The 138,083-nt window shown below is 45.9% G+C and overlaps 1 protein-coding gene and 2 long non-coding RNA genes across 5 annotated transcripts; all 3 read left to right on the top strand.

The window, feature by feature from the left end:
- Positions 1-13,908: 13,908 nt before the first annotated feature.
- On the top strand, positions 13,909-50,406 carry LOC147913284 (uncharacterized). 2 transcript variants are annotated; one of them, XR_015548778.1, is made up of 3 exons: positions 13,909-15,172; positions 39,858-39,989; positions 48,595-50,406. It is a non-coding gene; the product is annotated as an uncharacterized LOC147913284 (long non-coding RNA). The 2 variants fall into 2 exon arrangements; XR_015548777.1 differs by lacking the exon at positions 48,595-50,406 and adding an exon at positions 46,047-47,366.
- LOC147913285 (uncharacterized) lies at positions 15,271-28,409 on the top strand. Its single transcript, XR_015548776.1, has 5 exons — positions 15,271-15,386; positions 15,575-15,828; positions 16,019-17,982; positions 19,400-19,481; positions 25,695-28,409. It is a non-coding gene; the product is annotated as an uncharacterized LOC147913285 (long non-coding RNA).
- A 16,387-nt stretch (positions 50,407-66,793) lies between the features above and the next one.
- TDRP (testis development related protein) lies at positions 66,794-128,682 on the top strand. 2 transcript variants are annotated; one of them, XM_087418264.1, is made up of 4 exons: positions 66,863-66,946; positions 123,558-123,797; positions 123,911-124,014; positions 125,811-128,682. In XM_087418264.1, the coding sequence occupies exons 2-4, from the start codon at positions 123,735-123,737 to the stop codon at positions 126,154-126,156; spliced, it is 513 nt and encodes a 170-aa protein (XP_087274390.1). In that variant the 5' UTR covers positions 66,863-66,946; positions 123,558-123,734; the 3' UTR covers positions 126,157-128,682. The 2 variants fall into 2 exon arrangements, with proteins under 2 accessions (XP_087274389.1, XP_087274390.1); XM_087418263.1 differs by lacking the exon at positions 123,558-123,797 and having other exon boundaries at positions 66,794-66,946.
- The last annotated feature ends 9,401 nt before the right edge of the window (positions 128,683-138,083 follow it).

The raw sequence follows: 138,083 nt of genomic DNA, 5'->3' as shown, positions 1-138,083 counted from the left end.
TCCTTGTTTTATCTGTTCTGTGATGTTTATGAAAAGTGGCTTCATGGCCACAATGCCCTGGTTGACCCTTCACGTCAAGATGGTCAGGTGAGTTTCTCTCTCTCGTGTGCCAGCCTTAGTGGCTCGGGGTGTCTACTGACCAGAAGTGAGATAGTTTATAGAACAGGTTGTTTTACAAAGCCATCCCTAGCCGTACTGTACATACACAATGTCCTATACACACCCACACACTTTACATACACAATGTACTGCACACACAACACATCCTGTACTGTACACACACACTGTACACGCACATACTGTGCACACACATACATAGTATACTGCACACACTGTGCTGTATACGCATACACTGCCCTCTGCGCACACAGCACACCGGCACACTGACACGCTGCATGCACACACGAACGCTGCACGCTCCACATGACTGTTGACCCCTCCAGGCAGTAACCCAAGAAGTGGAGGCTCCTTCTCGTGGGGCCCCGTTTCTGGAGCCATCAGGGCCCCCACTTAGGAAGTGCCCGGAGCCATGCGGAGCTGTCCTGTAGTGCCCGGTCCAGGCGGGCCCGTAAGGCAGGAGCTCTGCCAGGGCAGGCAGTGCATGAGGAAATGGAGACAGGTGAGCCGCCAGCCCCGTGAGGAGCCAGGGGCAGCGTTGGGAGTGCGCTCTGCAGCCACAGCTGTCTGAATTGAGGCCCCATCACCCATTGGCCCTGAATCCTGGGCCCACCACTGAGGGTCAGGTTTACCACGTACAAGGCAAGGCTGCTGGGCGGATTAGAGGAGCAAATGCAGCTGACGCCCTCAGCAGGCGGGTACGTGGTGAGCGTTGCATGACTGTTGTTATAGTTACTGTTATTAGGACTGGAGGGCAGGGGTGACTTGGGGACCGTGCGGTGGCGTGTGGAGTCATGCACAGCTTGGTCCGAGTGCATGTCGCTCAGCGTGCCTTCTTGTGTCCAGATAAACTGTCCGTGTGGTGGGAGTAAATCAGAATAGAAGGAATCTTTCTGCAGGCACCTCTCCACAACTGGAGGTGAACCTGTGAACCAGGCCAGCGTCCTTGGACGTAACAGCCTGTGTGGTGCGAATGTCTGTGTCCCCCAGACCCCATGCTGGACTCCTGATGCCCTGGTGATGGTGTCCGGAGGCAGGTCTGTGGGGTGATTAGGTGGAGAGGGAGGAGCCCCTGAGATGGGATCAGTGTCCTTAGGGAAAGGACACGCGGGAGCTTGCTCTCTCCGCCATGTGAGCACGAGAAGTCTGTGACCCGGAAGAGCCCGGCCACCCAGGCCCCTGACCTTGGACTCCAGCCTCCAGAGTGTGAGAACAGACATCTGTTGTCTGTGAGCTGCCGGGTTGGGTCCAGTTTGTCAGAGCCGCCCCGCTGACGAAGACGCAGCCTGACGGCCTCCCAGCGTTTCCGCAGCTCCTTCCTCCTCAGCAGACGGGCTGCTCCTCTGGCCTTTCCATCACCTCGTCCCTTCTGTCACCTGCCGCCTCAGAGACCAGGCCCTTCCGGGGGGGCCCTCCAGCCTGCGCACCAGACCCGGGCCCTCCCCTGGCCTCCTACTGACTGGGTCGGCCGTCTGCTCTCCCCATGGGGCCGGCTCCTCGTGCTGCGTGCCAGTGAACGCCGGCGTAATTCACAGGCAGGCACTAATAGCGACCTTCTCGAGGACAGAATGACATTTTCATCTCAATGAAGGGACAGTGGGGACACACGAGTACCATAGATGCTTTCTCCTCCTGCATATTCCCACCTACCCCGCCCAGATCTCAGATTTCCTGCAACTGCTGGAAGATGCAATTACAGGACCCCATGAAGTGCATCTTTTTTTTGGCCAAGGGGTGGGGGGTCCTTCCAGCTTTATTAAGATATAGCATGTCCATTTAAGGTGTACAACATGATGATTTGACACATGCATATCCTGCGAAATTATAACCACAATAGAGTTAGTTAACACATCCATCCCCTCACGTAATTACCATTTTTGTGTGTGTTGAGAACAGTTAAGATCTACTCGCTTAGCAACTTTCCAGTAAACAACTCCATATTGTTAACTATAGTCACCGTGCTGTGCATGAGATCTCCAGAACTTACTCATTTTATAACGGGAACTTTGTGCCCTTTGATTAACATCTGCCCATTTCCGCCACCCCCAGCCCCTGGCAACAACAATTGTACTCTCTGTTTCTATGAGTTCAACTTTTTTTAGATTCTACATAAAAGTGAAAACATACAATATTTGTCTTTCTCTGTCTGGCTTATTTCACTGCCATCAAGATCTATCCACGTTGTTGCAAATGGCAAGATTTCTTTCTTTGTTATGGCTGAATAATATTCCATTGTGTGTGTACATATATATATGTATATATACCACATTTTCTTTATCCATTCATCCATCGATGGACACTTAGGTTGTTTGCATATCTTGGCTATTGAAAATAATGCTGCAATGAATATGGGGTGCAGACACCTCTTCTAGATAATGATTTTATTTCCTTTGGATAAATACTCAGAAGTGGAATCAATAGATCACTTGGTAGTTCTATTTTTAATTTTTGGAGGAAACTCCGTACTGTTTTTCATAGTGGCTGCACCAACTTACATTCCCACCAACAGTGCAAAAGTGTCCTCTTTTTTTCACATCCTCACCAACACTTGTTATCGCTTGTCTTTTTGATGATAGCCATTCTAGCAGGTGTGAGGTGATAGCTCACTGTGGTTTAGATTGGCATTTCCCTGGTGATTAGTGATGCTGAGCACCTTTTCCTGTGCCTGTCGGCCGTCTGGATGTCTTCTTAGGAGAAGTGTCTATTCAGATCCTCTGTCTATTTTTTAATCAGGTGTTTTTTGTTTTTGTTTTTTTTTTGCTATTGAGTTGTATGAGTTCTTTTAATATTTTAGGTATTAACTGCTTATCAGATATATGATTTACAAATATTTTCTCCCAATTAGTAGGTTGCCTTTACATTTTGTTGATCATTTATTTTGCTATGAAGAAGCTTTTTAATTTGATGTAGTCCTACTTGTTTATTTTTTTCTTTTGTTTCTTATGCTTTTGGTGTCACATTTAAAAAATTGTTGCCAAGACTGATGTCAAGGAGATTTTCCCTATGTTTTCTTCTAGGAGTTTTCTGTTCCATTGATCTGTGTGTCTGTTTTTATGCCAATAACATACTTTTTTGATTATGAAATCAAAGATACTATAGTAGCTTTGTAGTATAGTTTGAAATCAGAGAATGTGATGCCTCCAGCCTTGTTCTTCTTTCTCAGGATTGCTTTGGCTATTTGGGGTCTTTTGTGGTTCCATACAAACTTTAGGATTGTTTTTTCTATCTCTGTGGAAAATGCCACTGGAATTTTGATAAGGATTGGGTTGACTCTGTAGATGCTTTTGAGTAGTGTGAACGTTTTAACAATATTAATTCTCCTGATCCATGAACAAGGATGCCTGGGGGTTCTGCTCCAACAGATATGCAGGAGTCTCACTTTTAACAAGCCAGGGATTCTCATGTCACCTACACTCTGAGGAACAGGGCTCCAGGGGTGGATCTGGGGAGAAAGCTGGCGGATCAAAGCAAAACAAGTCAGCACAGCGGCCTTTTGTTCAGGACGTCCTGAAACTCAAGGTGTGCCTCCGGTGACTCGTGGGTTAGTCTGGCCGGGGGGATGCCACGCCAAGGACAGCGGGCACCTTCTGCTCAGGGAGAGAGTGCTTTCCTGTGATGTTCAGTCCCAAGCCCGGGGCGGTGCCGTCCTCGGCTGTGGTGTTTCTTGTCTTCCTCTTGTTTCTATAATTTCAGTCTTTCTCAGGATGCTCAGACCTTGTTTAAACACAGGAGCCTGGGTTCATGGTGCCCTCCTGGAGCCTGGGGCTACAGGAGCCACCTGGGGCCATTGGAGCTGGCCAGTGCTAGGGTGAGCCAGGAGCCTAGGGTCACTGGAGTCCACTGGGTGCCTGGTGTGGTAGGAGACACCTTGGGCTGTGGGGGCCGGCTGGCACCAAGGTGAGCTGGAGCCCACCAAGAACCACCTGGGACCACAGGAGAGGGCCGGGTGCTAGGCTGGGCTGGGCTAGGGTCTGCAGTGAAATCAGGTACATACTTTACGTCCTTCTTCATGAGGAGGGGGCCTCTCTCTTTGCTGGGGAGTCTCGACAGGGCAGTGTGAATCTATCCTCCACCCTCCTCGATGCGTCCTTTCCTGTTTCTGTGCTTCCCCTGGTGCTGGGTCCCTCCCCAGGAATCTTAGCTCTCACTAAGTTATTTCCATCCATGGACAGTTGTTCAAGTGGATGTTTCTAGAAGGGACGGGCGCTAGAAATTCTAGTACAGCTGTTTGCCGACAACACTGCCCGCCAGGAGTAGACCCTTCACAGCGGATTCTGAGGGACCTGAAATCATGACATTTGCAAATCAAACTGAATGAATGACCATCCACTCTGCTTCCTGGTGAGGGCAGTTCTGACTCACGGAAGGAGCTTTCTTACAGCACCTGCCGATACCAGCTCTCACAGCAACTCTGCTCCTCGCACATGCGTTTGGATGCCTGCATTGCGCTGCACAACCACGTTCTTACTTACCTGTCCCCACAACAGATGGGAGCTTCCTGAGAGGACAGTCATTTCCTCCACGTCCCTGAGCCCCAGCACTGCCCGTGCCAGCATGTTGGGGAGGAGGGCTCCACACGTCTCTGCAGGAGCCCCTGCACCATCCTCAGTGAGCCCGTGATGAGCCAGAGCTGGAGGTGGGTGTGCAGAGAGGGCCTTCGGGACCTGATGCCGTGGAGAGAAAGAAAAATCCAGCTTCATCAGCGTCGCTGTGCTTGGCTGTGAAGCAGGGCTTAATTTAAAAAGGATGTCTCGGGCCGGCCCCGTGGCTTAGCGGTTAAGTGCGCGCGCTCCGCTGCTGGCGGCCGGGGTTTGGATCCCGGGCGCGCACCGATGTACCACTTCTCCGGCCATGCTGAGGCTGCATCCCACATACAGCAGCTAGAAGGATGTGCAGCTATGACATACAACTATCTACTGGCGCTTTGGGGGGAAAAAGTAAATAAATAAATAAATAAAAAGGAAGTCTCATGTCTACGTAATTAATTTTGACTATTAAAGAAATAAGCAGCCACCAAAAATAAAAGGCAGATGTGACAACCTTCTCTCTGATATGTTTTTTTTCTTAGCGGAGTTTCAATCGGTTGAGCGTAAGTGTACCTGGCGTGTGAGTCTGTGATCTGAAGTGTTCACAGAGCGCTCCTGCCGGACGGCATTCGTCCAGCAGGAAATGTCATCTGTAAGCACCAGTGACGGATGGTGGTGACACTTGAACACTCACGAAAGAGTTTCCCCAAACCCAAGCAGGTCTCAGACTCAGAAAACGTGTGTTTCCAGGAGAATCCCCCTTTTTTAAATCACTTTACCTCACTTTGGGGCTGAGACAGCAGGTACACAAAAGGATGGGCAGGGTCCTCAGAGCAGTGGGAAATAGAACGTGAGCACAAGCCAGCAGGCGGTGGGATCAGCTCTCACCCAGGGGACTCGTCAATGGTAGATAGCGTGAAAGGGAAGGAGCCCCAAACAGCAACACCAGTGTCGGGGCCACCGCTGTGATCAGCAGGCCTGGGCTGCTGGTGACCCCTCAGACCAGCAGCTGGCCTACAAGGTGGGGAGCAGCCTGGGTCCCGTTGGAAGTGATCCAAGGGGCCCTGAAGAGTTTCCTAGAGCAAGGGAGGCAGGATCCACTGTGTGGAGCCCGTTCCAGAGAGTGGGGTGGCCCGGGAGAGCTGGAGCCAAAGGGCCCACTCCGTGTCAGTTCTGGGGGCCAGCTGGGCATGGCTCACTCTTGTTTATATGATAAACGTGTATAAGGCCCTACTGGGCGCCAGGCCCTGGAGATACAGAGATGGGTCCTATCCACACCACCCTTCATGCTCCCAGGAGGACAGACGAGAACTCAGGAATTACACACACCATGGCAGCACGAACTGCACACCCACGAGTTTCTGGAGCGGTCAGGGAAGGCTGCTTTGTGAAGCGACATGGATCCGGCCGTGAAGAGTGAGTTACCCACGGGGGCAGCATTTGGGAGAGGCGTCAGGGAGAGCAGGAGGCTGCCACAGTCGGGTCAGGAGTGCGGGAAGTTGAATGTTTTGGGCAGTTCAGGGCGGTGCTAATATAGGCAGCAGGGAGAGGGACTGGGTGGGGCCTGAAGACTAGATGCTTGAGTGGTAGAACAGCAAACGTGTGTGGCGGCCAAAGAAGTCACGTGGAAATGCTTCTGACCGCAAGTCACAGAAACCCCAACTACAGTGGCTTAAGGGAATGTGGACGCTTTTGGTCTCACTGAGAAGTTGAGAAGTAGGTGATTGCTTGTGTTGGTTTAGCTCCTCAACAATGTGACTAGGAACCCAAACTCTTCATGGCTTTCTACTCCTCTATCTGAGAATGCTGGCTCTTGCTTGATACTTCATTGGTCACAGGGTGGCTGCTGTAATTCCTGGCACCACATCTGCATCCAAGACAAGAAGAATGAGGAAGAAGGGTCGATTCAGGTACACCTATCCTCTTTTATCAGAACACCTAGATCCAACTGGACTTTTGGGTTCCACTGGCCATAGCTGGGTCACATGGCCTCTCTTAGCTGTGAAAAGGGTTGGAATATGCCACACCAAAATATGTCACTTTTGTATAAGGATTATTGTGAGCTGAAGACAATTGAGAAAAAGCAGACACAGGAAGAGCTCTATCCTCTCCCCATCTACCTAAACACAGCGTAAATATCCCTTGTGCGAGCATCTCCCTCTCTTGGACCAGAGGAGGAGAACAACCCCAACCACTGGAGATGGCACCAACGTGAGTCTGCACAAACAAACCTCCGTATCTACCATTAGTTTCCCCCATATATTTCCTAGCCTGCTTTCCATAATTTATTAGCCCAGGAAGCCCAAACTTCCTTCCCTTTGTCTGGTCACTTCTCCACAATTAATTGCCCTTTGTTAAGATGGTATGTAAGTCCCTGAGTCTAACTGCTTGTTTAGTTTTTTACTTCTCTTCTGTGAAGCCCCCATACATATAAAAGTATTAACATCAATAAAACTGTATGCCTTTTCTCCTGTTAATCTGTCTTTAGTTGGTTGGATTTGCAGGCCCTGGGTGCATAACTTAAGAGGGTAGAGGAAAAGCATTTCTCCCTCTACAGCTGCAAGGGAGGCTGGGAAAGTTGAGAACAAGATTATTGTGACTTTCTGAGACCAATTATGATCTACTTTTGGCACAGTGCTGCTGGGCACAGTGCTGCTCGCCTCCTCCAAAATAAATGGAATTTGTTTCAAGAAAGAAGGGGAGTATAGATATTGGGTAAGGCAGTAAGGAGCATCTGTCTTGTATGGTGTCATGCCTGTAGAATCACACGCAGCCTCCTCATCTCATAGATGAAAAAATAAAGGCCTACCTCACAACTTACACACTTGAAGCTTGATCTTCTCTCCATTATACTTATCTTGGCGTGAAGGACCATTCATTTTGTCAGAGGTTTCCATCCCAGATTGTATGTGGCTTGGACAAACAGAATTGCCAAGTATTTTGAGAACCTTCCAGTACAAGTTCTCATGCAGTCTCTTCCTTGCTGTTTCAAGCATAAAGATCCTTATATTTTCTACTTCACTCCTATTGACCCCATACTATGAAAGAGCTTATCTACCAAATTTGTAAAAAATAGTGTTTCCCGTTTATAAAGATGATTATATAACTAACTAGACCCCTTATTCAGTATGCTAAGCAGGGTTGCTACAATAAGCTGATGTAATTCCAGCCAGAGACAAAGTAATGTGGCCTCCTGGGGCCCCTCTGCATGTGTTTATGAATGTGTGTGTGGTTTCCATTGAGTTCATTAAGATCATTACTATCTACTATGATTTCCATTAAGTTCTCCGTCACTACTGACTCAAGTCACTTGGGTTCCTGGGAGCCAGGTTAGTGACCATTGTTGGAGCTGCTGCTCTCCAGCCGACAGTGTCCCTGTGAGTGAGTCCCTCCCCACCCCAGCTGTTGCCTCATCTCCATAAGACGGGGAGGAAGATGTCCTCCAAACTCCCTTGACACCCTGAATGTCCACGATGCCACAAAGAGTGCAAAGTGGTGAAGAAGATCTGTGGTGACTGAAGGACACTCTGTCTGCCTTCCTCTTTCTTTAGTCACCAAGTCCTGACAGGCTGGCCAGCAGCTGATGGTCCAGTCCCGTGCACGCACACCTTTTAAGCAAAAGCGCCATCTGTGCAGCATCAGGGGAGCACAGATGGGTGTGCTTGAACATGGCCTTCTCCCGAGAGCTGCGGACAGTCTGTGAGCCACAGCCCTGGGAAGGAGGCCTCGCTGCTGCCACCTCTGATCTCGGCTTCTCTTTCCTTTCCTCTCGTTTTCTGGCTCTCGCTCCCCACGTGGGCCCCGCCGATTCTGCACGAAGCAAGCAGTCGCAGAGTCAAGTGTTCTCCTTTCATCCTGAGCTGAAATGTGAATGTTTTTCCTGTTGGTTTCAGGCTGTCAGAATCAGAGGTCACCTGAAGTGTTTGCAAGGGAGAGAGCCTGAGACGGAGACGGAGACGCAGAGGCGAAGAACGCCCATGTTTAGGGAAATGCTCCCTTTCAAGCTCACTTGCTCCAGCAATCCCGCATGTCAACTTTTGTGAGTTTCTGAGGCCTCAGAGCGTGCCAAGGTCTCAACCCCAAGTGCACTTGGAAGTGATGCGAAGCTGGTGGCTGCAGGAGGCCCCAAGACCACTGTGCTCCTTCTTCCCGCCTCCTTCCCCAGAAAAGTTCCAGGAGCACATGTGGCCAGTGCTCAGGGGCAGCTCCTGAAGGCGGTGGGCACTCCGCTCTGTTATCTGGACCCTCATGGGCGAAGGGCAAGGAGCTGCAAAATTCTCCAGGCAAAAAGAGAGCATTGCGCTCCATTTTCTTGATCTGGGGTTGCTTGGCAAAGCTGGGACACACACTGAATGCCCCAAAGCCACCTTTTCGTCCCCACGTGAGATCGTCAGCTTTACCGCATCCTGTCTCCTCCGGGGGCCCAGCCAGGAGCTCATGGATGCCCCTTGTTCTCCCCGTGGCTGGTTAAGCGGCTCAGGGGCAGGCTCCTCCTGTGAGGCAAACCTGTCCTTTCTGCACACAGTGAACGCCTGTTGCATGCCTGGCCCCAAGCTGGTGCTGTGAGCGGGCCAGAGACAGACCTGCTTTAAAGTTGTCAGCCTTCAGACATTTTTCCCTTGATATAAGACAGACACGTAATTAATACAAAAAAGAATAGAAGAGAGACTGTCTTAGTCCGTTGAGGCTGCTACAACAAAAATGTCATAAACCGGGCAGCTTATAAACAATAGACACTTATTTCTCAGTTCTGGAAGTCCAAGCTCGTGGCTCTGGCAGATTCCATGTATGTTGAGGCCCTCTTCCTGGTCCATAGACGGCGTCTTCTCTGTGTCCTCACATGGGGAAGGGGAGGGAGCTCTCTGGGGTCCTTTTATAAGGCACTCATCCCACCATGGGGGCTCCACCCTCATGACCTCATCACCTCCCACAGGCCCCCCCTCCTGACACCATCACATGGGGGGTTAGGACTCACCATGTGAGTGTTGGGGGACACGTACATTCAGTCCACGGCGGAGACGTCCCGTGAGAGATGGGACAGTGAGTTTTCAGAAGACTCTCAACACCATTGCCGTCTTCTTTCGTGCATCCTCACCTGTGCACAGAGCCCTCCCAGCCCCCTTTCCAGGGGTCACAGAGCCTCGGGAAGGAGTATGTCAGAGAACATGTGGACAGCTGAGGTGAAGCTCTAGGAGCCTGAGGACATGAGAAGAAGAGTTGGTGATTCAATGCAAATCTGTGCTATGGTCCCCAATACGAAATTGTTCAATCCAAGGATTTGGATCTCGGCTTTTCTGAAGCTCAGTCAGAAGATTATAGAATAACAGATGGATAGCACTTGCTCGTAGAACAGAATGAGAATTTGGAGAGCATCTACACCAGGGCTTTTAAAACTTTACTATTATTATTATTTTTAAGCAAAAGAACCATCTTTCCAAAGTCTTACAATTTGACAGCATAACAGATATAAGTAGAGCTGCTCTGATTGAAAAATTTTTACTCCTAACTTTTAAAAAATTGTGGTAAAGTACACATAACCTAAAATTGACTGGGACCAGCCCCATGGTGTAGTGGTTAAGTTCAGCACACTCTGCTTCAGCAGCCCAGGTTTGCAGGTTCAGTTCCCAGGTGCAGACCTACACCACTTGCCAGCCATGCTGTGGTGGTGACACATATAATAAATAGAGGAAGATTGGCACAGATGTTAGCTCAGGGCAAATCTTCCTCAAGAAAAAAAAAAAACTTACCATCTTAACCATTTTTAAGCATACAGTTCAGTGATATTAACTATATTCACTTTGTGCAACCATCACCATCCTCCATCTCCAGAATTCTTTTCATCTCGCAAAACTGAACCTCTGTCCACATTAAACACTAACTCCCCATTCCTCTCCCCCAGCCCCTGGCACCCACCGTTCCACTTTCTGTCTCTATGAATTTGACTACTCTTAAGTACCTCATGTGGGTGGAATCATACCGTATTTGTCCTTTTGTGTCTGGCTTGTTTCGCTTGGTATAATATCCTCGAGGTTCATCCATGCTGTAACATGTGTGAGGAGTTCCTTTCCCTTTAAGACTGAATAATACTCCACTACATGGGTACACCACATTTTGTTTATCCATTCATCCATTGGTGGACACTTGGGTTGCTTCCCCATTTTAGCTGCTGTGAATGATGCTGCTCTGAACATGAATGTACTAATATCTCCTTGAGACCCTGCTGTTTCTGCTTCAGCTGCATACCCAGAGGTAGAATTGCTGGATCACATGGTCATTCTATTTTTAATTTTTTGAGGAACAGCCATATTGTTTTTTCACAGTTGCTGTACCATTTTAACATTCCCACCAACAGTGCACAAGGGTTCCAATTTCTACATATGCTAGCCAACACTTGTTGTTTTCTGTTTTTTTGACAGTAGCCATCCTAATGGGTGTGAGGTGAGCATCTTTTCATGTGCTTATTGGCTATTTGTATGTCTTCTTTGGAGAAATGTCTATTCAACTCCTTTGCCCATTTTTTAATTGGGTTGGTTGTTTTTTTTGTTGTTGTTGGGTTTTAGAAGTTCTCTATATATTCTGAATATTAATCCCTTATCAGATATATGAGTTGCAAATATTGGTTCCCATTCTGTGGGTTGCCTTTTTACTCTGTTGATAGTGTCTTTTGATGCACAAAATTGTTAAATTTTCATGAAGCCCAGTTGGTCTATTTTTTGTTGTTATTGTCTGTGCCTTTGGAGTCACATCCAAGGAATCATTGTCAAATCCAACGTCATGAGGCTTTTGCCCTATGCTTTCTTCTAAGAGTTTTATAAATTTAGGTCTTACATGTGGTCTTTGATCCATTTTGAGTTAACTTTTATATATAGTGTTAGATAAGGTCCAACTTCATTCTCTTGCACGTGGATATTCCGTTTCCCATCACCATTTGTTGAACAGACTGTCCTTTCTCCGTTATATGGCCTTGACTCCCTTGTCGAAAATCATTTGACCGTATCTGCGAGGGTTTGTTTCTGGGCTCTCTGTTCTGTTCCATTGGTCTGTATGTCTGTCTTTATGTCACTACCACACTGTTTTGATTATTGTAGCTTTGTCATAAGTCGTGAAATCAGGGACTGTGATGCCTCCAGCCTTGTTCTTTTCAGGATTGTTTGGCCATTTGGGGTCCCTTGAGATTCCATATGAATTTTAGGATGGGGTGTTATGAGAGGTTCAGGGATTTGATCAGAGATGTAAAAGAAACTTTCCACTCCAAACAAATGGACTGAAGGTATATTTTATTATATAGAGGATAGTAAAGGCGATAGTCTGCAAACAGATCTGAATAGGTCAAATAATAAGAGGGAAAAACACCAGCTCGATCGGAAAGGGAAACACCAGATCAACTGAAGGGAAATGACACAAGTCAACTGGAAAGAGAAACACCAGGTTGACTGAAAAGAGAACACATCAGATCAATTACTTCACAATAAATCAATTACTCACAATAAATCAATTACTGACAACATCCACGCCCCACTGCCGGGAGAGTCCTGTCAATCGACATGGCTGGGCGGGGATCACACGTCCTGGGCAAGGTGTCCCTTCCACAGGTGGAACTCTCACCAGGCCTCGCTTTCCAGCTGTTTATATAAGCAGTTACAGAGTTTACAGAGCAAGCATTTAGTGTTTCCATGCACAAATGGTTATCAGTGGCGTACGTGCACTGAGCCTCCCGGCTATCATCCCAGCCTGGCAGTTGTGTACCCGCATTGTTTACCCTGGTTATCATCCCAGCCCGGCACAGATGGCCAGTCTGCCCCAGGCTGTGGCGCCCAAAGGGCCTTGAGATTTTTATACATTGCAACTATCTCTGTAGGAGAAGGGCCAGTTCCCACCATGCAGAAAGCAGCTTTTATATTTCTTTTTGTGCTGGTGGCTGTAGGTCAATGGAGCGGCCAAACATGGCTGTACTCATGTCAAGACATGGGGTGTTTTATTTCTGCAAAAAAAATCGTTGGGATTTTGATAAAGATTTAGATAACATTGTTTTGAGGGCTTTGAAATGTCCTATAAATGTACTTTTTTTTTGCACTTCTCAACGTTATGCTTGTGAGGTTTATCCATGTTGATATGTGTCTTAGTGTACTCACCTTAATGCAATATAATATTATGTTGTATACATATATCGTCATTCACTTATTCTCCTATTAATGGATATGCCAAGTGTCAAACAATATTGCATGTATATTCTCAACTATGTCTCCTTGAGCTTGAGTGTGAGAGTTTTTCTAAGGTATGAACCTCAAACTGGAATTGTGGGGTCGTAGGGTCCTCAGGGCCATGGAAACCCCATGAATAGCAGCAGAGCCCTGGCTGATATGGCACCAGAAGGTGAAAGGATGGAGCAAAAAGACTGGGCAGGGTCAGCTCTGCTGTGCACAGCATTGCTGGGAGTGGGAATCAACTCAAGGGCACTAACAACAAGGGTGTGCACGTCTTCGTCTTTATGAGATGGTATCAAACTGGCCTCTACACTGGTTTTACCAGTTTACACTCCCACTGACAACATCCAGAAGTCACAGATGATCTATGTGCCCTCTGATGTATCCCAGGGTTTGTCCCTCCAATGTATCCCAGGGTTTCTTAATCTCAGCGCTGGTAACTCTGAGCTGGATGATTCTCTGTGGGGGTTGTCCTGTCACTGTAGGATGTTGAGCCGCATCCCTGGCCTCCACCAAATAATCTCAGTGCACCCCTAGTTGTGACAACAAAAATGACTCCAGATGTTGCCAAATGTCACCTGGGGGAAAATCACCCTCCTGAGAGCTACCGGGGTGTCTTAATTCTTGTCAACATCATGTCAGTGACATCACTGTTGTCGTAATTGTGTCTCTAATGATGAGGGGGACTGAGCGTCCTGTCGTGACTCTCAGCCTTCGTGTTTCCTCTCGTGTGACTCTCCTGTTCATAACTTTTGCCCATTTTTCTATTGAGTTGTTTGGTTTATTCTTATTGATTTGTATATTCTTCAAGTGTTTTGGATACTTATCTTTTGTTAGTTATTCCAATGGTCTTTCTGCACCAAAACAATGTTCATAAATTCATCCTTATAAAGATGGGAAACATAAAGCATATAGAATTAATAAAACTTCACATGTTTTTAAATAGATGAGCTTTAAGAATCTTTGGACGATTTGATCTTTCAGCCTTAAGCAAGAAGAAACAATTTTTTTAAATTTCTCTCTGGCTTGGCATCTTTTAAACTTTGTACTCAAGTTGTGCTGCTAATGGGGGATTGTTGTCAAGATTTTGGTTGAAATCTACCACAATTTTGAGAAAAATTATCTCGAAGATTTTTTTCCTGAAAACATTAACTAATGAAGTTATTAATTAACCCTAAAGTGTTAAAAGATTTTTCTCACTGTAAGCATTATGGTTGGGTTTTAAAAATAAATTTCTTTTACTCCTTTCAACAAAGATTTATTGAGGATAGGGACCGATTCTCGGTAGGACACCATAGATATTGTAAAGTTGAGCAAAACAAAGTCTCCACGTGAGCAGTTTATAAGTAGTTGGAAAAAAAGCACTGATACAAATAACTAGAACAGCAGAATTTAACAGCTTGTGAAAAAAAAAAATCCTCGCCTCCAGCCACATGCGTTTCTTCAGGAAACCTTCCCTGTGCACGATGGTTAGTTGAGTCCGCCCTGCGGCACGTCCTGGTCAGTGGAGGGGTCAGCGTGTGCGTCCCAGGGAAGCCAAGGCTGTTTTTCTGGCTGTGAAGCTGCAGAAAGGTTCAAGAAGCGGAGAACTTCTGACCTAGCCCTTGAAGAACAGGGAGATTGTCTTGGGGAGGAGAGGGTCAGCGTTCCGGTCGGCACACGGCTTCACATATGTGCCTCGTAGAAACAAGCGTGGCCTTGAACGGGGCAAAGGCTGGTGGGCGGCGAACTGTGCCCTCGGACCCTCGACGGCAGGACTCCATCAGCCCCTTGAAGCTCCCTTCCCTCATCTCCCAGGAGATCATCACATAAAACTAGTCAGTGCTATAAAAATGCCAATTCTTGTGTGATTTTGAAGAGAACTACAGAGAATGCGTGTATCCTAGTCCTTCCCCAGTTAAAACTCAAGATGCTGATTCGTTATCTGATGATGACAGAGCTGCAGCCGCCGGGGGCGTCGCGGGGCTCCCTTGAGTCAGGAAGACGGATCTAGGCTCTCCCCCTTCCCTCCCTCTCTCTGTCCTTCTTTCTCTGTCTCTCATTTAGAACCTGCAGACAGAAAAAGAAGAAGTGCCTGGCCGGCTAGTGTTTCAGCGTATTGGACGCAGGCATCACGGAGTTCGTTCTGCCCTGGCTTTGAGTGAGTGTGAGCGGGTTAGTCTCAGCTGACTCTGGAGACTGTCGTGACACCCCGGGCTGCGCCCTGGAGCAGCGCTGCACTGAGAGGAGCCGCACAGAAGGAGGCGGGAGGAGCAGGGAGAGGCCCCCGCCACCAGGAGCCCTGGGCTCGCAGGCGTGTGCAGTCTGAGTCAGAACTGAGAACAGGTAAGAAGCAAAAACTACGAGGAATTTGATGGGGGTTTTATGGGGGGTGGGGCTGGGTGAGTATTATTGTTTTGGTTATGTGTTTCTTTTCAAGGAAAAAATACCAAACGAGATTCCCTTTATTTACATCTTGGCTCCGTGTAGAAGGCACGGGCGTTCCTGTGCCCTCCCAGTAAGCTCGTTCCTCTTTCCGCGCCTCCTTCCCACTTCTTCAGTAAGTTTGTCATAAATGTAATTACCAGGGTGGAGATTTGGGGACTGGGGAAGAACTTACAGAACTTTGTGAGAGTGTAGACCTATTTTATTACACCCCTGTTGGTTCACAGTGGGAGGATCAGGGCTCGGGGATGCTCAGAAGTTTGGGGGGCCCCAGTATTCACATTCGGCCTCCTGACTGGCCAGGCACTCTGCACGCCACCGAACCCTCCCTGGTGGAAGCAAGGCAGTGTCCATCGACAGATGAATGGATAACAAAATGTGGCCTGTCCGTACCATGGAATATGATTCAGCCTTGAAGAAAATTCTGAGACACGCTCCACACGGAGGAAGCTTGAGGACGTTACGCTGAGTGAGATAAGCTGGACACAAAAGGACAAATACTGTAGGATTCCTCTTATATGAGGGACCTAAAGTCGTCACAGTCACAGAGACAGGAAGTAGGTGGTGGTGCCAGGGGCCGGGGGAGGGGACGGGGAGGGAGTGTTTAATGGGACGGAGTTTCAGTTTGGGAAGATGGGAAAGTTCTGGAGATGGACGGTGGGGATGGTTGCACAACAGTGTGAATATATTTAATGCCACTGAACTGTACACTGAAAAATGCTCCATTTTATGTGTCTTTTACCACAGTGAAAGAGCAGCCCCTTCCCACCGTCTCCTCCTCTTCCTGCAGCGCGTGTGGTGGGAGGAGGCTGGAGGGTTGGATTGTGAGTATAAAACCAGCCTTGGCAGCTCCTCACCCAGCTCCCCCAGGCTGTGAGCTCCGCTTCCCAGGGATGAGTTTGGGTGGTTAAAGCCCCCGCACTTCCCTCCTGGTCACAGATCTCTGTGTCTGTCCCCCTCCCCAGCTGCCAGGGGCTGGGGGAGGGGATGGGGAGTGAGTGTTTAATGGGGACAGAGCGTCAGTTCCAGGCCCATGTCCATCTCCCCGCCTTTCTCTGAGCAGCCTTCTTTTCTGAGCGTGGGATCTGGCGTGGCCGGGTGTAAGGACCACACTGCCCTTGCCTGGGGTCTGCTCGGCTTGCCCAGGGAGGCGAGCTGGTGAGCCAGGCCTCATGCAGCTGGTCAACGCGAGGAAGACACAGTCTTCTCACCCACCAGCAATTTTATTTGGGCAAGTTATTGCAGCTCTCTAAACTCACTTTCCTCATGTGGAAAAAAAGTGGCAGATCATTATCCTCCCTCAGAAGGCTTTGTGGGAATTAAATGAACTAACACAGGTGCAAATGCCTGGCCCGTGGAAGACGCACAATTAAAGTTGGTTGAAAATACCGTATGAAATTGAGGTTCTCAGAGGCACGAAAAGCTAACTTCTCCTATCTAGGGGTGAGAGGAGGAAGAACTATCGTTTATTCAAGCATATTATGTACTTGGCCCTTACAGCCTACAAGGTAAGTATTATTATCTCCAATTTGCAGTTGAGAAAGCTGAGGCTCAGAGAGGTTGGGTGAATTACCTAAGGTCACACAGCCAGTAAATGACCAAATATAGACTCAGACCTGGGTCTGCTGTGTCCATTGTCTGGTCTTCCTAGGAATCATGACCGTGGCTGACACCAGGTACCCCACAATACTTCTGTCTCTGTCCAGCTGAAGCCCTAGAACGCAGAAGCGTGGCCCACCACAGAGGCAGAGATTGTGTCAGGCACCCTGCTGAGTGCTTAGTAAATATTCAGCTGAGGTATACTCTCCTCTGAAGCAGAGCGAGGGTCTTGTTTCAGGAGAGGGGCCTGGCTTGTCCTGGAAGAGTGTTTACTCTGAAATTATCCCGGGAGCCTCATTTCTCAGCAGATGTCGCTGTGCTCAGAGCACCTGACTTCCCTTTTCATCTGTGTCTTGTTTAGTTTTGTAATGTCACTCAGAACGGCACTTTTGAGCCCAGTCGAGGCTCTGCAGCTGCAGTTTTGTTTATGTCTCAGAACTGGATTGATAAGGACCTCCTGACGTGAAGCCACACCGAGCATAAACGCCTACGGCAGCATCAGAAGCAGCCGCATCCTGCTCTGCGACGGCAGAAGGTGCAGCCGGCCAAGGAGGACGGAGAGGCCGGAGGGCTTTGGAAAAGCTGTCCCGGGTCCTTCTCTTTCAAGCTGTGCTCAAGTCCTCGGTGTCTGGCTCTCAGAAAAATGCTCAGAAAATGGGCTTTTCTAAAATGTCACAATTTCTAAACAGACTCAGACCTAATTACAGGGGCCGGTATATTGAACTCTGCAAATAGCATTGTGCAGTCTCTCTTTACGCTTCCTTAAGACAACCTCAAAACCAGGCAGCCTTCTTCCCTGAGAAAATCGTGTGGAGAAGGCCACGTGGACGAGGAAACAGTTCGCACGTGTGAAAGATTCATGCGTGTGGAGGGAAACAGTGAAGTGTGAAGTGCATTCCTAGCGTAGAGGGGATGGAAATGGAATAAAAGTCATATTCGTTGCCACAAAGAACAAAAACTTCTTTAAAACACATGACTGTGATTTTATGGGACAGAAAAATCTGGACCATTTTTTTGAAATGGCATTTTTGCCGCAACCCCGAAGAATCACAGCTTCTTAGCCGAAGGTGAAAACGACATTGCGTAGCAGAGAACCAAGGCCAGTAGAAAAGGTAAGTCAAGGACTCCTGAAAACACCAGAAACAGGCTTAAAATCATGCGCCAGTCAGAAGCAGGTTGTGCACGCATCTGTTACAGTGAGGGTAAGTTCCTGTCTAAAGGTGGTGTCTGCGTTCTGTCCTTTGTTATTTTTTAACACATTGTTGAGGTGTAGTTCGTGCTTTTACAGTTTACAATTCAAAGGGTTTTCGTATGTTCACAGAGTTGTGCAACCATCAATGAATTTAGAACAGTTTTACTCCCGCGAAAAGAAACCCCACACCCTACATCCACTCATACCTTATTCCCTCCACCCCCGGCAACCCCTAATCTGCTCTCTGTCTCTGCAGATTTGCGTGCTCTGGACATTCCATATAAACGGGATTGTATAGTATGTGGTCCTTTGTGACTGGCTTCTTTCACTTAGCATCATAGTTCAAGGTTTATTCATATGGTAGCATGTGTCAGTGCTGCATTCTTTTTTATGGCTGAATAATATTCCATTGTATGAATATTCCACATTTTATTTATCTATTCATCAGTTGACAATCACTGGGTTGTTTCCACTCTTTGTTTGTTATGACTAATGCTGCTATGAACATTTGTTTACAAGTTTTTGTGTGCACGTGTTTTCATTTCTCTTGTACATATACCTAGGAGTGGAACTGCTGGGTCATATGGTAACTTGACGTTTAACATTAGGGGAATGTAGACTGTTTTCCAAAGTGGCAGCCCTGTTTTACATTCTCATCAGCAGTGTGTACAATTTCATTGGTTTTTTATCTCAGTGGTTCCAATTTCTCCACATCCTTGTTGACACTTGATGTTGTCTGTCTTTCTGGTTATAGCCATCCTAGTGGGTATGAAGTGATATCTCATGGTGGTTTTGATTTGCATTTCCCTGATGGCTAATGAAGTTGAACATCTTTTCATGTGCTTATTGGCCAGTTGTATGTCTTCTTTGGAGACATGTTTATTCAAATCCTTTGCTAATTTTTAATAGGGTGTTTTTTCTTTATTATTGAGTTCTAAAGGTTCTTTATATAATTTGGATACCACTCCCTCACTAGATATATGATTTGCAAATATTTTCTCCCACCCTGTGGGTCATCTTCTTACTTTGTTGATGGTATCATTTGCAACAAAAAAGTTTTTAATTTGAACATACTACAATTTATCTATTTTTTCTTTTGTCTCTTGTACTTTTGGTGTCAAATCTGAGAAACCATTGCCTAATTCAGGGTCGTGAAGGTTTACACTTACGTTTTCCTCTAAGAGTTTACATTTTTAGTTCTTACACTCAGATCTGTGGTCCATTTTGAGTTAATTTTCGTGCATAGTTAAGGAAGGGGCCCAACTTCACTCTTTTGTATGTGGATACCCACTTGTCCCAACACCATTTATTTAAAAGACTGTTTTTTCCCCTTTCAGTTGTCTTGGCACCCTTGTCATAAATCAAGTGACCGTAAATATAAGGGTCAGGCTGAGGAAGTTTCCTTCTGCTCCTAGTTTGGTAAGTGTTTTTTTATTGTGAAAGGGTGTTGGATTGTGTCAACTTTTTTCCTGCATCTATTGAGATGCTCTTGTGGGGTTTGTCCTTTATTCTATTAAGAATACAGAGTATTACATTGATTGCTGTCAAACCAACCTTGCATTCCTGGGATAAATCCCATTTAGTCACCTTGTATAATCCTCCTCTTTATATATTGTTTTAATCTGTTTGCTAGTGTTTGGTGGAGAATTTGTGCATCAATATTCATAAGGGACATTAGTCTATAGTTTTCTTCTGTTGTGATGCCTTTGCCTGGTTTTGGTATCAGGATAATGCTGCCCATAGAATGAGCTGGGAAGTGTTCACTCCTCTTCTAGTTTTTGGTAGAGTTTGTAAAGAAGTGTTGTTTCTATCAACACTTCTTTAAATGTTTGATGGAATTCACCAATGATGGTCTCTGACCGAGACTTTTGTAGAAAGTTTTTACTTTATTAATTTAGTATTTTTGCTTGTTTTAGATCTATTAAGAGTTTTTATTTCATCTTAAGTCAGTTTTGGTAGATTGTGTTTTTCTAGGAATGTTTCTGCTTCATTTCACTTTGCTGGTGTACAATTATTGATGGTATTCATTTATAATCCTTTTTTATTTGTATAAGGTCATTATTTTTATAAGATGTCCCCTCTTTTTCCTGATTTTGGTAATTCAGTCTTTCTCTTTTTTCTAGTCAGACTAGCTAAAGGATTGTCACTTTGTTGATCTTTTCAAAGAAACAACTTTTGGTTTTGTTGATTTCTCCGTTGTTTTTCTATTCTCTATTCCATTTATTTCTGCTCTAATCTTAAGTATTTCCTTCCTCCTGCTGGATTTGGGTTTAGTTTTCTCTTCTTTTTCTAATTTTTAAGGTGAAAAGTTAGGTTACTGATTGAGATCTTCTTTTTTAATATAGGCATTTATAGCTATAGTTTTTCCTTTGAGCACTGTTTAGCTGCATCTCAAATTTTAGCATGTTGTGCTTTCATTTTCATTCATCTCAAGAATTTTCTAATTTCCCTTGTGATTTATTCTTTGACCTATTGGTTATTTAGGATGTGTTGTTTAATTTCTACATGTTTGTGAATTTCCCAAATTTCCTTCTATTATTTATCTCTAATTCTCTTGTACTCAGACAACATACTTTGTATTATTTCAGTCCCTTTAAATGTACTGAAGTTTATTTTATGGTGCACCATATGGTCAATCCTAGAAAATGTTTCATGTGTACTTGAGAAGAATGTGCATTTTCCTGTTTGGGAAGAGAGTTCCTGTTTGGGATGGAGAGTTCTGTAGATGTCAGTTAGATCCAGTTGGTTGAAAGTATTGTTCAAGTCTTCTATTTCCTTGTTGATCTTCTGCCTATTTGTCCTATTGAGAGTGGGGTATTGACGTCTCTAACTATTGTTGAATTGTCTATTTCTGCCTTCAATTATATCAGTTTGTTTCATGCATTTTGGGGCTCTGCTGTTAAGTGCATATAGGTTTATAATTGTTATATCTTCCTTATGAATTGACCCTCTTATTGTTACAAAATGTCCCTCTTTAGTAACATTTTCTGTTTTAAAGTCTATTATTTTTTCTGTTAATATAGTCTTTCCATCTGTCTCATGGTGGCTGTTTGCATGGTATATCTTTTTCCATTCTTTTACTTTCAATCCATCTGTATTTTTTTAATCTGCACTGGGTGTCTGTAGACAGAGACCATATATATATGAGACCCAGTGTACAGTGTAGGTTCAAATATATATATATGATTATATATTTTCCTTTATCCAACCTAATAATCTCTGTCTCTGAATTGTTCAGTTGATTCCCATTTAATGTTATTATTGGTATAATTGGATTTACATCTACATTATGCTTTTTGTTTTTTATACATCTTTTTTGTTCCTCCATTTTTCCTTTACTGCCTTCTTTCATGTTGAGTGGGTATTTTCTAGTACAACAGTTTTTATTCCTTTAATGACTTTTTTTTTTTTTTACTATATTCTTGAGTTATTCTCTTAGTGGTTGTTCTAGGGCTTACAATATACATCTTAACACCAAAATCTACTTCAGATTCATACTAACCTACTACCAGTGAAATACAGAAACGTTGCCCCTATACTCCATCCAGAGAATTATTTTGTGCTATTATAGTTATACATATTACCTCTATGTCATAAACCCAACAGAACATTGATATAATTATTATTTTACATATCTTAATCTCTTCAGGAAGCCGAGGGCAGAAAGGAGAGCAAGTGTGTATTGGTACAGGTTTTTCTATTGAACTCCTGATTTACCATTCCTGATTCTCCATTTCCTCCTGTGGATGTGGTGACCATCTCTGCCATTCCCTTTCTCCAACACAGCTTTGTCCTGCTCACCTCCTGTGTGTAGCTATTTTCAAATGTATTGCATTTCTATATGTTTTAATCTAAATCATACAATTCTGTACATTATTTCATGCAGTTGTGTTTTAAATCAGTTAAGAGAAGAAAGGGGTAGAATTGTGCCCTTGCACTGTCTTCATAATTATCTCTTCATACCTTTACCAACACTCTTTGTTCCATCATGTGGATCTGAATTACTGTCTGGTGACACTTGCTTTCTCCTGAAGAACTTCCTCGTATATCTTAAGGTGATTCTGCTAGCAACAGATTCTCTTACTGTTTATCTGGGTATGTCTTATTTCACTTCCATTTTTGAAAGATAGTTTTGCTGGATGTAAGATTCTCGATTGAGGGCTTCTGCTTTTGGTGTGGCAAGTGTATCCTCTCAGTGCCTCTGCCCTTCTTTGTTCCCGATAGCTCAGCTGTTGATCCTGTTGGGGCTCAGTCGGATGGGGCTGCGTGAGGAAAACCCGGGAAAGTTCCGAAGCTGCCCCACGTCCTGCTCTGAGTGCTCCTGAGCTGGTGCAGCCTGGCGCTCGGGACAGCTTTCCCGCCCCCAGGGTGGACTGTGGTCCAAGAAGGGCCCTCCTTGGCTGGCTTTTTCCCTGGTTCTCTCTCTTAAACTCTGGACTGGCCTGCTGTTTACTCATCATTTCTAGTATCCTGGAGCTGTAAGCACCTTCTCAATTGCTCCCAGCCAAGGTCTCCATTGGTTCTGACACCTTTGTGCATGGAATTCTTCACAATTTGTTCCAAATAATATCCGTCCCCTTGGGCAGAGCCGTGGAGCTTCATCATAACAGTCTGCCTCTGCCTGGCAGAACTCCTGGGCCCCTGAACAGCACTGGGGCAGGGAGGGGCCTGCTTTCCCTAGAGTGGGCCCCCTGCTCCATGAGTGCCCTCTGGGGCTGTGGGTGGTGGCAGGCCCTGGTCCTTTCCCCTTGCCCCCCCTGGCATGGAACCTCTGCCCTACAAACACTCTGGGGCGGGGGATAGTGTGCCCCAGTGTTCTTGGTCAGCTGCGCCTGGGGGCAAAGTCCACCCTACTGGAAGGGGGCTGTGGGGGAGGAAACTGGCTCTCACTTCTGTGCCCACCAGGAATAGAATTTCTGCACCAGAGGCTGGGAGATGAGAAATACAACTGGCCTGCCCTCCCAGGGGAAGCCATAGCCCTGGACTGGGACCTGGGCTGGGAACCCCTGTCTCTTTACCTCATCTGTACGGGGTGGAGTCCTGGATTAGTTTCCCTGAGACGGACTCCGGGGAGCGGGGAGGGAGCAGGTCAGGCTCAAATGCAACAGACTCACTGTTCCTACTGAGATTTCGTAGATTTCCCTGAGTGAATGTGTCTCCGCTGGCTCTATGCCCTTAGGACGATTTCAGAGACTTTAGATGATTTCTTAAATAATTGTCTCTGTCAAACAATTGTTTTTTGGGTGTGCTCCGCACTCCCAAGGTCAGCAGCTCTGTCCTCGCCTTTGGAACTCCCGGCTGGGCATGCGCCATGAGGGGTCGCTCCTCGTGATCCATCTCGGTGGACACACTCCGGCCTCACCTTTTCAATGACCAGGGCGGGGATTTTTAGGATTGTACGTCGTCTAAGACGCAGAATTGAGCACAATTTTTGTGGTTAACGGGGAGCACTTGATCTGTTCAGGCGCTGCCCAAAGCACTTTGCGTGGAGTAACTTGGCCGTCTCCACCACAGGCTCAGGAGGGGCACATTCCCACACCCGTCCAGTGGCCAAGGCCTGGAGGTGTTGACCAGCTCGCCCAGGTCTCTGAGTGCCAGGTGGCCGGGCTCCCTGGCCACTGCGTGACCACCGATGGCCTCGGGCTCCAGCCCCTCGGCAGGCGGCCTTCACAGCCGGGAGGGGGCAAGGAGGCCGTGGTGGGGCAGACCGAGGGCCATCTTGGTTCGTGGGCTCAGTCAGCACGGATCTGTCGAGCGCCCCACATTCTGGGCACTGCTCTTGGTAGTGAGAGCTGATCCAGTGGGACACTGAGGCCCGCCGTCGCGGAGACTGCTCTCAGGAGACACGGCCGCTGAGGCACGGGTGCATTCCGGGGCAGGGGCAGTGGTGCAGGAGGAAGCCAAGGCAGGGCAGGGACAGGACAAATGGGGGACGTTAGATACGGGGACGGGAACGGGAGGCCTCTCTGAGGAGGCGCAGGCAGCAGGTCTGACGCCTCAGGGATCTCGGTTCAGGGAACTGGCCCAGCATCCAGGAGAGTTCCCACTTCCCGTGGGGCCCTCTCATCAAGGCATCCGCGCCCCTCAGAGCAGCGGGTCCCTGAGACAGGACCCAGTGCCTTCAAGCACGGGCTGAGAGCTGGTCGAGCAGCGCCCAAACTGACCGCGCACCGAACCCGACCCTGCCTCCCCTGAGCCTATCTCCTAATCTGCAACACTGGAACAACGTTCCCCACCCTGTGGTCACTGATGGGCTGAGACAGACCAGACTCAGGAGCCGGAGTCCCCCTCGCCCCGTTGTGTTCTCTCCTCTGACCGTTGGCTCCCACTCCCTCTCAGTCTCTCTCTGTCTCTGTCTCCGTGTCTCTCTCTCCCTCTCTCTGTCTCTCTGTCTCACTGTCTATCTCTCTCTGTGTGTGTTTCTCTCGGTGTGTCTCTGTCTTTCTGTCTCTGTCTCTCTGTGTCTGTCTCCCCCTCTCTCCCTGTCTTTCCCTATCTCTGTCTCTGTCTATCTCTGTCTCTATCTCTGTCTGTGTCTCTCTGTCTCCCTCTGTCTCTCTCTGCCTCCCTGTCTCTCTGTCTCTATCTCTCTCTGTGTCTCTCTCTCCCCCTCTCTGTATTTGTCTCTCTGTCTCTCTGTCTCTCTCCCTGTCACTGTCTCTGTCCTCTCTTTGTGTCTCTGTCTTTCTGTCTCTCTCTCCCTCTCTCTGTCTCTCTGTCTCTGTCTCTCTGTATATCTCTGTCTCTCTGTCTCTGTCTCTATCTTTCTGTCTCTGTCTCTGTCTCTCTGTATCTCTCTTCCTCTCTCTCTTGCTTTCTCAGTTTTGCACTCTCTCTCTGGCTCTGGCTTCATTTGCTTTTTCAGCTCCAATTCCCTAATGAATGCACTGTGGTCTCTGTGTGTCAGCTCCAAATTCTGGGAAAGATGCTCTGACCATCCCCACCTGGATTAGTTGTCCAGCCCACATCCATCATCTGCAGCTAGAAGACAAGCCCGTGTGGGATTAGCGGAGGGCTCTGCTCAGCTGTGGGCGCAAGCAGCTCGCAGAGGAGGTGCTGGCTGCCCCTCGGCTGCAGTAGCTGGTCCTGGATGAATTCACGCCCCCCTCCCTCCTGCCCTGCCTTCATCCCCCAAACAAATATGAAAGTGAAATGCTGCTGGGACTGGTGCCAGCAGACAGTACGTGGACGTAGAGAAACCGTGGGTAATCGTCGTGTTCTCAGCATGGCTGTACTTCTTAGGGTGCAGAGTTTCTTTAACTTGCACCTTACGTTTAGTATCTAGGACCTAATCCATAACTTACCCATACGGGGTAAAAAGCATCAGACACAATGTGCTCTTACGCATTTCTGGACATGACATGAAACTAATGCCAACAGGGCGTCTTGCCAGGTGAGAATGAGTTGTGCGTCTCCCCTGGCAAACCCCTGACGTTTACTTCTTTAAGAAAACCACAATCTAAGTCACCTGGAAAGTCTCAGCCTTGGTCCTTAAAGAGGATCATTGTCTTAGCTTCTTTCTAATGCTGCATATTCACTAAAGAGAAAGTCTAAACATTGACAGAAAGCAGGAGTTGGGATTTGTAACAGGATGTTCTATCGGAAGATGAAATGCCGTTTTCTGTCTGTAAGCACACAGGTGACAGCGGTGTCCACTCCGTCGTTTCTCTTACTTCTCACCTGGGTAAACTCCAGTGCAACAGAAAATACGGATCTTTCCTCTATAACCACAACGCTGACTGAGTGTTGCCGGGATGCCACTTCACGTTGTTTCCATCAGCGGGGGCGGTCAGCACACACGTCTCCCTCGGGCCCGTGGGGAACAGTCCTCGCATTTGCCAAACGGCTGGCTGAAGCCCGTTACCACAAAAGTCGTAGGCACCATGTTTTGGGCACTGCCTTTTGCAGGAGTGGCATCACCCCATTTAATCCTCGTAGAGATAAGAGCCGCCCCAGATACAACTGCAGTAGCTGGCCTTGTCATTATCTTCATTTTTATGACAGAGGAAATGAAGCTTAGCAGGACAAATCTTAGTTATCTTCTTCTCCCCAGCGGTCGGCACCTATCTGTGGATCAATAAATGGTGAATTTAGATGAAGACAATTGATCTCTCTCAACCGGCTATTCCTAGGAGTCCCAAGCAGATCTAAGACCAGTAAAACAGGAGGAAGGAGAAAGGTGCCACTGAATTGACTCGTAGTGCCGATTCAGCCATACCAGCTCAAAACGGAATTTGTCTTCCCTCAACTTTGATTTTTTTGTGTAATGAGTAACTATCTTAGGAAAGACTAAGGAACACGGGATTCAGTGATCGGTTAGCCCCACAGGTGAAGCAGAACTAGGACTTCCAATGACCAGTGAGTGATCTCAGACTGCTGACAGCCTCACCGTTTATCCACCCAAGATGGCGTGAATGCAGGCATCGCGCTAGTCCTTCTGACTGGTCCCTGCAAGCCCACGGCTCAGTCGCATCCTTTGTCCCTCTGCTAAGAAGTGTGACCTCCAGGCGTCTGCTCCTTGGCGTCACGCAGCTGAGGAACTCCACTGGCGGGGTGGGCTGCCTCCACACTGCCTCCACCAATCATGAAAGATGCCCTCTTCAGATTAACCCATCTCCACGTCCGCCATAGTGCCTGGCACAGAGCTGGGCTCAGGAAACGTATGTCGGATAAGTGAACGAATGGACCGAATGGGCAAATGTTGACAGGACGCTCCTTCATACTTACTATTTAGTCCTACATGAAATGCAAAAGGAAAATAAACCCTGGTCTTTCCACGAAGAACATAGAATTTGGAAGGGGACACATGACAAACGCACCCGACCGTCAGCCTTGCTGACACTGTTACCGCCCCCAGCTAGTGGATGTAACCCGGCACCACCTGGGTTTCCCCACACCTGTCGAGACAGAGGCAAAGGTGACGGTGGAGCTGGAGTCAAATGGGGCACACGTGCGGGTGTTAACACGCTCCCTGGACTGGGATTAAATGTCTGCGAACGTAGGAAACCTCCCCAGATGGTGTTGGCTCAATGGAAATGAGCGTTGGTGATCCTTTGTCATCTCTGAAGGGTCTGGTCCTGAGTCTCAAAGGAAATGGGTTTCAGAGGGTCTGAGCTGTGCTGCTCTGTATCCACCCCTCAGGAGGGTTGAGCAGCTGTGTGCAGGAACCCAGTGGAAACAGGCACACTCCACCACTGCCATGGCGGGGCAGCCGGGGATTGGAGACAGCGAACGGGATCCTCACAGAGAAATATAAGATCTGGAATCCAGGTTTTCAAGAGTAAACGGCCTGTCATTTTCAGGTGATTCCAGTGCAGAAATGAGCTAGTTCTCAACATGGACTGAAAGGTTGTCAGTGTTCTTGTTTCCGTTACCGTCACGGCCATCCTGTTATCTGTACGTCGGTAATGGTGGTACTTCCTGAATATCCCACCAGAGACGGAGGGCAGGTTCACATGGACGGGATGCCCTTCTTCCAGGACACACCTACCTGCCACTGCCTCCTCATCGCCTGTATTTCTGCCCTTGATTTAGGCCTGCTCCCTGGTAGCTGAGCCAGAACCAACCCCAGAGGGATCCGGGAGCCAGGAAGGGCCCGAAGTCCTCAGTGACACACGTGACTGAAAGTGACAATTCTGAGGTTGACACTGTATTTGCTAAGAGCCCTTGGGAGACAAGTAGCCTGTCTGGTCCTTGTTTCCGTTTGTCAATGGAATGGCAATACAGTTTTTCTAAATTCCTAGGGGTCACAGGAGAAGTAAAAACATCGTTTGGCCTGTAGGACCAGGGCCTCAGTGCACCTGCCCTTCATCCCGAGACATGAGACAACGAGGCTTTGAAAGCAAGCCCCAATCGGTTGTCTGAACTAGCAGGAATCTTCTCATCAGAGCAAAAGAAATGAATGACTACGTGGATTTGGTCGTGCGGAAGATAAGCTTCCCTGTAACTAACGTGTCTGTAGTGAAGTACTTGGTAGACGTTTGACAGAAGAGGAGATGACCAGTAAATCAGCTCAGCCCAGGTTTAGAATGTTCAAACCAACTGGGACTTTATTCAACTTTGGGAGCCTTCCACAAAGGAACAAAGGCACAAGAAATGAAGGCGGTGGACAATCTCGGCCAAATATTTCGTGATTCTTTCATTCATCAGTTTTGACCAGGATTTTATCACTCATGTATCTTTGCATATTGTTTCGTTTATCCATTCCCTAAATTGAGTCTCATAAATATTTAATTTCTCTTTAAAAAAATTGGGTTGTCTGTAACACTGTATGATCTCACTCATATGTGGAATATAAACCAACACATGGACAGAGAAAACTGGACTGTGGTTACCAGGGGCAGTGGGGGTGGGGGGTGGGGGGTGGGCACAAGGGGTGAAGGGAGTCATATATATGGTGATGGACAAACAAAAATGTACAACCCAAAATTTCACAATGTTAGAAACCATTAAAACATCAATAAAAAAAAAAATTTGGTTGTCTGTATATATAGAATTCAATCAATTAGGCATTCTTATAACTTAAATTTTCTCACATAAGACTAATACATTTAAAATATACCTTTGGTGCAATATTTTGGCTATACCTTATGAAAAATGCTCTAATTCACATTTGGAATATTGTCCACTTCATACACATTTTATCTGTATAATGAGGTTCATAATTCATCCTTTAAACAACGTTTCCACTGAGTGCATTCTATTTGTATTATGCATACATACACACAAACACTTTGCTGGTCCACAGATTCCATTTACTGTCATCTCATTTTAAATAAAAATTGGAAATTAAATGAAAATAAATATTTTTACTTGGATGAGTGAACATTAATGAAAGATACAACACATCTGCAAAGATGTTAATCACCCGTGGAGACACGGCTTTGAATAGCTAGGTAACGTCTTTCAAACGCGCTGGTTGTTTGCTCAGACAGACGACTGATTCACGTTGAAGTGCGGGTGCCTTCACTTCTCACCCCTGTGTCTTAACAGTAGACACTGAATCGAGCTGCTTTTGTGTTATTAATTCTACATTACAATTGCCTTTGAGCCCTTTTGTGTAGAACAAAAAGCTTGTACCATAGGCTGAAAAGATCAAATCTGGCTTATCCAAATGACCTCCATTGATCATGGTGTTTTTGCTCTTCTGTCTTCTGATCATAAGAAATCAAGCTGAAAGAGAAAAAAATGATGATAAAACAAAGCTTCTTCTATTTTTTGAGAGTGAATGTCTGTGCTGCAGGGGTGTATTTATTTTGCACATCTGTTGGGAATAGTGATTTAAATGGATCAGGAAAGCTTCATTCCCGAGACTTTCGGTCATGGAACAGAAGTTCACGGGTATAGACGGGTCTTAGCCTGATGCTGCTGTGCAGTCAGAACCCTTCACGCCCTTGATAGCAAACTTCACCCAGGCTGCTTTGAGAAGCTTGGAGGAATTGCCTACAGCAATGAAGGAGACATTCCCCAAATCTTCACTCAGCAAATGATGCCTACCCGTCCTCCACGACTCAGCCCCTTGGAGTCTGTGGGACCACGTATGTTGTGTGGCCTTGTCTTGTCATTTCGGGCTGCTATAACAAGAATAGCACAAACTGAGTGGCTTAAATAACACACATTTATTCCTCACGGTTCTGGAGGCTGGAAGTCCAGGATCAAGGTGCCAATAAATTCGGTGTCTGATGAGGCCCTCTTCCTTGTTCATAGACGGCATCTTCTCACTGTGTCATCACATGGGGGCAGGGGCTGGGAGCTCTCTGAGGTCCTTTAATAAGGACACTAATCCCATCATGGGGGCTCCACCCTCATGACCTGATCACCTCCTAACACCATCACATCGGGAGATTCAGTTTCAACATATGGATTTGAGGGGACACGATCATTCAGTCTACGGCAGCCTTGGACAAGTTGTGGGTTCCTACTTTCTGAAACCGTGACGTGAGGGGACTGGATGGGAGGTCTCTGGGAGCCCTTCCCTATTATCCCATCATTTGATGGCCGCGGGGTTACTCTGTGTCTTCAGGAATAGCAGAGGCCAGGAATCCCACCAAATCATGGTTCCTGGTAGTCGAGACCAGTTAGCTGCCAAGACTACAGCACGTGGTCAGTTAAAACTTAATAAAATTAATAAAATCAGCCATCTGGTGGCATCTTCATGATAAAGGTACTGTATCTGTCACTTGGTCGGTGACTGTGGGCTGGAGACGTTCTCAGTGCTTCACGTCTGTCCATCGTTGTCACCTTCAAAATAACCCCATGGAGTTGTGACCATGATTTTCCACATTTTGCAGATGAGAAAATTCATCAAGCAATTTGAAACATCATTAACATCTTCTTCCTTTTTAACAAACTGCCAGGAATAAGTAGAGAAGGAAGTTGACGTGAACATGAATATCAAGAGGCAAAGCCACGGATCTCATTGTGTCTCTTCTCAGTTGTGGCTCTCCAGTTCTGAGCTTTCCCGCAGGTCGTCCAGGGCTGGTGATGGGTCTTACGCATGGCGACTGTTACTTGGGACTCTGTGCTAAAAAATAGTGTCCCTGGAGTAACACTTTTGCAGGAAATCTGAGATCCTCCACACTGGGCATTTCACCCTTGGGCCTTACACAGTAATTGCTTGTCCCCATCTGGACAGCATAATTCTACCAGCAAACTGCATTTTAGATTAAAGGATGTAGGGTATTCATGGCATGATTTTAGTCTCCAATAGTCATTCTTAGGTCTAGTTATATAAAAAGAAATTCAAATAAAATACATAGCAGTTGAAACATAGTTTAGCTTGGCCCACAGAAAACAAAAAAATCATTTGTCTCCTAGGTTAATATAAGTCTACACATGTCACCCTGTCATCCCTGTTTTCTCAAAAGTCACTTTGGGACACTCTATGTCCCCAACTTGAGATTACTTTTCTTGTGTCTTTTTGAATCAAACGAAAATGTTGGGGCCCACCCCGTGACCTAGCGGTTAAGTGCGCGTGCTCCGCTACTGGTGGCCCGGGTTCGGTCCCGGGCACGCACTGACGCACCGCTTCTCCAACCATGCTGAGGCCGTGTCCCACATACAGCAACTAGAAGGATGTGCAACTATGACATACAACTATCTACTGGGGCTTTGGGGAAAAAAAAAAGGAGGAGGATTGGCAATAGATGTTAGCTCAGAGCCGGTCTTCCTCAGCAAAAAGAGGAGGATTAGCATGGATGTTAGCTCAGGGCTGATCTTCCTCACAAAAAAAAAAAAAAAAGAAAATGTCTTTTGTAACGCTTGTAGGCAACGTCTAGAATTTTGCAGTTAGATAATCCTCAATCTTTACAAACAGAGTCAAACACAGAAACATCTCTAAGTCAGAGGTGCTAACACCAGTGGCTTTTCATATCAGGGCACCCAAGAGGATGGAAAAAATAATAGACAGAGCTTAAAGTGTGGGGTATAATGACACTTGTTCCTAGGTAAGTTAGCAATTAACTTCCTTTGAAAATCTATTTAAAGATAAAGGAATTGGTTTTCACAACAATCGACTCCAGTCTGTTTGGTTCTGGGCTGTCAACATGAAAATCTACTTGCGGTAGTTGGATATGTACTTAATTGCAAGGCCTTTTATTTTAGGAAGTGATGGCCCTGCTTAGCGCTTTTTCTGTTGGGAAAAAGATGTTATGGTGTTTTGGTAACTGGATAATTTTTGGAGAGAGGTTTTGCGTTATTTTTAAAGCATTTTCCAAGCAGATACTGGTTCTACACAAACACGAATCCACCAGAAAGTTAAATAAATTAGATGATCCACCTCTGTTTTGTTGACAGGAACGGACCTATTAATTTGCCACCTGCAGACAAAAGTGTTGCTAAATGTTTGCTGCCTTCCATTAGAGACCAAATCATTAGACTAAGAAGGCACAAATAAATCTCAATAGGATTATCTCCTTGATACACCCTCTTTCATCCGCTAATTGATTTACACGTCCTGGAAACCACACAGCTCCGCAGTCAAAGAATTCATAGAACATGACTCTAACGACAGACCTTCAGCCCACGGCCGCCCAGGCCAAGGCTTTGTTGACAAACTCGGATAAGCGGAGGGAGCGGCATTGAATTCTCTGCTCTATTTAAGGGGCTGCAGTGAGTCCTCACAAGAGCCCTGTGAAGCAGACAGCGTTACCCCCCTGGCAGTTAGGGCGCTGAGCCCAGAAGGTCCGAGTGACACTGAGAAGCAAAGAGCTGGTAAGGGTGGAGCTGATGGGACAACCAACCAGCCTTCTGGTCACCAGCTCTGCTCTTGCAAACCAGTCAGCCATTGACAAGTCCCTCGTCTGAGATTTTACCTGCACCATTAGTGTTTGTATCTTTAAGGACAGACGGAGAAGATTAACCTTCACACAAGCCATTCAAACACCCTCCACATGTGGCTTTGCACGGCAAGTTTTTCCCCACAAGCTGATCAAGGTTAATATTTTACTGATTTTAAAAAGAATTTGCTTTCTTGGTGTACTGTTTCACTATAAGCAAAAAAAGACTTAGTGCGAAGATATTGGGAGGGTGGTTCATGGAGAGACCAGACCCACAGCCCAGGGAGGCCACGGGGGTTGTTGGTGAGCACTGCTTGCCCCCACATGAGCCCAGGACACTGCAACGGCCTTCAGACCCCCAGCAGGGTGCTGCCTTGACCCCTGACCAGCAGGGTCAGCCCTCCTTGTCCCCTGCTTCACTCATCTGCAGAGTCACGTCCTGGCAGGACTAGGTCACGCCTAGGGCACGTGCACACACCTTGCTGGGGGGCGTCCCCGCCCCAGGCCACCTGGTCTGGGGAATTGCCTAGAGGGAGGAAGGAGTTACCTGTCGCTAGGTGCACAGGAGAAGCCAGGCTTGGAGTCTGACCTGACTTGGTAACCAAGACAGGTGTCTGTATGTAATTATCATTTTGTATATTGAAAGGCACCAGAAAAGAAAAAGTGAAGGCATTAGCGCTTATGTTGTGTTTGCTGTGCACCAGCTGTGTTAAAAAAGCCACTTCAGTTAATCCCGGACCAACCATGCTAAATACGCCAGAGAGGGGTGTGTGCCTGGGACCACCAGCTGGTAGGTTGTACAGCCAGGTCTCTGCGACTTTCGTCACTGGCTTCCGTTAGCTCTGTAGTTACCAATGAAAGCAGGGCATCATGGGAAATGTGTTTACACGTAGGAGACGAGACGTGCGTTTACTTCCCTTCTTCAGAAACTCCACCAAAACCACAGTCACAGAATTCTCAAAGCAAAGGTGTGTGTGGGGAGAACACTTCCAGTTTCTGGTCTGACGTGTAAGGAGCTTGAAGGTCGTTACTCCTGTCCTGACAACGGTACAAACCCTGAACAGGCTGAAAATCAACAACTCTTCCTAGATCCATCAGAAAATTGACGGGAACTGCTGCCTCCAAAATTGCAGAGACAGACAGGTGGACACAGAGAATCACACTCACCAGGGCATAACTTGCTGCCATACGCAGCCCCAGGGTAGGAAGATTTAAATGTAGTTGAGGAATTGCTAAAACTCAGCACAGATAAGTTCGAGGGTTACAAACTCCTAGGGCCAATTGTGGGGTGGGCCACACATTAGTTCATGAGTTTTACTTCCAGGAACCGTACCAGGTTCTCACTGTAAAGATCAGAGAAAAACTCCGTCATGCTTTCAGCAGGGGGAGGAAAAAATAGCTATATTGAAACACATGCAGAACATTCTGTTTTATTTTGGTTTTTTTCCATTTTTGTGTTTTTAAAGGGAAACTATTTTACCACAGCCTAACCAACCTGGGGGAAGGAAAATACCAAACTCCAGCCCCTTCTGGCCTTCCGTGGGGGAAAAAGAAATACCCAACCTTGACAGCCTTTCTGTCTCACCTAAACTGAGCAGAGAACAGAGAGGCCCTTGTGAGGGTCACAGCCCAGGGCACAGGCTCACTAGAGACTGAGACCAAATCACAGGACCAGAGAAGGCTTCCCCTCCCCAACGCTTCACCTCCACATCAGTAGGGTTCCTGTATGACAACAGGAAAATAAAACTGAAAGAACTAAATGTCTCAGACCTCACTTGAGTGTCTAGGGAAGATGAAAACAAGGATACCACAGAAGACTTTAGCCTCTGACACCAACAGCTACAGCAAACAGTAAGCACAGACTAACTGCTGGTTAGAGAAACATAAAATCACACACAAAAGGACTAGTTACTTCAGTTCCTTTACCCACTGCATCATGTCTGACTTAGAACAAGAAATTACAAGGCACACTAAGAGTCAAAAGACTCAGTTTGAAGAGACAGAGCAAGCATCAGGACCAGACTCTGATATGGCAGAGACGTTGGAATTATCAGAGCAGGAATTTAAAACAACTATGATGAGTATGCTAAGATCCTTAATGAAGAAAGTGGACAACATGCACAAAAAGATGGGTAATGTAAGCAGAGAGATGGACACACTAAGAAGGAATAGAAAAGAAATGCTAGAAATCAAAAACATCATAACAGAAATGAAACATGACTGTGATGGGCTCAGCAATAGACTGGACACAGCCAAGGAAGGAATCAGTGAGCTTGAATAAACTTCCAAAATTGAAATGCAAAAAACCCTGAAAACTGAAAATCAATTAATGGAATCCATCACATCAACAGGCTAAAGAAGAAAAACCACATGATCATATCAATAGATGCAGAAAAAACATGTGATAAAATCCAACACTCATTCATGAAAAAACCTCTCAGTAAACTAGCAATAGAGGGAACTTTCTCTACCTGACAAAGGACATCTACAAAATATCTACAGCTACCATCACACTTGATGGTAAGAAACCAGATACTTTTCCCCCACCATCAGGAACAAGGCAAGGATGACCCCCTCTCACCACTCCTTCTCAACATTTTACTGGAAGTCCTAGCTAATGCAATAAAACAAGAAAAGGAAATAAAAGATATACAGTTAGGTAAGAAAGACATAAAACTGTATTTGTTCACAGATGACATGATTGTCTACATAGAAAATCCCAAAGATTCAATAAAAAAAAATCCTGGAACTAATAAATGATTAGTTAATACACAGAGTCAGTTGCTTTCCCACACGCCAGAAATGAACAAGTAGAATTTGAAATTAAAAACACAATACCATTCATCTACATTTTCATCCACAAAACGAAATACGTAAGTATAAATCTAAAAAAAATGTGCAAGATGTATAAGATGAAAACTACAAAATTCTGATGAAAGAAATCAAAGAAAAAAAGTAAATGGAGAGAGAATTCATGTACGTGGATAGGAAGACTCACTACTGTCAAGATGGCAGTGCTGCAGAACCTGATCTGTAGATCCAGTGCAATCCCAATCAAAATCCTGTCGAGTTATTTTGTGGATATCAAGGAACTGATTCTAAAGTTTGTATAAAGAGGCAAAAGAACAGCCAGAACCCAGAACAGCCAACACAATACTGAAGGAGAAGAACAACAGTGAGCGACTGACATACCTACTTCAAGACATACTATACCACTAGAGCAATCAAGACAGCGTGGTGTTGACAAAAGAGTGGACCATAGATTAGTGGAACAGCATATGAGCCCAGAAATAGACCCACACAAACACAGGGAACTGATCTTTGACAGAGGAGCAAACGCAATTCAATGGAGAAAGGAGTCACTTCAACAAATGATGCTGACACAACTGGACATTCACATGCAAAAGAATTGATCTGGACACAGACCCTACACCCCTTACAAAAACTGACTCAAAATGGATCATAAATGTAAAATGCAAAACTGTAAAACTCCTAGAAGATAACATAGGAAAAAACCTGATGACCTTGTGTTTGGTGATGACTTTTTAGTTATAATACCAAAAGCATGATCCATGAAAGAAAAAATTGACTAATTTCACTAAAATTAAAAATTTCCCTGTGAAAGATGCTGTTAAGAGAATGAAAAGACAAGCCACAGACTGGGAGAAAATATTTGCAAAACATATCTGATAAAGGACTTGTACCCAAAATATACAAAGAACTTGTTAAACTCAACAATAAGGAAACAACCCAATTGAAAAATGGACAAAAGATCTGAACAGACAGCTCACTGAAGAAGATATACAGATGGCGAATAAGCATATGAAAAGATGCTTACCATCATGTGTCATTAGGAAATTGCAAATTGAAAAAATGAGCTAGACTATGCACCTATTATAATGGTTAAAATTCAAAACATTGAGAATATCAAATGCTGGTGAGGATGTGGAGCGACAGGAACTTTACTGTCACCCTGGTGCAAAAATCAGACAAACACAGTACACAAAACAGAAAACTACAGACCAGTATCCCTCATCAACATAGATGAAAAAACTCTTAAAGTTTTAGCAAAGAGAAGTCAGCAAAGAATTATACACCAATGACCAAGTAAAATTCGTTCTAAGATAAACATTCAAAAATCAATTGCGTTTCTGTATATGAGCAATGAACATATGAACACCAGAATTAAAAATAAAATAACATTTATAATCATTAAAAAAGAAATTTGTGGGGCCTGCCCACCAGTGCAAGCAGCTACGTGCACGGGCTCCGCTTTCGCGGCCCACGGTTCTCAGGTTCGGATCCTGGGTGCGCACTGACGCACTGCTTGTCAAGCCATGCTGTGGCGGCGTCCCATATAAAGTAGAGGAAGATGGGCACAGATGTTAGCTCAGGGCCAATCTTCCTCAGCTAAAAAAAAAAAAGAGGAAGATTGGCATCGGATGTTAACTCAGGGCTGATCTTCCTCATAAAAAAAAAAGAAATTTGTGTAAATGTAACACACCATCTACAGGACTTGTATGCTGAAAACTGTACCACACTGATGAAAGAAATCAAAGTAGATTCAAATAGAGAGGTACCTTGTTAATGGATTGGAAGACAACAGCAAAGATGTCAGTTCTCCTCAAACTGATGTACAAGGTTAAAAAAATTCCTATCAGAATCCCAGGAAGATTTTTTGGAGATATAGACAAGATTATTCTAAAGTTTATATGGAAAGACAAAGGATCTAGAATAGCTAAAATAATGTTGAAAAGAAGAATAAAGTGGGAGGAATCATTCTATCCAATTTTGAGGCTTATTTTATAACTACAGTAATCAAGACAGTGTCATATTCGCTGAGGGATAGACCCACGGAACAATGGATCGGAACAGAGAACCCAGAAATGGACCCACACACTTATGCCCAATTGAATTGTGATGAAGGTGCGAAGACGGCCTTCCCAACTGCGGTGCTGGAGCACCTGGGCAGAATGACCCTGACCCAAGTGTCACCCCTCCCGCAAAGATGAACTCAAAACCCCTCACAGGCTAAATGTAAAACGTAAAACTATAAAAATGTTAGAGAAAACACAGGAGAAAATCTTTGGGATCTAGGGTTAGGCAAAGGGTTCTTGACACCAACAGCACAAAGGAAAATTTTTACAGATTGGACTTCATCAAAATTTTAAAACTTGCTCTGCGAAAGATTTTGCTAAGAAAATGGAAAGGTAACGTATAGAGTGGGAGAAAATACTCCCAAACTATATGTCCAATAAAAGACTGGTATGTAGAATATTTGAAGAAAGCTCAAAATTCAACAGGAAAAACAATCCCAATTACAAAATAAGCAAAAGATCTGAAGAGACTTTTCACCAAAGAAGATATTCAGATGTCAGATAAACACATGAAAAGATGTTCAGCCTCTTTAGTCACAAGTGTAACGCAAATTAAAATCACAGTGAGATATTGCGACACGCCCATCAGAATAAAATAAAAAAGTGACAACACCAAATGCTGGGAGGATGCGGAGAACCTGGCTCATTCTCACACTGCTGGTGGGAATGTAAAACGGTGCAGCCACTCTGGAAAACAGCGTGGCCGTTTCTTTACAAACTAAGCATGCAACTACCCTACAATCCAGTGCTTGCACCCCAGGGCATTTACCCCAGAGAAATGACAACATGTCCTCACAAAACCCTGCACACAAACGATTACAGCAGTTTTATTCATGAGAGCTGAAGCTGGAAACCACCCTACGTCTTTCAGCAGGCCCAGGACTGACGACTGTGTGACACGCAGACCGTGGAATTCCACTCTCGGTCACGGGAGTGAGAGTATGACACGCAGCAACCGGGACGCGTCTTCAGAGAATGGTGCTCCTGGAACACATCAGTCACCAGGTTACAGGCTGCGTGACTGCATTTATGTAAAAAACTTACAGAAAGGGAGGACAGATGAGCAGTCGTCAGGGCTGAGGAGGGTGTGGGGAGATGAGGGCTACCAGGGTAGGACCTGCCCGGGGACGGACGTCCCGCGTCCTGACTGTCTGGTGTCCACATCCTGGTTGGGACGGTGACCTGTGGTTTTACACAATGTCACCACTGGGGGAACATGGTAAAGCGGACACGGACCTCTCTGTGTTGTTTCTTGCAACTGCATGTGAATCTACAATTATCTCAAAAATAAAAAGCTTCATTTAAACGAGAAATTGCCAAATCCCTATTTATGTAAGCTTCTCTCATCTAATTTTGAAAGCAATTAGATGTAACGAATCACATGTACTTCATCTAAAGCATGGTAGATATATTTCTTTAATCTGAAGATCCTGATGTGCTTTCAAGAGTCATCTCTGGGAATGTCAGCTGTGACTGTACCGTTAAAATAAAAACTTTTTCATGTAAATAAAAAAGTCCTATTCCCGTTTCTACAGAAGTCAGAAGAGGCTACAGTTTGTTATTTCTGTGGCGTCATTTTTGTCGTGGTGGGTTGTAAGGGATTGAAGCATCACGAAACCCACGCTGCGTCCTCGCCTAGAAATTGGCGGAAGGGGCATGGCTGTCGCCAAGGACGTGAGGGGCTGTCGTAGAAAAGAGGGATTGCCTTCCCATAGCCTCAGCAGGGACGGGGCTGTTTTCTTCTCAAAATAAGAAAACTTCGTATGGACCAGAGCAACTGCCAGCGTGAGTTCTGCTCAAGCTCCAGGCGGGGCCTGGGGACACTTGTGACCCGGAGGCATGGGCCCTGCGGGATGGAAGCGGGGGTGAGGGTGCTCCCTGCGCCCCGACTTCCCTGATTCCCTGAGCTGGGCCTTCGCTCATGAGAAACCTCGAGGGACGTGTCCAGGGGTCCCTTGCAGGCATCCAAACTGAGAACCCCGGGGCCAGGAACCCTGTCTGTCTGTCTTCCTCAGAGCCTAATACTGAGGCAGGCGCACGGTAGGCCTGTTAACCGGGTTGAATGCCATTTCTGTTCGCAGGAAGTCCTGTGGAAGTACAAAGGTGGATGGCCTTGGCACAGCTCTCCCCGCTCCACGTGACTCTCTCCTCTGCTCTCTCTCTCCTGGGAGAAGCAGGTCCTCCCTGGGGAGCATTCATGGCTGGTCTTGGGGGTTTGTCCCCATCCCTCAGCTCTCCAGGACCCCACAGGGCAGCACCCTCCAGCCAGCCAGCTCGAGAGGATAAATGAGACTCATCCATGATGCTGGGTGAGGACAGGGCGACGGGTCCTCTGAGCTGGTGCCCCAGTAGAGGCCGCACAGGCTCGCAGAGGAAGGTGAGGGAGGACGCACGGTTGGCTCAGCCCGCCTGTGTGACCACGGCGGCTCTGGGTCTGTCCCAGGGTCTTGGCCTGTGGAGGAGGGATAAGGCACTGAGTTCCTCCTCAGGTTGTTGGGAGGGTTGAATGAGCCAACCATCTGGGAGTGACGGGAGGACCCGGGAACACAGCCATGGGTTATTATTATTGTTATTATTATTATTTAACCAGCGCACTTGCGAGGTAGGAGCCCATCACCCACGGCCTTTCTTCTTCTCTCCAGCCGGTTCTCGGAGGGGACGCAGCCACACTGGAGCCCTCACCAACTGCCACACTGACCGCCACCCCGTCCTGTGGTTGTGGAGGCGTGGTTATCTGCGAGGGCTGCCAAACGGAGCAGCGGGAAGGATCGCAGGTAAGGGCTCATTTAGAGCCGGCAGTTCTCCACCCTCTGTCAGGGGCGGTGGTCTCGTTACAACCAGTGGCCTTTACTGCCCTTTTCAAGGAGAGGTTTCCAGAAGGCGTTGTTATTACGCTAAAGTACAATTTATTCAAAGCCTGGGGTTCATCCGACAAAGTGAACTCTCTGCTTCCCCTCAGCTTCTAGTTAAAGGCCCCACTTAGCGCTTAGGGTGGAAGCCAGCCAAACTCACCCCTCTGGGGCGTGGGGTTTTCAGGCCGTGGGCGTGCAGTGTCAGTGTCAGGGGAAGTCCATTTAGTGGGTCTAGACCGGCATTTCTTAAACTAATAAAGTAGAACAGATAGCATTAAAGTACGAGCTTTGCACTGTCTTCATTCCACTGGGTCTTGATGTAAAATGGTTTTCTTCGTGTGCCTCACAGTCAAAAGAAGTTGAAGCCCCTTCTGTAGGGTCTACATTTTCCGAGAGGGTGTTTATTTAAGGTGGGGCCTGCAATGGGCCTGTCCAGTCTCAGGGGGCAGCTGCCCACCGCCCGGCCCATCACAGCTGTCAAAGACCTCGGGGCTGAGGCAGGTAACAAGGAGGGCATCCCGGCCCCTGTGCCCACTGAGGTCAGCCTCAGGGTTTCTCAACCAGGGCTCACGTCAGAACCCTCAGGGGTCTTCACAGGCCTCCCGGCTGGGCCCTGATCTCCAGGGGTCTAGTCCTGTGGGTCAGGGGACAGCCCTCTTTCCTGCACAGTGATTCTGATGAGCTCTTCTTGTCAGAACCCACTGGAGCGTGTGCCTCATGATGCAGCCTCGAGAGGGCTGAGGGCAGAGGGGCAGAGACGGAGAGAGAGACAGAGATGGAGAATAAGGGGTTTGTGGGGTCAGATGGTCTAGACTGTCAGCAAAAACACTCCGGTCTCTGTCTCTGTCTCCCTCTCTGTCTCTCTCTATCTCTGTCGCTTTCTGTCTATCTCTCTCTCTGTCTCTGTCTCTCCCTCCCTTTCTCTCTCTTTCCTTATCTCTCTGTCTCTCTCCCTCTGTGTCTCTCTCTCCGTGTGTGTCTCTCTGTCTATCTCTTTCTGTCTCTCTCCCTTCTCTCTTTGTCTCTGTCTCCCTTTCTCTCTTTTTCTCTCTGTCTCTCTCTCTGTCTCTGTCCCTCTGTGTCTGTCTGTCTCTCTCTCTTTCTGTCTCCCTTTCTATCTCTCTCTCTCCTTTTTCCTCTCCCTCCTCGCTTCCCTCCAAAGCTTCTCCGAGGAAGGGATGACCACACCTCCCTCTGAAGCGCTGGTCAGGGGCTGGCCTGTGTGGACATTCCGCTCAGCAAACATCCGCAGTCCATGCTTTAAGGAGATGGAATGATCACCCTCAGGAACTGGGCGGTCACTCCCTGGGTGGTGCTCCTGCCTGGCAGCCCCTTCCTACACATCAAGATAGAGGTGCTCCCTCTGCACCCCTGACTGGCTTAGCTGCAGGTGGCCTTGCTCTGGGGGAGGCAAGGGGATGGGACACGCACGGTGGGAATGGTGGGGGGCCTGCTGTCCACAGGTTACCTTGGACAGAGTCCCGGGAGCCAGACAGTGTCTGAGGCCAGTGTGGGAAAGCCCACTATGTCAGATGACATTGAGGAACTCGGGCTGTCAGGAACTCCATCCAGGGCCAGGCTTGGGCCTGCTCTGTCCCTTTGGCCCCCTCCTCGGTGCCTGGTCAGCTGGGACGCCCTGACTAGGGCCCTCCGTGCCCGGCTGCACCCCGCTCCGTGGTTCTCAGTGCCTGGTTACAGTCACTTGTCATGAGGCAACCTGGTATCCTGGAAGAGGCTGGACTTGGCAGAAGAAAGCTTTGTGTCAGGACCCACCATAACCATGATTTGCTAGCAGACCCTGAATAAATCCCCTAAACTCCCTGAGAATCTGCTTAGTAATCCACGAAATGGAAATAATACCTGTCGTGTCAGCATATGAAGATAATACTTATGGAAGTACTTTGTGAACTGTGGAAAGTACAAGCTTTAAAAAATATGAATATTTAAAACCTTTTTATCCAAGCCTTGTGGGTCTATGAGGGTCTGCACACTTTTCTTCAAGCTCCTTACGCATTTGGCATCATCTATGGTGTCTGTGTCTCAGCAAGTCTTCCTTCATCGTTAACACGGAAGCAGAAAACAACAGGAGTAACAGAGCTCTGCAACGTGTCCATCCGACCTCAGAAGAGATGGTAGCCCCATTTGTTCTGAGTTTTCTCACTGGCGCTGGCTGAGCTAGATTGATGACCTTGACACGGAAGTAGATGAGCGTGCTCCTCCCGCTGGAAACACGCAGCTCTGGCGAGTCCGAAACTGGAGAAAATACAGTGAGAAGAAGTGGATATTCATCCCACTAAATGCTCGTTTAAGCCTGAACTTGCAGCCTCCCCCAAGGCCTCACTGTGGCTCTAAACACAGGGAAGATTCATGTGTTCATGGAAAATGCCGCCCAAAGCAGACACAAAAGAGGTATTTCATAACCATCCACCTCATCGCCACTCTGACCGTTAGTCCCCACGTCCATCCTCTCCTCACATCCTCCTTCCCGTTCTGTCTCCTCTTCCACTGCCACTTCAGGGAGCTTCCACCACGCTGGGTCCCACAACTGTGTGCTGTAAGAACCACCTTGCTTCCTATCCTCGTGTAGTGAATGGTCTATGGTTCTTTTTTCTTTAATTTGTTCATTCATTCACGCAACAAACATTCATAGGTCTCAAGTGTGCCAGGAACATGCTGGTTCACAAAGACGCATAAGATGTGTCCCTGCTCTCGAGGGCTCCGAGTTTGATGAGAAGCTAACGCGAGCAGGATGTGCTCCCCATTGCTTGTTTGGTAGGTGGATGTGAATTTAGTTAATCCCACAAGACTCTGATCTCTGGTCACCCTGGGGACGAAGAGCCTGTGAGGTGGTCAGATGGGGTGGGGGATGCAGCCTACAGTCACCGAATGTCACTATAAGTTTTCTCTAGGTCACCCCCGACCCCGAGGAGAACAGACGACTTTCTCCTTTGTGCCCACAGACTCTCCCGACCACGGTTCCCCTGTAACACCAACAGCTCCCAAATTCACGTACTTTGTTAGGAACATCTGGCCCCTGTAGGGGAGGAAAATGTTTTCCTCGACTCTCTTAGGGTCCCTGGCTGGGTCTGAGAATTTAAGTGACAAAGGCAGATTAACAAGAGAAAAGCACACAACTTTTAATGAGTGTTTACACGTATGTGGGAGCCTTCTTGAGAGAAGGACCAGAAGTGACCAGAGCAGGAAGCTTTTACACCTTTTAGCCAAAGAAATGATAAATTTGTGAAGAATTGACAAGACAGAGGGCTTTGGGCCAGGAGCAGTCTGTGGTGAAGAAGTAACTAGGAAGACGAGGGTGAGTTTACAAGGTTTGTTTGTACAGCCTTCTCAGCCCCCAATTCCCATCTCTAGTGATGAGGATGTCTTCCCTCCTCCTGGCACAGGGGGGCACCTCTCACGTGGGCTTATGAGCTGTGTCAGGGAAGGAGGGGGAGGGGGAGGTCAGAGCGGCCCTCCTGCTTCTGCTGTTTCCTCAAACTCCGTCAGCTTCAGACATTCTACACACCAAGGGGCCAAGTTTTAGGGGTAGCCTGTCCCGAACCCCGTCACCCCTCTGCTCCCTTTACACTCTTGGAAGGCCAGGGTCATGTTTTATTCCTCTCTGATCCACCAACATCTAACACGGCGTCTGGCACACCATAGATGTGGAATAGAAGTGTTGAACTCAAAGGCAGAAGGGTCCAGCTGGGAATGAATGAGTGAATGAGTGAATGAATGAATGAAGTCACGCATGCAAGCATCAAACCCATGCTCTTGCTCTGAAAGCATCACCTGAGCATCTGATCCGTGAACCTGGCTCAGTGGAAGAGATCATTGTACAAACGTGTACAGATAGAGAATGAGGTATTTCCTACCCACAGAGTTAGAGGTGAGGACATTTGACAGGTGAGAGGTTGTTTCAAGCGGAAGAAGTAGGTAGGCAGGTGCCCGTGGCTTGGGCCTTCTTTCTGGAGAAGGTGGAGAGAAACCGTTTGCCCTGCTGGGCAGAGGGAGGCGGACGGCGCACAGGTGAGCCTACCTGAGGACCACTCGCAGCGTCCGCTCCTCCCACGTCCTTACCTCCCAGAGGCTCAGAGACCTGCGAGTGTTGGCTGGTTCAGAGGCGTTGTGTTGGCTGCAGTCTTGGGGTGGAGTTTTGGGGGTGCCCAGCACTGGGGTCAACAGTGGGATTACCGAGGTTATCAGAGATCAGGTGGGCTCCTGCTGGGGGCCAGTTAGTGCCAGACTGAAGGCCACACAGACTGAAGGCCACACGCTCTGTTTGTGATCTGTGACTCTTCCTCCTGACTGCCCAAGGGCAGGAACCTCTTGTTTGGATCTAAGGGCTCCTGGCTCTGGGGCTTCTGGAGCAGGAAGGGCTTGGGGTGCAGGAGGGAGAAGGAATGTAGCCTTCAGAGGGGCCAAAGGTTCCTGACCAGGGAAGCCCAGGCAAGCAACCGTCCTGATGCAAAGATCGGCTCCAATAACAACATTTCATAGCTTCACCTTGCGATTAGAGCCCATCTATTGGTCCAGAGAGTGGAGATCGTTTTCTGCCCTTTGCTCTTGTTACAAAAGGCTTTGGGTCTGGCCCACGGAGAGCGAGGAGGCTGGAAGCCAGGTGCCTGGTTTGGTGGCAGAATCATGTCAGCCCTCAGGCCTGTCCATCCCTGCGGTCCACACCCAGCCGCACGCCGGCCACGGGGTCTGATGGGGACTCATCTTGACCCAGTGCTGAATTTTCCAGCAATTCCCAAATTACTGCCCACGTGTAATGAAAAGAAATGTGAACTCCACTCACAATTTGCTTTTTAAGTAAAAATTTTAAAACTGCTTATTGCAATCCTACAAGATGCATCTGCATCTTATGAACCTCTTGAGAGTAGATGACACACATCATGCCCCTTTGTTCTTAATAGTTCAGTGTGTGTTTTCTAACAGGATATTCTCTTACATCCCCATTGTCCAGTTATCAGGAAATCTCTCCGTGTAACTCATCCACGCAGCACATCCCCGTTATTCTCAGCTCTGAGTGGGTTTCTGCCAGTTACTACAAAGTATCCTAGCGTCCAGTCCCTCACACTCCTAATTGTGAGGTCGCAGGACTCTCGAGACCCTCGTGGTGGCTTTACTGGGAGGGGCTCAGGTCTAGCAGCGTGAGGACCCTCCAGCTGGAGTGAGGGTCTACTCTGACCCCGCCTGGACAGGACTGTATGGGGAGCGTGAGCCCCTCAGCAGGAAGGGCTTTGCTTGTCTTCTGTCCACCTCCCCTCCCCCAGTTGGATTCAGGATAAATGCTTAACAAATGCACACTGATTTGCACCCCACGGCTCTTGGGGCCCACCCGGTCCCAGGCCCTGCTTCCAGGCGAGGTGGCGCTGTGGTCAGCGCTCTCTTGGCCGTGACTGTCAGGAGCTGCTCCTGGAGCCCCAAGTGTCCGGCGGTTCTCACGCATCCGCGGCCATGTGTGTGCTGAGCCCGCCACAGGGGGACGGGCCACCAGGGTTCTCGGGAGCCCCCTCTCCATCTCTGGGTCACACGCACTTCAGAGTTCTCATGGGTGGTGTTTTCAGATCTATCTGTGCCCGACTGTTGGCCTCAGAGGAGGCAGACCGGTGGCGTTCTGTCCACTGGGTTTGGCAGGCCCCTGGCCCCTTAGGCGGTTAAAGGGTCCCCAGTGAGAAGGTGGCAGCGACGGGAGGGGAGGGGGGTGGGGGCAGGGGGGCCCATCCTCAGAGCACAGAGGGCAGGAAGCAGCAGCAGCAGCAAGTCTGAGTGTGCGGGTGAGTGGGCTCGTCCAGCAGGGGAGGAAGCGGGAGGAGGGCTTCAGGGTCCGAGATCAGGATCGTCAGGCCCCCCCGAGAGAATCTATTTATTTGCAAATAATGGAGATGATCATTATAAAGGGTCCTGACTTGTTCATTCAAACAACCCCCCAGGCCCTCTTCCTGCCCACATTTTATTCCCCTTTGATATTCACAGAGCTGGGAGAGCAGAGCTGTGGGTTTCTTCCTGAAGAGACGTTAATCAGGCGGCCGTGGTGCACACGTGGAACCAGGACCCCGAGTGTGCGTCCTTGCTCTGACCCCTCCCTCCAGATTGGGGTGTTCGTGCGACGGAGGAGACGCCACCCCACAAAGCCAGCACCGAGGGAAGTGGGCTGCCACAAGGAAGGGCAGCGAGGATGCCTCTCTCCCGGACCTCGGGCTCCTCTGGGTTTCAGCTCCCGCTGGTGTGGACGCCGCAGGGCCTGGATCTCCCGCTGGACCGCCGGCCTGTGTTCTCCACCACACAGGACCCTCCTCTCATTTCCAGCTGCTCACGGGCAACAGCCTCTCACTGTTTCTCGGTTCCAAATTCCCAGCGGAGGGTGCAGGACACGCCATCAGAGAATATGCCGCTTTCGCATATTGATCACTTTGAGCTGAAGGTGCCTGAGAAACAGCTGTTTCTCTTGATAACACCCTCCTCCAGATTTCATAATCTGAGCAATAGCGAAAATCCCTGTTACTGGAGACACAGTCGGAATCTCTGACGGACATGGTCTCCATCCTCATCATCATCTCAGGAAGGTTGGGCCCCAAGGGCTTCCGGACGGAATTTTGTACTAAGTGTCAATCTTGGAGAAACGTTCAACACAGACCCCCCAGCACCTGGCATGGACGGTGTCCAGGGAGACACTGGTGTTGCCAGCAGCAGTGGTGGTATGGCCCTGTGACGGTCCACAGCTGGCCGGTGCACCCCCAGGGTGAGGGGCCTTTGATGCTGGATCCTAAACAGTGGCTGTGCTAACCATGCAGTGCTCTTAGGAAAGTGTAAGATCCAGTCTGTGTGCCGTTGACAGCCATTCTTCTAAACATTCCCTTCGTGAACACAGATATCCACCGATAGGTTTATAAAACAACCCAAATCCGGTTACAGATCAAACAACCCTCCTTACTGTAACCCAAAGGAGAACGTTCCAGGAATTCTCCTTTGGGAGCTGCCGGTGGCGAGGAGACAGGTGAGGGAAGGACAGAGCAGACGCTCTGAGATCCCAGGGGGCGCCTTTAGCACTTGAATGTTGTCTGAGTCCATATCTTGTGTCTTTGTCCTAGGGAAATGTCTTATTCAGTTGTAAACCAAACCATTTCTGAATGAGAAATAAAAAGCAATGTTTTCACACACAGTCACCGATTCAATTTAAAAACACTCCCCAAAAGTATGCCCACAGATTTTATACTCACTCCAAGAAGGCAAGTATGTTTTCCCAAGGCTCAGAACTCACCATGTCCTGGGGCCCGGGATGGGGGGGGGGTCACATAAACCAATAAAAGACTAGAGAACCCTTTACAATGCACTAACAGTGGAGACACGCCATCAGCAAGAGTGCCTGCAGGAGGGAAACTGAGTCCTGCCCTGGAGGCAGGGATGGGCAGGCGTCCTGAGGAGGCAGTCTGCAGGTGGCAGGAGTGTGGAGGCCGAGGCCGGGCCTCCTGGGGTCCGTTCAGGACCTGGTGAACCAGGCAGGAGCCTGGTGAACACACAGACAGGCAAGGCCGTGGCCCAAGACCGCCCAGACCACTCTGCCCGTCCCCGCCACATGGAAGGGCCTGGGGTCCTCAGGGACTTTCTAAGAGGCACGTCCTGGAGAAGAGGTATCTGTGCCATATGTCAAGGCCCTGAGACACAAACTGAAAGAAGACTGTGCATTGTGAGTAGAAGGATCTTTACAGCTGTGGGCACTTACCCATTAGAGAGACTGATTGAATTGAGCTGGTCAGTTAGCACTGTAAGGTATGTTTGAAAGCAATTAAAAAAACAGAATAATGCTTTTATTGAGTTGAAAACAGAATAACAGAATAACTCAACTTCTTGCTGACGTGTGCCGTCCCAGAAAGCAGAGGAACCTACCGTCCTGCAGCACCCTGCGAGCGGGTCACCCCCTCCCTGAGCTGCCCTGGGCCACGCGGCCTCGCAGGTCTGCTGTCTCCGAGCTCAGTGGTGGGATCGTGAACTTGTGCACGTGGTCATGCATTGTTTTCTTGTGTCCACAATATCGGGTTACCCCCAGCCATGCTGTGAACTGGAGGACAATGCCCCTGTAAAGCTCTGTGCCCCCTGCTGATGGGGACCAGATGCCTGGGTTCTCTTGTGGAGCCCCAGGTTCGCATGGACACGCTCATGCCTGCCGTGTTGGTGTCGGGATTTTGGTTCAGAAAATAGAGTCATTACATAAAGAGGCCCACTGGATTTTTTGGCATGCAACTTTTTAATTGGCTTATTAAAATCAATGGTCCTTTAAAAGTTATTTGTGGCCCTCTTTTGTCACCTTTTAACATAAAACCACAGAACAGTGGTTCTCAAGGCCTGTGGCTGGAGCTGCAGCGGCCCTGGGACTTGTTACAGATTCATCCTGGGGCCCAGCCCAGGTCTCCGGAGTCAGAGACTGGAGGGGCCTGCGTTTTAATAAGCCCCAGCCCCCACCTCTATCCCCGCTGTGATTCTGATGCACGCTAAGGTGACAACCATCACCCTTCTCCATCATCAGCCTTTTCTAGATAAAAAATGAAGACCCAGACCGGGAGCCTGGCTGCCCAGATGCCACGTGGCCGTTTTGTCATGAGGACCTCCCAGTGCCCAGACCAGCGACCTAGGAGAACGTTTGAAAACCACTGCCCTCCAAGAGCGGGTGAGCAGCAACTGCAGGGCGATTTTGAACCATTGATCCACGAAAGAATGCTTCCTCAGGACTTGCCATATAATATATTTATTATTGCTGTGGACTGTCTTTTTTAGAAGAAAAGATCGTCAGGAATATCCATGTTCTCATTTGTGTTTCTAAGGTTTGTGGTCTAATTACTTCTAAGGAGGACTTGTTAGTTCACACATTTAAAACATTACACAGAAGAAAACCAAATAAGATGGGCGGACATTGGATTTTGTCCTGGTGAGCAGCCCGCCACTGCACGTAGTTCTGATTAGGTGATGACTTCCCTTGGAAGTCTGACAGCAAACTGAATATCCAGGCTCTGGAATTGGAGGCAAGGCATTTTAATTTCTGACTAAAATTATTAAAACCAAGTGTGGCTAGCTGATTATTAAATGTGTATGCTCATTTATGCGAGAGGGATTGAAAGATAGGAATTCTCAGGAAAAGGTAAAAAATACCAAATTCACTCAATACCACCAGGAGCCACGACCACTGAAGGCAGCCCTGGTCGCCGGAAGACCGAGCATCTATTAATGACTGCAAACTGAAGTCTCTAATTGGAAACGTCTCACACTGCTCCCAAACTGGCAAAATTAGAAGCTAATTAGAAAAATAATTATAAGAAATAGGTCACGAGCGTTAGATTCTCTATTCCCCTCAGCGATCAGTGGGGAGATGAGTGGTGGATGTAGAAGCTCATAGCTCGTGAGAAATCCCGCAGGAGAGACACGGACCACCCATCAGCAGCCCCCTCCAGCCCACAGACAGACACTACTCTAACTTTCTGAACCAAACAAACATCCGGCCGCACTAGTTCTATTGTGCCTTGGTCACTCCTGAGCCTTTTCCTTCCTCAATGAATTGGAATGTTCCAGTCTGGGGAGGGGGGAGAGAGCAAGCTTCCAGTGGAAGGACATGCAATGATCACTGAAATCTTTGGTGCCTAGATTCCCCAGACAAATACCTCTAGAAGAACAGAGAGAAAGGAAGAAAAAGAAGAAGAGGACTTCATTTTGTGTTCAGATAGAAATCTTTGCCTGGGAACAGCAACATTTGGAGAGTTGTACTGCATAGAACCTAAGGGCAGGGGTCCTCTCAGGCCCATTGTCTCCTTGTCTAAAGGGCCCTGGAGTCCTTGTCACAGCCCCTCCCCTCAGCTCCTACTTTCTGAATGGACTCTGGTCTCAGGCTTTGAAGCCTGTTTCTGTGAAAAATAGCTGAACTTGAGCAACTTGTTTAAAGACAAGAACAGAGGTTTAGGGAAAGAGGAGTTTAGACAAGGCTGGGAAATCTGTTCTCTGCAAGAAAAGGTGGTTTTACAGAACAAGAGGACGGCAAGGAGAATCTGCTCAGGGTCGGTGGTTGGCTGCCCATCTGGTCCTGCACAAGAGTTATTTCTTTTACTTTCAGGTGGGACGTCTACACCACACCCAGATTCTTCTCTTTTACCTCAATAGGTACGGGCCGGCCCCGTGGCTTAGCGGTTAAGTGCGCGCGCTCCGCTGCTGGCGGCCCGGTGCACCCACGCACCGCTTCTCCGGCCATGCTGAGGCCGCGTCCCACATACAGCAACTAGAAGGATGTGCAGCTATGACATACAACTATCTACTGGGGCTTTTGGGGGAAAAATAAATAAATAAAATTATATCTCAATAGGTAAATTTTGCCTCCAAAAAGTCAAATGTTGTTTTTTTCACTTCCTTTCCTAATGTAAAATCAGGAACTCCCTCCAACACATCTGTGTCATAAAGTGCCCATTGTATGTAGTACTCACCTCATGTTCCTTTAATCACACTCAGTATACAGTGGTGACTAAAGGGACATTTTTTTCTTCTTGGGCCAAGGATCCTGCCACAGACAAACAATTCTTAGTTTGAAATCTGTAGGAACCAGTTTAAGCCAACGGCTAATCCCTGAGCTCATTGTCTGGAATTACTGGCTGGTCTACACAGCAGTGTCAGAGCCGGGGCTGAGCCCGCCCTGAAGACGGTCCCCCGGCCAATGGCTGTTGTTCTGTCAGGAGGGACCTTGATGTAGTTTAACCTAAGGGACCGCATTACCTACAAGATGAGCCAGGAAAGTAAGTGCAGAACTGAGGGAGAGGGAATGAGACAGAGGGAGACAGAGGGAGGCAGAAGTGGGGCAGAGACAGACAGACAGACAGAGCATGAGCTACTCTCTCTGATTGGAAATAGTTTAAACTACACGCAGACAATGTCAACCAGCCAGAAGAGCTGCGTGATGCCAACAGCACTGTTCTGTGCCGATCCTTTTGTAGCCAACTGACATGTTTTCTCCCAGGACATTAATAAGACTTTCTTAATGCTTTTTCAATGTAGGAAACATTAACTACTTGTTAAAGTTCTTTGTAGAATCCTTTGCTGTCAACTTGTATCTCTGTAATAGGAAGGAAAATGCATGTTCTCATCTTTGCCTGCTGGTTACTAAAGGAGCTGCCTGTCGAGCAAGAAACCTCAGCATCTCCTTTCATTGGTGAGATAAAAGTATGAATGTCATCTGGAAAGAAATGGTACCCAAGTTAGACCCCACGAATATGGGACTGAAAAGTAGGAATCCATGGGGCCGGCTGCAACTCCATCATTTTGAAAGCCAGTTTTTAAGGGTTAGGTTCTTCACACATTTATTTAAACAGACAATGGCCAGAATATACACAAAAGTAGAACTCTGACGCACAACCTGCTGCCACCAGCCCGGGGAGCCAGCTGCTCAAGGTCAGACGTGCAGGCAGTCAGACCTCTGTCTCCAGCAACCAGTCCAGGAAGCCCAACAACAGCCCCGTGACAATGGGCCCAAATGGCAGGACTTGACCAACGACTGACAGCTTGCCTGATTTCGTCCCTGCTTCCAAGTGAGGACCAGCCATGGAAAGCCAAATATGCCCCCTAACCAATCACACAGGACGCCCGCCCCTCTTCTAGTCAGCCACCTACAGCTTCCCCACACTGCAGCCTCCTGCAGGGGCACCCCAACATACCGGAACCTTCCCTTTCCCTCCTGAAGCTTCCCACTCCTCAGCCTGCCTTTGAGTCTCTGACAAACACCAGTGACCGTGGCCGACACCCTGCTCTCCTCTGGCTGGTCTTGTTCGTTTCCTCAAGACTCAGAATATCCTGGCTCCCTCTTGGTGTCCTGACATCGCGGTGAACTCAGGCCCTGGTGTTGATCTATTAGTTTTGCCTTCTGAAAATACCATATATATTCTTGGTATCAAATAACCTGTAGTATCTAGGGATGAATTGATCTGACTAGTGTATACTTTTCCAAAGCACCACACGCAGCTTTGAGGAAAAGCCCCCTAAGCAATAAACCCACAGAAACACTGGCTAGCTTGTAAAATTTTATTATCTGAGCTGCACTTTCAAATAACGCAGCAACCTGCCATAAAATTGCTCTGTAGCTAAAGGACGGAAGGGGAACAATTCTATCACTGTTTGCCTTTACTTCATCCCCGGTGTACCTCATGTTAGATATGACGTATTTTTCTCTGTCCCTGGACCTACTTCTCTTAACCAAAAGATATTCATCCAATTTGCAGAATGAATACAATTCTTTAAGACCTATCTTACCTAAAGCCTTTCTTATCAGTAAAATTATTATCTGTCTGTCTGTGACAGCCACGCGTAGGGCTCCTCAATGCCTTCCTTCTGGAACGAAGTGCCACAGGCGTCGAACCCACATGAATGGCCTTTCCTTGCTGACTTCAAGATTCTGCTTTTTCCAGGAGAATCTCATTTTCAATGGTCAAGGATCCTTTGTATAATTTTATTTATTTATTTTTTCCCCCAAAGCCCCAGTAGATAGTTGTATGTCATAGCTGCACATCCCTCTAGTTGCTGTATGTGGGACGCAGCCTCAGCATGGCCGGAGAAGCGGTGCGTCGGTGCGCGCCCGGGACCGAACCCAGGCAGCCAGCAGCAGAGCGCGCGCACTTAACCGTTAAGCCATGGGCCGGCCCGGTCAAGGATCCTTTGAAAAGACCTAGGCACGTGGTGAGCAGAATTGCCTTGTGAGTTGTTTCTTTTAAATCCATTCAATCAACCACTATTTATTAAGTACCTATTCCATGGCAGGAGGGAACTAGATTCTCAGCACAAGTGTGCCTGAGATTGCGTTCTGCTCCCCAAGGACTCAGTCTAGTGGACACAGCCCCGAAGACCACAGCCCTGTGGTGAGAGCTGTAATAACGCTATGCAAGCACAGAGAAGCATTTACCTTTCTCTGCAGATTTTTTTTCATAGCTTGTATGTTTATTTCATTCTTATGAAAACAGTAGAAACACTGCGCAAAACTAACTCAATTTTTTTTTCATTGCTCTGCATCTGGTATTTATGTCCAGTGCGTGTTTATTGAATGAATGAATGAATGAATGAAGGCTGGCTTGAGGAGTCCAGCTGCCCCTCCAAGGTCCTCTTCTGTCTCTGCAGGGCTGGGAGCCTTTGCAAAGGACTCAGCCCCAACAGTAGGGGGTCCGTGGCTCTCCCGTGAACATCTGAGCAGACACGGAGAACTGGATTGTTCTCCCAGATGGTCTTGCATTAGCACGCCCAGAGGAGATGTTGTCTTTATGGCCAAGCAAGCGTCTTCAGTGGAGCTGCTCCTGGACCATCGTCAACCTGACCCTGAGACGCAGGGCTACCTGGAGGCTTTTATGGTGTTTAAAGATTTGGCTCGGAACATTCATACAAAAATACCAAGATTTATATCCTTGAGAATTTTTAATGTCATTAGAAAATTCTTACTATATGACATTTAGCGAAAAAAGGCTGGATGCAAAATTTGAATTGAGCATGTAATTTTTTAAAAAGGCAGAAAAAAGAGTGAACAGAAAAATTTGTACACACTGAAATAGAAATTTGGAATGAGGTTTCCCCAAAGGCAGTGAACCTTATCTACATGTATTAGTTTCCCATTGTCACTGTGACAAATTACTACAAAGTTAGTGGCTTAAAACGACAGGAATTATCTGCCAGTTCCGGGGGTCAGGGGTGTGGGGTGGGTCCCATTGGCCGAAGATCAAGGCCTCTGCAGGGCTCGTTTCCTTCTGGGGGAGGTGGAGAGTCTGTGCCTGCTCTCCCAGCTGGCAGAGGCCCCCGCTTTCCTTGGCCACGGCCCCTGCTGCCTTCACAGCCGGCCAGGGCTGGTCGAGTCTTTCTCATGCTGCTCTCTGTCTGGTTCTCCCTCCTTCCACGTTCAAGGACCTTGTCACGGGGGGCCCCCCTAGATAATCGGGATAATCTCTATTGTAAGGTCAGCTGTTAGCAAACTTAGTTCCATCTTCAACCTTAGTTCTCCTTTGCCACGTGAGCAAACATATTCTTAGATTCTGGGGATCAGGACGTGGACATCTTTGGGGGCCATCATTCTGCCTACCACACTGTGAGTGGCAGGATTCAATGCTAATTTTACTTTATTTTGGTGCTTTTTTAGTATTGTTTAGATTCTTTTTTAAATGAGCATGTATAATTCATAGAATAAGACGTTTGTTTTCTTTTTCCTTTAATTTTTGGAAAAAATCTTGTTACAGACTGAATTTAAACGTCTCCACCCTATTTCAGTGTATGGATGTCCCCCTTTGGGGACTTAATGAATGGTGTCAGGTAGAAAAGTCTTCTCACATATGTAGCTGGGCATGGTCCCTGCAGCTGGAGTTCTGGAGAAGGATCTGGACTTCAGGTCTCAACTCTGCCCTTTCTCCTCAGTCACCGCAAAGGGCGTGGAATCGTGACCATTTAGGGACGCCTGGTCACTTTTGACACTTCCAACCCACCCAGCCCCTGGAGGGGGAGTGTCCCTCCTCCATCCCCTACCCTCAGCATCCTCTTCACACTCTCACCTGCTCTTGTCACGGGGGAGGGACTCTCCTGAATCCCAACTCTCAGGCCAGCTTTATCCTCATCCGGTGACTGAAGTGAGTGTTGTCCCTCCTTCCAACGTTCAGTCCTGGCGATGGTTTGACTGCAGCAGGCAACAAAGAACTCAGACGGGCTCAGGCAGAGCAGACTTGACGAGGAGAGTACGGGACATGTGGTCCATCGCTGGAGCAGGATCCCAGCTGAGGCCACGAATGGACTGGAATCAGGGGCTGGAAGCAGCACACGCTTTCTCCCTGCTTCTCTCCGAGCGCCCGACTGCCCTGCTCAGCTCTCCTCAGACAGGCTTTCTGCACGTGGGTGAGCACAGGGCAGAACGGGGTCCCCGCCCTGCTTCCGGGTGACAGCACTGCTCCTGGCTCACGTGCTGCCTCCAACCACCGGGGTCTGGTTCCCGGGGTCTCCACTGAAGGGTGCGGAACACGCACCCCAGAATGCGCGGCTTTGGGACATTGATCTCTTTGAGCTGCAGGCGCTGAGGAGCAGAGCAGGATGGGCTCTATGGGCCCGTCCTGCCAGAAAGTGGGTCATGAAGTTTCCGGAGAGGAAGGTGCCTCCCTGCACCAGGAAGAGCGGGACATTCTTATCACCAGAGACAGGGTCGATGCCAGCATGGACCTGGACAAACCAACCTGCTGACAGAGCCCTGATCTCCCGTCAGGTCCCCGCATGTTTCCCAGTCACCCTCCCACGAGTTACCACCCAGCCCAAGCCCCTTTGTCTTCTCACAGTCCCACAAATTTTTCATATCTTTGCTTAAAACCTATATAAGCTCTGGGTCATAACTGCTTCTTTGGGTCTTCATTTTTCTTATGAAGTCTCCCATGTACAAATAAAAATATTAAATACAATGTGTGTGATTTTCTCCTGCTAATCAGCCTTATGTCAGTTTAATTCTCAGGCCCAGAGACAGCACCTAAGAGGATGGAGGGAAGTTTTTCCTCCCCTGCAGTACCTCCAAACTGAACTCCTGTAGTGGAAAATGTGATTGGCTTAGTCAGGGTTGGTTATCCACTGAGTAAAGTTAGCTGTGAGCAAGATCCTGTGGTGTCAGTACCCCTTTCATCAGGATGGAGGTACATGGAGAACTCTCCAAGAAGGTGCTGACCCAGAGAGGCATCCTAGAAGGGGTCCACAGGGCGTTTATTTAGGGCCCACATGCACCAGGAACTCGAAGGAAGGCTGAATACGAGCTGGCCTGTGGATTTCAGGAGTTAATGCTGGGGAAGAGAGAATGGGACACACTCCCAGCAGGTAAGCTTGGCCACAGGTTGTCTCCGGTCTGTGCCAGGATGAGGACGGAGAAAGAAGGGAGAGGGAAAGAGGCTGATGTTTGATAAGTGAGAGCTCTCAAGACCTGAGAGGGTTCTGTCCGCTGGGGCGCAGGCTGACCCCCAGGGCACGGACGGATGACTTGATGCATCTGTGGTTGTGTGGTTGGGGGCAGTGGAGCGAGCAGGGCCTTGGAATCACGTTAAGAGTTTAAACCACAAAATTTTGCAAAACAGCAGTGCTGTTTTTCCTGCATTTGGTGGAGTGCCAAGTTGCTTAGCTTGATTATTAAGTTATTGCAAATTGGATGATTTCTAGTTACTCTGTGCATTTCATTATTTACCAAGTTGCCTTTTGTGAATGAGCATTACTCTTCTAAGCAGGAAAAAACACAATAAATATTTTTTAAAAGATATCGAATATTTTAACACCAGTACGTGTAGCAAAGGTGTCGCTATTAAACTGAATGAAAAGGGACAGGCAAGTTGTATAAGAAAAAAGCTTTAAAAATACAATTATTAAAAAGAAAGGAAGAGACAGACATTGCATTTTGACGGCAGCCAGAGCCAGGAAATGCACAACTGAAGCTGCTCTCCTCCACGGGCGGAAGCCGGGAGAGCCGCTGTGACTCGGGGACGTTGTTGGTGGACGCCTGGACTTCCTCAGCTTGTCTGGCCCGCGTTTCTGGGCGCACATGGAGCTGCCGCCCAGCACCTGACTCCTGCCTGGGTCATGCTTTGCTCCTCTGTGTCTGGAATTTGCACAGAGCCAGCAGGAGGGGCAGCAGCCCTCTGCTGAAGGCTGTGTCATCGTCGTCCTGCTGTTGCTCCTAAAAGGTCGTTTTTACAATTGACCTCTTAAAAAAATGGCAAATTCAATGGTGAGAGGAGATCTACTGTGGGTTCAGTGAAACCCCGTTATTCTCTGAAGCCTGTGGCTGCTGCCGCTCAGGTCTACCTGAGTCCTCCCCCACGGCCCCATGGGTACAACGGGGAGAGGCAGGTGTGTGTGTGTGTCTATATGGTGTCCCTGTGGTGTGTGTGTGTATGGGGTGTGTGTGTGTGGTATGTGTGTGTATGGGGGATGTGTGTGTGGTATGTGTGGTGTGTCTGTGTGTGTGGTGTGTGTATGTGTGGTGTGTGTGTGTATGGTGTGTGTGTGTGTGGTATGTGTGTGTATGGGGTGTGCGTGTGTGATATGTGTGTGGTATGTGTGGTGTGTCTGTGTGTGTGGTGTGTGTATGTGTGGTGTGTGTGTGTATGGTATGCGTGTGTGTGGTATGTGTGTGTATGGGGTGGGTGTGTGATATGTGTGTGGTATGTGTGGTGTGTCTGTGTGTGTGGTGTGTGTATGTGTGATGTGTGTGTGTATGGTGTGCATGTGTGTGGTATGTGTGTGTATGGGGATGTGTGTGTGGTATGTGTGTGTATGGGGGTGTGTGATATGTGTGTGGTATGTGTGGTGTGTCTGTGTGTGTGGTGTGTGTATGTGTGGTGTGTCTGTGCGTGTGTGTGGTGTGTGTGTATGGGGGTGTGTGTGTGATACATGTGTGGTATGTGTGGTGGGTCTCTGTGTGTGTGGTGTGTGTAAGTGTGGTGTGTGTGTGTGTGCGTGTGTGTATGTGTGGTGTGTCTGTGTGTGTGTGGTATGTATGTGCGTGCGTGTATGTGTGTGTGTGTGTATGGAGGGGGTGTGTGGTGTGTGTGTGTGTGTGAATTAAAATGGGCAGAGGCCTGGAGACAAGGCACTCTGCTGGCGGGCTGGGCACCCAGAGCTGGGGGTCTGCATGTTGGCTCACCTCCAGGTGAGTCTCTGCCTCGCCTTGCAGGAGTGCAGGACCTGCAGCCCCCAAACATGCTGCTCTGGTGTGTTGACTGTTTTGAGCTGAAGGCTCCTGAAAACAGCAGGTGCCTGGAGAGGCTTTCTCTGAACCCCTTATCTGCCTGCAGACAGACGCTCCAGAGAGAACGGCTGTCACAGGGCCCCTCCTCTGTCTCACCAGCCAGGAGGGCAGACTCTCGTCCAGGAGAGGAGACTGGAAGTCAACCCCACACCCAGGCACGCTTCCACCAAACTCCCCTTTCAGGGCCCAGCCAGCTCTCCAAAGCCACCTGCTCTCCCCTGGGAGGCCTGCACCCTCCCCTGTGGACCTGGTCACAGCTCTCAAATCTCCACCTTTTTATGGACTCGCGTTTTTCCTGTGATGCCACGTGCAAGTCATGTTACAACGAACACTTGTGTACGCCTCTTCTCCTGTTAACCTGCCTGTTGTCAGTTTATGTCACAGGCCCAGCTGTGGAACCCAGGACAGCAGAGGGAGACCTTTCCTCCCCTAAAGCCTCCGTGAAGGACTGGCTAAAAGCTCCCCCATGCCCTGCAGCCCGGCGGCCCTACAGTTCTACACTCGCTGAAGGACTGTACACAGGCAGTGCCTGGTGTGCCAATTCCAGAGTCGGTTTTCTGTCCGGGTACTGACGGTGATAATGAGTGAAAGCACAGGATTCTCCCTCCCCTCCGTCTGATTACCCGCCTCACCTCCACCCCCCCGAAAGAAGGAGAGGGTGCCTGAACTCAAGCCACTCTGGCAGGGCCTCCCAAGGGGAGGGGATGCACAGCAATTCTGAGGCTCCTCAGCCAGGAGCAGAGCTTGCAGCTTCCAGCCGGCTGGGGAGGGCCGGACGGCGGAGGGGAGTCGGCCTGGGAGAGGGGCCGGTGGCGCGGGGGAAGGAGAAGCGCAGCAGGGCAGGCCCCCGGGTCTTATCAGCTCTGTGCCCCGGTAGACCCGCCCCAGCTCATCTGCTCCCTGTTATCAGAGGAGCTGGTGCTCTAATCAGGGCCTGGCTGCTGGCTTCCCAGGTGACTCTGCAAGACTCTGATACTGACCCCAGTGACTCAGGCTTAGTGAGCACTTACTGGATGCTAGGCACTGTTTTAAGGTCCTCTGAGCTACCCCATGGGGTAAGAACTGTCCTTACTCTAGCCTCGCAGACGGGGAAACCGAGGCAGGAGACATGGTGTGATTTACCCCAAGTCCCCGAGCTGAGCTGGCCACTGGGGGAGCCTGCATTCCTGACAGCTGCTTCCACATCAGGGCCTTAACCTCTGCTGTTCTGTCTGCGATTACAGGTTCCGGTTTTAAAAATGCACGTTTATGAGTTTCAGTTTCCACATTTTTAAAAGCATGTAGATATGATTTAAATACAATGTAACCTTTGAAAATGATTATAATTTTAAAAGGGAATAAATATTACCCTTGTTAATTAAGATATTGGGAATGATTCAAATGAGACGCCAGATACAAAAGTGCTTTAAAAATTACCATGTGTGGAAGGCAAGTGTATTTATTGTTCTTCGTCGTCTTTTATTCTGTTGTTACGCTCCTATTGTTTTCTTGAAAGGAAACAGGAATTAATTAAAAGGCATTGGCCTTTGGTCTGGTGACGAAGAGAATGGACACTAACTGGACGTGGAGGTAACCACCAGTCCTTGGGAAAGCGAGGTCCTAGATGGAGACGGCTGAGGGGAGACCCTCCTGGGAGGGAGACTGGGGAGCCGGTGGGGGGTTTCAACTTTTCTGTGCTTCTGTGCCTAGTTTCAGAATGTGAGGGGCGAATGCTGCTCTATTGAGGAGCAAAGGCTGTGTCCTGATGCTTCACCACCTGTTTAAGACAAGACACTTGTTCAAGGCCGTGGAAGACCTTGTTCACGGGACCACTGAGACGGGTGCTGCAGTGGGATAGAGATGGGGCTCTACTCCCAGCACAAGGACAGTGGGATGGCCATCCAAGGGCAGGTGGGAGCATGGATGGAAAACTACTCAGAGGAAGCCTCACGGGGGAGGGGGCTCCTGGCTAAACTGACCTCACAGGATTCTTGCTGAAGGCAGGAGGCCATCAGATTCACCTGGGTGGGGTGAGGAATTGGATCAGATACTGAGGGTGGTCAGGTGCTGAGGGTGGGGTTCCAGCTGAGCCGACTGAGCAAGGTTCTTGCTGAGACTGGGTGACACGGGCTCTGCAGGACCGACCCTGAGGGTCAGACACTGAAGGTTGAGGCCCTGGAGGAGTCGGACTAGAGTCTGGTCAAGGAGAGAATTTTGTTGCCTCACAGGGCGTGTTTGTTAAATGAGTAAATGAGCTCTGACGTGGGTCGCTAAGGGCAGGTGCTTTCCGTACTGCGTTATCCAGACTTGTGGACCGAGGAAAAACCCACTACAATGCAATAGCAGGTATTTATTTGGGCAAGTAGAACTGCAGTTCAGAAGACACAGATTCCAAAATGTGCTCAGAGGAAGACAAAGGAGGCAAAGGTTTATAAAGCCAGAAAGAGATAAATCACACAGGGTCTGCAAAATTTGTGTTGGTGGCAGCAGCTGTCAGTTCTTGGCTGCACGTGGTTGGTTGCTAAGGCCATCGCTAAGGCAGAAGTTCTCATCTACGGGAGAAAGCATATTTCTTGAAAGATCAGGATGACAACACTGAGGCACAGTTCAAAAAAGTCACATTCCCTCTGGGTAGAGACATGGTGGGCACGCACAAGCCCCACTTCCTTTATGGCCTCCCAGCTCCGTGTCAGAAGCCTTGACACTCGTCTCTCCATTTTGCTATCCTGTCCACAGACTCGGAGTTAGAGGCTGTGCCAGGGGGAGCCTTACAAGTGGTAGAGGAATCACACTCCGGTCACGGGGGAACAAGGCTCAGAAAGGGTCAGTAACTCTCCCAAAGCCTCACGTGTGTTCCAAAGCACATTGCATCCTCATGCTGAAGACGAGCCGTCCCCTCCTTAGCTCGTCTGCCCTGGTACCTGTGAGGCGTTCTCATTCCTGTCTGACAGGATAATGGCTCAGAATGCTCAGATGACTGCCCACAGTCACAGAGTTAGTCAGTCAAAGAGCAAAGCTATCTGTATTTGCCAAGGAACTTTTTAATTTGACAAATATAGAAAAGTACAAAAACAGAACTCAAACTTCACATAAATATATATGGAATTATTAGTAATATTTATGGGGTACATTATATTTAATTGCAGGAATGTGCTTTTATATATTTGACATGGTTATGTATATATTTGGATGTAGTCACTGAGGTTGTTGTAGGGTTTTTAACATGAAAAATAAGAGCAATAAATAAGAACAAACCAATCACATTTAATTTAAATTTGTTGTAAATTCCCTATCTGTTGCAATGTGCAAATTGTTTATATTTTATAGAGTAGCAAATTTCTTAAAAATTTGGAAAAGCAAATACTTTTTGAACACCTTTCATAAATAATACATACTAGATATAATATATCTGACTTATACATGATATGATGTGTGTATATACATGTATTATAATTCATTTAAATAACTACATAAACCAGAGTGGAAATTTCTCACTCTTTCCCTCAGCTTACTTCCCACAGGTAACCAGTATTAAAGTTTGGTGCAAATCCTTTCAGGTTTTGTTTTTTCTAAGTAGAGCTAAAATTGTAATCCAGGTCAATGTGCTCCCAATTCTGTGTTCTTTCTGTTAAATGAAATAATGCATATAAAATACTAGTGAATGCAGTTAAGTACTCAATAAACATTAGTGTAGTTTTCTTTTTCTTTTTTTAAATTTATTTTTCCCCCAAAGCCCCAGTAGATAGTTGTATGTCATAGCTGCACATCCTTCTAGTTGCTGTATGTGGGACACGGCCTCAGCATGGCCGGAGAAGCAGTGCGTTGGTGCGTGCCCGGGATCCGATCCCGGGCCGCCAGCAGCGGAGCACGCGCACTTAACCACTAAGCCATGGGGCCGGCCCCAGTGTAGTTTTCAATTTTAGTTCTATCAACAGTGTTAAATTGAGAGAATTAGTTGATCAATATTTATTTGGCACACATTTATTCTCAGCACTACACGAGGTATAGAATGTATCTGAGAGGTATTTACAGAGAAGGTATGAAAGGCATAGAGTGTTCTCTGAATGTATACCTACAGTTAAGGGTAGTACAGGGAGAATGTGATTGGGAGAATATTAGGTATAAATTTTAATATATCAGGATGTGAAGGTTGATCTTCAAGGCCATATTGATCTTAAAGTTGACAGATTACCTCAATTCTCCAGGTGTGATCAAGGAGCATTCCCTGACATTAATAAAAACTAACTGCGGGAGAAAGTGGCATTTTCTGCGTGGGTCTTGGACGTGGTGAGTGTCGCAACTAGGACATGGGAGCTCAAACTCTGTTGGGTACGCCTGCCTCCGTGGCTCACAGTTGTTGGAGGAAGGCGTCTGTAGACAGGAGACACGACCCACCTCGCCGGAATAACACGATCTCAGAGTCGAAAGGACTGGCAGCCCAACTGTCTTCCCTCTTCAGATCAGCCTCTGCTCCATCACCTCCCAGGACCAGGAACTCGATGTCTCCTGAGGCAGTTCTTTTCTTTGCAAACAGCTTTGGTTGCTAGAAAGTTCTATGTGGTACCCCAGACCGTACTCTCATTTAAAATTAATTTTGCCAGAGTCAAATCTCACTTCAGACAGGGATGGCACACTTGATCTTTGTTAAGTAAAAAGTTAGCATTTCTACACCAGTGAATTTTCAGGGGCCGTATTAGCCAATAAGGACAATTCAGGCTAAAATTAGTAGCTTCCTCCAGCGGAAGGCTCAGTAAATGGAAGGTTCTGTAACCATGTCTTTCTGGATCCAGGAATGAATTCTTCTGTGTAAAGGCTGTATTTTTGTGACACCAAATTGTGTAAAGTACACCTCTTACAAACTTGAACAATAGCATGACTTAGTGTTATAAAACTCATAAATGGGTGAATGATGACAGTCAAACTCCTGGGACTCATGAGAAGCACGTCTCAGAATTCCAGATGCCCGAAGATGCTCATCAGACCGTCAGTGTCTGCTTCCCTCCCTGCCTTGGGCCCGTGCTTTGGGGTGCTGGCCTTCCACCTCCCACAATCCTAGAGACCCTTCCCTGCCATGCCCTCCTAGAAACAATGCGAAATGTTGTTTAGAATGTTCTGGAATGTAGGTTTTTGATTTACTGAGCCTGGCCTTCTTTCAAATTGGCCTGGATTTGCAAGGGGTCACAGTTTAACTTACAAGGAAAATCTTAAAAGGACAGAAATGTGGATATGCCAGACTGAAAGGAAGCCAGTGGTCTGGGCACAGGCCACGGCCTCTTCGCAGGAAGAAAAGGGTCCGTGTTATTTGTTCAAGTGTTCTGAGCTGGTTTTCCATGTTTTGTTTGCCGTGTCCTTGAGGGGCTGTGTTTGGATCCTGGCTTTGTTCTGTAACTGCTGTTTTACGGTTTCTGAATTTTATCAGTGTCTGTGCATGCAGTGTGTTTATTTTGACAGTACCCTATGGGCCCGGGGGTACAGACCAGTTTGTGCTGCTAGTGCATAGGATAACCACTGCCACATTGTCGATGCATTGCAATTCCTTCCAGCCCAGAGGGTGAAGCTTACTTGATCTGGTTTGCAAAGGCGTGCCTATATAAATTTTTAACATTCTTATATATTCCCATGAAGAAGGCATTCTTTAATTTCTACCAGGTAGAGTATTCTTTAGTAAGGGTTCTGTGGTTTTGCGTCATTTTGTAATATTTTTGCCTGGTGGGTCCAGAGATATTGGGGGTGGTGGGTGGGGGAGGTGTGTGTGACTGTTGATCTCATGATCCTCTGACTCGCTGAGAATGTAAGGTGGGGATTTCTGGGCTCATTCCACACTGCCTTGCATTCCAGGTGGCTGGTTGATATTTAAGATTTGGCTTATCCTGCTCAGTTCCTTGGCACCTTCCAGACCCTAACCACTCACCCTGTAAGGGTCCCGGTGCCTCTCTCCACTGGGTCTGTTCCTGGGGCTCCTGCAGGCCTCTCCCAAAGACAAACTCAGAGCCTCTTTTCATTTTATTTTTTTTTTTTTTTTTTTTTTTTTTTTTAAAGATTTTATTTATTTATTTTTCCCCCAAAGCCCCAGTAGATAGTTGTATGTCATAGCTGCACATCCTTCTAGTTGCTGTATGTGGGACTCGGCCTCAGGATGGACGGAGAAGTGGTGCCTCGATGCGCATCCGGGATCCGAACCCGGGCCACCAGCATTGCAGCGCGCGCACTTAACCACCAAGCCACAGGGCCGGCCCCCTCTTTTCATTTTAAAAGTTTTGCTGCTAATCACTTCTGGAAAAACCCAAAAGATACACGTGATTTCTTTTTTTTTTTTTTTAGAGTTTTTGGTGTGAAAATATAAGCAATACTGAAGTATATCGAGTGAAAAGTTTCTCTACATAAGTTAATTTGCTGGGCAGGAGGGTGTGCACACTAAAATTTTGATCCATACTAACAAATAGATCACATTTGCCTTCCTGAGGTTTGTACGGTTTCCAGCCTGTGGAGGTTTCCCTGCCAGGGTCCCAACAGGGGAGATGTCTTAATAGATGTTCTCCACTTCGACAGATGGAAAAAGACAGCATTTCGTGTTAATCTGCATTTTCCTGATTACAATGAGTTGAGTGTCTTTTTGTATTTTATGGTTTGGCTCTTTTCTGAGACAGGAAATAAAAGTAATCCTGTACCCTGGAACTGGTGAGGGGCCGCCCCTGCTTCTGACTTTCCGTGGCGGCGAGAGGACGTCCGCTTCACGGTGGGCCCTCTGACTCCAGGTTGGGGCAGGGTCCCGCCGTGTCCACTGTGCCTGACTGTAGCCTGCCTCAGCTAGGTGGTCAAAATCACCTGCAAGAGTCCCTCCAGTCGCCTGTAAACTATACCGCGTGGACGTCTCACTTGTTGGTCAGCGGTCAGGAAACCCTCAAAGTCGTTCACAGTCTTGGGCCCCCAGACCGCGTCAGGCTGCCCGGTGTGAGGGACGGGGCTCAAGGGCCAGTGAGGCCACACCGTCCTCCTGGTCCGGTCGGCAGGGGGGCCGGGCGCAGCTCCCCTGTCCCCTCTGCCCCCTCTGCCCCTGGACCCTGGACTCCGAGGGCGGACACTACACAGCTCCCGCTTGCTCCTCCTCATGCGTTTGCACGCCGTCCACCCGCCGTCCGGCCGAGCCCAGGCCGCAGAGGCCGCGGCCGGAGCGGGCACACAGCTGCCGGCAGGTCCCAGTGCCCACAGCCTCTCGGGGTCGGCCCACAGGGCAGACACCGGGCACCCACGTGGGCCCCGCCGGGGGGCGGGGGTGTCAGCGGGAGGGCCGGTGGACGTCACCCCGGACTAAGTTATGACGGGGTCACCAGTCCTGGGCAGGCGGGCGGCGGTGCTCGCGCCCCTTTCTCGAGCCGGTACCGGGACGGGTGCGAACCGCGACCCGAAACCCGACCACCCCGCCCCACGGGCAGAGGGCTTTGCGCATGCGCGTTGCGCCCGCTCCGCGTCCGGCGGCGGTCGCCACGGTGACCGGAGGCAGGCCGCCCCGCCCCCCGCGCCGCCGCCCTGCGGACATGGCCGCGCCCACTGCCAAGGGTGAGGGGTCAGCTCCGGGTGGGGGTCGGCCGGGGAGACCCGAGCCGGGGTGAGGGGGGACCGGGGTTAGTGGGACGGGGGTGAGGGGTACCCTGGGTGAGGGGGGTCCTGGGGTGAGGGGTCCCGGGGAGACCGGAGCCGGGGTGAGGGGGGGCCGGGGTGAGGGGGACTGGGGTGGGGGGTCCCGGGGGGACGGGTACCCAGGGTGAGGGGGTCCCAGGGTGAGGGGGTCCCAGGGTTCCGGGGAGAGGGGCATCTGGGGTGAGGGGTGAGGGTTGAGGTGGTCCCGGGTCGGGGTCAGGATGAGGGGTGAGGGGTGAGCGGGGCAGTCCGAGATGAGTGGGGGCCAGGTGTAGGGGGCCCGCGGTGACAAAGGTCGGCTCGGGGTGAGGGGGGGCCGGGGTCCCGGGGTCGGGGGGTCAGAGTGACGAAGGGCAGGGGGTAAAGGGGTCCCGGGGGGAGGGGGGCCGTGGTGAGGAGTGCCGGGGTCCCGGGGTGGGGGTTCAGGGTGAGGGGTCGGCCGGGGTGAGGGGTGAGCGGGGGCGGTCTGAGATGAGTGGGGGCTCGCGGTGAGAGAGGTCGGCTCGGGGTAAGGTGACCGGCGTTTGTGGGTCCAGAGGTCAGAGCCTCCTGAGGCGGAGGTGGTGTGAGGGGAGGGGTCTCGCCGGGATGGGGCGGTGACCTCGCTGGGAGGAGGGGGTCGGGGGCGGGGCCTGTCCCGGGGGCGGTGACCTCGGGTTGGGGGACGATGAGGGGCAGTGAGGCGTAGGGTGGATGGTGGTCTGGTCTGGAGGTGGGCCTGCTTGGGTCTGGGGTTGGGGGCCTGGTCGGGGGCGGGGACCCGGTTGTGGGTGGGGTCCGATTGGTGGGGGGGGCTGGTCGGGGGGGGGGACCCGGGTGGGGGGGGTGGCTGGTCGGAAGGGGCCCGGTCGGGGGCGGGGACCCGGTTGGTGGGGGACCCGGTGGGGGGGGAGGAGTCCCGGGCGGGGGGGGGGACCCAGTTGGTGGGGGGCGTCTGGTCGGGGAGGGGGCCGCGCGGTTGGGGCGGGGACCCGGTTGGTGGTGGGGGGGGGGTGGGGAGGGCCCGGGTGGTGGAGGGGGATCTGGTCGGCGCGGGGACCCGGTTGGTGGGCGGTGCCCGGTCGGGGGCGGGGACCCGGTTGGTGGGGGGAGCCCGGTCGGGGGCGGGGACCTGGTGGGGGGGGGGAGCCGGGTGGGGGCGGGGCCCGGGTTGGTGGGGAGAGCTCGGTCGGGGGCGGGGACCGGTTGGTTGGTCGGTGGGGCCCGGCCGGGGGCGGGGACCCGGTTGGTGGGGCGGGGGTCCGGTCGGGGGCGGGGACCCGGTTGGTGGTGGGGGGGTGGCCTTGCCCGGCCCCGCCCGGCCCCACTGGCCGCGTCCGGGTCCCGCAGTAGCCGCCGACGAGCGTCCGCGCCGGGCCGGCCAGGGAGGGCGCGCGCGGACGCACGGACGCCGAGCCCGCCCCGGAGCATGTGGAAGCTGGGCCGGAGCCGGGTGCTCCTGGACGAGCCCCCCGAGGACGAGGACGGCCTGCGGGGGGGTCCGCCGCCCGCCGCCGCCGCCGCGCAGGTGAGGGGGCGCAGGTGGGGGGCGCGGGAATGAGGACGCACAGGTAGCGGGGCGCAGGTGCGGCCCGGCCGCGCGGCTATCAGGGTGCCCGGGCCTGTCCGGGGCCCGCCGCCCTCCGTGTTGACCCCGCGTTAGCAGGCAGTGAGCCCCGCGTCCTCGCCGCCCCCGCACGCGGGTCGGGCACGCGGGGCGGCCCCCCGCCTGGGAGGGGCCCTGGGATGCCGGCTCCGGCCGGGGCCTCCCCGCGGAGGTGACCGGCCCCGAGCGCGGCCGCTGGAGTAGCGGGCGGGTCCTGGGCGGTGGGCGGCGGTGACGGCCCGCCGCGACCACGGCGGCGTGCGCGGGGGCTGCGTACGTGCTTGCACGACGGTGTCCGTCTCTGAAACCTCCGGTTGTCTGGAGGAGGGCAGGTGTCCTTTATGCAGAAAATGGGAAGGCACCGGCCTTGCGAGTTCGGGGACACGCCTGGAACGTGTAGAATGTTTCAGTTAGAAGGGATCCCGCTGCATTGCATATGCCCCCCCTTCCCCCAGTGCAGTATTCCTGTTCCTGTGCGAGGAAATGGAGGTCCGAAATGCAGCTCTCTCTTTTTTTTTTTTGACGATGGTCGTGAAATTTTGTTTGTTTGTGTAATGTTTGGAAACCCTCTCCTGCGGCTGTTAGGATGTTAGGGAATTAATGATGCTCTGTATCCGCCTTCTCAGGACTCGTCAATAGTTGAGGAGAGTGCTTCTCCCTTGGGGACTGAAGTGGCTTCGTCTTGACATTTCTTACAGGAGTTAAAGGCCTTTCCCACCTCTGGGAAAGGGATTTGATTAAGCATTAGCTATGGCTCCTTCAGAAGTTTATGATAGTATGCGTGTTTACCTCACTTTGTATTTTTTAAATTTCACAATTCTATGGTTACTCTAAACAGCAGCTCTTAAATATAATGATGAGACTTTATATGTGGTTTATGCCTGGTTACAGAGTTAGTTTCACTGACCTAAAAACCTCCTTTTTCCACTTATTCATCCCTCCTTCTCCCCTAACCCCTGGCAACCACTGATGTATTTATTGTCTCCGTAGTTTTGCCTTTTCCAGAATGTTGTTCAGGTAGTTGGAATCACACAGTGTGTGGCCTTTTCCGATTGGCTTCTTTCGCTTAGTCATATGCATGTAAGGTTCCTCCATGTCTTCATGACTTGATAGCTCGTTTCTTTTCAGTGCCGAATAATCTTCCATTGTCTGGATGGACCACAGTTTATTTATCCATCTATCTACTGAAGGGCATCTTGGTTGCTTCCAAGTTTTGGCAGTTTTGAATAAAGCTGCTGTAAACATGCGTGTGTAGGTTTTTGTGTGGACATAAGTTTTTAATTCCCTTGGATAAATACCGAGGAGTGTGATTGGTGGATCCTGTGATCAGAGGATGTTTAGTTTTATAATAAACCAAACTGTCTTCGGAAGTGGCTGCACCATTGTGCATTCCCACGGGCAGGGATGAGAGTTCCTGTTGCTCCACATCCTCCCGGTGTGTGGTGATGTCAGTGTCCTGGATTTTGGTGGTTCTCATGGGTGTGTGGTGGTATCTCATGGTTGCTTCAGTGACATATGATGTGGAGTGTCTTCTCATGTGCTTATTTGCCATCCATTTATCTTTTTTGGATGTTCAGATCTTTTGCCCCATTTTTAGATTGGGTTGCTTGTTTTCTTATTGTTGAGTTGTAAGAGCTCTTTGTGTATTTTGAATAACAGTCCTTAGATGTGTCTTTTCCAAATATTTTCTCCTAGTCTGTGGTTTTTCTTCTCCTCTTGCCACTGTCGTTTGCAGAGCAGAAGTTTTTAATTTTAATGAAGTCCAGGTTATCAATTATTTCTTTCATCATGTTTTTGGTGTTGTATCTGAAAAGTCATTGCCGTACCTGAGGTCATCTGGATTTTCTCCTATGTTATCTTCTCGGAGTGAGATCTGACTGTGTTTTTTATGTTACTTTATTAAGAGTATCTATGGTTTAATGTGTTGAAAAAACTTTGCTATAGAAAAACAGACATTTTTAATCGTGACAGGTTAGTCATACTCTAAATTTAGTTAATTAGTTCAGGAGGATTGATCTTTATCCCAAAGCCAGTTTCTCTTAGAATTAAATTTTAAAATTCATGACAAGTCTACCATAAAACTTCTGCCTACAAAGTTTTATTTTAAGGTTGAAAGAAGTAGGAATTAATATGCCAGAAGGACTTAATGGATCTGTTAAAGTCAGTGTCTCATTAGCAAGAAGTTCTCAGTTCTGTTTTGTTTTCAGTCTTTCAGCCCCTTTACCCTGCAAAAAATTCAGCCCCTTGATATTAAACATGCAGGCTAAGAGTACGCTTTGCCTTATTCTAGAAAGGTATTTAGTTTGCGTTCCTATCCGGTGTGTTCGACTTTCTTGAAAATGAGGTCACACAGCTATAATCTGTGTTGTTTAAGAAAAAAAATAGCTTAATGTTAGGTTCTAATAAGTTTGAAATGTGAGGCATTCAAAATCCTTACTTGGATTTAAGAAACACTGACTGTTACTAAAATAGTTTTAACACTGTAGAAAATAAATTTCTCCGAGCTTGTCTTTAGGCTGTTGGCTTTTATGTCATGCATACACATCTATTTTGCATGCAAGTATAACAGTGAGGTTTATAAGGTGAATCATTCATTGCAGTCATTTAACAAAGAGACAGGTTTTAATGAGTCTAACTAGTGTATTTAAAAAAACGAAACTGCTATGCATGTGGTAAAAGATTTCTGGATGTTAAATGTTAGGTCTTAACTTCTTCCCTCTTTCCAGTGGGAAGTATTGTTACTATTTTTGTATAGCTGCCCATGAAACATTTGTGCATATACATGTGTGTGTTTAAAATCATATGTTTGCTTTCCCACCGTGAACATTTTTCTGCACCTTGAATTGTTCCCTTAATAATACGTGAGTACTTCCTATTTCAGCACTGCTGCCGGAAAAAAATTCATTTTTAAGACTGTATAATGTTAAATGCTGCAATTTATCTAATTGGGCGTCTTCTCATGAATTTTGAGATTGTTGAGCCTTTTTTCTTAACCTCTGCTCCTCAGAGTTTTGTGCAGTAGCAAAGAAGGATATGTAGAGGTATGTTCGACATGATGCAGTTCAGACTGGTTCTTCAGTTGCTCCAAGCTGGACTGCAGAAGGATTTAGCTAGCTGTAAATTAATGCCTTTAAAAACAAACCTCAGAGAATTTTTGGCATATTTTCATGTTAAAAATTTTAAAAGGCTTAGACATATTCTGTAGGCATTCCAAAAAGAAAAAAAGTCAGGGAACATTTCAGGTGTTTTTTAATCTGCTTTGAAGATAGGAAGAACCGAGGGATAGTAAACCTGAGTTTAGATTGCACAGAATTGTTCTTGGATAGTTTTGGGAGGGGTCTATTGAAGTTTACTGTTAGTGGAGTAAACTAGGTAGTTGGTGGTTTACGTGAGCTCCTAAGTTCGGAAAGTAAATGCTCTAAGGTCTAGCATTCTTCTTGTGGGATGGTGTATCGGGAAGAGCCTGGGCTTTTACAATAGAATGTGGGCTTTAATTAACAACTTTTTTTGTGTGTGTGAGGAAGATCAGCCCTGAGCTAACATCCATGCTAATCCTCCTCTTTTTGCTGAGGAAGACCGGCTCTGAGCTAACATCCATTGTCAATCCTCCTCCTTTTTTTGCCCCAAAGCCCCAGCAGATAGTTGTATGTCATAGTTGCACAGCCTTCTTGTTGCTGTATGTGGGACGTGGCCTCAGCATGGCCGGAGAAGCGGTGCGTTGGTGTGCGCCCGGGATCCGAACCTGGGCCGCCAGCAGCGGAGCGTGAGCACTTGACCGCTAAGCCACAGGGCCGGCCCTAGTTAACAACTTTTAAACACTTATAGCTTTATTTTTCTGCTTAGCAATACATTTTGGATCTTATTGATACATGAAGGGCTTCTTCATTCTTTTGTGTGTACGTGCGTGCATGTGTGTATGTGTGTGTTTCAGTGTTGTATAATATTTCCTTGTATGGATAGATAGACTTTTAAAAAACTAGTCCCCTGTTGATGACCTTTAGGAGGTTATTTCTAGTCTCTTTCCATTGCAAACATGCAGCATAAGTCATTTCACATATCTGAGTCCAAGGGCATATACATTTGTAATTTTGGTAGATATCTCTAAATTGCCCTCCCAAACAGGTTGTATGAATGTACATTTCAACTCTCAGTATATGAGAATGTCTTTCATGACAGGCTTGCCAATACGATATGATGCAGTATGTTTGCCAAATTTTACATCTGATGGGTGAAAGGAGTATCTTAATTTGGTTTTAATTTATATTTCTCTCATGGACAATATTAAATAGCTTTTCATATGTTTACAAGCCTAAATGAAGACTTCTAAAAACTTCCCCACCAGCCCTGGTGCCACATCATTAGATGTATTAAGCTGTAGTCAGGATAACTGCATTTTCGTGAAAATACAGCCTGGTAGTTTAGATGTGGACACTGGTTTCTGGTGTACCTTGGTTGAGTCCCACCTCTGTCACTTGTTAGCCAGGTGACCTTGTACAAGCCATGTGACCTAGCCAAGCTTCAGTTTTGTTTTTTAACTGTAAAATTGGGGTGAGGATATGCTAAGTCTAACGTTTATTGTCTGCTGTGCTTAGGCATGATCATAAGCCCTTGGCGTGGGTTAGTGCCACCACTTGCCAGGTGCAGAAACCAGTCACAAAGCAGAAGGTGACTTGGAAAGGCCACACAGCTACTCAGTGGTGACAAAAACTCTCTCCTGGACCAGATTTTAGTCAGGCTCCTCTGAGCCCTCTTCCCAACTAGTCTCAACCCTGAGAGTCTTTGTTGCCCTTATTGATTCAACCAGGGGGTTGAATCAATGCAAATTGACAGGAGGTGTGGGGGGGTGATAGTAATGGTATTCCAAACATCAGGACAGCTGGAGTCCTACTAATGATGCCGACCTCTTGCCTTTTACTCATTTGAGAGCATGGAGAGAGCACTTATTATCTCTTCTTAAGAGTCATCTAGATTCTAGACCACAAGCTCCACAGAGAAGGAGTTCATGTCCACTGCTGTGTCGCTAATGGCAAGAAAAGTGCCAGGCACGTAGCTGATGCACCTCGGTCAATACTTGTGAAATGAAGGGACTAGGTGCAGGGTTTTCAAATAACACCACCGCCTGATGATAAATGCTGTAGTATAGTCGTGTGTGAAGTGCTGAGGGAATTAAATGCAGGGAAGTCAGGGAAGGAATTGTAGAGCCAGTTTCATTTTCACTGGGTCTGGAAAGGGGAATAGTTCTTCAGCCTTAGAAGAACTGATTGATTCTAGATACAGATACATTTTTGGGTGGCAAATACTTCTTTGTAGGGTTAGTCTTATTGGACACTCATATGAGCTAAATCAGAAATTTAGTCAGCAAGACTACTTTTGCCAAATATAAGTAAATGAGAATTATTTGAGGGAAGGAGAAGAAGAGTCAAAGAAGAGAAGGAAAAGAAAAAAGATCGTAGGTAAAACACTCACTCCTCCCCTGGATTCCATTAACTCAAAGGAGGCTTGTGGGACAGAGGAGTGCTGCCTGGTAGAAATAGAGTGCAAAAATTTTCTTGTAGCCACATTAAAAAAGTTTAAAAAAAGGTTAAATTAATTTCAATGCAACATTCTAAATTCAGTATATCCAAAATATTAATTATATGAATAGGTAATCAATATAAAAATTTGTTAATGAGATATTTTACTTTTTTTCATACTAAGTCTTTGAAATCTGGCGTGTATTTTACGTTTACTGGCACATCTCAATTTGGATGATAACTTTTCATTGTTAAGTACTTTATCAGTATTTAGATTTTATAAAATTTGCAGTTGAAAAAGTATATTGTTTTATCCAAGTTGTTCCAAACATATTTAAAAGTTTTTCAATAACTGAATTGAGTATCGTTTTAAAATTCACATTTAAATAATTAAAAATGCAGTTCCTCAGTTGTGTAAGCCCTGTTTCAGCTCCCCAATAGCTACATTTTCGATAATGGTTGCTGAATTGGACAGTACAGCTCTAGACTCTTCCCCCAAATTCAGATCAGCTCATCCAAGAGTGTTTGTGGATTCTTCTACTTGCCCAGTCTAGTGGAACCTCTCTAGGAATTAGCTAGGCAAATTCCAAGCTTCTCTGCTATGTCGTTTTAGTGCAGGGAGCTACTGCAGGATAGAAATGATTGAAGCTTGGTGTCTGTCTCTCTTGGGCCCTAGCATACTACTCTGTATAGTGTTCACCTGTAAATGCTAATGTGAAGCATTTAGATTGAAATTGTTATTCCTAAGAATTTAAAATCCAATTGATAAGATTCACTTTTACTGTTTTTTACTAGAGCTTAAGGTAGCATGACTTAGAATATTCTTAAAAAATTGCTACTCATCATTACATTTGAGTTAGACTCTGTGGGTTTCAAATTGAATCAAACCGAAGATCAATGAACATGGGGTCTAACTCACCTGTCCAGTTCTAAGGCTGTGGTCGAGTGAACTGTGCTTACCTCGCTCAGCTCTTCCTTAGATGGGTACTTTGTCCTGGTGAGGTGAGGCTGTGAGGTATTTATTCTGCCTCTATTAGATCATCTGCTGAGAAGAATGGCTGACTTTGCCTTTCGTCTGGGTTTGGGGAGTGAGATATACCTGTACGTGTAGCTGGTGCTAGTAAGCCCCAGCTTTAGGATTAAAACTGAAGACTGAAGCTCAAGAGGGCTTTCATCTGTTACCTCAGAGTGGATCAAGATCCCGACTAGGGACAGCCACAAGAATTCTGTGAACTTTGTTGTTTTCCTATCTGCTCATGCAGGCGGCTTGTCTGATTTTGCCTGCTTGCTCATCCCACGTTGAGCGAGCTCTTCCCTGTCTTGGTACTGTGGACAGTCAGATAAACCAACGTTTCTGCCCTAAAAGTCTAGTGGGAGCTGCTTTGAGGGAAGACTGACTGTTCTCATCTTTGCTTATATAGAACCCGAGGAGAGGAGGGACCCCGAGAGGCAGGGCGAAAAGAAGGGTAAGCTCATGGAGAACCTGGGAGATGGGTTTGATTCTAAGGAGAGGCCCTGGGGCCAAGTCAGAGGGAGGGTCCCTAGGAGCCCCTGATGTGGGCTTTCACTTTCCAGGATAGTAACAAATGTTAAAGAAGGACAATTATGGTTTAGCTTTATAATCTTGTATTTGGGAGTACAATATTTGGTACAAAATTTTTATCAACACTAAGTGGCAGATATTGATCAGTTCTAGCGTTTGAAAGATACCTTGAATCCTTTCATGAGTGCTTGCTATAATATACAGTAAATGGATACTTTACTCAGTAGAGGTGTTTTTTAAAATAAGGGACTGCGTCTCAGCTTGGAGGATATAATACTGGGTGATAATGCTGGTTCCTGCCATGTGCCAGGCACTGTTATAGTGTTTTACATGTGTTGTTGCAAATACGCAATAACCCTGAAGAGTAGATACAGTTGATCCTTGTTATTCTCAGATTCCCTATTTGCAGATTCACCTACTCACTAACTACTCACCTACTCACTAGCACCACTCGTTGTGGTGCTTTCCCAGTCGCTCACAGATGTGGAGAGCAGCACACACTTGAGTTGCCCGAGGCACACATCCCCAGGTGGACCAGGGCCACACTGCCTTCTTGGTCCACCTCTCACGCTGTGAACAAGTGTCCTTTCCGCTGTCTGTTTAGTGCCATGTTTTTCATATTTTTGTACTTTTTAATTGGTGATTTTGCTGTTTTAAATAGCCCCAAGCTTAGTGCTGAAGTGCTGCCTAGTGTTCCTCAGGGCAAGAAGGCTGTGATGTGCCTGATGGAGAAAACTCGTGTTAGATGAGCTTTGTTCAGGCGTGAGTTGTAGTGTGCTGGCCGTGAGTTCAATGTTAATGAGTCGACAGTATATATTAAATAAGCTGTCTTTATACAGAAACATACGTGAAACAAGGTTATGTATTGGTTGACGGAAATTCTGTGAGCAGAGTCTCGCGGGAACCTGACTCTGTACCTCTCCTAAGAACAGTGATTCAGTATTTGCTAATGCATTGTTCATGGCGACTTTTTATAACGTAGCTGCCTCAAAAAAGGAGAATCAACTCTATTTTACATTTGAGGAACTTAGAGAAGTTAAACAACTTGTGTAAAGTTACGTAGCCACTAATAGGAATTTGAATCCAAGTTTCTCTGAGTTTATAATTTTACTACACTGTTTCTCTTACCTTACAAGTTATCATAAATTTGTGATATGATTTTTCTTCATTTTCCAAATATTCATATTTTATATTAAAAAATACTAGGGCTTCAACAATCAGTGCCTTAGAAAAGCATTGATAAAATTGTGTTTTTCCTCAAATTCCAATATAACAAGCATCATAGTATTCTGTTTTACTTTTTTCCTGTGTAATAATGAGTATATTCTTAGAAGTCTTACTGTGGGAGGTAAACAGTTCTCTGGTGAATTAGCAAGTGAAAAGTACTAGAACATTGTGAGAAAAAAAGAACTGTCATATATACACCTACCCTTTTCTTTATACACCTTCTTTTTTACTTAATTATTTGAGGAGGAGCAGGTAGAATTTAAGCTGGCTTTTGAGAAAAGATATTGAGAAAGGGAGGAAATGCAATGCTTTGGGAGCAAGAAGACTCAAAACAGATTTAGGAGATAGAAAATGAACTGATTTAACTGGCACAGGAGGTTTGTATAGGGAAGAATTGGGAAAGCCCCAGTAAAGAGTTTAGACTTCACTGTTTAGATAAATATCAATGACTTCTAAGTTAGGGCTTTGTGATATTTTACAAGGAATACTTGTCTGAGGAGGAGGGGCTAGAGGCAAGATGCGGATAAAACAGGTAGGATTCTAGTGTGGAAGTTCAGATGTGAAATAAGAGCCTGAATTCTGGATTGAATAGTAGTCAAGAAAGGTGGGAAGAAGTGAGCTCGCCCAAGCCAGTCACAGAGAGTTGGTGCCTGTGGAGGTGAGGCTCCATAGCTGAAGGGCAGCTGGAGTGATCAGGGCAAAGATGTCACCTCTGAGAGCAACAGGGAAGCCTGAGGGCACTGTGGCTTTGGGAGCAGTAGGATGAGTTTGATTACAGACATGTAGATTTTGAGACAGCATCTGACATCCAGGTTGAAGAGCCTAGCAGGTGATGTGATGAGAGGGGAGGCTGAAATGCTCATCATTTGTGGCGCTGTAAGAAATCTGCGGGAACCTGGCTCTCCATTTCAGAGCTCATGAATTGATTGATAAGTGAACCAGGGAAAGGGGAGTAGGTAGCATGGTGGTGTTGAAAAGGTCTCTTTCCAGGAGTCAGCAGGCATCTGGGTCCCAACAGTGTCACTATTTTGTGACTTGAGGCAAATAAGTTAGTTATTCTCTCTCCAGAACCCCTGTTTTAAGTGAGGGGTTTAGAGCAGGAGTTCGCAAACTTACTGTAAAGGGCCAGACATTAAATATTTTAGGCTTTGCGGGCCATTCGGTCTCTGTCACAGCTACTCAACTTTGCAGTTGTAGCATGCAGACAGCCATGGACAATATGTAAGTGAACGAGAGTGGCTGTGTTCCAGTAAAACTTTATTTACAAAAATGGGCTGGTCTGATCTGTGGGACATTTTTTGCTGACACCTAGTTTAGACTAAAGGATCTTTGAAGTCTCTTCTAATTCTAGGGTAAAATTAATTCATTAGAGGTTTGTGATATAGACTTTGTTGTGATTTAGGGTACAAATAGGAAGTCTTAATTGCGAAATTTGGAAATAAACGGCAGTGTCATAGAGCTCTTTTATATTCGTCTTGGGCTTCCCTTTTATTAACAAGTGTGCATTTGTCTAGCTTTAAGGGCTTTCACATAAATTGTCGTGTTTGGTCCTTTATCTCATTCCACGAAGAAATGATTTTATAGTCAAGGAGAAGACATTAAGAACAGCAGCGATCATATTCATCATCTTAATCCTAACAGAGCATAGAGGCTAAAAGGAACTGGGTGATGTTTTTTGTAGATAGAAAGAACTGTGTGTGATGGTGTTCATCATCTTAGTTTGACGGAGCCTGGGCTCTAACAGGTACCCTTCTGAGAGAGACTGTTGATTTTCCCTCAGTATCAAGTTTTAGTTGGGTGCACAGCTGCCTAACCAAAGACTACAGTTCCCAGCATCCTTTGCACCAGCAGTGGCTCTGTGACCAAGTTCTGGCCAATTACATGTGAGAGGAAGCAATGTGCCCCTTCCTGAATGTGCCCTTGCTTCCTCTCTTACCCACTTCACATAGGTTAGTGGATGTGGTGGGCGATCTTCCGCACCGTGGAGAGCAGCATCCAGAGGTGGCAAGGGAACAAGACGAAAGAGGTTAGATTCCAGGTGTTGTTTAGCACTTGACTGCTCTCCTGGACTTAGGTGAAAGAAAAATATGTATTCTGTCTTGTTTAGTTTTGTTGTGTTGTGTTACGGCAGCAAACTTTATTATAACCAAGAGACTTTATTACACACACTCCCTCCCCAGCCTCCCAGTGGCCTACTGTTAGTCATGGTGCTACTTGAAATTACCCCTTTTCTGTACCAATTACTTAAACTTTAAAGTAATACCTGGTGTGACTTAGTGTTTCCTTGTAACTACTTAAATCTTTTTTTAAATCTTCTTTGCCACGTATTTGGCTGTAGCTAATACTAAGCTTATTGATTGAAGATGAATAATACTTTTTGTTTAACTTTTATTTTTTTATTTTTATTTTTTTTTGTGAGGAAGATTAGCCCTGAGCTAACATGTGTTGCCAATCCTCCTCTTTTTGCTGAGGAAGACCAGCCCTCGGCTAATATCCGTGCCCATCTTACTCTACTTTATATGGGATGCCACCACAGCATGGCTTGACAAGCGGTGCATCAGTGCATGCCCGGGATCCGAACCTGTGAACCCCAGGCCGCTGAAGTGGAGTGCATGCACTTAACTGCTATGCCACCCAGCTGGCCCCTGAATAATACTTTTTAAAAACAAAGTTGTTTTATAGCAATGGTGTTTTAAAAAATAAATAGAGTTTTGCCCCATGGTGTAATTCATAGACATTTTGTTTGATGTGGCAAGAAGGTATGCTAAGAAACTTTACAGGAAATAGACAATTTATAACTATAATTAAGAGTGATAATCCCTACACCTTTCCATTTTTGTCTTAGAAAAAAATATATCCCCATGTATTTTTTTTCTGATACCAAGGAATTCTCCAGTTATTTGACACCACCTGGGTATCCTACAGTTCAGTTCAGTTCTGACACTAACTACCTGAAGTTAGCACAGACCCTGCAAGTTAAGGGCTCAATCCCACAGGACTGCCCGCACTTCAGGTGCCAGTCACAAACGGGGTGCCCAGGCAAACATAAGAGGAGTAATGCCAGCAAGATGGCCGAAAGGAAGCCCTAGACCTTGTATCCCCACAGAGATATTGACTTAATATATGGTCCAAAAAGCCTTTATGACAACTCCAGAAACCAGTTAGGAAGTTACAGTGTCCTAGGCAAGTGCAAAGCCAAGAACAGCTGCATTGAGATGGGTAAGGAAAGCTGTTTCACCCGCAATAGCCATTCTCCCAAGTGGCACACCTTGGCATAATTGGTAATAAACACCAAACTCATGACTTCTCCATCAGGAGGGAAATAGAAGAGTGGAACATGTATCCAACATTCCACCTTTTTTTTTTTCCACAGGGAAGGATTTGCCCTGAGCTAATGCCTGTTGCTAGTTTTGCTCTTTTTTTTTTCCTCCCAAAGTCCCAGTGCATGGCTATGTATCCTAGTTGTAAGTCCTTCTAGTTCTTCTACGTGAGCCGCTGCCACAGCATGGCAACTGACAGATGGGTGGTGTGGTTCCATGACCGGGAAATGAACCCCGGGCCATCAAAGCAGTGAGAGCACCGAACTTTAACCGCTAGGCCATCAGGTGGCTCCATTCCAGCTTTTTGAGAAGCCACTTGAGGGACTGGTTTCTGTCTCACCTAACTGGGAGTGCTAAGGAACTGGCTTACTTTGGATTCCTGGGGCCACTGAGACAAAATGAGAGCTCAGCTTCTTGTTGCTGTGCCAAAGAACCTATGGTACTGCAGACGGACAGCAGAGGGAGAAAGAGGTTACAAGGTCTTGGAAAAGAAACTGGCAAAACTCTCTAATTGGGAAGTTACATGCACAAGCTCAAGGAAGACATGTCCCCAGAAAAGGTTTGAGAGGCTCCCAGAATCTCTAGCCAGGCTGATTGATGAAGGTCTTTCCCTGTATGGAGTCAGTCATAAAGACTGGGAGAGGTGGCTATTTTTTCAAATGCCCTAATCCGAGCAAAAAATAATGAGGCATACAAAGAAACAGGGAAATATAGCCCAATCAAAGGAACAAAATAAATATCCAGAAACTGACCTAAAGAAGCTGAGATTTTTGAATTACCTAAGAATTCAAAGTATTTGTGTTAAACTCAATAAGCTACAAGAGAACATAGAGAATTAAATTAAACCAGGAAAATGATGCATGAGCAAAATGTAAATATCAAAAAAAAAAGAAAAAGAGAAAGTATAAAAAAGAACCAATTAAATTTGGGAGCTGAAGAATAATAACTAAATTGAAAAATTCTCTAGAGGGAGTTCAACAACAGACTCAATCAAGCAGAAGAAAGAATCAATGAATTTGAATACAAATCATTTGAAATTATTGAGTTAGGAACAAAAAGATAAAAGAATGGCAAAGATTATAAAAAGCCTGAGAGACTTATGGGACATGAACAAGTGGACCATCTCATATATGCAGTATGGGAGAACTGTAAGGAGAAAAGGGCAGAAATCTGTGAGAAATAATGGCAGAAAACTTCCTAAACCTGAGGAAGGAAATAAACATCCAAATTCAAGAAGCTCAAGGGTCACCAATTAGGATGAACTGAAGCAGCCCACACCGAGACACATTATAATAAAACTGTCAAAAGTCAAAGGCAAAGAGAGAATCTTGAAAGCAGCAAGAAAAAAGTGAATTGTCACATACAAGGGAGCTCTCATAAGATTATCAGTGGATATCTCAGCAGAAACCTTACAGGCCAGGAGGCTGTGGGATGATATATTCAAAATGCTGAAAGAAAAAAAAAACTGCTGACCAAGAATGCTGTATCTGGCAAAACTGTCCTTCAAAAATGAAGGAGAAATAAAGACCTTCCCTGATAAACAAAAGCCGAGGGAGTACATCACTGCTAGACCTACTTTACCAGAAATGCTAAAGGGAGTCCTTCAAGTTGAAATGAAAGGATGCTAGACATAACATGAAAGCATATGAAAATATAAAGCTCTTGGTAAAGGTAAATATATAGACAAATATAAAATCCTGTAATACTGTAATGGTAGTACATAAATCACTTTTAATTCAGATATAAAACTTAAAAGATAACAGCATAAAGATAACTAATGATAAAACTAATGGATATAAAATATAAAAAGATTTAATTTGTGATATCAGCATAACGAGGGGGAGATATAAAGGAGTAGAGTTTTGGTATGTGATTGAAGTTAAGTTGTTATCAGTTTAAAATAGATTGTTATAATTATAAAACGTTTCATGTAACTCCCATGGTAACCACAAAGAAAATACCTATAGAAGATACACAAAAGAAAATGGGAAAGAAATCAAAGCATGTTGCTACAGAAAACCAATGAAACACGAAGGAAGCAAGAGAGGAAAAGGGGGAAGAGTAAACTACAAGACATCTCAAAATAATGAACAAAATGGAAATAGTAAGTTCTTCCCTATCAGTAGTTACTTTCACTGTAAATGGATTAAACTCCCCAATCAAAAGACGTAGAGTGACTGAATGGATTTTAAAAAATAAGTATGCAAGTATATCAGACAAAAAATAAGTCAAACTGTCACAAGAGACACAGAAGGTCATTATGTAATGATAAAAGTGTCAATTCACCAGGAAAATAAGTACATGTAAACATTATAAATGTATATGCACCTAACATCATCAGAGATCCCAAATATATGAAGCAAACATCGACAGAATTGAAGACAGAAATAGACAGCAACGTAATAATAGTAGGAATAGTATTTCTTCCAATAATGAATAGAACAACCAGACAGAAGATCAATAAGGAAGCAGTAGAATTGAACAACGCTATAGACCAAATGGACCTAACCAGACTATATAGAACATTCCACCCAACAACAACAGAATACACATTCTTCTCAACTGTACAAAGAACATTCTCCAAGAGAGATGACATCTTGGGCCACAAAACAAGTCTTAACAAAAATAAGAAGATTGAAATCATACCAAGGATCTTTTTGAACCATAATGGACTGAAACTAGAAATCAATAGCTAAAGGAAAACTGGAGAATTCACAAATATGTGGAAATTAAGCAACACACTCTTAAACAACCAATGCGACAAAAGAAAAATTACAAGAGGAATAAGAATATCTTGAGACAAATGAAAACAAAACCACAAGATATCAGTATTAATGCAGTGTAGCAAAAGCAGTACTAAGAGGGAGTCTATAGTGTGCCTGTGTTAAACATTAGAAAGATCTCAAGTCAACAACCTGTATTTACACATGAAGAAACTAGAAAGAGAACAGACTACACCCAAAGTTAGCAGAAAGAAGGAAATAAAGATTAGAGCAGAGATAAATGAATAGATAGTAGAAAAACAATATAATAAAATCAATGAAACTAAGAGTTGGTTTTTTGAAGAGATTAACAAAATTGACAAACCCTTAGACTGAGAAAAAAAGAAGACAACAGAAATAAAAAATGAAAGAGATGACATTACAACTGATGTCACAGAAATAAAAAGGATCATAAGAGACTACTATGAACAATTATACTCCAAGAAATTGGATAACCTAAAAGATATGAATAGATTTCTAGAAACATACAACCTACCAAGGCTGAATATGAAGAAGTAAAAATCTGAACAGACATATAATTAGTAAGGAGATTGAATCAGTAATCAAAAACCTCCCAACAAAAACAAACCCAGGACCAGATGGCTTCACTGGGAAATTCTATCAAACATTGAAAGAAGAATTAACATCAATCCTTCTCAAACTCTTCCAAAAAATTGAAGAAGTGGGAATACTTCCAAACTCGTTTTATGAGGCTAGCATTACTCTAATATCAAAATCAGAAAAAGATAACTATAAGAAAACTAGACCGGGGCCGGCCCCGTGGTGTAACGGTTCAGTGCACGTGCTCCACTGCTGGCAGCCTGGGTTTGGATCCCGGGCGCACACCGAGGCACCACTTGTCAGGCTATGCTGTGGCGGTGTCCCATATAAAGTAGAGGAAGGTGGGCACAGATGTTAGCCCAGGGCCAGTCTTCCTCACCAAAAAGAGAATTGGCATGGATGTCAGCTCAGGGCTGATCTTCCTCACAAAAAAAAAAGAAAAAAAGGAAGAAAACTAAGCCAATATCTCTGATGAATATTGATACAAAAATTCTCAACAAAATACTAGCAAACCAAATTCAACAGTACATTAAAAGGATGATACACTATGACTAAGTGGGACTTATTCCTGGAATGCAAGGATGGTTGAACATTCGAAAATCAATGTGTAATACAATACACCACCACACTGATATAATGAAGGAGAAAAACCACATAATCATCTCAGTTGATCCAGAAAAAGCATTCCACAAAACTCAACACCTTCATGATAAAACATTCAACTAATTATAAATAGAAGTAAAATACCACAACACAATAAAGGTCATATATGAAAACCCCACAGCTAACATCCTTCTCAGTGGTGAAAAATAGAAAACTTTTTCTCTAAGGTCAGTAATAATGCAAGGATGCCCACTCTTGCCACTTCTAGTCAACTTAGTACTGGAAGTCCTAGCTAGAGCAATTAGACAAGGCAAAGAAATAAAAGGCATCCAAATTGGAAAGGAAAAAGTAAAATTATCTCTGTTTGCAGATGATATGGTCTTATATGTAGAAAACTCTAAAGAGTCCACAAAAAAACTTGTTATAACTAATAAACAAATTCAGACAAGTTGCAGGATACAAAATCAGTTGTGTTTCTATACACTATAGTGAAAATTCCAAAAAGGAGATTAAGAAAACAATCCCACTTACAGTAGCATCATAAAGAATAAAATACTTAGGAATAAATTTAACCAAGGAGGCAAAAAAGTTGTACACTGAAACTAGAAAACATTTCTGTAAGAAGTTAAAGCAGACACAAATAAATGGAAAGACATCTTGTGTTCATGGAGTGGAAGACTTAATATTGTTAAAACATCCATACTTCCCAAGGTGGTCTCTAGATTCAGTGCAATGCCTATCCAAATCCCAATGGCAGTTTTTGCAGAAATTGAAAAAGCCATTTTAAAATTCATAGGGAATCATAAAGGACTCTGAGTAGCCAAAATAATTTTTGAATAGCCCAAAAAGTTTTTCTTGAGAAAAACAAAGCTGGAAACCTCACACTTCCTGACCTCCAAACATATTATAAACTACAGTAATCTAAACATTATGGTACTGGCACAAAGACAGACATACAGACCAATGGAACAGAATAGAGAGCCCAGAAATAAACCCTTACTTATATGATTAAATGATCTACAACAAGGGTGACAAGAATACACAATGGGGAAAGAAGAGTCTCTTCAGCAAATGCTCTTGAGAAAACTGGGTATCCACATGAAAAAGAATAAAGTTGGACCCTTATATTATACAGTATACAAAACTTAACTCAAAATGAATTAAACCAAAACATAAGACCTGAAACTAGAGATGCTGAGAGGAAAACATAGGTGAAAATCTTCATGTTGATCTGGGCAATGATTTCTTGGGTATGCCACCAAAAAAACAGCCAACAAAAGCGAAAATAGACAAGTGAGACCACATGAAACATAAAAATTTATGTGGAGCAATGGAAGCAATCAACAGTAAAAAGGCAACCTATGGAATGGGAGAAAATATTTGCAAACCATATATCTGATAAGAGGTTAATATCCAGACTATATAATGAACTCCTACATTCAACCCCCAAAAAAAACCTGATTAAAAAAATGGGCAAAGAACTTGAGTATACGTTTCTCCAAAGAATTATACAAATGGCCTACAGATATATGAAAAGATACTCAACATCACTAATCATCATGGAAATGCAAATCAAAACCATAATGAGATATCGCCTCACACTGCTTAGGTTGGCACTATCAGAAAATAAGTGTTGGCAAAGCTGTGGAGAAATTGGAACCCTGTCCATTGTTGATGGGAATGTAAAACGGTGCAGCTGCTATGGAAAACAGTATGGCGAGTCTCAAGAAGTTAAGAATAGAACTACCATGTAATCCAGCAGTCCCATTTCTGATATATTTCCACTGTACATACATATAGATGTGTATATCTCACAAGAGCCAGGGAGTTGAAACAGCTGTAATGTCCATCAAAGGATAAATGGATAAAGAAAATGTGGTATATGCATAGAATGGAATATTATTTAGCCTTAAAAAGGAGAGAAATCCTGTCATATGCTACAACATTGATGAACTTTGGGGATATTATCCTAAATGAAACAAGGCAGTCAAAAAAAGGTAAATACTGCATGACTCCACTTATGTGAGGTATTGAAGTAGTCAAATCTCAGACACGGAAAGTAGAATGGGGGTTGCCAGAGGCTGGGGGAAGGGGGAAAGGGGGAGTTATTGTTCAGTGGGTAGGAGTTTCAGTTTTGCAGGATGAAAAGTTGTGTGGTTCCGTGTACAACAATGTGCCTATAGTTAGCACTACTGTACTTGCTATAGACTGAATGTTTGTTGACACCTGATCCACAATGTGATGATACTTGGAGGTGGAACATTTGGGAAGGCATTAGGTCATGAGGGTGGAACCCTGAGGAATGGGATTAGTGCTCTTATAAATGAAGCCCCAGGGAGGTCCCTCACCCCTTTCGCCATGTGAGGACCCAGAGAAAAATACATCGGTGAACCAGGAAGTGGGACCCCAGACACTGAATCTGCAGGCCCTTTCATTTTGGATTTCCAGCCTCCAGAACTGTGAGAAATAAGTTTGTGTTGTTTATAAGCCAGTCTATGGTATTGTGTTATAGCATCTTGAGCTAAGACACTACTGTAAATTTAGAAATGGTTAAGATGGTAAATTTTATGTGTTTTTTACCTAATAAAAAAATGGGTTGCCCAGACTACCCACACTTCTGTCAAGCTGACTACAAATTGGGGGTTCTCATGACTCCCTATCAGTTTCAATAATTCACTAGAACAGCTTACAGAAACCCAAGAAAGTGCTTTACTTAGGATTACTGGTTTCTTATAAAGGATAAAACTCAGGAGCAAACAAGTGGAAGAGATGCATGGCACAAGGTGTGAGGGGAGGGGTGCAGAGCTTCCTTGCCCTCTATGGACTGGCCATCCTTCCAGCACATGAATGTGATCACCAACCTGGAGGCTCCCCAAACTCTGTCATTTAGGGGATTTTATGTAGGTTCCATTACCTACACATGATAGATTAAATTACTGGCTGTTGATGATTAAACTCAGTTTCTAGCCCTTTCCTTCCCAGAGGTCAGGGGAGGGGATGGTGGTGGGGCTGAAAGTTCTATCAGGGGATTGGCTTTTTTGGTGACCAGCCCCCTTCCTGAAGCTCTCTGGCCCCCTCGCAGTCATCTTATTAGCATACAAAAGACTGTAAGAGTTTTAGGAGCTTTGTGCCATGAAACAGGGACAAAGACCAAATATTTATTTTCTACTGTACCACACATCAATATTTGATGTTATAAATGTATATGAATTTCCAATTAGACTTTTTATTAAGATATGTGACTTCTTTAAAAAAACTTAAAAAAATGATAAAATCTCTCAGTTTCTGTTTTTTTTTCGTCTTGCTTTTATGCTTAGAAAGGCATTTCCTTCCCTGAGATCAGATTCTTCTAGTTCCTTTATGGCCTCATTTAAAAGGAATAACTCTTTCATCTCTGTGAAATTTATTTTGCTGTCTGTTTTGAAAATAAGGATTTAACTTTTCTCTCGAAATAGATAACCAGTTATCCTAAATCTATTTTTTTAAAAATCATTTTTCTTTTAATCTCTTTGTCATGCCAGTCTTACTCTGTACTAAAATGACTATACGTTGGGGTCCGTGGGTTTTCCATTTTGTTCTCTTGAGTTCTTCTGTGTATTCTTGTTCCATTTCCACAGTTTTACTTACTGAAGTTTTATAATACATTTAATAACTGATAGCACAGTTGCCTTCTATTAGACTCTTAAAATTATGTCTTCCCTTTCCTGTTTACTTTTTGTGTATGTGTGTGTCTTACTGAGCCAGTTTATCTTCTTTGTTTTTAATAGACTGTTTTTTAGAGCAATTTTAGGTTCACAGCAAAATTGAAGGGAAGGTACAGAGATTTGTCATATGCCCCCCCACCCATACACACATGCACAGCCTCCCCCATTATCAACATCCCCACCAGATGGTACATTTGTCACAGTGTACCTACATTGAACCTACAGTGACACGTCATCATCACCCAGAGTCCATAGTTTACGTTAGGGTTCACTCTGGGTGTTGTACATTCTATGGGTTTGGACAAATGTATAATGACATGTATCCACCATTATAGTATCATACAGAGTACTTTTACTGCATCTCCCACCACCTAACCTGTGCCAACCGCTGATCTTTTTACTGTCTCCATAGTTTGCCTTTTCCAGAATGTCACATAGTTGGAATCATACAGTATATATATTTTTCAGACTGGCTTCTTTCACTTAGTAATCTGCATCTCAGGTTCCTCCATGTCTTTTCATTGCTTGAAGGCTTATTTCTTTTTAGTACTGAATAATATTCCATTGTCTGGATGGACCAGTTAATTTATCCATTCACCTACTGAAGGACATCTTGGTTACTTCCAAGTTTTGAAAATTATGAATGAAACTGCTATAAACATTCATGTGCAGGTTTTTGTGTGGACATAAGTTTTTGACTCCTTCAGGTAAATACCAAGGAGCATGATTGCTGGATCATATGGTAAGAGTATGTTTAGTTGTTTTTCATTTTGCATTCCCACCAGCAGTGAATGAGAGTTCTTGTTTCTGCGCAACTTTGTCAGCATTTGGTGGTGTCATTGTTTTGCATTTTGGCCACTCTAATAGTTGTGTAGGGGCATCTCACTGTTGTTTTAATTTGCAGTTGCCTAATGACGTATGATGTTGATCATCTTTTCATGTGCTTATTTACCATCGATATATCTTTTAGTTAATGCTTAATTGTTTTTATTGAAATAGATGTGCTGTGTACCCCCTGCTATTTAATGAGCACACAGGCTTACTAAGACTGGGACACCAGTTACAGCTGTCATCTTTGACTATTTGCTTTTTCATGTGAAAGTGGAAAACAGGCTTGTTTTTCCGTGAGAAATAGGAATTCACCTTTTTGGTTTCATCCTCTATATCTTCTTTGGTGAGGTGTCTGTTCAGGTCTTTTGCCTGTTTTTTAACTAGGTTTTCATTTTCCCATTGTTGACTTTTAAGAGTTCTTTGTGTATTTTGGACAATAGCCCTATTTATCAGGTATGTCTTTTGCAAATATTTTCTTCTAGTCTGTGGATTTTCTTCTCATTCTGTTGAATTCCACCTTTTTTTCTTGTATTCCACACTCCTGAGGGCCTTACCATAGTGCCAGTAGTGCCAGTAGCTCAATGTGTCTGCGGGACTTGGGGGAAAAGCAAATGGGCTTAGATCTGAATCTTCAGGGGCCTGTATAACCTAGAGCTACAACAGATTCTGTCTCCTACTCCATTTATAAATCACTCTTCCAGACCAGCAGAGTAATTTGAGAAGAAATGACATTTTCTAATTTTTAGTCTTGCCATTCAGGTAATTATTTTTTTATCTTCATTTATTCAGGTCTTTTTAACATAATTTGTTAAGGCAATGTGTAACTTTTTTTCTGGACATTTTCAGTTAGTTTTTGTTATTGTGAATGGCTTTTTTCCTATCGTCTTTAACTGCAATAAAGCTATGTATTTTTATGTATTTATTTTACATTAACCACTTCATTAGATCTAATGTTTCTTCATTTGATGCTTTTCCATTTTCTAGTTATGTAGTCTTTGCCTAAATAGTAATAATTGTAATTTCCTTTTTAGTAGTTTTAACTCATTTCTGTTTTATGCCTTATACTGATTAGAACTTACAGAATAATATTGAGTAATACTGTTAGAGGGCTGCCATATCTTCTTTCTTTAGTGGGTTATGCTGGCTAGAATATCATTTATTTTGATAGTACTTTAAACATGCTAATATACACAATACTTTAAATGCCTATATTTGTAGTTTTAATCAGAGAGAGAGATTTCGTAGTATCACAGATACAGTTTTTTTGCTGGCCCAGAGATTGATGTGAGCATTTAAAAATCATAGAAAATGTAAATCAGAAAAGGTACTTAAAGTGAGGGTGGAGGAGAGGAGGAGGGACCTGTCAGGTTTAATCCCACAGCTGTTTCATTAGGGCAGAGGTCAGTGTTATCTATGTTTAATGAAACTCAGGCTTAGGAGGCACTACGTGATTTCCTTCAGGTTGCAGAGCTGCTAAGTGGGGCCCTGAAACCTGAGCTACATTCCCAGTATTTGTGGTATCTTTATTCAGAGATATTCGCATAGAAAAGTGAATTGTAAAACTTTTCCTTTTCTAGATTTTTGTTTCAGGATAAATTCCATCAAGGTCTAGTTCCTGTGTTTTACAAATGAGAATCTTAATTTTAAGGTAGCCTTTCCCCCTCAGAAGCAAATACGCTCCTGCCGGTTGGTGCCAGCCCCTGGGGGGTGAGGGTAGGATGGGGCTGTGAGAGTTGTGTTACATTGGCTCACTCAGCATGTGGGCCTTCCTCTCCTATAGGTGGAAAGCTAAAATTGCCATTTCCTGTTGTCCTGGGGGACTGTCAGACTCCCTGTAGCAGTGTTCCTTGGGAAAGAGTTGAATTTGGAAAGGAGTCTACTGGGGAGGGAAAGAGAGAGGCCTTGAGGCTCCGTTTTGCTCATGTATTCCTCCAGTCATGGAGTGGCTTTATAGCCAAATGGCTCCTCTTATTTCCACACATGCAGCTAAGGAAAGTATTTCTGGGGTCAACAGGTTTGGCAAGGCCTCCTGGTCCCTGGGTCGGGGCGGAGAAGGTTGATCTAGAGCAGCGTTGAGGACAGCAGCCTCCTGCTCCTCTGGTGCTGTGGTCGTGAATAGATGGCTGTTCTCCTAGTGGGTCAGCTCTGTTACAGTCTTCTGGGAGATGTTCCTGCAGGCTCAGTGTAGAGCCCCATCCTTCGGTCTCCTGGCAGTTTGGTATGTAGCTAGTTCTCTGTATTAAACCTCTGCAGGTGTAAGTCAAACAGGGGTTACTGTTAGTTGTCTGTACCCATGCTTTGTAGGCTCTGTGTGCTGGTTACCACGACTGGAACATATATATCAGTAATGACAATTGACGTCCTTGCCCAGGCATCATTACAAATGAACAAAATGTGTAGTGCATACCGTGCCATTGTTACGAACTATTTCTGGTTGTAAAACTGCTAAGTGTCTACTTTGAGATGTGACCAGATATTTCAGGCATTTTCCTTCACTATTCGACCAAGGCTGGTAGAGGTAGTGGGAATAAGATCTCTCTGGGCTTCTGAGTTCCATCTGCACCCCTCCCACAAATGTAACTGTCTTCCTTTTTCTTTTTAAATAGCTTTTTTGAGATATTAGTCACATAACATTCAATTCATCCACTTAAAGTGTACAGTTAAATCGTTTTTAGTGTATGCACAGATACGTGCAGCCTGTCAACTTTAAGACATTTTCATGACCTCAAAAAGAAACTCCATACCCTGTAGCTATCCACCTCCCTATTTCCCCTCCTTGAGCAGCCCTAAGCAACCACTTTCTATCACTGTAGATTTCACTGTACTGGGCTTTCATATGAACGGAATCATATAACCTGTGGAGTTTTGTGACTGGTCTCTTTCACTTAGCATAATGTTTTAAAGGTTCATTCATTTGTAGCATGTGTCAGTGCTTCATTCCTTTTTATGGCTGAATAATATTCCATTGTATCAATATACCAGAGAAGTTTGGGTTGTTTCCACTTTTTGGTTATTATGAATAATGTTGCTATAAACATTTATGTAAAAGATTTTATGTGGACCTATGTTTTCATTTCTGGTGGGTATATATCTACGAGTGGACTTGCTGTAGACTGAATGTTTGCATCTCCCCAAAATTCATATGCTGAATCCTAACCTCCAATGTGATGGTGTTATGAGGTGGGGCCTTTAGAAGGTGATTAGGTCATGAGGGCAGAACCCTCATGAATGGGATTAGTGCCCTTATAAAAGAGACCCCACAAAGCTCCCATGCCTTTTCTGACATGTCAGGACACACTGACAAGATAGCTATCAGTGAACCAAGAAGTGGGCCCTCACCAGACACTGAATCTGTCAGCACCTTGATCTTGGACTTCCCGGCCTCCAGAACTGTGAGAAATAAATGTCGGTTGCCACTCAGTTTATGGTATTCTTTTATAGCAGCCTGAATGGACTAAGACACTGGGTCATATGGTAACTATGTTTAATTGTTTTAGGAACTGGACTGTTTTCTACAGCTGGATGCACCATTTTACCTTCCCACCAGTAGTGTATGAGGGTTTCATTTCTCCACATCATCACAATACTTATTATCTGACTTTTTGATTCTAGCTGCCCTAGTGGGTGTGAAGTAGTATCTCATTGTGGTGTTGATTTGTATTTCCTTGATGACTAATGTATCGAGCATCTTTTTATGTGCTTATTGGTTGTTTGTACAACGTTCCTGAAGAAGTATCTATTCGGATGCTTTACTCATTTTTAAAATTGGGTTGTCTTTTTATTATTGAACTGTAAAGTTCTTGATATATTTTAGATACAAGTCCCTTATCTGATATATGATTTGTAAATATTTTCTCCCATTCTGTGGGTTGTCTTCACTTTCCTGATAGTGTCCTTTGAAGCACAAAAGTTTTTAATTTTGATGAAGATTTTGATCTATTTTTCTTTTGTTGCTCATGGTTTTGGTATCTTATCTAAGAATCCTTTTCCAAATCTAAGGTCATAAAGATTTACCCCTATGTTTTATTTTAAGAGTTTTATAGTTTTAGCTCTTACATTTAGGTCTTTGATCCATTTTGAGTTAATATTTGTACATGGTGTGAGATAAGGGTCCAGCTTCATTCTTTTGCATGTGGCTATCCACTTGTCACAGCACCATTTGTTGAAAAGATTATTCTTTTCCTATTTACTTGTCTTGGCACCGTTTGAGAAAATCAGTTGACCTTAGATGTGTGAGTTTGTTTCTGGATTCTCAGTTGTGTTCTGTGGATCTCTTTATCTGTCCATGTGGCAGTACCACCCTGCCTTGATTACCGTTGCTTTGTAGTAAGTTTTGAAATGGGAATAGTGTACTATTTGGAATCTCTTGTGATTCCATATGAATTTTAGAATCAGCTTATCAGTTTCTACAAAGAAGTCAGATAGAATTGTGACTGGGATTACAGTGAATCTTTAGATTAGTTTGGGGAGTATTGCTATCTTAACGATGTTATGTCTTCTGATCCATGAACATGGTATGATTTTCCATTTATTTAGGTCTTTTAAAAAATTATTTCAATAATCATTTGTAGTGTTCAGAGAAGAAATTTTGAGCTTTTGTAAAATTTATTCATAAGTATTCTTTTTGATGTGTTTGTAAATGGAATTGTTTTCCTAATTTCTTTTTTTGATTGATCATTGCTGGTGTATAGGGTCACAATGGGTTTTTGTGTATTAATCATGTATTCTGTTACATTGTTGAACTTATTTACTAGTTCTATTAGGTTTTTAGTGGATTCCTTAGGATTTTCTGTGTAAAAGATGGTGTCATCTGCAAATAGAGGTAGTTGCACTTCTGCCTTTCCAACCTGGGTACTTTCTATTTCTTTTTCTTATCTAATTTCCTTGTTGTCACCTCCAACACAGTGTTGAACAGGAGTGGTGAGATAGGCATCCTGTCTCATTGCTGATCTTAGAGGGGAAGCTTTCAGTATTTCACCATTTAGTACGTTGTTAGCTGTGCATTTTTCATAGATGCCCATTATCAGATTGAGGAACTTCTTTTTTAAAACTAATCATTGATTTTTTTAATAGCATAAAAAGCAAAACAAACACTTAAAACTTACTGCTACCATGCTTAGAGCATATAGTGACAGTTTTATTATAAGTGTATATGCAAATTGTGCTTGAAACTTGATGGACTACTTTCAGTTTATATCTTTTTTTTTTTTTTAAAGATTTTATTTTATTTATTTCCCCCCCAAAGCCCCAGTAGATAGTTGTATGTCATAGCTGCACATCCTTCTAGTTGCTGTATGTGGGACTCGGCCTCAGGATGGACGGAGAAGTGGTGCCTCGGTGCGCACCCGGGATCCGAACCTGGGCCACCAGCATCAGAGCGCGCGCACTTAACCACCAAGCCACGGGGCCGGCCCAGTTTATATCTTTAAATAACATGACATTGTAGATCAAAATAACACACTTTGCACTAATAATAATAATGCATAAAAATGAGTCTTAAAACAAAAACACTTAAAATATTTTCTGATTTGAAAAGTTACATATGCTCAAGGTAGAACATTTATATAAAAAATACACACACACACACACATATATATATATGGAAAAAAGTAGAAATAATCTATAACCCTCTACCCAGGAGGAAGTTCTCTTCTATTCATAGTTTGAATGTTTTTATCATTAAAGGGTTGGATTTTGTCAAATGCTTTTTCTGCATCTATTGAGATAATTATGTGATTTTTGTCTTTTAGTCTCATGAAATGATTTTTATTATATCAACTGATTTTCAGATGTTGAACCAACCTTGCATTCCTGGGATAATTCCTGCTGGGCTGTGGTGCATATCTTTTTATTTTTGGCTGGATTCAGTTTACTAGTATTTTGTTGAGGACTTTTTTTTTGTCCATATATTGGTCTGATTCTTTTTCTTGTGATATCTTTGTCTGGTTTTGGTATTAGGGTAATACTGCCATCATAAAATGAGTTAGGGAGTGTTCCTTCCTTTTCTATATTTTGGAAGAGTTTGTGAATAAATGATATTGATTCTTATTTAAATGTTTGGTAGAATTCAGTGATGAAGACATCTGAGACTGTGCTTTTCTTTTTTTGATTCCTAATTCAGTCTCTCCACTTGTTATAGGTCTATTCAGATTTTCTTTGTTTCTTGAGTCCATTTTGGTAGTTTGTGTCTTTGTAGGAATTTGTCTGTTTCATCCATGTTATCTAACTTGTTGATGTACAGTTGTTCACAGAGTTCCTTTATTATTCTTAGTTTTGTAAGGTCAGTAGTAATGTTCCCTCTTTCATTCCTGAGTCTAATGATTTGAGTCTTCTCTCTTTTTTCTTGATCAGTCTAACTAAAGATTTGTCAATTTTGTTGATCATTTGAAAGAACCAAGTTTTGGTTTTGTTGATTTCTCCATGTTATTTTATTCTCTGTTAGATTAATTTCTGCTCTAATCTTTATTTCCTTCTTTCTGCTTGTATTAGGATTAGTTTGTTCTTTTTCCATTGTCTTATAGTGGCAGTTCAGGTTATTGATTAGAAATCTTTCTCCTTTCTCTGTATAGATATTTAAAGCTATACATTTCCCTCTAATCACTGCTTTAGCTGCATCCCATAAGTTGTGTTATGTTGTGTCTTCACTTTAACTCATTTCAAACTATTTCTTGTTTCTGTTTTGACTCATTGGTTATTTAAGAATGTGTTGTTTAATTTCCATATACTTGTGAGTTTTTCCTGTTATTTATTTCTAATTTTATTCCACTGTTGTCAAAGAACCTACTCTGAATAATTTTATTCTATTAAATGTATTGAGGTTTGTTTTATGGCCTGGCATATGGTCTGTCCTGGAGGCTGCTCCATGTGCACTTGAGAAGAACATGTATTATATTGTTGTTGGATGGAGTGTTTTATAGATATGTTAGGTCTAGTTAGTTTGTAGTGTTTTTTCATGTCTTCTGTTATTTATCTTTTGTCTAGTTCTATCCATTATTGATAGTGGCATACTGAAGTCTCTTGTATTGTTTAATCTTTCATTGTGGATTGTCTAGTTCTCCCTTTTATCTGTCCAGTTTTGCTTCTTGTATTTTGTTGTTCTGTTATTATGTGCCAATATGTCTTTGTTATATCTTCCTGGTGGTAATCCACTTACCATTATTAAATTTCTCTTTATCTTTAGTACCTTCTCAAATTTTAATGTTTATCTTATCCATTGATATAGCCACTCCAGCTTTTTTTTGGTTGCTGTTTGTATATCTTTTCCCTTCCTTTTACTTTCAATCTGTTTTTATCTTTGTATCTAAAGTATGTCTTCTGTATGCAGCATTTAGTTGGATCACTTTTTTAAATCCAGTATGACAATCTCGGCCTTTGATTGGATCATTTAATCTATCCATATTTAATAGTATTATTGCTATAGTTGAATTTACATCTGCCATTTTGCTTTTTTTGTTTTCTACATGTCTCATGTCTTTTGGGTTCCTCTATTCCTCCTTTACTGCTTTCTTTTGTGTTAAGAGTATATTTCCTAATGTAACATTTTAATTTATTATCCCTTACCATCTGTAGTCATTTTCTTAGCCCAATATAATTTTTCTCTCATCCTCATCTTTTACATGTTATTGTCAAATATATTACACATCTGTTACATTTGTTATGGGCCCAACATCACATTACATACATTTTATTGTATACACTTTCTTTTTAAGTTAGTTATGAGAAAAAGGAAAAAATATGCATTTATACTGAGTTTTATATTTACATAATTACCTTTACCAATGCTCTTTGTTTTTTCATGTGGATTTGAATTTCATATGCATTGCCTGCTTTCAGCTTGAAGAACTTCCTTTAGTGTTTCTTGTAAGGCAAGTCTGCTATAACAAATTCTTTCAGATTTGTTTATCTGGGGAAGTCTTTTATTTCATCTTCACTTTTGAAAGATAGCTTTGTTGAATATAGGATTTTTATTTGACGGGTTTTTTGTTGAGTGCTTTGAATATCGTATCCCACTGCTTTCTGGCCTTCATTGTTTCTTCTGCGAGTCAGCTCTTAATCTTACTGGGGCTTCCTTGGTGAGTGACTAGTCATTTTTCTCTTGTAGTCTTCAAGATTTTTTCCTTGTCTTTGTGTCATATAATTAAGAATATATCTGGTCTTTGCCCTTAATTCCTGGCACAGAGGTTCCAAAACTCTTGGGATTTCCTGAGTAGTGAGAGTCTTTGTTATGCTAACAAAGTGACTGGTATTGTGCCCCTTCATAGCTTCGGGATGGGGCTTGGTTAGCAGAAAGATCACACATGTGATTAGAGGGTTAGGATTTTCAGCTGCCTCACCTCCAGGGAAAGGAGAAGGCTGGAGATTGAGTTCTTTGACATGGCCAATGATTTAATCAATCGGTCATGCCTACATAATGAAAATCCAATAAAAGCTCTGAACACAAGCTCAGCAGCACTTTCTGGTTGGTGAACACGCTGATAAACTGCGGGGGAGGTGACGAGCCAGCCCTGATCCCTCAGGGAGAGGGCATGGAAGCTCTGCCTTCCCTCCCAGGCCTCACCCCATGTGTCTTTTCATTTGGCTGTTGCTGACTTATTTGTGTCATAATAAAACTGTAATCATAAGTATAGTGCTTTTCTAAGTTCAGTGAGTTGTTCTTTCAAATTATTTAACCTGAAAGGGTTGTGGGAACGCCTGAATTTATACCTCTTTGATCAGAAGTGCGGATGGCCTGGGACCCCTGAAGTGGGTTGGTGTTAAGGGCAGTCTTGAGTAAGACTGAGCCTTTAACTTGTAGAGTCTGAGACTCACTCTAGGTGGCTAACGTCAAAATTGTATTACAGTAAGTTGGTGTCGGCCCAGTTGGGGGTGAAACAGAGCACTCTGACTTGGTTTTACTATGACGTGTGTGTTTGTGGGTCTCTGTGTTCATCCTACTTGGACTTGCTGAGCTTCTTGGATGTATTGATTTTTGGTTTTTAATGAATTTGGGAAATTTTCTGTTATTTCTTTGATTGTTTTTTTTTAACTAATTTTTTTCCTGGTATTCCTCTTTCATGTATGTTGGTGTGCTTGATGGTGTCATACATTTCTCTGGGGCTTTTTATTTTTCTTTATTCTTTTTTCTCTCTGGTTTTTGGCTTGCATAATCTCTAATGATCCGTTTTCAAGTTCAATAATTCTTTATTCTCTAAATTAAGATCTACTGTTGAGTCCCTCTAGTGAATTTTTTATTTCATTTATTGTACTTTTTAACTTCAGAAGTTACATTTGGTTCTTTTTGATCATTTCTGCCTCTTTACTGGTGTTTTCTATTTGGTGCAACATTGCCATCATACTTCCCTTTATTTCTTTAATGGTGTTTTCCTTCAGTCCAGTGAACATATTTATAATGGCTGTTGTGTTGTGTTTTTCTACTAAATCCAACATCTGGTTGCTCTCATAGGCAGTTTGCGTTGCCTGCTTTTTTTCTGGTGTATAGGCTGTACATTCCCTTTTTTTTTTGGTTGCTTCAAAATTTTTTGTTGGGAAGTGGACATTTTATTTTTCTGTTTTTTAAAGTGAGGTATGATTAACATATAACATTAGTTTCAAGTGTACAACATCATAATTTAATATTTGTGTATATTGCAAAGTGATCACCACTATAAGTCTAGTTAACATCCGTCACCGTACATAGTTACAAAATTTTTTTTCTTGTGATGAAAACTTTGAAGATCTACTCTTTTAGCAACTTTCAAATAAACAATACAGTATTATTAACTATAGTTACTATGCTGGATATTACATCCTCCTGACTTATTTATTTTGTAACTAGAAATTTGTACCTTTTGACCCCCTTCCTCTCATCCTCCCCTCTGGCAACTACCAATCTGTTCTCTGTCTCTATGAGCTCGGTGGGTTTTTTTGTTTTGTTTTCAAGATTCCATATGGTATTTGTCTTTGTCTGATTTACTTCAGTTAGCATAATGCCCTGAATGTCCATCTATGTTGTCACAAATGGCAAGACTTCCTTCTTTTTTATGGCTTAATAACATTCCATTGTGTGTATATATATATATATATATATATATATATGTATGTATATATATATATACACACACACACCACAGTTTCTTTATCGATTCATCAGTCAGTGGACACTTAGGTTGTTTCCATGTCTTGGCTCTTGTGAATAATGCTGGAATGAACATAGAGGTGCAGGTATTTTTTCAAGTTAGTGTTTTCATTTCTTTTGGATAAATACCCAGAAGTGGAATTGCTGGATCATATGGTAGTTCTATTTTTAGTTTTTTGAGGAACCTCTATGCTGTTTTCCATAGTGACTGCACCAATTTACATCCTACCAACAACGCATAATGGTTCCCTTTTTTTCACGTTTTCACCAACACTTATTTCTATCTTTTTGATGCTAGCCATTCTAACAGGTGTGAGGTGATATCTCATTGTGGTTTTCATTAGCACTTCCCTGATGATTAGTGATGTTGAGCACCTTTTCATGTACCTGTCGGCCATCTGGATGTCTTTGGAAAAATGTTCAGTTCCTCTGCCCATTTTTTAATTGGATTGTTTGTTTTTTGCTATTGAGTTGTATGAGTTCTTCATATATTGTGGATATCAGCCCTTTATCAGATATATGATTTGCAAGCATTTTCTCCCATTCAGTAGGTTGCCTTTTCATTTTCTTAGTTTCCTTTGCCATGCAGACGCTTTTTAGTTTGATGTAGTCCCACTTGTCTATTTTTGCTTTTGTTGCCTTTGCTTTTGTTGTGAAGTTCAAAAAGTTCACTGCCACTCCTGCTGTCAAGGAGCTCATCACCTATGTTTACTTCTAGGAGTTTTGTGATTTCAGGTCTTACATTTAAGTCTTTAATCATTTTGAGTTAATTATTGTGTATGGTGTAAGATAGTGGTCCAGTTTCATTCTTTTGCCTGTGGCTGTCCAGTTTTCCTAACACCATTTATTAAAGAGACTGTCCTTTAATTGTGTATTCTTGGCTTCTTCGTCATAAATTAATTTGACCATATGTGCGTGGGTTTATTTCTGGGCTCTCTATTCTGTTCCATTGATCTGTGTGTCTGTTTTTATGTCAGTATTCTGTTTTGATTATTATAGCTTTGTAGTATAGCTTGAAATCAGGGAGTGTGATGCCTCCAGCTTTGGTGTTCTTTCTCAAGATTGCTTTGGCTACTCTAGGTCTTTTGTGGTTCCATACAAATTTTAGGATTGTTTGTTCTATTTCTGTGAAGAAACTGGACATTTCAGATACTATATTGTAGCCACTCTAGGTACTGTCCTTCCTCCTTCCCCCATTTCTGTTTTTTTTTTTGTTTTTTTGCTTCTTTGTGTAGTGATTGGCTGGGTTGTTTTAGGTAAGTCTCTCTTGTGCCCCCACTCCCAGTGTTGAATGTTGGATGCTGCTTCCCAGGGAGGCGCAGCTGTGGGTGCCCACATCACCTGGGATGACAGTGGCTGTGGCAGGGCTCCCTCCCTCTCTTTCCTGACATCAGCTGTTAAACTCTACTAATTGCCGGCTGTTGCTCTCTTATTTTCAACAACACTGGGACGCAAAGTGCTGTAGAAACTAATCCAGTCAAACTGGCTCCTTTAGGGAATCCTTTCTGAGGCTCCTGTTTGATAACTGCTCTCATCCCATGGGGCTCCTTCTACTTCTCTGCCCCATTCTCTCCTGCAAGCTGGCGGCTCAGTGTAGCCTGTATCTTGAATCGCCTCTCGATTGCCTTTCACCACAACCTCCACCTCTGTTGCAAATGAAGTCAGTGCTCTTGGGAAGCACGTCTTCCTTCCCTGGCTGGAAACGCTCCTGCTGGCTCAGGGCTATCTGCTTTATGTCCTGCTTCTCCAGGCAGAATCTCTGAGCTGGGGCTCTGGAGCTGAGAGTGGGGACCGTGACAAGCTTCTCTCTGAGTGGCACCCCCACTCTAGGAGCTAAGCGCTTGGTGGGGGGTAGGCAGCAGACTGGGGTGCTCTAGGTTTGCGTCTCCTGCTATGTAACTGCCAGGATTCCCAGTGTTTCACGACCACGGTAAGCTTCTGTCCCATGAGTGGGGGCTGGATGGAAGAAGGGAACACCACCCCCTTGGCCCCATTCACTAGGGAGAGAGCCTCAGGATGGCCCCATTCACTAGGGAGAGAGCCTCAGGATGAGACACGCTGAACAGCCCTGTTCCTAGGGGCTGGCTGGGAGAGAGGGGAGAACAGCCCTGCGCCCAGGGACTGGGAGGGGAGAACAGCCATGTGCCTAGGGGCTGGGAGAGACGAAAAACAGCCCTCCACCTAGGGGCTGGGAGAGAAAAGATAACAGCCCTCCACCTAGGGGCTGGGAGAGAGAAGATAACAGCCCTCCACTTAGGGGCTGGGAGAGAGGGGAGAACAGCCCTGCGCCTAGGGGCTCGATGAGAAGGGAGAACAGCCCTGCACCTAGGCGCTGGGAGAGACGAAAAACAGCCCTCCACCTAGGGCCTGGGAGAGAGAACATAACAGCCTTCCGCCCAGGGGCTGGGAGAGAGGGGAGAACAGCCTTGTGCCCAGGGGCTGGGAGAGAGGGGAGAACATCCCTCCGCCTAGGGGCTGGATGAGAAGGGAGAACAGCCCTGCGCCCAGGGGCTGGGGGAGAGGGGAGAACAGCCCTGTGCCCAGGGGCTGGGGGAGAGGGGAGAACAGCCCTGTGCCCAGGGGCTGGGGGAGAGGGGAGAACAGCCCTGCGCCCAGGGGCTGGGAGAGAGGGAGCCGTGTTGCTGGCTGCAGGTGCCCTGAGTGCAGTCTTCAGCTGCTGAGCTGGGAGGTGGCAGGAGGCAGTGGCTTGGTTCAGATAGCACAGATGCTTGCCTTTTGTAGATTTTTTGAATTTCCAAATTTTCAAATATTTGTAGATTTTCTTGAGAACATATTTCATTTACTGTTCACCCTTAGGAGCATTTGCAGAGGCTTTCGATAGTTGTCGTGGTTTTATTTTTTCGACATTTTTCAGCAGTTTCCCTGGGGAGTGGGTCCTTGGAGCCCCTCATCTGTCATGGTGGAAGTTGATTCTTGCTTTACTTTTTAAAGCCCCGTTTAAGTAGCTTAGCAGATTTAGGGATTGTATGTGTGTTTGTGAGGTCAGAGTGACCGACTAATAACTTTCTGCGTTACTCATTTTGCTCATTTCTTGGTGTAAGTCAAATTCCCCTCCTCCTCCTCCTCCTTCTGATAGGAAGTATTTAATACACAAGTAAGTTTTTTCAAGAGGAATGGTAAATGGAGAGGGGGGCATGGTGTAGGGGTGGGAGTATAAGATATAGAAAGCCTGGTGTTAATTTTGCTTTCGATGGTATTCCCCCAGCATGTGTGGAGAGCAGATGTAGAGGGAAAAGGCAGGGGTCAGAGGTGGACTCGGGGGCCTGGCTGTCAGCTGAGGGGATGTGGCCGCAGCCACTCTTTATAGCAGCGTGGAGACTGCAAGTGCAGCTCTGATCTGAGCCTGGTACCCCTCATTCACTACCACGTCTGAAACCATTTGTCTAAAATGAGTGTTTAGGATGGTGCCACTTAGTGTGTTTATGTATCTCTAATAATTTTTAAAAGAAATGATGGATTGAGTTAAGACATGAGTTTTTTTCTTTATCTAATGGTTCTTTCTCATTTCTGCCTCTTAAGTATGTGCATATAACTTTTAAGTTCATTTTTGCCATAGTAACTTAGAATACTGCTGTGATGTATAAACACTAGCTACCTTTGGTCTGAGTTTCGTTTGTTTCTTTTGGCATCTTTATACAGTTTGAAATTCTTCCAGTTTGAAATTTAGTACAAACTAAGTTTGTACTAAACTAAATTAGTTAGGTTCTTATTACTATTTTTAGTAGTATGATTGCAAATACTTAAAATTTTAGTATCATTAATGATATGATTATATGATTAATGATGGTGAGCTTCTCATCTAGCTGTGGGAGTGGAGAATATAATCTAAAATTTTTGGCAGATTATGGACTGTTTTATTACTTCCGTCCCTGTACTCACCTGTACAATGGATAAGAAAGCCCATTGAAAAAAGGAGAATACTGTGTGTTTCACTTTACCATCTTGCTTTTTCTTAGCCTTCCGCATTCCTTCTTCCATAGCTCTGCATGCTGCTGCAGGTTCACTGCCGCCCTTCTCTTTGCTGTGAGAGCCCTACTGCCTCCAGGAGTGGGGCCGAGCTTGCTTTTCACAGAACAGAGAGAAGGCAGGCCCCGTAGGCTGGAGTGGTGTGTTGTGCTCCTCATACTTGCTCTGGGGGTAGTGGTGCTGTCAGGGGCGGGAAGGAAGTGGAAACAACCCAGTGCCTATCTGTAGAAGGCCAGACAGTGAGGTGTGTGAACTACTGCTCTTTGCCACAGGGAGGGATCCCGCAGACACTGTGCTGAGGGAAAAACGCCAGTCCCAGACCATACCAGGGAAACCTGGAGCACTAGATTCTTGAAAAAAATAGTATTCATCTGACCCGGCTCCTCCTGCCTCACAGGACAATGGAAAAGAGCATGACAGTGAAGTCTGTGTTGGGAAGGAAGACAAGATGGACAGGGAGCAGGAGGAAGAGAGGAGATCCCTGACAAGGAGGCTGAGTGGCCAGCAGCTGGCCTGGCTGGCACCAGCAGTCTGCAAGCTGAGGTCTGTGTGTGGACTTCAGGTGTGGTTTCAGGTTTCAGGTGACAGCCTCCAGCATAGCTACTAGCTCACCCCAGGGCCCCACGGACTCCCTGGTAAGGCCTAATCCTTTCAGGGTTATTCATTGGAAGGTGTCTACACTTCTTTCATGATTTCTCTACAGTTATGCACAAGTCTGGACTTTGAGAATAATCATTTTTTTCTTTTATTCTCAACCTAAGCCTCACTGAAGTGTTAATTATCTGATAACATTGATTTTTATCAGCTTTTATATTCCCATTGCTTTGATTGAAGAGGATATTCAAAGACTTTATAGGAAGTGGGTAGGAGTAGATGGAATTTTCCATTGGCTTCTGGCAACAGGTTAAGTTCATCTATCTGAAGTATTTCTAGCAAAAGAATCCCCGAATTTTGGATTTTGGTTGGCAAAGTAATGGATTGTGTTTCTTCTTTGAGATTGCTTTTTCCAGTTTCTTAGAGACAGAGGAGAAATTTTAAGCATCTTTGTCGTAGTCCATTCTGGCTGCTCTAACAAAATATCACAGACTGGGTGGATTAAACAACAGAAATTCATTTCTCACAGTTCTGATGAGGGCCCTCTTCCAGGCTGCAGACTGTGGCTGTGTCCTCACACAGGGGAAGGGACGAGGGAGCTCTCTGGGAGCCTTTTATAAGGGCACTCATCCCACCATGGGGACTCCACCGTCATGACTTAATCTCCCAAAGGCCCCCCCTCCTAACACCATCACCTTGGGGGTTAGGTTACAACATGTGAGTTGTGGGGGACACAGACATTCAGACCACAGTGAACTTCAATATGGTGAAGATTGTATTCCTCCTCCTGAGAGACCCTCCCTCCCCAGCGTTTTACAGGAGGGCTGGCATAATGAACCTGCTATTAAAGCTGATTAGTACTGAACAACAGGTGTGCGTGGATTTGTACAGAACAGTTAATGCACTTAATTGGATTAGTCCTTTCGTACTTTGGAAACCTGTGAAACAAAAGAGCGTTTGTACCTAGGAAGGCTGCAGCCAGGCGCTTTCCACCTGGAGATCAGTTTGCTAAGTGGGCCATGTTGAGGGTTTTTGATTTTAGATTACCGAACTACTCCACATTATTAACTAATAGGTTTGTTTTCATCAGGCATACAAGATTATATGAAAGTTATAATTTATATTGGTTACATAAATTGAATATTAAGTTGTCACTTAAGAAGGTTAATTTTTATCTTAATGAAATACTGTGTTAAAAAATTTGGTGTGGGAAGTAAATATTTCCTTTTCCCCACTCTCCAAATCCTGCTCTGAGTAATTACCACTATTAATATACAATTAGCCATTTGGTTTTCAAATAGATATTTTAAAAGGACATAAGATAGAAGTTTTTCAGAATGGGAAATGATTAAAACTGCATCTTAAAAGCTCAAATGAATTTATTAAAGTTGGGTTGTGAAATGTGCATAAACAAAGAACACAGGTTCATTTGTCTCAATGATTGTCTTGTCACTATCTTTGAGTGCCAGTTTTTGGTGTTTTAGAATTTAAACATTACCAAGATCTTTATGTTGACTGTTCTGAAATAAATGGTAGAATATGAAGAAATCGGTTAACTCCGATTGTAAACTGGTGATACCTAACAGGAATTGACAGGTCATGTGTGGCTAAAGAGGTGACTTTACTCCTGAAACTACTTGGATATTAAGCACAGGTGGTTTTAAGGTGGTGGATTTAAGAGTGTATGTTGATTCAGGGTGTATGGCAGAGCCCTGAATCCACATCTCAGAACACTGTGTAGACTAGATCCCTCATGCTCATTGAAGAAATCTCAATTCTCACATCATCCAATAAATAAATTTGTTAGAGACTGCCCTCTCTGACTTGTTTCCGGCTTCAGGACTCTCTTAATAAAAGACTTCAGTGTTGCATCCCAAAGTTGAATAAGAGAAAGAAAACTAAAGAAAAAAAAGGAACACGTTACCTAAAACACAATGTCTCAAGCATGTCAGAGGAAACCTGAGGAGGCTGTGCGGGCCTGTGGGCCTTTCCAGGCCAGTCCCTCTGTGTTTCAGATACCTTGTACAGAAATGACAGGAGGAAAAACAACTCCTGGGGCACCGTAGTGGCGCTTCTGGTGGGTGAGGGGATTATCCAACTAGGTGGTCACGGAGCCCTCAACAGAACCCTGGGCCAAATGGTTTTGCTACCGGGAAGCTATTTAAATGACAGAAGATCAGGAGTCAACAAAGATTCCTTTGTGCTTCTAAGACCACAAGTCCTTCTCTCTGTGCAGCACTGGAACAGAAGACTAGATCTTGAGAGCTCTGCCTGATTGGAGTCCTGTCTTTATACCTCTGCCTGACACGTTAAAATTGCAGAGATGGGCGGGAAGCTGATCAAAGCTAACTCCTGAGACCCGGTCTAAGTGTCAGGTAACCATTTTCTCCTATAAACAAGAAGATGCTGTCTGTGTTCAGAAGAGTCTTGTGTTTTCTTTTATTTTGCCCATTTTTCTACTGGGCAGTTTTTATTTTTTTTATTGTTTTATAGAACTCTTTTTATATTGAGGACATTGGATTTTTATCCTTACATATTGCAGTTTTTCCTAGTATTTTGCTTGTTTTTTGTTTTTCAAATAAAAACAGAACCATAAAGTTTATAATTAAACACAGATCCACACATCTCCCCTCCCCACCATGAGTTCTCCCCAGAAGTTATCACTTAACTTGTAAGCAATTTCTCAAGATATTTGACTTCATGTTTCCAAGTTTGGCGCTTACTTCACATTGTATAGAGAAGACTTCTGTAGAAGTTCATCTCTATGGAGACTGACACGCTGTGTGTGTGTACACTTCTCTTTGTCTCTGCAGTTTCATAGGTGAGCACCTTTGGGACGAGTGCTTTTCTGTAGCACGAGAGAGATGCTTTCCACAGGTTACAAATGTGGCTCTAGCTTTTCATCGTGGCTTTTTGATTTTACATCTTCCCTACAGCATAGAATTCTGGATAAACAGTTATTTTCCCTTAGCACTTTGAAGATATATTTCATTCTGGCCTTTGTAATTGATCAGATGTTGACAATCTGTTTTGTATTGCTGGAAATCTGTTTTTCTCTAGTAGCTTCTAGCATTTGCACTTCCCTTTAGTGTCCTCTTGTTTCATCACTCTGTGTAGGTGTGGGCTTAAAAGAGTTTTTGTTCTCAACTAGCGGTACAGCTTCATGTGACCACTCCATGTCTGTCTCTAATTCTGGAAAATTCTCAACCATTCTCTTGCTTTTCCTTGTGAAACTTGTATTAGATGTATTAATAATATCTTGACTCTGTCTTGAAATCTGCTCTGTCTCTTAATCATGCTTTCATTTTTTCCATCCAGTGGCATTTCTGTTTTATATTTGTCTTCTCCCAATTCACTTATTATCTACTTAGTAACATCTAATCTCCTTTTTGTGTCCATCATCTACATTTTAATTTCCCCAGGCCTCCTGTCTCTTCCTCTGCCCCCGTCAGACAGCCCTACAAGAGTACCCTCTTCTCTGCTTTCTCTGTCTGGGGTGGTGTTTTCCTGGAGGATGAGGAGGACAGACAACATCGAGGGGCTAGCCACTGGCTTTACTTCCTAGGGCCTTCTGAGCGTCCCTCTCCTGGAGGTGTCCTGTGCCCTCTCTCCTGCCCTTTCCCACAAGTACTGGCTTCTCAGTGAGGAGAGCCTGAGATCACTGGGCCTGGGAGGGGCTGCTGAGGATGAGAAGCCTGCTCAAGTCTCCTCACCTGGCGAGTTCCTTCCACACATGGTTGCTTTTTAAAGTTCAGACATATATGAAGTGAATTCACTTCTGTTCTGTGCATCTGGAATGGTAACAGTTTGTATCCCCCTGAGAGAATTGATAAAATAGTCACTCAAATCATTTCTATCTTTGTGGCTCAGATGAGGAATGCAGGTCGAGAAAGGCATGCAGGTCGAGAAAACCATGATGTAAGGTGACAGCTCAAGACATACATTTTTGATAAGTAATACATGCACCTAGTGCTGTAGACTGAAGGTTTGTGTCCCCTCTGGATTCTGGTGTTGAAGCCCTAACCCCTAGTGTGATGGTGTTTGGAGGTGGGGCCTGTGGGAGGAATTAGGTGACAAGGTGGAGCCCCCATGCTGGCATTAGCACCCTTAGAAGAAGAGACACAAGAAAGCTTGCTCCCAGTCTCTGCTCTCCCCACGAGGACACAGAGAAGATGGCCATCTAAGTACCAGGAAGTGGACTCTCACTGGAAACCAGATCTGCTGGCACCTTGGTCTCAGACTTCCTGCCTCCAGCAATGTGAGAAATAAATGTTGTTTAAGCTGCCCAGTCTGTGGTACGTGTGTTATAACAGCCCAAACTGACTCGACACGTGGTATAAAATTTACCGTGTACAAGAGGGTAAACAGTAAGTCTCTTTTTATTTCTCTCTGCCAACCACCTAGTTCTCTTCTGTTAATTGAGTTTTATTCATCCTTCTGGAGATACTGTATGCATATAAAACGTATACATATAGAATATATATGCAAATATATAAAAATATAAATATACACAAATATATACACGTAAATATGTAAGTGTAATCAATATATAAAATGGATATGTCTGTGAGTCTACATCTCTGTACATGTGGGTGTGGCACATGATACATAGACTGTCAAGACCTTGTGGTCTTGATTTGCTGATGGTTTTGTGTTGGTCACTCTGGCCCTTTCTAGCCTGGCCTCCTCACGCCCAGCCATGGATGTACCATGTTCTGAGCCCCATGCTGACGGACGTTCGGTGTTGCTGCCCTCTGGGACTGCAAAGTGCATTATCTGCGTACGGGCTGTCGGCACAAAGATGCACTTTGCTCTGAATCATGGACACCTCTCTTCTCTTCCATTAGCATGAATAATTTAGAGTTGACTGTCAAATGATGGGGATATTTAAAAGAAAAGATATATTTATTTATTTATTTTTTCCCCCAAAACCCCAGTAGACAGTTGTATGTCATAGTTTCACGTCCTTCTAGTTGCTGTATGTGGGATGCGGCCTCAGCATGGCCGGAGAAGCGGTGCGTCGGTGCGCGTCCGGGATCCGAACCCGGGTCGCCAGCAGCGGAGCGCGCGCACTTAACCGCTAAGGCACGGGGCCGGCCCAAGAAAAGATATAAACATTGTGGAACAAGTGACCAAATAACCCACATAACCAAAGTTTAATTGGCGGTTGATAAATATTTTTTCACATTTTAGGAACTACTGAATGTGTTTATTACTCTCAGCAAATGCAGTCATCGTATCGTGCACTTCAGAATGAGGGGCCACACCCATCATTGCTCTTCCTTTGTTCTTTGGGTTCTGTTACTTTGACTTGTAGGTTCCCCGCCGAGGAACATTTCCACAGAATGTTATTTAAGGCAAACCATGTGAAGCATTAACTGTTTCTCCACTTAATCTAAGGAGTTTTTGTAGAGTTTATTGCTGTGTGCCAGCCTTAAAAAATTAAAACTGTCAGCTAGATGGATACAAGCCCCACCCAGCCCGGGGAGTCCTGCCTGGTGTCCAGTACTGCCTGCGTTCTGGGTTTAGTCTGGAAAATGCTGAAGGCCCTCTGTGCTCCTGGCGTTTCAGCAAGGCTTTATTTTCTGGTAGAGTAACTGATGCTTGTCCCTTGTGATAGGCAGAGGGAAAATCACAGGATCACGGTCAAGCCAGCGCCATCTGCTTCCCTCTTACCAGCCCTGAGGGCTGGACAGCCCTGGTGCCTCGTTACCCACGTGCTCTCGGCATGGTGTTGGGCTGCTCATCTTTATCTTGTCTTTGTATCTGCACGTGTCTGAAGTGCATCTGTACTGTCTGGATGGTGTGTTGAGTAAGACAGTGGGAACAGACACGGCTCAGGAAGAGGAGCATCCCTCTTGGCTTTGTGCTGGCCCAGTTCCTCCTTTATGCTGGGAAGGCTGGCCACACCTCTCTCCCCCTCCTTGGAGTTTCTTGTTTTCTTGTCTGTGAGATCAGAAGTCTGGGGACCACTTTCCTCTAAGGCCTTATCAACTCACACATTCTGGTGAGCTGGTGAATGTCCCATCAGAATTTTCCCTTGTAGCCTGATAGCTTTAGTCTGATAAGAGGGCCTAGGATTTGGTTTCACAGTTTGACCTAGAGGCCCGAACTGGGTTATGAAATCACTTTTCTCCAGGATTACCAGTTTCTTAATAACTTTAGAGCGTTTAAACATAATATTATAGTGAGTTCTAAAACTTAGAATAGTTAGAAAAAAAAGTAGGCTTTTTTATTACATCATAATTGAAACCTTAGCCTAGCCATGGCTCTACACCAGACTGAGCCTGTTCTCGTGTGGGACGCTCCGGTGGGAGTGCCTATGTCTCCCCTCTTCGGCTTGGAAGTAAGGCCCTACGGTAGCTGCCATCTTCACAGTCTTCAGCAGAGAAAGGATGGTGAGGCCAAGGAGAGGCTCTGGGCAGGCTCCCATAACCCTCTGTCACCAGTTCCCCCACACTGCACGACCTGAGTGCTTTCTGCCTGGAGAAGTTTCAAGACATATCTTAACCCTTCCTTGTGGGCAGAGTGCCAGCCCTAAACCCTTTCTACAGAAGAATTCTGGAGTTACGGATCCGCTGTGACAGAGAGTGTGGGCCTCAGGTTTTATGTACTGGCTCTTTGCACATTCGCCTCTCTTTCATTCACCTGAGAAGTGCATTAACGTGCAAATGACTGTAGGGATGGTAGCACTTTTTAGCCAATGTAAGGAAATCACTTGTATCAAATCACACGCTGGGTCACACATCTCACACCTGACGGAGATAAACTGTGACTCTGAAGTTGTACTCTCTATCACTGCAGAATGGTAACAGTGTTTTCCTAAAAAAATATTGGGATATATGGCCTAACAAAGATTTTTAATTTTTTTCCCTGATCCATGAACTTAAGTACCTTTAAGAAGTACACACATTAAATTGCTTTTATTAAAGCATCAACATTGCTTAGGGTCTGGACTAGACTGGTGCCTGTAGGTTATATGGCATACATGGAACCCGGCCAGAACATTGTATTGTATTCTTCTTATTAATCATTCCTTGAATTAGTTTCTGTTTGTTTTTTTTGGTGAGGAAGATTAGCCCTGAGCTAACATCTGTTGCTAATCCTCCTCTTTTTGCTGAGGAAGATTGGCCCTGAGCTAACATCCATGCCCATCTTCCTCTACTTTATATGTGGGATGCCTGCCACAGCATGGCTTCATAAGTGGTGTGTAGGTCTATGCCTGGGATCTGAACCTGCAAACCCCAGGCCGCCGAAGCGGAGCGTGCAAACTTAACCACTGTGCTACCAGGCCAGCCCCAATTTCTGTTTTTTCAAAGATATTTTGGTGTAATATTTCCTTTGTCCCCATCATCGAAATGGTGCATCCTATTTATCACCATTCAGTTTTGAGGTAAGTTTTTATGCTCTGGTAAAATTTGTGTTTTGATCATCTTTTAGACCAAGGGTTGCATCAGGCAGCCTGGGGGACAGGTAGCTATTACTTTCTCACATGTGGGTTACATATGATGCTGGGAAAATTTGACATGAGAGATTTGCATCTATTGCATTTGGATTATCAAAACACTTAAGGCTAGAGTTATATATTTGAGAAAAATAGAAAATGCAAATGACACTATATTTTGGTCTTTAAGTAGCTTTGGGACATTTTGTCCAAAATTTTAAGGTTACAAATGGTGAGACTAAGTTTGAAGGATGGCACTTAGAGAGTTTAACTTGGTTAGATAAAGATCTATCTCCAGGTCCAAAGAGGTGACCTTTGCAGGTTTAATTGTTTTATTTTTTTCCCAGTTTTATTGAGATATAACTGACATGTAGCACTGTAGAAGTTTCAGGTCTGCAGCATAGTGACCTGATTCATATATATAGTGAAATAAGGAGAGCAGTAAGTTTAGTTAATATCCATCATCTCATATAGATACAGAAAAACAGAAGCATGTTTTTCTCCTTGTGATGAGAGCTCCTAGAATCTACTCTTTTAACAACTTTCCTGTATATCATACAGTGGTGTTGTTACCACACAAAGATGGGGTCTTCTGCCTGATGTGCATAAAAAGCCAATTATTACAGCATCAGCCTTTGAGAAAAGAAAAGGCTTTATTACAGGGTTGGCCAGCAAGGAGTCAGGAGGCAAAACTCTCAAATCTGTCTGCCTGATTCAGGGTTTAGGGCAAAATTTAAGAGGTTAGGGAGAACAGGCTGGTACGCAGAAATGCTGGCGGGGCAGGTTTTGATTGGAGGGCTTTAAACATTTACTGTAAGGTTTTAAATTTTTATGGTAAGGTGTGGAAGGGGCTTTAACACCAGATCTTCCTAGACAATGGATCCCTCGCTTCTGACAAGAGTCCGACTTTCAAATTCTGGCCATGTCCAGGTCCTTTGGTTTTGGTGTCATTTCAGGTCCAGATTTTCTCCTCTGCACATGCTCTGGCTATGTGACTTTGCAGTTTTCTGCCTCTGAAAAACAACTTGTAATCACTGTTGATAAGATGGGGTCAGTTTGAACTGGTCCTAGTGGGCCCATGGTTACAGTATTACCTATGGTCACCGTGCCTACATAACATCCCCAGGACTTATTTATCTTGTGACTGGAAGTTTGTACCTTTTCACTACCTTCCTCCACTTCCCTCGTCCATCATCCCCCACCTCTGGTAACCACAAATCTGATCTCTTTTTCTATGAGTTTGGGTTTTTTTTGTTTTTTGTTTTAGATTCTGCTAATGAGATCATACAGCATTTGTCTTTCTCTGTCTGACTTATTTCACTTAGCATAATGCCCTCAAGATCCATCCATGTTGTTGCAAATGGCAAGATGTCCTTTTTTAGTGGCTGAATAATATTCCATTTTGTGTATGTACATATGTACCATATTTTCTTTATCCATTAATCCATCAATGGACTTAAGTTGTTTCCATGTCTTGGCTATTGTGAATAATGCTGCAGTGAACATGGGGGTGCAGGTATCTTTGCAAGTTAGTGTTTCCTTTGGATATATTCTCAGAAGTGAAATTGCTGGATCATATGGTAGTTCTTTTTTTTTTTTTCTGAGGAGGCTCCATACTGTTTTCCATAGTGGCTGCACCAATTTACAATACCCCCAACAGTGCACAAGAATTCCCTTTCTCCACATCCTCGCCAACACTTGTTATCTCTTGTCTTTTTGATGATAGCCATTCGAACAAGTGTGAGGTGATGTCTCATTGTGGTTTTGATTGGCATTTCCCTGATGATTAGTGATGTTGAGCACCTTTTCCTGTACCTGTTGGCCATTCGAATTATCTTCTTTGGAAAAATGTCTATTCAGGTCCTTTGCCCATTTTTAAATTGGATTATTGTTTTTTTGTTATTGAGTTGTATGAGTTCTTTATATATTTTGGATAGTAATCCCTTATCCGATATTTGATTTGCAAATCTTTTTTCCCATTTCATAAGTTTTTTTCATTTTGTTGATCATTTCTTTTGCTATGTAGATGCTTTTTAGTTTGATGTAGTCTGACTTGTTAATTTTTTATTTTGTTGCTTATGCTTTAGGTGTCATATCCAAAAAATCATTGCCAAGAACCATGTCAAGGAGCTTTTTTCCTATGTTTTCTTCTAGGAATTTTATGGTTTCCAGTCTTATATTTAAATCTTTCATCCATTTTGAGTTAATTTTTGTGAGTGGTGTAAGACGGTGGTCCAGTTTCATTCTTTTGCATGTTGCTGTCAGTTTTCACAACACCATTTATTGAAGAGACTATCTTTTCCCCATGGAATATTCTTGGCTCCCTTGTCAAATATTAGTTGACGATATATGCATCAGTGTTTTTCTGGGCTCTCTATTCTGTTCCATTGATCTGTGTGTCTGTTTTTATGCTAGTACCATGCTGTTTTGATTACTCTAGCTTTATAAAATAGCTTGAAATCAGGGAACATGATGCCTCCAGCTTTGTTGTTCTTTCTCAGGATTGATTTGGCTGTTCAAGGTCTTTTGTGGTTTTATACAAATTTTAGGATTGTTTTTTTCTACTTCTGTAGAAAATGCCATTGAAATCTTGAAAGGGATTGCATTGAATCTATAGATGGCTTTGGGTAGTATGGACATTTTAACAATATTAATTCTTCCAATCCACGAACATGTGATACCTTTCCATTTATTTGTGTTGTCTTGAATTTCTTTCATCAATGTCTTGTAGTTTTCAGCATAGAGATCTTTCATCTTGTGTGTTAAATTTATTCCTAAGTATTTTATTGTTTTTGATGCTATTGTAAATGGGATTGCTTTCTTTATTTCTTTTTCAGATAATTCATTGTTAGTGTGTAGAAATGCTATTGATTTTTGAATGTTAATTTTGTAACTTGCAACTTTACTGAATTTGTTGATTAGATCTAACCGTTTTTTGGTGGAGTTTTTGGGATTTCCTGTATAGAAAATCATGTTTTCTGTAAGTAGAGACAATTTTACTTCTTCCTTTGCAATTCTGATGCTCTTGATTTCTTTTTCTTTTTCTTTTTTTTTTCTTTGTGAGGAAGATCAGCCCTGAGCTAACATCCGTGCTAATCCTCCTCTTTTTGCTGAGGAAGACCGGCTCTGAGCCATCTATTGCCAATCCTCCTCCTTTTTTCCCTCAAAGACCCAGTAGATAGTTGTATGTCATAGTTGCACATACTTCTAGCTGCTGTATGTGGGACGCAGCCTCAGCATGGCCGGAGAAGCAGCACGTGGGTGAGCGCCCAGGATCTGAACCTGGGCTGCCAGTAGCAGAGCGCGTGCACTTAACCGCTAAGCCATGGGGCCGGCCCTTGATTTCTTTTTCTTGCCTGATTGCTCTGGCTAGGCCTTCCAGTACTATGTTGAATAGGAGTGGTGAGAGTGGGCATCCTTATTTTGTTCCTGATCTTAGAGGAAAAGCTTTCAGCCTTTCACCATTGAGTATGATATTAGCTATGGGCTTGTCATTTATGACCTTTATTATGTTGAGGTATATACTTAATTTATTAATAATTTTTATCCTTAATGGATGTTGAATTTTATCAAATGCTTTTTCTGTGTCTGCTGAGATGATATTATGATTTTTTTCTTTCATTCTATTAATGTGATGTATCACATTTATTGATTTGTGTATTTGAACCATCCTTGCATTCCAGGGATAAATCCCACTTGATCATGGTGAATGATCCTTTTAATGTACTGGTGAATTTGGTTTGCTAGTATTTTATTGGAAATTTTTGCATCTGTTTTCCTCAGGGATATTAGCCAGTAATTTTCTTTTCTTGTGGTGTCCTTTTCTGGTTTTGGTGTCTGGGTAATGCTGACCTTGTAAAATGAGTTTGGGAGTGTTCCTTCCTCTTCAGTTTTTTGGGGGAGTTTTTCAGAAGGATTGGCACTAATTCTTCTTTAAATGTTGGGTACAATTCACCAGTGAAGCTTCTGGTCCTATGCTGTTCTTGTTGGGAGACTGTTTTATTGTTGAATCAGTCTACTTACTAGCAAACGGTCTGTTCAGATTTCCTATTTCTTCTTGATTCAGTCTTGGTAGATTGTACGTTTCTAACTAAGAATTTTTCCATTTCTTCTAGGTTGTCCAGTTTGTTGGTGTATAGTTGTTCATGGTAGCTTCTTATGATCCTTTGTATTTATGTGATATCATTTGTGTGTCTCCTGTTTCATTTATAATTTTGTTGATCTGTCCTATCTCTTTTTGCCTTGGTGAGTCTAGCTAATGGTTTGTCAATTTTTATGTTTTCAAAGAGCCAACTCTTAGTTTTTGTAAATATTTTCTGTTCTTTCCTTTTTCTCTATTTCATTTATTTCTCCACTAATTTTATTATTTCCTTCATTCTGCTAACTTTGGGCTCATTTTGTCCTTTTTCTAGCTCCTTGAGGCAGAGTTAGATTATTTATTTGAGCTCTTTCTTGTTTCTCTATGAACTTCCCTCTTAGAACGCTTTTGCTGTATCCCATAAGTTTTGGTATGTTGAATTTCCATTTCCATCTGTCTCAAGATACTTTTTTATTTCCCATTTAATATCTTCTTTGATTCATTGGTTGTTCAGGGAGTGTTGTTTAATTTCCATGTATTCATGAGTTTCTAGTTTTCCTCCTCTTACTGATTTCTAGTTTTATGCCACTGTGGTCAGAAAAGATACTGGGCATGATTTCAGTCTTCTTGAAGTTGCTCAGACTTGTTTTTTTTTTTTTTCATGAGGAAGATCAGCCCTGAGCTAACATCCATGCTAATCCTCCTCTTTTGCTGAGGAAGACTGGCTCTGAGCTAACATCCATTGCCAGTCCTCCTCCTTTCCCCCACCCCCAAAGCCCCAGTGGATAGTTGTATGTCATAGTTGCACGTCCTTCTAGTTGCTGTATGTGGGACACAGCCTCAGCATGGCCGGAGAAGCGGTGCCTCGGTGCGCGCCCGGGATCCGAACCTGGGCTGCCAGTAGCGGAGCGCGAGCACTTAACCGCTAAGCCACGGGGCCGGCCCCACTCAGACTTGTTTTGATAGGCCTAACACGTGGTCTGTCCTAGAAAATGTTCCATGTGCGATTGAGAACAATGTGTATTCTGCTGTTGTGTGATAGAATGTTCTGTATATGTCTGTTAGGTCCCTTTGGTCTAGAGTGTTGTTCAGATCTGCTCTTTCCCTATTGATTGTCTGGATGATCTGTCCGTTGTTGAGAGTGAGGCATTAAATTCCCCAGCTATTATTGTATTGCTGTTTATTTCTCCTTTTAGCTGTTAGTTTTTGCTGTATAATTTTAGGTGCTCTGATGTTGGGTGCATAAATATTTACAATTGTTATATCTTCTTGATGGATTGACCTGTTTATCATTCTATAAGGATCCTTCTTTGTCTCTTTTTACCATTTTTAGTTTAAAGTCTATTTTGTCTGATATAAGTATAGCTCCCTCTACTTTTTTTGTTTACCATTTGCTTGAAATATCTTTTTCCACACTTTTAGTCTGTGTGTGTCCTTAAGGCTAAAGTGAGTCTCTTGTAGGCAACATATCTGTGGATCTTTTTTTTTTTTTTTATCTAGTCAGTCATTCTGTTTAATTTGATTGGGGAATTTAATCCATTTATGTTTAATTATTGGTAGATAAGGACTTACTATTGCCGTGTTGTTAATTGTTTTCTGGCTGTTTTGTAGATCCATTTGTTCCTTTTTATCCTGCTCTCTTTTTTGGTGTTTTGATGTCTTTCAATATCAGTATGCTTCGACTTCTTTATCATGTTCTTTTATGTAATTACTACAGGTTTTTCCTTTGTGGTTACCATGAGGATTACATAAAATATCTTAAAATTATAACACTGTGTTTTAAACTTAACTTTAATAGCATTCCTAAACTTTACACTTTTACTTCTCTTCCCTCTCACGTTTTAGGTTATTGATGTTACAGTTTATATATTTTTTATAACGTGTATCCAGTAACGGATTATTGTAGTTATGGTTATTTTAATGTTTTTTAACTTTTAAACTAGAGTTGTAAATGAATTACATAACCACCATTACCATATAACAGAATCTGCCTCTGACTATAAATTTACCTTTACCAGTGCGTTTTTACACTACCTTATGTTTTTATGATGTTAATTAGCATCATTTTAATTCCACTCAAAGAACTCCCTTCAGTATTTCATGTAAGGCTAGTCCAGTGGTGATGAACTCTCTCAGCTTTTGTTTGTTTGGGAAAGTCTTTATTTTCTCCTCATTTCTGAAGGCCAATTTGCTGGGTATAGAATTCTTGGTTGACAGTTTTTTCCTTTCAATATTTGGAATATATTATCCCATTCTCTTCTGGCCTGAAAAATTTCTGTTGAGAAATGCCCCCATAGTCTTATGGGTGGTTCTCTTGTATGTAACTTGTCTACTTTCTCTTGCTGCTTTTAAAATTCTTTGTCTTTGATTTTTGACAATGTAATGTGTTTTGTTGTAGGCCTATTTGGGTTCAACCTGTTTGGGGTCCTTTGGACCTCATAGATCTAGATGTCCATTTGTCTCCCCAGGTTTGGAAAGTTTCCAGACATTATTTCAGCCATTGCTTTAAATGTACTTGCATCCCTTTCTCTTTCTCTTCTCCTGGAATTCCCATATTGCAGATATTGTTTCTTTTGATTTTTGTCCTCAGAATCCTTTTGGCTTCTTCACTTTTTTTCATTCTTCTTCTTCTTCTTTCTTTTTTTTTTTTCCTTTTGCTCCTCTGACTGTGTAATTTCAAATGCCCTGTCTTCCAGGTCGCTGATTCTTTTTCTTCATGGTCAGGTCTGTTTTTGAAGATCTTTGTTGCCTTTTTCAGTTGAGTGATTGTACTTTTCAGTTCTGGGATTGCTGTTTGAGGTTTTTTTAAAATACAGTTTTTATTTCTTGTTGAACTTAGCATTTTGCCCATGTATTATTTCCCTAATTTTGTTTAGTTGTGTGTGTGTTCTTGTGGTTCACTAAACTTGTTTAAGGGGATTATTCTGAATTCTTTGTCTGATAGTTCATAGATACCCATTTCTTTAGGGTCAGTTATTGGAGCTTTATTAGTTTCCGTTGGTGGTGGTGTGTTTCTCTGCTTTTTTGCGATGCTTGATTCCTTACGTTGGTATCTGCGCATTTGAGTAGGTGGCTTCCTCTTCCAGACTCTGTAGGTTTGCTTTGTTAGAGACAGTGTCTTTCCCAGTCACTCAGTCTGGGTTTCCGGATATGTCAGCTGGCCATGTCCTTGGGCTTGCTGGGGCTTGTTATCAGGCTCTGCTTTTTGGGCGAGGCCACTGCCTGAGCCCTGATGTGTGGGGGTGCCGCTGACTGAGAACAGTTGGACAGGACTGCCGGCTTGGTTCCCTGCCCAAGCAAGGCTGCAGGATGGGCTCTGTGGTTGCTTGGCTTCTCTGCTTGTGCTTCTGAGCTGGTCAGGACTGGGTACTGTACTCAGCAGTAGGCGGGGCTCTGAATTAGCTTCCCGGCCCTGGCGGGACACCAGAGTGGGCTCCACAGCCTGCACAGCTTATTGTTTGGGGACCCAAATAAGGCAAGACTGTGTACTGAATTCCCGAGCCAGACGGGGCCACCGGTTTTGCTCTGCAGATGGGGAAAGCCTCGAACTGTGCTCTCTGCTGAAGTGCCATTGTAAGCAGGGCTACGATGCTTCCTGTGTGCTCTGGTTAGGTTCCCTGGTCAGGTGGGCTGGAGGCTGTATTCAGTAATGGCCGGGGCTACAGATTAGTTTCCTTGCCTGGGCAGAGCGGGAGAAGTGGCTCCTAGGATGGCAAGGCTGTGTGTGGTCTTGAGTCAGGCTGGCCTGACCCCTAAGTTCCCTGTTTAATGGTGCCACTGGCTTTGCTCTGAGGACGATCAGCTCTGTCTGCCAGATTCTCTGCTCAAGCGTTGCTGGGCTTTACAGCTTCCAGGCTTTCTGGTCGGGCAGGGCCAGGAGCTATCCTCAGCAGTGGGCAGTGCTGTGACTCAGCTCCCTTGCGTGGGTGGGGGCAGACCAGGCTGCAGGGCTGGCAAGGCTCTTTGTTTGAGGACCCGAAGCAGGCAGACCTGCACCCTGCTGAGTTCCCTGGTCAGACTGCACCACTGTCTTGGCTCTGCAGATGAGCAGAGCCGCTGGATGGGACTACCACTTGGGCTCTGCAGGTATGAACGTGGTCTGCCAAGATCTCAGTGCTGTTTGTTGCAAGCCCCTCCCCCCTTCTGTGTCACAGTGAAGTTCCCAGTGGTCAAGCCCCACAGATTACCCGGCAAGACTTGAGTGGGCCTCCTGAGAAGCGATTCACGATGCTGGGAGAGCTGGATGTCCCTCCTGGGCTCTTTTCCCACTGGAGGAACTCTCCCAGGTTCAATTGTTTTTAAAAAACTTTCCAGGATGTCATATCTCTTGTGTTTTGCACTTAGAGCTGGGAATCTTAGACTCGCAGGGCTGGCAGGGCCTGCAGATGGGCTCGAGAGTGCCCACCTTGGATTTGTGCTGGCCACCAAAGGGTCATCTGGCCTCTCTCTCAAGAACACGTTTCATGACAAGACACTTCCACTAAATCACTCCAACAGAAAGAATTTTGGTAAATTATGGATGATATTAATTTTCTTTCTAGGATTTCATAGATTTTTCTTCTTGGGGCATAAAGTACTTTTTGCAACTGAGGTATGGCCAAAAGGGAAAAATAATTCTTCCTTGTTCTGTGCTGAAATTCATTTTCTCATTTCTTTAGCCCAATTTCTTGGGTACCACTCGGAGTTATATAACACATCATGTTTTTCTTCATTTTTTTTGGCTGTCCTTTCTCCCTGAATCTAATCTTAGTTATAAAGTACTTTTTGCCCCTGATGCTTCTGTCTCCAGGAGGCATTTGGGCATGTCTGGCCTTTCTTAGAGTGTGTCCTATAGGTGCTCTGCTCTCTGAAGATGAAAACTTGCTTTATCCCCCACACTGTGGGGGATAAATGTGTTCCATTTAACACAGCCTACAATTCTAATCCAACTCAGGAGAATTTTCATTTCCTTGTGAGCACATCATGCATTGGTCCCCTTCCAAAAGGCATTTGTGAAGGGTGGCTTCCCTGATGTCAGGAGCAGAGCCTGTAGACTGGGTTTGTTGGGACCTGTTAGGTAGGTCCAGTCATATCTCAGTGACACTCCCTTATGTCCCTCTTGGGGTGAGGCTCAGATGTAAATGTGGGAGATTATGTGTCTTCAGGGAACTGTGTGTCACTCTGATATATTCTTTCGGGATTGTTAAGTCCCCTGTGAGGACTACAGCTCTAGTAGGTCAGTACCTGACCTGAAGTGGGGACAAGTACCATTGCTGAAATGGTCCCATCTCCTCCAGGCATCACGTGGTTCCTATTTGTACCGTGTGGTATATGAACATTTACCTCTGGAAACTCCTTCCTGTTTTTGTCTGTGTACATGCCATCATTTATCATTTGTTGATGTAACTTGATGTGACGTCAGCCTCTTCTAATTACTCGTCTGCCAGCAGAGAAAGAAAGATTTTTTCGCTTGTTCTGTCTTTGACTTCTTCGGGGTGTCTCCAGGGCACTGTCACAGCTATGACCCGGGACGTCTGCTTGTGGGGGGCATGGAGTCTTACTCTGAGGTCACCTGGCAGCTATTTCCAGCACTCTTGCAAGATGTGTGGCAGTGGCACTGGTGTTGAGTTCACACAACCGGAAGTGTAGATTCACGTCAGGCACGGATGTGGTGTCCAAGGGGTGGGACTACCTACAGATTCAGAGCCTGGCTGAAACGGGGGAGCTGAGGCAAGCTGGTGGGCAGGAGAGGCAGGAAGAAAGCTGCCCTTCTCAAGGGGCAGTGAGGTGGAGGTATCGACTGGACATGTAAATGGAAGTGTCCAGTGGGTAGTGTCCAATGGGAGATTTGGGTCTGAGGTTTGTTAGAGTTCAGAGTCTGAGACGGGTCCTGAAACTCCTCCACGTAAAGGTGGGGGGTGAAACTCAGAGGGAGAAGGAGCTGTGCGCCACACGCACATCTCTGCGCCCACCCAGAGGGTAAGTGCATTTCTGTATCTCACCTGCACGTGAGAATCCACAGGAAGTAGGGGAATTTGAGGGCAGGGGAGAGGGGAGTGGGGAGAATGCTGTAAGCTAGTCCCCCGTTCCTATAAACACCAGGGGTATTTCCATGCAGAGTTAGGCCTCAGGCACTGAACTCGGGGAAGGGCTCGTGTGGTTTGTGTTGAGGTTTTTATTATTTAAAATAATGTTGCAGGATGCTTCTTTTGGTGGTGGTTTTATTTGCTAGTTGTATAATACTAAGTCAGAGATTTGCCCTCAGCTCTGTGGCCTAAATCTCAGACTTATCGCATCACGTGGGTCATCTCGGTGATCCGTGGTACGTTTCTAGCCTGTAGGCTAGGGAGTGGTTGCACCAGGGCTTCCTGTGCACCCTGGTTTTATGAGAAATAATTGACATACATTACTGTGTCAATTTAAGGGTACAGCACGATGGTTTGATTGACATACGTTGTGAAATGATTACCACAGTGGGTTCAGTTAGCATCCATCATCTCATTTAGATGCAATAGAAAGAAAAGAAAAACATTTCTCCTTGGGATGAGAACTCTTAGGACCCACTCGGCTAACTTTCCTGTGTATCCTGCAGCACCATTAACTGCGGTCACCATGCTGTGCGTTAAGTACCGAGGACTTATTTATCCGAGAGGAACTCTTGACCACCTTCCTCCACTTACCCTCCCCCACTCCCCATGTCTGTAACCACAGATCTCATCTCTTTTTCTACGAGTTTGGTGTTTTTTGTGTGTTTTGTTTAGATTCCACATATAAGGGAGACCATACAGTATTTGTCTTTCGCTGTCTGACTTATTTCATTTAGCATAGTACCTTCAGGGTCCATCCATGTTGTCACAAATGGTAGAGTTTCCCTATTTTTTATGGCTCAGTAATATTCCATTGTGTGTGTGTGTGTATATATATATATACATACTATATTTTCTTTATTTATTCATCCATCGATGGACACTTAGGTTGTTTCCATGTCCTGGCTATTGTGAATAATGCAGAAGTACTTTCTTAGCTTTGAATAAATTCTTGTCTGCCACATTAGGTAACATTTACTGAGTGAATGAATACATCCAAATCTCACTGGGGGTTGGGTGGGGCAGGGACAGAGGCCGTGTGCTTACCCCTAACTGGAACGTGCGTGACTGTTTCCATCTGAGCAGTCTCGCTGCCCAGCACTCTCGCGGTGTCTCAGTGCATGGAAAGCTCAAGGAGTCTGAACGAGTTGGCATCATCTTCAGTGTATGAGTGGAGTTGAGAGGATCTACATGGCTTACAGCCTCAGAACTGACTGCTCTCCAGAAACACTTTACGTGGCCCGAGTTTACTCCATCTGCGATTCTATACAGCGTATGCTCCAGCATGACACCTGACGTACTCAGTTCTATTGAAAATGTCAGATGCCTGCCTGGCGAGCTGTAGTACCAGGCCTTGCAGCAGAGATGTGGATGTAAAGACGTCGTCTTTTCCCCCAGATCATCCTGATAATTCAGCAAGATACACCATTAAAAGGTCTCTTCCAACCAGAAACTTTCAGTCTAGTGACAGTGGCAGAGGAATGTGAAATACAGTGAGTGCCCTGGTGGTGTGAGGAGAGGTTTCCATCGGAGCCTGGGATCCTTGCAGGACTCTGGAGGCAGGTGGTCGATTCTTTCTGGAAAGTGCTGGATGCAGGGAACCTTGATCCATCCATGCCTCTCCATACTGCTCTGGGTGGCTGAGGCTCCTGAATGCTGAGAAGCAGCGTCCGGCCTATAGTACAGTGTCTGTCTGTGTGAGGTGACAATGAATGAGCCTCCACTCTGCTCGTTTCCTCGGTGACGTTCTCTCAAGTCCTGTCACCCTCTCAGGGACGCCCCGTTTTCAGGTGTCCACCTTCACTTGTGCTTCCAGCAGCCCCAGGCCTGGCTGACCCACAGGCCGCGGAGCACGATGGTGTTTGAGCTGTGAGCGAGGAAGGCTGAACCCCAGGCTTCTGAGGGCTCCTTGCGGACGGGCAGTCCTAACCCAGTGACGCACGTTTAAACTCACGAACTGGGGCTGGATCTGCTCACGTAGGGCCCACCCGTCCCGTGAGCGCTGCTCCTGCCTGGAGCCCCAGGGCGGCCTGGCAGTCTTGTCTTTCCTGCTGTCCTGCTTCCTCTGAGGTCCGTTCTCCACAAGCCCCTCCTGCCCCAACTCGGCTGGCTCCCCAGGAGGAGGTCTGTCCACGGTCAGCGCCCTTTCTGTGAAGACAGGGCTGCACGAGGGGGCGTGTTGCTGCTAACACAGCCTGTGTTCATGAGTGTGCTGCGTTCTCTAAAATAAAACCAACAGCAGTCCTACCCTCGGATAACATTCTGTTAACAGGTTGATCTGCTCGACCCCCAAACGCCTGTGTGTATGTAGGTGTGTGCAGAAGTGCTGATTAGTCAAGAGAGAGCATCCCAAATAAGTAATCTGCTACTTTCCATTTCATAAAAAACTAGACCCTAGTTAGTGATTAGAAACAAATCAGCCTTGAATTTGCTGTCGACTCTTCCAGGGCTGCAGACTGCCCCTCGGGGCTTCCCGTCAGTCCTTGCTGACCTGTTGATTTTAACCCCATCATTTTTGTTTGTTGTATTCTGCAGCTGAATCAAGTTTCATTCCCCCCATCTTGTGACTTTACATTTGAATTTCTGGGTCTAAGTGAGACGATTTACCCCTTTCAACATCCACCTTCACTGTTACTACATTCCTAGGAAGTTTTCTCTCTCAATTTACTTTGCTTTTATTTGTTAGCTTTTCCTCTTCTGGGACATCTGTTTAAAGTTTGTTAACTAGAGACTATTCTTTGTATCTTCTTCCTGATAATTTCCGTGGAAACACGGGGTAATGATTTAAATTTCGGTAATTCTTGTTTCCTATGAACTTTCATTATGATATCAGAAATGGAATCCTAGGACTCCCTTTAGTGCACTGAGGGGAGTGTGGAGTGAATGATGTTGGAAGGTGGTGCCGCCACTGCAGCAGGAGAAAGGCAGAGGAGAGGCTGGGAGGATTTGGGGAGTTAGGTGACCAGGTGTAGGACAGGTTTGTACCCACTGGTGTGGATGAGGGCGGGTCTAGGTCCGGTAGAAAGGCCAGCGTAAGTAGAGGGGTCAACATAAGAACTCCTGACTGAGACGTGACTTCAGCCTGGCTTTACTTCTTTCTGTTTGCTTTGCTCAGGTTCCTCAAGGTCTTCAACTTTAGGCTCCTCCCTTGTAACAACATAGCACCCATCCCGTGGTTGTTCAGGTTGAGTGCGCGCTGGGTGGGGATCCTGGCAGGGCACTTGGCACAGAGGACTTGCTCACACTCCTTCCGCCGACTCCTTCCAGGTCTGCAGGTCAAATCTAGAATTGTGTTCTCATTGAGTGTGGGCTTCTCGACAGGATCTCTGTTGTTGACCACTGCTTCCTGCAGCAGCACCATCACATCCTGGAGCCCCGGGGAGGACGAAGTGTCCAGTCCTTTACCCAGCAAGCACAGGAGCATTCCACAGCCATTACGTAACTCTCGTGATTGTAGATTTTTGTACAGCATGTGACGTGGTAGACCCACCCCTCATCCCTCGTTCTTTCTGACATCACGCCTTCTGTTGGAGTGGGTACGACAGCTGCTCTCATATCTCAAGCCCTCATTCATGACCACGCGCATCTCTAACTGGGAGCTGTCTGTGTCCTGCTCTGTCTAAGGACTCGGACCTCTGCCCAGAGTGGGATTCTGTGAGCTGGGCCTGACGAAGTCAGAGGCAGAACTACCAAGTGTCCTGGTTAGTTTTCCAGGACCCTCTCCCTGGCACTGGGTTGCCCACAGTAGTAGGTCCTTGGTCACAGGGTCACCTTGGTCATCGGGTGACCTCGGCGGGTCAAGGACGTGCTTTTATTTTCTGTTGTAATAGGGTGTCTCACTCCAGTGCTGTCAGGCAGGTCAGTTCTCAGTGTCACTTCATTTTTATATTACGTTTTTAACATTTCCACGTATTTTAAAGCTAGGTCTGACCCATGTGAGATACCCTCCTCCATTCCCTTCCCTCCCCACAAAGAAGAAAACAAAACAACCCTAGCCGTGTTGCAGCTCATGTGAAAGGCACTTGACACACAGGACTTTCAGGAAATATTAGTTCCTTTTTCTCTTTGACTCTAAGATGCCAGGCATTAATTAGAAGATGCATCCTTATTTCAGAAATGAAAAAGCTAAGACAAAATCATTTGTCTTAGATTCAACAAAAATGCATCATTTCTTCTTCAAAGTCTAGCTGTGGAAGGAGTGCAGGTCCCATCACCCCCGCAGGCCCTGAAGCTTCTAGAGAGCTGTCCTACTCGTGTCAGAAGCTTCGTCATGCCAACCTGGTTTGGGTAAAATGTGATTATTGGTCAGTCTGTTACCAAACGTGGGTGACTGTCCCGAGCAGCATGGACAAGCTGATGGGACTATGGTCCCTTGCCTCCTGAGATCACTGGAGCTGACGGGAAGAATGAACGTGTGCAGACACGAGGTAAGCGAGTCTGTGCCCGTGTCCTGCAATTCAGCTCCACGCGTATCAGGCCACCACACTGCCACCTGTTTACTTACTATGTCAGATCTGATCTTTCTCTTAACCTTCCTCAGGTTCAGGGAGCAAGTTTCCGAGGCTGGAAAGAAGTGACTTCTCTGTTCCACAGAGACGACGAGCAGCACCTGCTGGAGAGACGCACATCCCCCAAGTCTAAAGGGTGAGTGGTGGTCTGCAGAGACGTGCTCTGTCCAGGGAAGGCGACCGAGCTGTGAGGGACGCTCAACCTAACCCTACTGCCGTGCTGGCTGAACCACTCTGTCCCTCTGTCTGTCCCTCCCTCTTGAGTGGCAGATAGATAGCAGGGCAGTGTGATGTGACTGTTAGGGTTTCCTTCCCCTCATGAGTAAAGAGAAATGAGTTGTACAAATCTTGATGTTCTGGAGATGAAAGAAAATAAAATGTACTTTAGGTAGAAAGTCATGAGGTTAAGTATAAGCACTTTGAAAGGTTATGGAAAAGTGAAAAAACAAGTTTCTCAGACCAGCTCTCGAGCTTAGAATTGTAAATTGAATTTATTAGGCTTAAAGCAGCCTGTAGCCATGCTTAAGATGTTTAGTAGTTTCAGAAAACCAAGAAAAAAGGGGCCGGCCTGGTGGCGTAGTGGTTAAGTGCATGCACTCCACTTCAGTGGCCCAGGGTTCACAGGTTCAGATCCCAGGCATGGACCTACACTGCTCATCAAGCCACGCTGTGGGGGCTTATAAAATAGAGGAAGATGGGCACAGATGTTAGCTCAGGGACAATCTTCCTTAAGCAAAAAAGAGGAAGATTGGCAACAGATGTTAGCTCAGGGCCAATCTTCCTCACCAAAAAAAAAAAAAAAACAAGAATCAGGGCCAATCTTCCTCACCAAAAAAAAAAAAAGGAAGAAAAGAAAAGAAAATCAAGACAAAAGGTTAGAAATGCAAAGGATTGGTAAACTGTAAAAGACTTTAGAAAAATGAATATATTTAAACTGACATATTGGTGCTCATTTATTATAAATACTTTGAAATTTTAAAAAGTGTGCTTAAAGATGAAAATATAAATTCGGTGACTACCTAATGATGTTGCCAACGGCATGTTTTTTGATTGGAAGGTGAATCTTGGTGGGTCTGAAAGTAAAAAGTGTGCTGGTCTGAGGACCATGGGTGCCTCGGTGGCTCCTCTGCACCCACCAGCCGTGCGTGGCCTCCTCTGGCCCTGTGGCCCTGACTGCACTGCCTTCTTTTCTGTGAGGACCATGCGAGTTGGTCCTCTTGACTGTCAGGGTGGTGGCTAATACATCAGCATCTCCTGGGGGGCCTTGAAGAAACACCTGTGTCCTGGCCCCCAGTCCAATTAAATGAGACTCTGGGGGTGCAGCCTGGACACTGGTGCTTGTAACACTGTCCTGGGTGCTCCGGCTGTCAGGCTGCAGGACCAGTGGCCCCTAGTGCTTTGTGGTCATGCGTGATGATCTGTCTCCCCCACCAATCGGCCGTCCTTTCCTGACGCGACAATGTTCTAAAGTCTTGGTTTTTGTTCAGCAAATTACCACTAAATGCTTGAGACTAGGCTGCTATGTGAATAACCCTGTTGAAACCCGATTTGGTAAATGGAGGACTCCCCCATATCTCTTAGTCTGGACCCTGGGCTGGCTCTCATCTGGCTTGCTCAGACACTTGAGCACCACCTTTCACGTTGCCTGGAGGGCGTTCTCGTTTGTATCTTCTTGTCTGAGAACGAGTTCTTGGCTTGTGTCTTGCCTAGTGTGCTATCTTCAAACATGGCTTTCACAAGTTTCATTAATAACATGTAGTGACTAATTTTTCCTTATTAATTTTAATATTTAAAATTTTACACATAGATTTGGGTTAGCTGCCTAAACAATTTAAACTTTTTTAAAAAAGAACCTTGTATTTATAAAATGGACACAATTTGAGGCCCTAAGATCACTGGATCACCAACACTTAACTCTTTCATCTCCTATAGAACTAACCTACGATTAAAGGAAGAGTTGAAGACAGAGAAGAAATCTGGATTTTGGGACAATTTGGTTTTAAAACAGAATATACAGTCTAAGAAACCAGATGAGATTGAAGGTTGGGAGCCTCCAAAACTTGCTCTTGAAGATGTGGCAGCTGATTCAGGTGACACCTTGAATGACCGTGTGTCTCGGCCAGGCTGGGAGGAGGACGGCAAGGCCTCCACCAAGTACAGCAGCCTGGCCAGCTCAGGAGGCAGCTCCCGCTGGAGCCTCAAGTCGGCTGGGAAGCTCGTCAGCATCAGACGGCAGAGCAGAGGCCACCTGACAGACCACTGGGAGGAGCTGGAGTGACATGGCAGAGGAGGCATGGTGACAAGTCCACAGTTCCCAAGTATTTTCAAACCAAAATTTGCCTGATAATTGCACCTTTGTGTCTCATTTCATTCAGATTCTTAGAGTTTGTCATATCATGTTTTATTAGTATATCAAGTTGTTTAGTCTTTCCCTTATAAAAAAGAGTGGAGAATCTACTCTGTGCCTATATTTCATGTTTGGACTTTGATCTTTGTATGTCGAATTAGGGCACTCCCCACATGCCGTGACTCCTCGGTGGACGTGTGCAGGGACTGCACATGATGGCCGTACTGTACACACGTCCACTTCCTGCAGTCCCCGTGGGGCTGCAGCTGGAGATGGGAATCTGTGATGCTGTCCCGCGAGGTGCCAGTGCTGACTTGCAGTTTACCACAAAGCTTTTCATGCCATCGTTGGCTGCGGTTCTGTTTCCTGACAGCCTCCTCTTGCATGCAGCATATACGTAAAGTCTGTGACACACAAGACTGTAGCAGCTGTGCAGGTCTCCTCTGTTGCCAGAAACTTCCAATCCAGGTGTAAAAGAATCTTCCAAAGGTAGTGCTGAATTGTGTTTAACCTGGCAAATTAAACTTTTTTCCGTATTAAATTTAAAAATATGTAAACAAATTAAACACTTGAAAAGCAAAGTCATATGTGATCAAGCATGGAATACCACTCCCTGCAGACGCATCTCCTCTCCTGCCGAGGGAGGGTGGTGGCGGTGGTGCTTAGTTGGAGGTTTTACTTTTACTTCTCCGAATTTTTCAATATTGATCTTCATCTAAAAATTTGTTCTCGTTTTTTGATTGCAGATCAAAGAATGCTATAAATGTGGATCAATTTTAGTAACTTTGATACTTTTAATTTGGTTTGGAAAATATTAATTTGCTCATTATAGAGTGAAAACTATATAAAGTACTGGAAGTGCCTTTTTTCTATAAACCCCAGGTTTTTGTTTTTCACAGTGAGAGACTTACTGTGCCTGCGGTGAGAGCCTGAGCAGCTGTGTTGTGGCCAATTTGAGAGCATCACCGAGTCGTCTCGCCCACTTTCTGTCTCTGGACCTTTTGTCCTTGACAAAGCGACCCCGTGTCAGGTGCGCCTGGCCTGAGTCTCCTTAGCAGGACAGCTCTTACCTGCGGGCGGTGCTTATGTCCTAGGTAACATGGTTTGAAAGGAAAGGTGTAGGGTTTTTTTTGATTAAAGACAAAAACCGCCAGTTACATGTGCATTCCTTTCCTTAAAAACACCGTCCTCGAACTGTTCAGCGTGCACTTCCGTGCTGACCCGTGTGAGTGGGTGTTCCATTTAACATTCCTGTGGAACATGGAGCATGCCTGATGGCAGGACACCTGATGGGTGACAGTGTGTCTGTCTGTCGTCTGTCAGTCATCTATGTCTCTACCATCTATCCAAATATCTTTTTTTAATAGAACAAGAAATTTACTTGACTGAGCCTTGAAAGGGAGACATGTTTGAAGTGGTGTTAAAATAAAAATCCAGTTTGTGTTCAGAGCCCAATGGTGGAGATTTTGTTTCGTAATGCAGAGGAAAGTTTATAATTTTTAGTGTAATAGCCAATTGAAACATCTTGGTTCCTCAGGTAGACAGTTGAGCATGTAGACTGTAACCCTCCAGCTCCCTGAAGAAGCGCTTGCTGCGACTGTGCTGTGATTCAGGCAGGCATTGTAAAGCAGGAGGCAGGGAGGTTTGTCTTTGGCTAGTCCTGTCTGGAGGTGCAGGAGAGTCGACACTGCGTGTGAGACTCTGGAGTCTGTCCAGTGTGGGGACCGGGGAGCGCCACCCCGCGCTCTGGGGGGCCTGGGACCAGCTGCAGTTGCTGTGCCGGGATTCTGTAACGCTAAGTGCCTGTAACTCACCCGGGTGATGTATCCGTGATGCTCAGGGGGCACGTAGTCCTTCATAATATTGTTCCTCAGAATCTGAAGACAAAGCCAGACTGGGATTGGAATATGCACTGTAAATCACATTTTTCTTATCTACAAAGATTAATGTAAAAATGAATTTTTCTTCTGTTGTATCTGATTAAATGAAAGTAAATGTTTGTGGTTTTTAATATAAATATTTATTGATGTGCTTTGGGAGAAAAATATTTTTTCTTGATAGAATTTACCAAAGCAACTTTGTTTTGATCACAGGTTAATGAGAGAATGTGGTTGATTTTGGGGTTTTTGTTTGAATTCTGTAAACACACAACTTCACTGTGTGAAAAGCAAGTTGCCTGTGCTCCTTCTACTGTTTTATTATTTTTCAATAGGAAAGTGATTGGCTTCAAAGAAGGTAGAATTCATCCTTAATGCTGTTTGTAAAAAATAAAAGTATCATTTACGTCGTCTTTCATTATTAGTTTGCACGATTACTGGCATCTACTTAGAGGTGAAAGCTTACGATGACTTTAACCACTTACAGCTAATGGCACTTTTCTCGACACTTTAAACCTCATTTTAAAATGCAAACAAACAATACATGTAGAATTTTTCATAAATAAATGACCGATTTCAACCTACGTTTCCAAGATGTATCTTTTGCATATTTGAACCACCTTCTGATGCTGTATAATCAATACTGCGTGCTGGTCGGGGCGAGTGTGCCGTGGGGCGCCCTGGGGAGCACACCTGGTTCCCGTCTTTGATTTTACTGTCAGTAGGGTGGGAGCCTTCAGCCAGCTTTCCCCTTCAGCACCCAGCTGAGAAACCACCAACATAGCACTAGGAGTACCTTGCTTATTTAATTATCTTCATCTTTTACATACCCTCTCTGTTTTGCAGACAGTGGCCTGTTACAGAGAGTATTAACCTCCCTTAAGAACTGGGAGCTGGCTGTGCGTCTGGAGTGCGGGTGTTTTCGGAAGGAGGCACCGCTCTCCTTTCCTGGACCCACGTGTCCTGAGGAGCTGTTTCTGCCTCTGGCTTTTTACTCGCTGGTCTCACTGGAAAGCTCATCCATAGCCTGTCACCAAGGAGGCCTGGGGACCCCGCCCTCCACCGCCCTCCCTGCTCCCCACCCACCCCCAGGCTCCCTTCCCCTCCTGGTAATAGAGGCCTCTCCTCCTCCGGTGACCTGTCGCCCCGCCCCCCACACTGTCCCTCTCCTGACCTACCCTAAACCGGCCTCGGGGGTGTGGGGGGGTTCTGCATGACGGTTAGACCCCGGTCTTAGCTTCTCACTCCTGGGCCTGTGTCATTCACGTCCATAGTTATTTTCTGGCTGTTGTCATAGGCAGCACAGTATCCCTCTCACAGTTGACTTCTTTTAGCCATTTACCCACTTTCTGGTTTTTGTGGTTATTCCTCAATTGATATTTGATTGACTGACCAAAAGACCAGCAGGCAGGACACCATCTAGTGAGCTTTCAAGAGATATTGGCTGAGACGATTTTTTCACTTTGTGATACACTTGTGTTTTTTAATGATGTTCAAAATAGTCCACAAGTGGTTCAGATAGCGCTAAATGACTAACAAACAAACAAGGGAGCTTGCTGCTGCTGTTTTCTTTCTGGTAGGAAAATAGTTTCAGCGTGAGGGACGTGAGGGAGTAAGGCACCCAAGTAGCCCCTCCCAGCTCTGTCATGGGCCGAGGGGACCCAGAGCCTGCCCTTCCTTCAGCGCAGGGTTTCTGACGGGCATGATTGTGACGTGAGTGTGTCGATCCAGCAGGTGTAAGCTGTGGTGGTGTGGTTTTCCTCATGGTGGTGTGGTTTTCCTCATGGTGTTGTGAAATTCTGTAACTGTGTAAGCGTGGACGTGAGAGCACAGTGAGGGCTGAATCCCACACGTCACGCTCAACTCAGCTGCAGTGATCGTTCACTGCCATTTTCAGAACCTTACAGCTCACCTGGGAGCTGACCGTCCAGTGGCCGTGCAGCCTGCTCCCGGGGCAGGCGCTGTCGCTCAGTCGTGCCCTTTCCCGTCTGCAGAGCACTCCTGGACTGCGGGTCACTCCCGGCCGGGCAGGAGGGGGGGCCCTGGCTGCCCCCCCCAAGCCTTCTCTCACTCCAGTGCCGGCTCCTTACTGAGAAGCTGCACGCAAGGCCAGCTGAATGCACCTATTTAAAGAAAAAGCACTACTTTGTAACCTAAATGCCTTTCAATTCACATTCTGGTAAGAATCATATTGAAATAAAAAATTATAATTTTAGCTAATAGAAAAGTGATGAACCAGCTTTTGCTAGTGTTGCAAAACTGTAAAACGTCTCCTGAAAGACGTCTCTGTTTTGAAAACATCTCAGCTGTGCTATTTGGTGAACAGAGCAGACCTGGGGCCCAGGGACAAGAGGGAGGGGTGGCCGCTGCGTCCTCTGCTCGGCTGGCCTCGCGGGAAAGGCCCCGATGCGCAGGTGAGGAAGCTGGCAGAGGCAACCAGGCTGGGGCGGCCGGCACCGCGGCCTTGCGGAGGAGTTGGAGCTGGGAAATACTGAACACTCCTGGTTTTTCCTCATCTGAAGTTCGTCTTCAGTGACCGTAACCAAAAGGCAGATGGAGAGAACACCGAGTGACTCCTGCAAACGTGAGACACTTGAGTGCAAGGAGCCAAAGGCAGGCACCGCCGGGGGGCGGGGGTTGGGGGGGGGGCCGGGGCCGAGGGAGCAGGGATGGTGCTTGCCAGCCTTTCCTTGGCGTTAAGGATTAACCTAGCTGAGTTCCTTTAGGGGACAACGTGAAAGTGCCCCATGAGCTGCAGGAAAGGGGGAGTGGCAGGTGTGCCTGGTCCTGAGGACAGTGCAAGAGCCGCTGGCATTCCCGGCTGGGGTCAGGGCAGCACATGTGCTGGGAGCAGGTCACTGCCCTCCCGGGCCCAGCTGCCTTCAGGGGAGCCTCTGGGACTGGGGGACGGGTGTCCTGTGTGCCATGGTGCACGGGTCTTCTAGATGGCCACGTGCTCACAGTTGCCCCTCCTGCGTCCTTGGCCGTGTGATGACCCACCAGGGACCCATCTCTAAAGCTAGAGAATCTGGTGCTGAGAAACAGTCACTGGGCCCTGGAATGTTCTGCAGGAGGGTAGTTGATCTCATCCCCTCATCACTAACCCTGTAACCCTTCCTCTCATGTCTCAGGGGTCAACTTAACATCCCTCCCTTGGAGTTCTCCCTTACAATCTAGACTTTCACAATATGCTCCCACAATAACTTGTGTTCTCTTCATTATGCCTCTAAGGTTTGAACACAGACGTCTTTGCTTCCCTGCTGTGTCCTGCCCCCCAGCACACGTGCCCCCTGGGGCGGGCCCGCAGGAGCCTGTGCTCAGAGGCGTGACCACGGAATGAAGGCTCTCTAGCTGAAAGAGAGTCGAGCTCTGGGGACGGGAGGGCAGGCGACTCAGAGGAGTCTCTGCAGTGCCCTCAACCTGCAGAGCCTGAGAACTGCTCCTCCTGCCTGTCCTGGGCCCGGTCTTACCTCCAGCTGGTGTAACAAATACCACAGATGGGGGCTTAAACAGACGTTTATTTCTCACGTCTGGAGGCCAGAAGATTCGGTTTCCAGTGAGGGCCTGCTTTTTGGCTCTGACAGCAGCCTTCTCGCTGCGTCCGTCCTCACGTGGTGGACAGAGGAAGCTCTGGTCTCCTCGTCTTGGAAGAGCCCTAGTCCCATCGTGGGGGCCCGCCCTCACAACCTCATCTGGCCATAATCACCTCCCACAGGCCCCACCTGCTAACACCATCCCATGGGGTTAGGGCTTCGACACGTGAATCCTGGGGTCACGAGCATACAGTCTGCAGCAGCAGGAGGTCAGAGGTTGGGGTCACAGGCCGCAGAGTCGCTCCCCTGGGTCTGAGGCCCAGTTCCACGCTTAACACCATGTGGCCTGTCACCTTCGCAGACCCAGTTTCTTCATGCAGAGTGGGGAGGAGAGCACTCACCTCCCGGGACTGCAGCAACACAGACCGGCGCTGCTTCCTGACAGCAGGCCTGGGCGCCGCTGGCCCCATGGCGGGCAGGAACGTGAATGCCTAATCCGTGGGCTGGACTGAGGAGTCTAAGTGTCCATGGTTGGGACGGGGCTGCAGTCGCCTCCTGTCTGCAGGTCGTGGTCTTCACAGCTGACCAGACCCCCGCAGGAGCGGGAGCGAGTGTGAGGGTGTTGGCAGCACACACTTGCTTTCCTCATCCAGAAGCACCACAGATAATGGTGTTTTTCTGGAGGAGAGACTTGCTTTCAATAGCAGTTGCTTTTTATCCAATTTTTTTTCTCATTTCATTCCTTTTACTGGGAGTAGATCAGTAAGGAAAAGCTCTGGCTGCCCCTCTGCTTGGCATGTGGAGGCTGACAGCTCGTCGTTGGAGCCCAGTTCACTCACTGCCGTCAGCGTTTCTGTCCTGGCTGGGCAGCCGCCCTCCCCGGCGGACCCCTGTCCTGGGCGGCCGCTTCCTGACAACAGCCAGCTGTCCGCTAAGGGAAGAAGGAAGCAGGTGGACGTGGAGCTTCTCCGAGACTTGCTCTTGGGTGTCTCTGCCCGACTGGGACAGAAACACGAGACACAGGTGACGAGGACACGCTCGGCAGCGGAAAGACTTACTAAGGTCACAATTCAGTGTCAGCCCGCAGGAGAAGTTGTTTTTCCCCCAACTTCCTCCAAAGACTGCTCAGTGATGTGTCTCCTCGAGTCTCACTGGGACGTTTTAGGTTTTAACGACTGAGGATGGACTCACGTGCTCGCCCACTCCTCAGGGTTACGAGCCTATCAGCCTTTTTCCAGGACTACAGGAAAGGCAAAAACAGATTACTGACGAGCGATGACTGCGAATCTGCCAGAATGCCCTCCCAACGAGGCTGGATCCCGGTGTTCTTTCCTTGAGGTTGTACACGTACAAGAAACGTGCACTGCGTGGCACTGGCAGCACCTTAGCACAGCGACTCGAGCTCAGTCGGAGGTAACTTCTCGGCAGCCTGAGCTGCTGGACAATTCCTCCACTGGCTGAAGTCGGAAGTTGAGCTGGTCATTCGTTATCTGGTCGTGAGAGGAGCTTTGAGAAGCTCCGACTTTTCAGTGTTTTCTGGGCGTCAGAGCGGTGGGTCACCAGAGGGGAAACAAAGCTGCTGACGGCCGCAGGACGGGCGACGAGCGGTGTGCAGGCACCAGTGACAGGAGACGGGGCGGGGTGGTGACAGCGCCCAGAGCCACACGCAGCAGAGCTGGCGCGGGTCAGATCTGAGCTCTAGACCTCGTCCTGGATCAGAATCCCCAGGGAAGACATCTCGGGAGCTGAGCGCCAAAGTGACTCCTTAGAACACGAGGTTTCCAGTGCATCTGTAAGAAAGCCAGCTCGGGTCTTGGCGACCTGCATCTTAAATACAGGAGCGAGTCCCACGTGGCCCCAGTGTGAGGAGATCGGCTCCGTCTTGACCGAGTTCCCATCTCAGTTCCCTCCAGTGGAAACTCCAGCGGAACAGCCGGCTCTGGTTGAGGATTCAACCAGACTTTGCAGAAAATCTGAGCAAAACGAGAAATGAGCAAAACAAAACAAAAACTTTAAGTACTTGTTATTTAAGTTGAGTAAAACCCTTTAAAAATAGATTAACGTTTAAACGAAATGACAGGTGACATGGCCAGCTTGACCTGTGGCCGTGGCACATCTGTCTTCCTCACAGAGGGAAGAATTGGCAGGAAACGGGAGACCCATTGGCCGGGCCTCACGGAGGGCCTGTCACGCTCCCTTGTCACCAGCCTCGGCGTCACTCTCTGCTTGGCGACAGCACAGGTGGTAGGGCCCCACTCCTGCCCGCTGGTCCTCCAGGGAGCCGCCCGCCGCGTCCCGAGGGCGGGGATGCGGTCCTCGGCCCTGATGCCCCTGCCTAGGGCCTCCTGGCATGTGGCGCCCCGCCTGTTCCGGCCGCCGTGGGATCCTGGGCAACTCCTGTGAAGCTGGTGCTGCCTGTTTTATGAACGATCAGAGCGAGGCTCAGAGGGGTCAGCTCTCGACTCTCGGTGAGTTTGTACTGGAACACGCCGTGGCAGTGACGACAGCGAACGTGAGCCGAAATCCAGGCTGGGCTTGGGGGGAAGCAGAGGCAGCGTCTGCCGTTTGTTTCCAGCGTGGTCGGATGCATCCCCAGGGCCGGAGGAGCTGTCGTGGGCCCCAGTTCCCTGCGATTAGAGGGGGGAGGGCCGTCAGAGCCACGGCTCTGGGCCTGACTGCAGCGGCTGCTCCGTGAGCCCCAGCATTCTCTCTGAGGGTCCCTGCCCGGGTGTGGGTTTGGGGTCTTGTGGGTTGGCTGGCCCGGACTGTGGAGGGGGTCGCCTGCGCATCCCACAGTCGGGCCTTGTCGTTCTGCGTCTGGTGTCAGGCCAAGGCCTCTCCTCCCTGGTGGCCGCTGTCCCGCTGTGACCCCCCCAGGGCTGCTCAGGCATGAGCCTGTCCTCGGCGGGTCCCTGCTCTGGGCTCTCCCTCGCTGGTCCCGGACATGGGTTGATGCAGGATCCCTTCATGTGCCCAGCCTGGACCTTCCCAAGGCCTTGCTGTCGTATTTTAAAGACCCAAAATACGAGGGATTCAAAGGAGTGCGTCCTCCCCTCCCTGCCGAGGTCACTGGAGAGCGGGTCACGAGTGAGCCCGTCCCTCTGCCTCCTCCTCTGGTGTCAGGTCCTGGCCACTGGCTGAGGCCATCAGTGCAGGCAGCGTGTTCTCGGGGTCCATGGGCTGCGCCCTCACCCAGACTAAGGCTCCTTCCAGAAACCTCTGCTTTCTCGACCTTGACCCAGGTGCCAGACTGGAGGCAGGCCTGTGTCCTTCAGGGGACACAGGGCCCAGGTGATGTCAAGTGACAGGTGTCAGCAACCCCTGGGGACCGTGTGGTGGGGAGGCCTGAGCCCCACGCTCCCAGCGAATCGCTGTCCCCTCCAGAGAGTCAGGACCAAATCCTTGGCTCCCTCCCTCCCTGCCCAGACAACCACCCTGTCCCCTGCGCAGCTTCACGTGACCACACAGACCCCGGCTTTGTAGGCACGGATGGTTTTAGTCAGAAACCAAGGCCGAGCAACCTGCCCCAAAGTGAGCGGAAGGCTCTAGAAAGAGAAGAGGTGGCTCGTGTCCCAGTGGCATCTCCCCACAGTCTTCTCTGCTCAGACTCACGTGCACATCTGTGAATTCTGGGAGTGCCCTCTGGTCTATGCGTCACAGCGTCGGTCCTCAGGTTTCCTGTGATCCGGCAGCTGAGGGCCTGACACTGGCGCGCTCTGCATCCGTGACGGAGGAAGCTGGCTGTGATGGCAGGAAGGTGCTGCAGGGGAAGGGCCCAACCCCGAGGTGGGGACGGGGCAGAGGCGTGGAGGGGCTGGGCTGGCTCAGGGAGTTCCACCGCCCGGCCCTCTTCAGGCCCCGGGGCGCGGGCCACACCGTGCACGAGGCCACCGGCTGCCGTAACCTATGCCCCAGCTCTCTGCCCGCCGGCCCCTCCCTCTGCTCTCCTCTGAAGCAGCCCCTTCCCGAACCTCGTGTCCATTCTCGCCTCTCCCACCCGCTGCCCTCACCGCCGGGCTCCTCGTGGGCAGCCTCCGCGTGGAGCCGGCTCCTCTGCGCTCAAGCCGGGCATTCTGACGGATGCTGAGACTGGACAGATCGGGGGCGCAGGCTCGTGGTTTAAGAATCACATGGATGAGGTCTAAACACTGGCTCAGAAGCCCAGAGAGGGTGAGTCACTTGTCCGCTGTCACAGAGAGAGGGGGCAGCCTGCCCGTGAAGCGGGTGCGTCTTCTCTCTCACTTGTGAGGGGAGGTGACGGGGCGTCTGAGCCTGGCTCCCCAGGCAGCCGGCCCCAGTGGAGGCGCAACCCCACCCCGCTGTGCACACCGCGGGGACAGGGTGTGCAGGGCTCTGTCCTGTCCACAGATGTCTTCATAAAACAGAAGCCGGCATCATTTTGTTCTTCGTGTGGAACGTGGACTGGAGGGAGGGAGAAGGTCATGTACCAGCAGAGGTGGGGGCTGATCTGTGGGCTGAGTAGGAAACTGAGTGGATTATAGTTTCGGAGACATTTCTATGGCAGCCGTGGCAGCTCCAGGAACTCAGTCTACGCCTCTGTGAAATGAGCAGAAAGCTAAGCAATAACAGTAAAATGTAACTGGATGACACCCTCAGTTAAGTTAGCCAGCCTTAGTGCAGATGAAAGAAAAACGCCTGTATCCGGACTCGCCTTCCACATCTGCCAGGTCATGAGTGCATCACAGGGACACTGTCCTCAGAGGAGCCGAGGGCACCCTGCTCGGCGGGGTCCTTAGAGGAGCGCAAGGCCAGGCTGTCGGAGCCTGAGGGAGTGACACACACACGTGCCCCGATTCTGTGCGCTCTTCCTCCCAGAAGTCTGGGAAAGCAGCGCAGCGGTTCCGGTTCCGGTTCCCGGAACTTGCTGTCAGCCTCACCCCAAGAAGACGCATGCTGAGTAAACAGGCACTGATGCCAAGACAGGAGAGGCCGGGCTCAGCCCCCAGCAGCCACTGATGCCAAGACAGGAGAGGCCGGGCTCAGCCCCCAGCAGCCACTGATGCCAAGACAGGAGAGGCCGGGCTCAGCCCCCAGCAGCCACTGATGCCAAGACAGGAGAGGCCGGGCTCAGCCCCCAGCAGCCACTGCACCTCAGGCATCTGTGAGGACTCCACGGTCACCCTGCCCTGGGTGGTCTGGAGCCTCAGAACCGCGCAGCAGGCGCGCTGGCAGTTCTGTGCTTCCTGCTCCACAGCGCACTCCACTCCTGAGCGAAGCAGCAGGTGAGGCGACTGGAAGAGAGAAGAGCAGGAGCACGGAATGTCGGACGGAGAGGCCCCTATACCTAAAGCTCTGCATGGTGCTGATTTTCATAATTAATCTGGCACATTTCAATTTGGCTTACTTGTGAAGGTGACAAGTGTTCATTTTTTAAAACTTTTTCTTATGGAAAAAGATCTCTGCCAAAGTAGAAAATAATGCAGTGGACACCTGTAAACTCAGCCACTGAGATTCCAAAACTGCTGCATGTGTCTGTCACACTGCTTCACGCGTGTGTGCGCCTGTCTGATGAAGTGTTTCAAAGTTTACAGATATTTAATTAACCATTTAAAAGTAAATTACAGACATCATGACATTTAACCCCTAAATGCTTTCAGCATGCATTTCTAAAAACAAGGATGTTCCTCTGCATAACTACTCTATCAGTGAGGACCCTAACAAAATCATTCTCTGATAGCATCTAATACCCATATACACATTCAAGTTTTCGCAATTGTCTAGAAAATATCTTTTTAGCTGCTTTTAATTTTTTCCCCCAAACCAGGATATGGCATGTGAGTTGTGTGCCTGGCCGGCTGTAGGGCATCAGTCAATACTGAATAAATGTTCAATATGGCAAGTCGGGGCTAAGACTGCAGCCTCATTCCTCTCCCCCACATCTGAGGGTGAGGTGCTGCCGGGCCTGCCCTGCTGGTGGACTGTCTCCTCCCAGTGCGTGCGTGCGCCCAGCGCAGCGTTCACAACCACGCAGTGGGCACCATCTTCAAGAGGAATCGCACCCGCTGCTCCCCACCCACTGCTCCATACAGGGTTCCAGTATACAAAGTCCATTCTCCGGGTGTGGCCATTGTGTCTCCAATACGTCAGTGTCCACTAAGTTTCTGATTATGGTGTGAGGTCACTGTAATCTTTGTCCTCCGGCCGCCAGTCTCTCACCAGGTCTGTGAAGGGTTTCATCTCTCTCAGGCATGTCCAGCTCAGTAACAGAGGCTTTGGACAAGGCTATCAATCTGGACAGAAAAATTTATGTCACCAGAAATGAATGTCTCAGCATGGTTTTTCAGAATTGCAGAGGAGAGATTTTCACTTAGTGATAAAGGTTGGATAGAACTTTAGCTTTTAATTGATCCCTTTGGAATTACTTCTGTTTAATGTACTTTTCTTACTAAGTCAAAATTAGTATTGGAGTTTTAAGGCAATATTTAAA

Source organism: Ceratotherium simum, chromosome 28, assembly GCF_057802395.1.
Source record: "Ceratotherium simum simum isolate JZ-2026a chromosome 28, ASM5780239v1, whole genome shotgun sequence".
Classification (NCBI taxonomy): domain Eukaryota; kingdom Metazoa; phylum Chordata; class Mammalia; order Perissodactyla; family Rhinocerotidae; genus Ceratotherium; species Ceratotherium simum.
The sequence above is the reverse complement of the archived record's forward strand: the minus strand, read 5'-3'. Positions and strand labels throughout refer to the sequence as shown.

Excerpts from the sequence above, each read along its gene's own strand:
- TDRP (XM_087418263.1), top strand. The coding sequence starts at position 66,848 with ATGTGGAAGCTGGGCCGGAGCCGGGTGCTCCTGGACGAGCCCCCCGAG. Across the intron at positions 66,947-123,910 it reads CCGCCGCCGCCGCCGCGCAG|GTTCAGGGAGCAAGTTTCCG; the intron begins GTGAGGGGGCGC and ends AACCTTCCTCAG. Across the intron at positions 124,015-125,810 it reads ACATCCCCCAAGTCTAAAGG|AACTAACCTACGATTAAAGG; the intron begins GTGAGTGGTGGT and ends CATCTCCTATAG.